Here is a 144,179-nt window from a genome sequence, read left to right on the forward strand (position 1 = left end):
GCCAATTGATTATGAAAATATTTTGTGATAATCTTTTATTGATTTTAATTATACAATTAATCAATCAATTAGTGTACACCTCTCCCTCCCAATGCAGCCTCAATGAGCTGCACTGCGGTATTGCCGGGCGCCGGAGGCGCCCCGGCAATGCCGCGCTGCAGCATATTTAATTATTTGGCATGGGGCGGTGTACTTTGAATGTATGTGTACTTGTCTTGTTTGTTTTCTTGTTTGTTTGTTTTCTTTCTTGGTTGTCCGGACGATATCTCAGCCATCCTTTGAGCTAGGAAGCTGAAATTTCGGCACAGTAGTGAGCAAGTCCTTTGTCAAATACGGTATTTTTTGTTTTTTGAATAATCAATTAATTGAGGAGTTATTTAATTATTAGCGTTTAATTAAGTACTTATTTAATTAATTAAATTTCATTTATCTTCTGACCATTATTAACTCAGGCACCTTTTGAGTTAGGAAGCTGATATTTGGACATGCCAATGACCAGGTGATTTGGCTGCAAAGGATATTTTTGATTTATTAATTAATCAATTAATCGATTAATTATTTAATTATTCGATTAATGACAAAAAATTTTTTTTTTTTTAAGTTACAGATTCTGATGAAATAGTGGTAGTTTATGTGTTCTCTGACCAAATTGATTAATAATTTAATTTTTTTATGATTATTATTTATTTATTTTCATTATTAATCATTTATTTATTTTCTTTCTCATTTGGCCAATATCTCAGGCACCTTTTGAGCTGGGAAGCTAATATTTGGACATGAGTGACCAAGTGATGTGGCTATCAAGGATATTTTTGATTTATTGATTAATCATTTCATCTATTAAGTATTTATTGATTAATCGATTAATTATTTATTGAGTAATCAATTAATTATTTAATTTTTTATAAATGACTTATTTAATTAAATTTCTAAAAGATACATCTTCGGATGAAGCACTACTGGTTTAGTTATGCGATTAGCCAATTGATTATGAAAATATTTTGTGATAATCTTTTATTGATTTTAATTATACAATTAATCAATCAATTAGTGTACACCTCTCCCTCCCAATGCAGCCTCAATGAGCTGCACTGCGGTATTGCCGGGCGCCGGAGGCGCCCCGGCAATGCCGCGCTGCAGCATATTTAATTATTTGGCATGGGGCGGTGTACTTTGAATGTATGTGTACTTGTTTGTTTTCTTTCTTGGTTGTCCGGGCGATATCTCAGCCATCCTTTGAGCTAGGAAGCTGAAATTTTGGCACAATAGTGAGAAAGTCCTTTGTCAAAAACGGTTTTTTTTTTTTTTGATTAATCAATAAATTAAGGAGTTATTTAATTATTAGCGATTAATTAAGTTCTTATTTAATTAATTAAATTTCCTTTCTCTTCTGACCATTAACTCAGGCACCTTTTGAGTTAGGAAGCTGATATTTGGACATGCCAATGACCAGGTGATTTGGCTGCAAATGATATTTTTGATTTATTAATTAATCAATTAATCGATTAATTATTTAATTATTCGATTAATGACAAAAAAATTTTTTTTTTTTAAAGTTACAGATTCTGATGAAATAGTGGTAGTTTATGTGTTCTCTGACCAAATTGATTAATAATTTAATTTTTTTATGATTATAATTTATTTTCTTGTTGTACACCGCTCCTTTCCTATGCCACCTCCAGGCATTGCAAATCGTCATTGCCGGGCACCGAAGGGGGCTCGGCAGTGACGCACGCTGAAAGAGAGTACTCAGTTTTCACTCTGGTTTCTTGTTTGTTTTCTTGTCCGGACGATATCTCAGCCATCCTTTGAGCTAGGAAGCTGAAATTTCGGCACAGTAGTGAGCAAGTCCTTTGTCAAATACGTTATTTTTTGTTTTTTGAATAATCAATTAATTGAGGAGTTATTTAATTATTAGCGTTTAATTAAGTACTTATTTAATTAATTACATTTCATTTATCTTCTGACCATTATTAACTCAGGCACCTTTTGAGTTAGGAAGCTGATATTTGGACATGCCAATGACCAGGTGATTTGGCTGCAAAGGATATTTTTGATTTATTAATTAATCAATTAATCGATTAATTATTTAATTATTCGATTAATGACAAAAAAAATTTTTTTTTTTAAGTTACAGATTCTGATGAAATAGTGGTAGTTTATGTGTTCTCTGACCAAATTGATTAATAATTTAATTTTTTTATGATTATTATTTATTTATTTTCATTATTAATCATTTATTTATTTTCTTTCTCATTTGGCCAATATCTCAGGCACCTTTTGAGCTGGGAAGCTAATATTTGGACATGAGTGACCAAGTGATGTGGCTATCAAGGATATTTTTGATTTATTGATTAATCATTTCATCTATTAAGTATTTATTGATTAATCGATTAATTATTTATTGAGTAATCAATTAATTATTTAATTTTTTATAAATGACTTATTTAATTAAATTTCTAAAAGATACATCTTCGGATGAAGCACTAGTGGTTTAGTTATGCGATTAGCCAATTGATTATGAAAATATTTTGTGATAATCTTTTATTGATTTTAATTATACAATTAATCAATCAATTAGTGTACACCTCTCCCTCCCAATGCAGCCTCAATGAGCTGCACTGCGGTATTGCCGGGCGCCGGAGGCGCCCCGGCAATGCCGCGCTGCAGCATATTTAATTATTTGGCATGGGGCGGTGTACTTTGAATGTATGTGTACTTGTTGTACACCGCACCTTTCCTATGCCATCTCCAGGCATTGCAAATCGTCATTGCTGGGCACCGAAGGGGGCTCGGCAGTGACGCACGCTGAAAGAGAGTACTCAGTTTTCACTCTGGTTGTTTTCTTGTTTTCTTTCTTTCTTGGTTGTCCGGACGATATCTCAGCCATCCTTTGAGCTAGGAAGCTGAAATTTCGGCACAGTAGTGAGCAAGTCCTTTGTCAAATACGGTATTTTTTGTTTTTTGAATAATCAATTAATTGAGGAGTTATTTAATTATTAGCGTTTAATTAAGTACTTATTTAATTAATTAAATTTCATTTATCTTCTGACCATTATTAACTCAGGCACCTTTTGAGTTAGGAAGCTGATATTTGGACATGCCAATGACCAGGTGATTTGGCTGCAAAGGATATTTTTGATTTATTAATTAATCAATTAATCGATTAATTATTTAATTATTCGATTAATGACAAAAAAATTTTTTTTTTTTAAGTTACAGATTCTGATGAAATAGTGGTAGTTTATGTGTTCTCTGACCAAATTGATTAATAATTTAATTTTTTTATGATTATTATTTATTTATTTTCATTATTAATCATTTATTTATTTTCTTTCTCATTTGGCCAATATCTCAGGCACCTTTTGAGCTGGGAAGCTAATATTTGGACATGAGTGACCAAGTGATGTGGCTATCAAGGATATTTTTGATTTATTGATTAATCATTTCATCTATTAAGTATTTATTGATTAATCGATTAATTATTTATTGAGTAATCAATTAATTATTTAATTTTTTATAAATGACTTATTTAATTAAATTTCTAAAAGATACATCTTCGGATGAAGCACTACTGGTTTAGTTATGCGATTAGCCAATTGATTATGAAAATATTTTGTGATAATCTTTTATTGATTTTAATTATACAATTAATCAATCAATTAGTGTACACCTCTCCCTCCCAATGCAGCCTCAATGAGCTGCACTGCGGTATTGCCGGGCGCCGGAGGCGCCCCGGCAATGCCGCGCTGCAGCATATTTAATTATTTGGCATGGGGCGGTGTACTTTGAATGTATGTGTACTTGTTGTACACCGCTCCTTTCCTATGCCATCTCCAGGCATTGCAAATCGTCATTGCCGGGCACCAAAGGGGGCTCGGCAGTGACGCACGCTGAAAGAGAGTACTCAGTTTTCACTCTGGTTTCTTGTTTGTTGTACACCGCTCCTTTCCTATGCCATCTCCAGGCATTGCAAATCGTCATTGCCGGGCACCAAAGGGGGCTCGGCAGTGACGCACGCTGAAAGAGAGTACTCAGTTTTCACTCTGGTTTCTTGTTTGTTTGTTTGTTTTCTTTCTTGTTTGTTTGTTTGTTTTCTTTCTTGGTTGTCCGGACGATATCTCAGCCATCCTTTGAGCTAGGAAGCTGAAATTTCGGCACAGTAGTGAGCAAGTCCTTTGTCAAATACGGTATTTTTTGTTTTTTGAATAATCAATTAATTGAGGAGTTATTTAATTATTAGCGTTTAATTAAGTACTTATTTAATTAATTAAATTTCATTTCTCTTCTGACCATTATTAACTCAGGCACCTTTTGAGTTAGGAAGCTGATATTTGGACATGCCAATGACCAGGTGATTTGGCTGCAAAGGATATTTTTGATTTATTAATTAATCAATTAATCGATTAATTATTTAATTATTCGATTAATGACAAAAAAATTTTTTTTTTTTAAGTTACAGATTCTGATGAAATAGTGGTAGTTTATGTGTTCTCTGACCAAATTGATTAATAATTTAATTTTTTTATGATTATTATTTATTTATTTTCATTATTAATCATTTATTTATTTTCTTTCTCATTTGGCCAATATCTCAGGCACCTTTTGAGCTGGGAAGCTAATATTTGGACATGAGTGACCAAGTGATGTGGCTATCAAGGATATTTTTGATTTATTGATTAATCATTTCATCTATTAAGTATTTATTGATTAATCGATTAATTATTTATTGAGTAATCAATTAATTATTTAATTTTTTATAAATGACTTATTTAATTAAATTTCTAAAAGATACATCTTCGGATGAAGCACTACTGGTTTAGTTATGCGATTAGCCAATTGATTATGAAAATACTTTGTGATAATCTTTTATTGATTTTAATTATACAATTAATCAATCAATTAGTGTACACCTCTCCCTCCCAATGCAGCCTCAATGAGCTGCACTGCGGTATTGCCGGGCGCTGGAGGCGCCCCGGCAATGCCGCGCTGCAGCATATTTAATTATTTGGCATGGGGCGGTGTACTTTGAATGTATTTGTACTTGTTTGTTTTCTTTCTTGGTTGTTTGTTTTCTTTCTTGGTTGTCCGGACGATATCTCAGCCGTCCTTTGAGCTAGGAAGCTGAAATTTCGGCACAGTAGTGAGCAAGTCCTTTGTCAAATACGGTATTTTTTGTTTTTTGAATAATCAATTAATTGAGGAGTTATTTAATTATTAGCGTTTAATTAAGTACTTATTTAATTAATTAAATTTCATTTCTCTTCTGACCATTATTAACTCAGGCACCTTTTGAGTTAGGAAGCTGATATTTGGACATGCCAATGACCAGGTGATTTGGCTGCAAAGGATATTTTTGATTTATTAATTAATCAATTAATCGATTAATTATTTAATTATTCGATTAATGACAAAAAATTTTTTTTTTTTAAAGTTACAGATTCTGATGAAATAGTGGTAGTTTATGTGTTCTCTGAGCAAATTGATTAATAATTTAATTTTTTTATGATTATTATTTATTTATTTTCATTATTAATCATTTATTTATTTTCTTTCTCATTTGGCCAATATCTCAGGCACCTTTTGAGCTGGGAAGCTAATATTTGGACATGAGTGACCAAGTGATGTGGCTATCAAGGATATTTTTGATTTATTGATTAATCATTTCATCTATTAAGTATTTATTGATTAATCGATTAATTATTTATTGAGTAATCAATTAATTATTTAATTTTTTATAAATGACTTATTTAATTAAATTTCTAAAAGATACATCTTCGGATGAAGCACTACTGGTTTAGTTATGCGATTAGCCAATTGATTATGAAAATATTTTGTGATAATCTTTTATTGATTTTAATTATACAATTAATCAATCAATTAGTGTACACCTCTCCCTCCCAATGCAGCCTCAATGAGCTGCACTGCGGTATTGCCGGGCGCCGGAGGCGCCCCGGCAATGCCGCGCTGCAGCATATTTAATTATTTGGCATGGGGCGGTGTACTTTGAATGTATGTGTACTTGTTTGTTTTCTTGTTTGTTTGTTTTCTTTCTTGGTTGTCCGGGCGATATCTCAGCCATCCTTTGAGCTAGGAAGCTGAAATTTCGGCACAGTCGTGAGCAAGTCCTTTGTCAAATACGGTATTTTTTGTTTTTTGAATAATCAATTAATTGAGGAGTTATTTAATTATTAGCGTTTAATTAAGTACTTATTTAATTAATTAAATTTCATTTCTCTTCTGACCATTATTAACTCAGGCACCTTTTGAGTTAGGAAGCTGATATTTGGACATGCCAATGACCAGGTGATTTGGCTGCAAAGGATATTTTTGATTTATTAATTAATCAATTAATCGATTAATTATTTAATTATTCGATTAATGACCCAAAAATTTTTTTTTTTTAAGTTACAGATTCTGATGAAATAGTGGTAGTTTATGTGTTCTCTGACCAAATTGATTACCAATTTAATTTTTTTATGATTATTATTTATTTATTTTCATTATTAATCATTTATTTATTTTCTTTCTCATTTGGCCAATATCTCAGGCACCTTTTGAGCTGGGAAGCTAATATTTGGACATAAGTGACCAAGTGATGTGGCTATCAAGGATATTTTTGATTTATTGATTAATCATTTCATCTATTAATTATTTATTGATTAATCGATTAATTATTTATTGAGTAATCAATTAATTATTTAATTTTTTATAAATGACTTATTTAATTAAATTTCTAAAAGATACATCTTCGGATGAAGCACTAGTGGTTTAGTTATGCGATTAGCCAATTGATTATGAAAATATTTTGTGATAATCTTTTATTGATTTTAATTATACAATTAATCAATCAATTAGTGTACACCTCTCCCTCCCAATGCAGCCTTAATGAGCTGCACTGCGGTATTGCCGGGCGCCGGAGGCGCCCCGGCAATGCCGCGCTGCAGCATATTTAATTATTTGGCATGGGGCGGTGTACTTTGAATGTATGTGTACTTGTTGTACACCGCTCCTTTCCTATGCCACCTCCAGGCATTGCAAATCGTCATTGCCGGGCACCGAAGGGGGCTCGGCAGTGACGCACGCTGAAAGAGAGTACTCAGTTTTCACTCTGGTTTCTTGTTTGTTTTCTTGTTTGTTTTCTTTCTTGTTTTCTTGGTTGTCCGGGCGATATCTCAGCCATCCTTTGAGCTAGGAAGCTGAAATTTCGGCACAGTAGTGAGCAAGTCCTTTGTCAAATACGGTATTTTTTGTTTTTTGAATAATCAATTAATTGAGGAGTTATTTAATTATTAGCGTTTAATTAAGTACTTATTTAATTAATTAAATTTCATTTCTCTTCTGACATTAACTCAGGCACCTTTTGAGTTAGGAAGCTGATATTTGGACATGCCAATGACCAGGTGATTTGGCTGCAAAGGATATTTTTGATTTATTAATTAATCAATTAATCGATTAATTATTTAATTATTCGATTAATGACAAAAAATTTTTTTTTTTTAAAGTTACAGATTCTGATGAAATAGTGGTAGTTTATGTGTTCTCTGACCAAATTGATTAATAATTTAATTTTTTTATGATTATTATTTATTTATTTTCATTATTAATCATTTATTTATTTTCTTTCTCATTTGGCCAATATCTCAGGCACCTTTTGAGCTGGGAAGCTAATATTTGGACATGAGTGACCAAGTGATGTGGCTATCAAGGATATTTTTGATTTATTGATTAATCATTTCATCTATTAATTATTTATTGATTAATCGATTAATTATTTATTGAGTAATCAATTAATTATTTAATTTTTTATAAATGACTTATTTAATTAAATTTCTAAAAGATACATCTTCGGATGAAGCACTAGTGGTTTAGTTATGCGATTAGCCAATTGATTATGAAAATATTTTGTGATAATCTTTTATTGATTTTAATTATACAATTAATCAATCAATTAGTGTACACCTCTCCCTCCCAATGCAGCCTCAATGAGCTGCACTGCGGTATTGCCGGGCGCCAGAGGCGCCCCGGCAATGCCGCGCTGCAGCATATTTAATTATTTGGCATGGGGCGGTGTACTTTGAATGTATGTGTACTTGTTTGTTTTCTTGTTTGTTTGTTTTCTTTCTTGGTTGTCCGGACGATATCTCAGCCATCCTTTGAGCTAGGAAGCTGAAATTTCGGCACAGTAGTGAGCAAGTCCTTTGTCAAATACGGTATTTTTTGTTTTTTGAATAATCAATTAATTGAGGAGTTATTTAATTATTAGCGTTTAATTAAGTACTTATTTAATTAATTAAATTTCATTTATCTTCTGACCATTATTAACTCAGGCACCTTTTGAGTTAGGAAGCTGATATTTGGACATGCCAATGACCAGGTGATTTGGCTGCAAAGGATATTTTTGATTTATTAATTAATCAATTAATCGATTAATTATTTAATTATTCGATTAATGACAAAAAAATTTTTTTTTTTTAAGTTACAGATTCTGATGAAATAGTGGTAGTTTATGTGTTCTCTGACCAAATTGATTAATAATTTAATTTTTTTATGATTATTATTTATTTATTTTCATTATTAATCATTTATTTATTTTCTTTCTCATTTGGCCAATATCTCAGGCACCTTTTGAGCTGGGAAGCTAATATTTGGACATGAGTGACCAAGTGATGTGGCTATCAAGGATATTTTTGATTTATTGATTAATCATTTCATCTATTAAGTATTTATTGATTAATCGATTAATTATTTATTGAGTAATCAATTAATTATTTAATTTTTTATAAATGACTTATTTAATTAAATTTCTAAAAGATACATCTTCGGATGAAGCACTACTGGTTTACTTATGCGATTAGCCAATTGATTATGAAAATATTTTGTGATAATCTTTTATTGATTTTAATTATACAATTAATCAATCAATTAGTGTACACCTCTCCCTCCCAATGCAGCCTCAATGAGCTGCACTGCGGTATTGCCGGGCGCCGGAGGCGCCCCGGCAATGCCGCGCTGCAGCATATTTAATTATTTGGCATGGGGCGGTGTACTTTGAATGTATGTGTACTTGTTGTACACCGCTCCTTTCCTATGCCATCTCCAGGCATTACAAATCGTCATTGACGGGCACCAAAGGGGGCTCGGCAGTGACGCACGCTGAAAGAGAGTACTCAGTTTTCACTCTGGTTTCTTTCTTGTTTGTTTGTTTTCTTGTTTGTTTGTCCGGGCGATATCTCAGCCATCCTTTGAGCTAGGAAGCTGAAATTTCGGCACAGTAGTGAGCAAGTCCTTTGTCAAATACGGTATTTTTTGTTTTTTGAATAATCAATTAATTGAGGAGTTATTTAATTATTAGCGTTTAATTAAGTACTTATTTAATTAATTAAATTTCATTTCTCTTCTGACCATTATTAACTCAGGCACCTTTTGAGTTAGGAAGCTGATATTTGGACATGCCAATGACCAGGTGATTTGGCTGCAAAGGATATTTTTGATTTATTAATTAATCAATTAATCGATTAATTATTTAATTATTCGATTAATGACAAAAAAAAATTTTTTTTTAAGTTACAGATTCTGATGAAATAGTGGTAGTTTATGTGTTCTCTGACCAAATTGGTTAATAATTTAATTTTTTTATGATTATTATTTATTTATTTTCATTATTAATCATTTATTTATTTTCTTTCTCATTTGGCCAATATCTCAGGCACCTTTTGAGCTGGGAAGCTAATATTTGGACATGAGTGACCAAGTGATGTGGCTATCAAGGATATTTTTTATTTATTGATTAATCATTTCATCTATTAAGTATTTATTGATTAATCGATTAATTATTTATTGAGTAATCAATTAATTATTTAATTTTTTATAAATGACTTATTTAATTAAATTTCTAAAAGATACATCTTTGGATGAAGCACTACTGGTTTAGTTATGCGATTAGCCAATTGATTATGAAAATATTTTGTGATAATCTTTTATTGATTTTAATTAAACAATTAATCAATCAATTAGTGTACACCTCTCCCTCCCAATGCAGCCTCAATGAGCTGCACTGCGGCATTGCCGGGCGCCTGAGGCGCCCCGGCAATGCCGCGCTGCAGCATATTGAATTATTTGGCATGGGGCGGTGTACTTTGAATGTATGTGTACTTGTTTTCTTGTTTGTTTGTCTGGGCGATATCTCAGCCATCCTTTGAGCTAGGAAGCTGAAATTTCGGCACAATAGTGAACAAGGCCTTTGTCAAAAACGGTATTTTTTTTTTGATTAATCAATAAATTGAGGAGTTATTTAATTATTAGCGATTAATTAAGTACTTATTTAATTAATCAAATTTCCTTTCTCTTCTGACCATTAACTCAGGCACCTTTTGAGTTAGGAAGCTGATATTTGGACATGCCAATGACCAGGTGATTTGGCTGCAAATTATATTTTTGATTTATAAATTAATCAATTAATCGATTAATTATTTAATTATTCGATCAATGACAAAAATTTTTTTTTTTTTAAGTTACAGATTCTGATGAAATAGTGGTAGTTTATGTGTTCTTTGACCAAATTGATTAATAATTTAATTTTTTTATTATTATTATTTATTTATTTTCATTATTAATCATTTATTTCTTTTCTTTCTCATTTGGCCAATATCTCAGGCACCTTTTGAGCTGGGAAGCTAATATTTGGACATGAGTGACCAAGTGATGTGGCTATCAAGGTTATTTTTGATATCTTGATTAATCATTTCATCTATTAATTATTTATTGATTAATCGATTAATTATTTATTGAGTAATCAATTAAGTATTTAATTTTTTATAAATGACTTATTTAATTAAATTTCTAAAAGATACATCTTCTGATGAAGCACTAGTGGTTTAGTTATGCGATGAGCCAATTGATTATGAAAATATTTTGTGATAACCTTTTATTGATTTTAATTATACAATTAATCAATCAATTAGTGTACACCTCTCCCTCCCAATGCAGCCTCAATGAGCTGCACTGCGGTATTGCCGGGCGCCGCAGGCGCCCCGGCAATGCCGCGCTGCAGCATATTTAATTATTTGGCATGGGGCGGTGTACTTTGAATGTATTTGTACTTGTTACATTTTATTTTTGAGAGTGGGTAAAAGAAAACCATCTTCTTTTTCGGATCTCTAAATAATGTGATCAAGTTTCTTCAAGTGGACATCCGTTGTTTTTTTTTATTACAAGGATAACATGACATCCTACTCTATAAAATACTAGCCGGGTACCGATCTGTGACGGGTTCGTAGATTGCTCATCTCAAATGAGCAATTTATTTGGAGCGTGTATTGGTAGAAACGGGAATTCAGTGTAAATATTCATTGAGCAGATATCACAGTGGGTGTAGCTGGTAACCTTGGCAACCTCGTTCCATTCCACCAGCTGAGATTTCCAATCCATTCTCGTACCTCCGAAGTGATGCTTGGTGGCGAGGGTGAAATTATGGAAGCTCGGCTGGGAAATGGATTTAGGCACTTTTTGTTTGATCCTATCGCCTAACTGAAGATCACAGAAGTTATTTCCATGCCAAGCGACCACCTCCAGGCACCTGCCTATCCCCCACCGCATGGCTTCTTTAGCCCCAACCCACCCCCTCTGTCTATACTCCCCATAGCTTTACTTTCGGCAATTTCCAATAGTTTTTTTGTTTGTATACTGTGGCTGGAGTTTTTTTTTCTCTGTGGCCAGGTGTTTTTATTGTTATTATTTTTTTGAAAGCGAAGTTTGTCATGAAATTGGAGAAATTATACTGTACAAGGAAATTAAAAAATATATTGATTTTTAAACTGTGATTTGCTGTTGGTACAACTTTCCAACTCTAAAGTAGTCCATGTCTACATCGTGTTTCTGTTTGCTCACATTTATCCCCCGCCCCCCTCTCTCGCCTTCTCTAGTTATGCAGAGTTGATTGCAGAGTGGCCGCTGGCAGTGCTGGTTGCTTGCACGTCGATCATCACCATCTGTACCCTGCTAGCTGTGCTCGTGCCTGAACTCCCGGACTTCTCTGATCCACTTCTGGTGTGTTATTTTGATTATAGCTTTTTAAAGTGAACATCATTTTGATCTCCACACACTATTGTTATGGGCCCATGTTAATCAATTGCTTTTGCATTGAGGGAAAAAGAAACAGATCATCAGTGCATTGTTTTGAAGCTGCAGATACAAAACAACAACAACAGGCATTTTAAGGCCATTTTCCCTGCTAGAGCGGGGGTTAGCCTTGCGGTCCCCATGACAATCTTCTCCATTTTGCCCTATTTTCTGCATCTCCCCTTTGTTAACCCCCTTGCCCGCATTTCTTCTTCCACCATCTTTAGCCAAGTCTTTCTCGGTCTTCCCCGTCCTCTACTTCCTTCTACATTCATTTCCATCACTCTTCTCACCCAGTCACATTCATCCTTCCTCAACACATGACCAAACCATCTCAACCTGTTTCTCTTCACAGCATCAATCACAGGCTCTATTCCCATCATCTTTCACAATTCTCATGATCTTTCGCAATTTTCGCAATTTGAAGCTGCAGATGCAAGGGTCAAATTTATTTTGTCACAATTAAAAGCAAAGTCATCATCTCGATCGATGTGATGTGTCTACAAAGATATGCCCTCCAACCTCGACCTTGACAATACTGAGGTTGCCATATCATTATTATTTTTATGACTGGAAAACTTTTGAGGTACTAGAAAACCTGCCTTTTGAAAATGGACAGGTTATAAATGTTAGGAAAGCCAAGACGAGGGAAATAATTCAAGGGCTTAGCAGTGAAGGAATCACCTTTAGAGGCCATTTTCCTTGCAGAGCAGGGGTTGGCCTTTTTCGGGCACCTTGGTCCCCTTTTTGAAGCAATGTTTTATGGCCGGATGCCCTTCCTGCCGCCACCCCTGTTCGTCGCCTCTTGCGACACACAGGGAATTACCAGTGAGCTGGTACTCAATTTACCGACCTCGGAAGGATGACAGGCTGAGTTAACCCCCCCCCTGGCGTTAATTCAGTGATCGACCGGGATTCGAACCCAGGATCCTCGAATCTCAAGCCGGCACCCGAACCGCGAAGCCAACACCAGTGAAGGGAAAGAAGCAAACATCATAATGGTTCACCCATGAATTTCCAATGGCCACACAATAATTATGTGACGTAGCGCCTTGCCGAGTATTTTGTGGAGTAGATAATGGAGGTATACAAGCAGCCAGAAACTGAAGTAATATTTATGGAAAAGGGAAAGACGCGACATTGTGATGTAATGATATGGTTCGTGGTCGACAGTCAGATTTGCAGAATTGATAAGTCTGATTGCTTTTGATTCGACTGTCAAGTAAATATGTAAAGCCAGAGCCTCCCCAAATGTGAGAGAGCAGTCTACACAAGGACAAATAAATCATCTATCTATAATTCCAGTAATCTCTGTGTGTATGTATGTATGTCTGTATGTCTGTGACCGCTGTTTCTCGACAACCACGGGTCCGATATGCTTGAAACTTGCCAGGTATATTGCTGGGGACCCGAGGATGTGCCTTTTCAAGGTTTCATATTAATCGGAGAAGTAGTTACCGAGCTATGTCCAAAAAACGATTCAACCAATCAGAGAGCAGCGAGCTATCACGTGTGCCGAACGTGGCAAACAGACTCTGCCTCGGACGGCACATTTGAGAGCGTATTCATTTATTTCACGTTGGCAAACTATGTTGGCGTTCAACTATGTTTTAAAACTAATTAAAACTAATTTGCGATTCATCGTAACTGCGATATGCGACCTTCCGGACAGTGAAGACTGCACTTCCGGCAGCCAATCACAGAACGCGTTGTTGCGTAGGCGTGGCCGATGTGAGAGCGAGCCGAGCCGAGCGCGTGCGCCATTACGGTTCGTAATTCGATTTCTTCCGGAGAAAATAATAATTTCTCGATTTCTTATGCGCATTATTTCTCCCAATTCAGTCAGAGCAAAGGGCGGAAGCGAAGAGCGTTGTTTTTTTTGTTTACGGGCGTACGGGCGTACGGGCGGGGTAGAGCGTACGGGTAGCGTTTTTTTTTTTTTTTGGCAAGGAACGGGCACCCACGTACGGGCATGCCCTAGTTTATGTAATTGGAGCAACTGTTCAGACAAGAAGAATGTTCGACATCTGAACTGGACTCCCAGTTTATTCGTTTACTTGCTTTAGTTTACTTGGTGCTTTTTATGGCAGAATGTGATAAGTGCATATCTATTTATTTGTATTTGTTGTTTTTGTTATCGTTATTGTCTCCCGCCCCTCCGACAAAGTCGGAGACCATAGACGTTAGAATGAACTGCGTCCGACAAACCGATAATCTGTCCATGTACTTTTGTGAACGCGATATTTCAAAAACCGTTGAACAATTAGCTTTCAGATAGCAGATATCTATTCCTCATGACATTATCTCAACCTGATGAGATCACGGCTGTGTTTTGCCGAATTATGTTGCCATGGCAACCAGGCTTGCGTAGGCTTGCATGACTAGGCTTGCGTACACGATATTTCAAAACCGTTGAACATTTGGCTTTCATATTACACAGATATATTCATCATAACACTCAAAAGGTGGGAGACCTCTGGCATCGGCTCGTTTCTATTGAGAAAGTAAGGTAGTAGGAAGATGATAGGGAAGCAAGTTCGATTTCAAGTCAAAAGGAGAATAGAAGAACATTTTTAAAATGTGATAAATGTTTTATGTGGGCAGTAGTGGGGATGGTGGTGACAGAGGGTCATTTGTCCTGGAGAAAATGTCTAGAAATGGCACACCTCAAGGTTGTAAAGGAACATAAATACTTTGTGTGGGAAATTTGCAGATGAAAGTTATTTGTTTGTTGTCTGAGTCTGCAGAAGAAATAGGCAGTGGTAATGGTGTAGCAACTCTGAGCAGAGGTGCTGGTGTCTAGCTTGGGCAGGCAATGGTGAGGCCAGAGTGCATGCAGGCAGCTATGGGAGATATTGAGTGTGGTGGGTGTGTGTGAGGCCACAGCTAGTGCAGGTAGAGGTCAGGCCCAGGAGATGCTTTTATTGGCGACAAAGCTTTTACCATTTATACCATTTAAAAAATATATACAGTATTAGTTTTTTTACTGTAAATATTAGAATATTAGAATTTTGCTGTAACATTCGTAGTTATACATACATAGTGCTGTACTATAAAGATTGTAAATATGTGCTTCTAACATGGTGAGCTCATGGATGTGTATGCACAGGGTTTTGAGCCTCGTGGAACGGAAATAAGTCAGCGCCTCGTGACCTGGAACAATATGGTGAAAAATACAGGATACATGGCTACTTTGTCCAATCTACCATTTCGCTATGCCGAGCAACTTGCAAGGAGGTTAGCATAGCATAGCATGGTATGTTGGTATGTTGTGATGGGATTAATTACGAATAGCTTTTGCATAATGAGTTGTTGGGAGTTTAAACTGGTGAATGTATGGGCTCTTTAAAGCATCTTTTGTAATGAGGCTTTTTGCAAACTATTTTGTGCAAGTTTATTATTAATTCTGAGATACAGCTTGGTGTTGCAGTTTTTATGGCGTAGCCCATAGAGCAAAGCCATTGAGAACAGTGTTTGTCCAGCCGTATGTATGTCCCCTCAAACGTTGTACCAATCAGAGCTGAGGATCTGGTCACATGACAGGGTGATGTGATTACGTCTGATGTCATGACGGCCGTGCAGCAGCTGACTCTCCACACAACACCATTTTGATTTATATGCCGTTCATGCCGAACATATTGTAACGATTTTGAGAAGTGTGTAACGATTTTGAGAAGTGTGTAACGAATCTGAGAAGTGTAACGGTTTTTGAGAAGTGTAACAATTTTGGAGGAAGTGTAATGAATGTGAAAACGTTACAATGGAAACGTTACAATGTGAACGTTACAAACGTACGGTACCACCCTGTAATGTAAATAATGGTCGCAGTCAGCGTCCTAGTTAATTGCATGAAATATACACGCAGGTCACGATATATCTTTTAAATAGTGTATTTCCTTATTCCATGTAGGCTAAGTATGTGTTTTCCCACTAGATTGACTTTGCATTGTATCAAACAAAATAAGCGTAGGCCCTTCCAATTTCCCCAAAACCTCCCTTCCAATTGCCTTCCGCATTTTGGCCGGTTTTCTTCAAACCACCATTGGCCACGAGGTAAGGTTGGGGAAGAAAGGCGTGTCTCCACCTCGTCGTAAGAGGGAAGGAGTGAACCAGCCCTAACAGCCAATCAACACCGCGGTGAGTGACCCGGTAGGCGTGCCCTCGGAGTCGGCGGCTTGATTTCGCTCGAGGTGATAAAAGCGACTGCAAGGGACTGCTTTACCAGATGAGAGATGACTGGAGATGAGCTGGAGATGACCCTGGGAGAGGAGCAACGAGGCTGCACCAAAGAGAGGCGGTGAGATGCGAAACGCTCCAAGCCAAAGAGGAGAGGTACTCGGCAAGGAGACCAGCTTTGGAGAGACGCGCTGAAAGGAGGGAGACGGCCCCGCCCCAAGAAGGGGAGCAGGTGTGCCGAACCAGCGCGGGGCGTCTACCGCGGTGGATACACGACGGAGGGTTTCCCGCCAAAACCGCGAGGGATTGCGAACTGCGCGCTCCCGACCAAGCGATCCATCTCAAGCCTTACCTGCCTGCAATTATCCCCTGTGTAAGTGTGAACGTCCTGTCCTGTTCGTTTGTCTTGGGGCTAAGTAAAAATGAATAGTGTAAGTTAAGGATTCGCTGTGTTACTGCTTCTTCCATCCATTGCTTGTGTGTGTATAATAAAACCTGTTCTTCCTCCGTATTCTTCTTCTTCTTCTTTTTCCTTCTCTTTCGGTCGCTTTAGAGATTTCCCGATTGAATATCTGTGGGGCGATCTGGTCAACGTCGGGTGGAATCGGGTTTTAATCGGGGAGTAACTGTTCGGACGCGGTTAAATACACCACCGCTCGGTCAATATAACATCTAAAAGCCGCGTCTGTAACATTTGGTTGTCAGGAGTTGGGATTCGAACCTGGGACTAAATTTATTTAGCCCAAATTTTGGACACCAAATTGTACAAATTGTCTGTAACATTTGGTGTCGAGGAGTGGAATTCGGACCTGGGACTAAATTTGTTAGGCCCAAATTTTGGAACACCAATTGTACTATTAGAGTAACAATTGGTGTCGAGGAGGGAGATCGGACCCGAAATCGGACCCGAAGCGCGCTTAACGCGCTCAAAATTACAAGCTGCCGAAATTTATTTTGTTTTATAAAGCAAAACCCGAATTTTGAGATCGTGCCATGGACAATCAAGGCAATCGGATGTCGGTGGGAGAGATAGACAGGGTGGAATCGACCCAGGACCTCGGGGAAATGTATGTGGAGGAAAGGGAGGAGGAGAACATTGGCAATGTGGTTGAGGGGGTATCAGGCGCACGAAATGGCGTCCTCGCGCACGTGGGTGTAGCGGCACCAAATTTAGCCGCGGCCGTGGTCGTGGTAGCCGAACCCGAGATGCCAATGAATTGGAACCTGTTTATGAAACAGATGATGGCCTTTATGGTAAAAACAGACGATAATTTCAAAGGGATGGGAAACCAAATGGGGGTAATGAGGGACGAAGCGAGGGGTACCGGTGAGGGGTTAGACAACGGGATAAAAGAGGTAAAGAATGGGTTAACGGGGGTGGAAAACAGAATGGCTGCCCAGGAGAATCAGTTAGAGGGGGTGAAAAATGGGTTAATGGGGTTAGAAAATAGGATGGAGGACAAATTGCGGGAAATAGGGGAACAATCCGCTCGGGAAATCGAACAGATGGGGAACCAGATGGAGGAAATACGACGAGGGGTGAGTGAGGAGGTCTCGGGGCTACGCGAGGAGGTAAAGTGAGGCGAAAAGCGTATAGAGAAAGAGGTGAGAAATAATACGGCTAAGTTACAAGGGGGAATAGAAGATCTGACGAAGGGAGTAGAACAGCTGACAGTCGGACAAAGGGAACTAGCGGACCAAGTGGAAAAGAACACTGCAATCATCGGGGGTTTAAAGGCGACACAAAAAGAAATTAAAAACGAATTAATAGCGACGCAGAGGCAATGTCAGATGGTACGGGAGGAACTGACAATGAGGGTGGAGGAGGTGACAGAGATAATGGAGACAAAGGACCGAGAGGTGAGGACGCACATCGAAACGGTTAAGGTGGCGTTAGAGGAAGAAATAGAGGGGGCGCACCGGGAGATGAAGGAGGTAAAGGAAAAACTAGAGGAAGTGGAAGAAGAGGTGAGTGAAATTAAGAAGGGACGGACAGAAACTAAGAGAGAAATCCAGGAGGAAGTCATGGAATATGTACAAGGTCTGTGTTCAAATCATGATGCGGTGCTCACTAACCAAATAAAAAGTTTGCAGGTGGCAGAGGAGGTGCGACGAGGTACGGAGGTGAGTGGCAATGTACATGATGTGAGGGGAGATTCAGTCGGCTTGGGGATTGGTTTGGATCCGGGTGTTCGTGAAAGGCCGTTGGTGAAGTGTGTGACAGGTCAGGTGTGCGAAAAAAGAGGTGTGCGAGAATGTCCGACCATGGGGTGTGTGAGGAAAAAGTGCACGCCGAGGAATGAGTGTGCCGTCAAGAGTGGGTTGGTCGAAGCGCGTGTGCGAGGGGGTACATGGAAGCGCGGTGTGGTGAGTGTTAAGGAGGATGTAACGAGAAAGTGTACGTCTGTGGTGAGTGTTACGGAGGAAGTAACGAGAGAGTGTACACCTGTGGTGAGTGTTACGGAGGAAGTAACGAGAGAGTGTACACCTGTGGTGAGTGTTACAGAGGATGTAACGAGAAAGTGTACGTCTGTGGTGAGTGTTACGGAGGAAGTAACGAGAGAGTGTACACCTGTGGTGAGTGTTACGGAGGAAGTAACGAGAGAGTGTACACCTGTGGTGAGTGTTACGGAGGAAGTAACGAGAGAGTGTACACCTGTGGTGAGTGTTACAGAGGATGTAACGAGAAAGTGTACGTCTGTGGTGAGTGTTACAGAGGGTGTAAGGGGAGAGTGTGCGCGAGAAAGGTGTGTAACGGACAGGTGCATGAGGAAAGAGTGCGTTGTCAAGAGTGGAGGTGAGAGTAGTGAGAGTGAAACGGAGCGTGAGTTGGTTGTGACAGGTGAGCGAGGATGTACACCTGGAATGGAAGGATGCACACCTGGAATGGTAGAGCGTGTGTGGGAAGGCACATTTGAGTTGGTGGTGAGGCACGTGGTTGGGTGTGCGAATGAGAGCACACCTGTGATTGTCACAGAGGAAGTGACCGAGGAGGGGGCGCGAAGAGGTGTGTTGGTGAGGTGTGCAACCAACGAATGTGTGCCAAGGTGTTCGGTGGCCAGGTGTGTGACCAAGGCTGTGAGTGGAATGAGTGTACCGAGGTGTGTTAGAGAAGGTACGACCAAGAGCATGGAAACGGCTGCATGTATGAGCACGAAAGGGGTAGCGTATGCTTGTAAGCATCCAGGTGAGGCGTCGACGATAACCGGGTTAAAGGTTAGAACGACTTATAGCCGACTCGGGCCCTCGGTGCGTGACGGGCTTCGCGTGCCGCGAGAACCAGCGGGGATCCGAACCACGGCGGTTTCGAAAGAACCGCCGTGCGCGATCCACGCTGTGCCTCGCTTGGAACGGCCGCGTCTGGGCTCCACTAGACGGAGCGGGCCGCCCGATAGGAAGGGTCGTCATGGCGACCACTTTCTATTGAGACGTGCCGGCAGGTCGAGATCGGGACATTGGATGGCTCCACGCCGAGGTGGTGCGTGGGATCTCGGCCCGGGTAAGCCCCCATCCCTGCCACGAATGCGGGACGTATCCAGCCGCTGGCACAAAAGAACCCGCGTTCATGGCTCGGCTGTACGAAGCCGAGCTTTCGAAGGAAATTGGCGCACCGAGAGGATGTAATAAGTAGACGGGTGATGGTGATAGTGATAGTGATTTAAAACGAAATTTAGAAAAGTGAATAGAATTGGCAGTAAATGGGAAATTTTTGAATTGTTGGATTTGGACGAGCGAAATTGGTAGTGAGAGACCCCCGATGTGGTGGGATGGCAAATCCACCATCCCTCACAGGTGGGGGCAAAGGAGCAATAGCTTATGGGGTGTATGGCAGTGAAAACTAGCCCGGGTGGGTTAGGTTATAATTGTAGGGATCTAGCGAAGATGACATTAGGTAACGTTAAGTTTAGTTAGTGACTGATACCTGTAGTGGGGACGCAGGTAGATTAGTGTGGATGATAATGACGTGGGAGCGCAATAGTTTAAAGGGACGACTGGGAAGCGCAAGTTTCAGAGGGGAGTAGTTAGCGGAGATGATGCCGTGTGTGTGAGGATTGAACAGGTGAGAATGGAACAGGTATGATTGCACAGGTGTGCAACGACAGGTGAATGAAGAACAGGTGTATGTGGCTGTGTGGAATAAATGGTAGTGTGGAATATCTGGAGTATTGGAATGGATGGTCGTGGAGTGAGAATGGTGGAAATTGTGGAGTGGAGTGGATGGTGCGAAGGTGTGAATGGGGGAAGAGTGGACCCCCATCACGGATACCCGGGGCGGGTAGTGTAAGTGTTAGGTAGAGGGTACAGGTAAATTGTGGTTGGATATTGGCATCTGTGGTGCGGGTGACAGAATGGTATGTGGATGGGTGCATTGGTGTTGTGGAAATGGCTGGGCGTGTAGCCTGTTAGTGTGTGTAGTTGGTTGGGCACTCCACCACTGGGAGGATGTCGGCCAGGTGAGGCCGCAGGTGGGCTCTGGGAGCCGGTAGTAGTTGTTGTGGATGGGGCCCGAGGATCCGGAGGACGGACCCGGGTAGCCCAGTGCCAGAGGGCACCATGGGGTGACAGAGCCAGGAGAGGGGCTGTCCCCAGGTAGTTAGGTTAGGGTGAGGAGCTAGGTAAGCTCGGGTGGCAACTACAGTGGTGGAGGTGTGCAGGTGGGTAGACCTGTTGGGAGAGGTACACGTCGCAGCCCAGAAATTGTGCGAGGGCACCGGGAGATGAATCGGGGGAGTGAGACCCCAAATTGAAAAGCACCACAGTTTGGCCAATGGGAATTGGTTTTTAGAACCCATAGTGTAAGAGGGCCAATGGTTTGGCCGGAGAAAGACCCCGGGTAGTGTAAAGTGTGTTAAAGTCATTTAGAAAATAGTTAGGATGAAGGATCTCCTCGCACCATCTGCATCCACTCACCTGAGGTGACAGGAACTCCACACCATGCCATGTTTAATTATTTTTATGATGCAAATGTTTTGGATTGTGAGACGCATCATGACGTGGGTGTGACATTGTGCGTAATTCCATCTCTTCCTCCTTATGAGGATTGATGATGAAATGATGATGGCAAATTTTTGAAGTAGAGGGATTGTGGTGACGAATTTGGTATAGGGGAAATATGGGGAAGACGTGACAGTAGTGACGAATTGGTAATGTGTATGTTTTGTACATATGGGGTGAGAACAAGGGTAGGGTAGGTGACAGGGGGGTGACGTACGGTAGGGACGAGCTTTCTCACTTCGGCCTCCGTACGCATTTCACCTTGCATTGCCCTATTTGACGTGTACCCTTGTGACCTTGCCCCTCGCTCAATTGTCTTTCTTTTGTCTCCCACATGACCTGTGCGCCATTGGGTGCCGATGGGAGCGTGCGTGAGGTGGCCATTGTGCGCCCGAGATTCCCAGAACCAGCATGCATTGCGTTGATGTACCACTTTATGGACCGCTGTTCTGCGGCCAAGTACCACTTGATGGACCCCAGGTTCTGGGGCAGGGCACCTCTGTTGGAAACCGGCCATAGTGGCCAGGGAATCTTGCTTGCGGACCTCGGTAAGGTGGCACCTATGCCAAACAGGTGGACCACCCTTAGTTGGCCCCTGAGGCCCTAAATAAAAATGGACACAAGTTGTGCCTTTTATTATGTCCAAATAGGCCGCATGAAGCCAGAAGACGTCGGGAAGAACATCGGCCCAGCAGAGAAAGAGAAGACCACCACCAGTTGTTTTGTTGTGTTTATTATGAACCATGGTGACCGCACCGGATGGTGCTTTTGGGTGCTTTGTGGTGTTTGGGTGCTTTTGGGTGCTTTGGTGGTATTGGTACTGGTGCATCGATGCAATGCGTGCTGTCTCCTCCCTCCCAACAGGAATTTCTTTCTCTTGTTCCCTAAAAAAAAAAAAAAAAAAAACACAGGTCCTGGGTTGCGTTGTAAATAAGAAATCACGTCATTGTAAATAATGCTCCCCACCGTAAATGTATAGTTTGAGAATAATTCCGTAATTCGGTTAGCTGTGGGCTTGAGTCTGTTAGACAGGACGCAATGCAATAGGGGGACATACTTCTTTGTGTTTTAAAATTGTCACACTCAGGGTCAGGTTAATTGTAGAGGGAATTACACCTACGTGTCACACTAAGTTAAAGTTAATAGGTCCGAGGACGGACCTGAAGAAAGGGGGGTGCAGTGTAACGATTTTGAGAAGTGTGTAACGATTTTGATAAGTGTGTAACGAATCTGAGAAGTGTAACGGTTTTTGAGAAGTGTAACAATTTTGGAGGAAGTGTAATGAATGTGAAAACGTTACAATGGAAACGTTACAATGTGAACGTTACAAACGTACGGTACCACCCTGTAATGTAAATAATGGTCGCAGTCAGCGTCCTAGTTAATTGCATGAAATATACACGCAGGTCACGATATATCTTTTAAATAGTGTATTTCCTTATTCCATGTAGGCTAAGTATGTGTTTTCCCACTAGATTGACTTTGCATTGTATCAAACAAAATAAGCGTAGGCCCTTCCAATTTCCCCAAAACCTCCCTTCCAATTGCCTTCCGCATTTTGGCCGGTTTTCTTCAAACCACCATTGGCCACGAGGTAAGGTTGGGGAAGAAAGGCGTGTCTCCACCTCGTCGTAAGAGGGAAGGAGTGAACCAGCCCTAACAGCCAATCAACACCGCGGTGAGTGACCCGGTAGGCGTGCCCTCGGAGTTGGCGGCTTGATTTCGCTCGAGGTGATAAAAGCGACTGCAAGGGACTGCTTTACCAGATGAGAGATGACTGGAGATGAGCTGGAGATGACCCTGGGAGAGGAGCAACGAGGCTGCACCAAAGAGAGGCGGTGAGATGCGAAACGCTCCAAGCCAAAGAGGAGAGGTACTCGGCAAGGAGACCAGCTTTGGAGAGACGCGCTGAAAGGAGGGAGACGGCTCCACCCCAAGAAGAGGAGCAGGTGTGCCGAACCAGCGCGGGGCGTCTACCGCGGTGGATACACGACGGAGGGTTTCCCGCCAAAACCGCGAGGGATTGCGAACTGCGCGCTCCCGACCAAGCGATCCATCTCAAGCCTTACCTGCCTGCAATTATCCCCTGTGTAAGTGTGAACGTCCTGTCCTGTTCGTTTGTCTTGGGGCTAAGTAAAAATGAATAGTGTAAGTTAAGGATTCGCTGTGTTACTGCTTCTTCCATCCATTGCTTGTGTGTGTATAATAAAACCTGTTCTTCCTCCGTATTCTTCTTCTTCTTCTTTTTCCTTCTCTTTCGGTCGCTTTAGAGATTTCCCGATTGAATATCTGTGGGGCGATCTGGTCAACGTCGGGTGGAATCGGGTTTTAATCGGGGAGTAACTGTTCGGACGCAGTTAAATACACCACCGCTCGGTCAATATAACATCTAAAAGCCGCGTCTGTAACAATATCGTCGAACCTGTCATATATCACAATCGCCGTGCTCTCCCTTTACATTTTTCATTCAGTGTGAAACACAAACAAACCGATTGTTAAAATGACCATCAAATATCGAAAGCATCGGCGTTGCGTCTCTTCAAACAATATGGTATGGTACGTTTCGGCCTTAGGCGTTATGCCTCATCTTCGGACCGCTTCGGACAAATTAAGCCCAGGTTTCTTAATGCAGTAGTCTATCGTTTCAGTCGTATCGTTTTCATAATAATAATGCAGTAAATATAACCATAACATTTTAATCCCAATGTCGTGAATGGAAAGTTAATGCATTGAAGCAGTGTATGGTTCATGATCAATGATGAGCGGTGTTCGGCACTAATATTAATAGTTCGGCACTAATATTAATAATCGCAGGAGTAAGGAATTAGCCTCGGTTTTTTAATGGTAATATCATTTTCGAAATAACGTAACGTTTATAGTAAATCTAATCGTAACACGAATCAATTGTATTGGCCACAAGTAGACTCCAATGAAGTTGTCGAGACATCTCAAGGATGATCAGAGGAAATTGGATGCACCTGAGCTTAATTTGAAGCGTCATAGCAAAGGGGTTGGTTGAATACTTATTGCCTCGAGACATTTCAGCTTTTATTTTTTATTTTTATTTAAAAAAAAAAAAAGAAAAAAGTTTCAACCCGCTTTGACATTTTGAGGTATCTATATATAAAGCAGTAAAGTATGTTTGTTTGTTTGTTTGTTTGTCCTCTTATAACTCAAGAACTACTCATCGCAGAGCAAAACCAAAGGCATATTCGGAATCAGTACGTCTCAGAGCAACTACAGCACACCTTAAAATTTTATAAACTTCGCGTTTTAAAATTATGACGTCTTCAGCGTATTTCGGAACGTTAATTTTTCAACTTCATATTCGGAATCAGTACGTCCCAGAGAAACTTCGTAACGTTAATTTTTCAACTTCATCCGATTGACATGGGACCAACGGCATGTGACAGAGAGTGAAACATTTATTTGACGACAATGACTTCCGACTTCTGGGTTCGGAATGCGGGACCAATGCCATTTGACAGGGAATAAAAAATAAATGCGACATTCAATTGACGACAATGACTTCCGACTTGACTCCCCCTTCCCCTCCCCTCCCCCCCTCCCCTCCCCCCTTCCCCCTCCCCTCCCCCCTCCCCCCTCCCCTCCCCCATCCCACTCCCTCCCCTCCCCCCTCCCTCCTCCCACCCCCCCTCCCCCTCCCATCCCTCCCCCCTCCCCATCCCTCCCCCCTCCCCATCCCCCCCTCTTCTCCCCTCTCCCCCTCCCCCTCCCCCTCTTCTCCCCTCTCCCCCCTCCCCCCTCTCCCCCTCTCCCTCTTCTCCCCCTCCCCCTCTTCTACCCCTCCCCCTCTTCTCCCCCTCCCCCCCCTCCCCCTCTTCTCCCCTCCCCCCTCTTCTCCCCTCCCCCCCTCTTCTCCCCCATTCCCCTCCCCTCCCCTCCCCCCTCCCCTCTCCTCCGCCGCCCTGCAATGCCTGGTACTTCTGCTAGTTATGTATAGATCAGTGATGAAAAAAATAAATCTCAATTTAATCCATTTTAAATTCAGGCTGTAACACAACAAAATTTGAAAAAAGTCAAGGGGTGCGAATACTTTCTGAATGCAGCATGTGTTTATATTTGGCAGTGCTGGGAAATTGCTCTTTGTTCCTCCTGTATTATCTTTCCATTCCAGGCGAGCACAGTTGCATCATCACTGGCCGGAGGACCACGAGCGGAGAGAAGTACCTGCAGTCAACATGGAGGCTGCCCGAGAAGAGAACGAGGTAAACGGGGCTGGATTTGTGCCCTGGCACGCCAATGTTGAATGGGATTTTCGATCTGATGGCTTCTTCTGCGATGCTCCAGGTGATTTCACTCAAAAGTACATTCCCAATCGCCATTTTCTAGCTTGTTTTGTTCTTTTTTTTGTAATTTTATGTTCTTTTGCTGCTCATGTTTTGTACGGAAATTATTTTTGAAGTGAGAAAAGACCACCAGGCTCTTTACTGCTTGTCATATCCACAAAAAAACTAAAATATACAATTCCACAACAGGAATCCACTCCAATAATCTCTGGCCACAAAAAAGTAACATGAAGGGAAGGGAGAAGGATGAGGGAGGGATGGAATACAATACATGGAGATAGGAGGCCTTGTACACATTTTGTAAGTAAAGTGTGAGAGGACGGCATGGACATTGTGTGTGTTGTCGACAAAAATTAACCAATCAGTATAAATATAAATTGGGCACTATGTGTCTTGGAGAAAATTTACGAGGCTGGCAGCTCGGAGGTATGCACACTCGCCTCTATGCTGTTTAGCCTGGTTCGAATCCCACCTAGGTATAAACTGTCATCCCGGTGTATCACAGGCAGGTGATTTGTCAATCTGTGTGAATGTACAGGCTCTAGAATCTTTAAAGAGAACGGCAGGGTGATTGGTGAATCTATTTGCCGTCCCTCGAATGGATGTTAAACTGGGTGTTTTGTTTACCAGCATTAGTTGGTGGGCGTTGGAGATCCGACGGTGTCCTTTGCGAGGAGTAGGCAAACTAGCGCCACCATTCCAAACAAATTACAACTTGCTGCCCTAACCTTCGTTGAACACCGGGGCTGGCCATCTGATTCGTGAAAGACTTGGGCCGAGCTTCCCCTGGCCAACCTCCAATAATGTGTGAACATTTGTTGGCGTTAAAGGAGGTTGGAAAGTTGAACAGCATTGCTCTGGATTCTGGAAGGTCTGATGCAAAATGTAAAAGACTTTTTCATGGAGTTGTTTTCGGAAGGAATGGATGCGACACTTAATTTTGTTGTTGGAAAATAAATTTGGCAAATGTAGACAGTTGATGACGGAAGTTGAAGTTTACATTTTTATGATGCATCTTGAGGTTATTGGTCTCCTTTCGGTTTCACCGGAGGGGACTGTAGGTTTTCTATCCATCGAACCGCTCATCCCACCTGCGATTTGTCAGAATTTTTTTTTTCCCCATCCCCTTCAACATATTCAACTGAAACAACAACAACAGCATGCATTTTAAGGCCATTTTCCCTGCTAGAGCAGGGGTTAGCCATATTCAACTGAAGCATGGCTTTTATTATAAGCTCAAGAACAAGTTTGAATTTCAGGGTGTTTCGTCAATTTTTCACATAATTTTGCCCTTTTTGGACTTGGAGAAAATGCCACGTCGGTAAAGCACATTTATTGCAAAGCAATTCTCGCTCTTGTTGTCTTTACATTTATTGCTGCATCTTTTGAGATACACTGTGCATTTTCTTTTTCTTTCTTCTTTTTATGCGTCATCAGAGGCATTATGTTTTTGGGTTGTTCGTCCGGTTGTCCATCCATCTTTACCTAAACATAGATCAAGTATGTACTATGATGTAAAGATTCACTGATTAGATTATATTTCACTGATTAGATCAAGAGGTCAAAGATCAGAGTTCATGTTCGGTGAAAATGCTGTTACCGTGATGACTTGTGAATCAGGGATGGGATTTTGACCAAACTTGGTACAAGTCCATATTATGATGCAAAGACGAACTGATTCGATTTTGGTTTCAAAGGTCGGATGTCATGTCAAGTAGAAATGTGATCATTGAGAACAGCTGAAGGGATTTCAATAAAATTTGGTACAAGTCTGCATAATGATGTAATGATGTGGGTGGAGACATATCGGTCGACGTCACGATGTTGAAGAGTGGCGTTCGAGTTTCTAATAAGGTAATCTCTTTGACATCGAGATGAGATGCCCTAATAATGGGTGTGCTGTCTTCTTCACCTCGTCTTGCACTCCTTCCATCTCCTCCTTTCCTCTGAGTTGTTACGGTTAGGGTTAGGGTCCTCCCTTCTCCTTCTCCTGCTTCTCTTACCCTAGTGCCATAACAATAGCAACAAGGGTTGCTTCGTGGTGGTTTCATTTGAATGGTCGACTTTAAAACCTTATCTTATTTTGATTCACTTTTTGATTGTTACATATTTGCACAAACTATGCAATATCCCAGTATCGCACTTTTTTTTTTCTTCCATTCCTTCTGGAATGTATTTTCTTTGTTTCTTACCTTGCAGATGAGAAGTACCCTCGTTTAGTGTTTGCAGCAGCAGATGGTGGAAGTTTGTGGAGTGTGACAGCCTTGAAATCTATGTGTCAGATCTATGAGAGAAAGGTGAGTATTCCTCAAAGGTATTTTGGTTACAAAAGTACATTTTGAAATGACAAATCCATTGTCGTGCAAGCAGCTATCTATTAGGCAACATTGTTACCATAAAGACACAATTTGCTGGTATACTGCCCCTTTCATGTAGCAGATATGTATCAGCGATACACTGCATGAGCATTTCATTGATATTCCCTGCACTCCTTGATACTTCTGCCACGAAGGTGGGCGGAGGTTGTTTTCACCCCTGTCTGTTTGTCTGTGAACAGGATATCTCAAAAGGTTGTGGACAAATTCTGATGAAACTTGGTGGGCAGGTTTGGTGTGTGACAAGGAAGAAATGATTTGATTTTGGTGAAGATCCGAATCTGGATGCGGTTTCGTGAATTTTTAAAGTGATTCTTCACCATTGAGTGATAGGGCCAAAACCAATAAACAGCACGATATCTCAAAAAGTTATGGACGGATTTGAACAAAACCTGGTGGACAAGTTGGGTGTGTGTCAATGACTAATCAATTATATTTTGGTGAAAATCCAAATCCAGAGTCTAATACGAGCATTTTTTAATTTTTTCCTGTGATTCTTCACCACTGAAAGATGGCGCCAAACACTATGTGGTATATCATGATATCTCAAAAAGTTGTGGATATCTCAAAACAAAATCTGAAAAGTTGTGGACAAGTTTTGACAAAATGAGGTGGACAAATTGGTTCGGTGACGAGATCAAGCCGATTCAATTTCGGCTCAGATCCAACCTGTCAGTGGGATACAAAACTAATCTGTTCAGCCTAAGCCTTGTGGAGGTATGCCATGCACTCTACCGAGTGCCGTTTTAGCTTTATTTTGTGTGTGTTTTGTTGTTGAGTGGTGAAGGTTATAATGGTGGGTGGTTGATCGGTTGTTCCACCATGTTATTTTTAGCCTGTCCCCTGCTGCAGCAGCAGCAGCAGCAGCAGCAGCAGCAGCAGGTGCGTGTGCGTGCATGACCTGGAATCCATCCAATTGACCTGAAATTCCAATTTACCATTTGAGCTATTGTCATCAAATTTTCACCAAAGCTTTATTATGATAATACGTAGAAGGCAAATTAATAATTTGGTCAAAAAGTCAAAGGTCAGCATCACATAATATCGTCAATTTCCATCCGATTGACCTGACATTTTAAGAATTTGCTTATCAGGTGACTGAATCGGGTCACTAATGAAAAGGTAGGAGTCGATTTTTATTTTATTTTATTTTTTTTAGATCAAAGGTCAAGGTTGCATCAAATTGTCAATTTTCATCCAGTTGACCTGAAATTTTAAGAATTTGTGTATTGAGTCACAGAATTGGTTCACCAATCAATAGATAGAAGCTGAATATTTTTTTTACATCTAAAGCTCAAAGGGTGCCGGTGTGTGCCCCGGTTTAGAATAGGTACACCGTATTCCTCCGTGTCGTAAGAGGTGACTCAAGGGTTCGCGTCAGGAAGGGCATCTGGCCATAAAAACATTGCCTCAAAAGAGGAAAGAATTTTTTTTTTTAATTGAAAGCTCAAAGGTCAAGGCTGCATAAAATGGTGGTTTTGATAACATGATATTGCCACCACCATGATTCACATAAGGGATGGTGTTCTTTGGGTGATGTGCTGTGTTGGGTTTGTACCAAACATAATGTTTTGCATTAAGGCCAAAACTTTCCATCTAGGTTTCGTCAAACCACAAAACATTTTACCACATGGCTTCAGAATATTAGTAGTGGTTTTTGCATACCTCAAACGGGACTCAAGGTGGGCTTTTTGGAGTAATAGCTTCCTCCTTGCCACCCTACCGTACCAGCCAGATTTGTGGAGTGCTTGGGATATTGTTGTCTTACATGGAGATGCTTACATGGAGAAGAGGAAGAAATTGTTTCTTGGGTTTGTTGATCTGGAGAAAGCATTCGATCGGGTTCCACGCAAAGTATTGACATGGGCATTGAGGAAGTTAGGAGTGGAGGAATGGTTGATCAGAGTAGTGATGGCAATGTACAAAAGAGCGCGCACAGCTGTAAGGACGAAGGACGGGAACAGTGGTGAGTTTGAGGTGAAGGTGGGAGTGCATCAGGGGTCGGTACTAAGTCCACTACTATTTGTAGCTGTGATGGAGGTGCTGGCTCAGAACGTAAAGGAGGGTTTACCGTGGGAGTTGTTGTATGCAGATGATCTAGTGTTGATTGCGGAAAGTATGGATGGACTGAAGGAAAAGATGAACACGTGGAAGGAATGTATGGAGACAAAAGTTCTGAAGGTGAATATCAGAAAGACGAAGGTGATGGCAAGTGGTAAAGCATGTGGTGAGGTGGAAAGAACTGGGAAGTGGTCCTGTGCTGTGTGTAGGAAGGGTGTCGGAGTGAACTCCATTCAGTGTACAATGTGCGCTGAGTGGGTTCATCAAAAATGTAGTGGTCTGAGAGGGTCATTAACCAGTGTGGCAGCTACATTCAAATGTAAGGTTTGCACAGAGGGAGCTGCAGATGGAGGAAATGTTGAGTTGGATCTTGGAGACGGCGTGAAGCTGGAAGGTGTGAAAACATTTTGCTACCTCGGAGACATGCTGAATGGAGAAGGTGGATCAGACTCGGCAACGGTTGTTCGAGTGAAATGTGCATGGAAGAAGTTTCGGGAATTGAGTGGCGTGCTGATGATGAGGGGAGTGTCGTTGAAGCTGAAGGGAAAGGTGTATGCTGCATGTGTGAGAAGTGTTATGATTTATGGGAGCGAGACATGGGTAATGAACGTCGAGCAGCAACGAAGGTTGGAAAGGGTGGAAATGCGAATGGTTCGACGGATGTGCGGAATATCGTTGAGAGAGAGGAAGATAAATGATGAATTGCGAAAGATGATGGGAATAGAGCCTGTGATGGATGCTGTGAAGAGGAACAGGTTGAGATGGTTTGGTCATGTGTTGAGGAAGGATGAAAGTGACTGGTTGAGAAGAGTGATGGAAATGAATGTAGAAGGAAGTAGAAGACGGGGAAGACCGAGAAAGACTTGGCTAAAGATGGTGGAAGAAGAAATGTGGGCAAGGGGGTTAACAAGGAGAGATGCAGAAAATAGGGCAAAATGGAGAAGATTGTCATGGGGACCGCAAGGCTAACCCCCCGCTCTAGCAGGGAAAATGGCCTTTAAAATGCATGTTGTTGTTGTTGTTGTTTGGGATATTGTTGTCACGTGCACACAGTGACCAGTCTTTGCCATAATGGCCTGCGGCTCTTTCAAAGTTGCCATTGGCCTCTTGGTGGGGGCTCTCTGAAATTTTCCTCCTTGCTTGGTCATCCAGTTTGGAGGGACGGTCTGATCTAGGCAAGGGCTTGGTGGTAATGATTGTCTTGATTGTGCTCCAATGGATATTCAAGGCCTTTGAAATATTTATATACCCATCTACTGAGCTATGCGTTTCCACAACTTTATACTGGAGATATTTTGAAAGCTCCTTGGTGTTCATGGTTGAGTCTTTGCTGTGAAATTCACTACCCAGCAGAGGAAACCTACAGGAACAGCTTATTTTATTCTGAAATAATCAGAATCGCTACAAACAACACAGGTGGAGGCAAATTAACTTGGTGTGTGATTTTGAAGGTGATTGGTTATACCTGAGCTAATTTACAAATGCTATTATATGGGGGAGGTGGGAGAACACTTATCCAATCAGGATATTATAAGTTTTGTATTTTTAATTAATTTTCTGAAATTTGTAGAATTTGTTTATTCACTTAGAAGTTGTGGGTTACGATGTGTAGATAAAGGTGGAAAAGTCTTACTTAATCAATTTTAATTCCAGGATATAAGGCAACAAAAGTTGAAAATTTTGAAAGGGGGTGTAGTGTAGACTTTCTATACTCACTGTATATATTATATAAATACATATTGTTTTGTGAAGGAAAGAGAGAAGGGGTGGGGTTGGAGGGTGGAGAGCAGAGCTAATTATGGATATGACGATGCCGTGTTCCTATTTGTGATCAGAGTAAACAGGTTTGCCGACCATATCAGCAGGGTGGAGTGATCACACGGGATTACAAAATGGAAGTATGTGACCAAAAAAGATTATTTTGTATTAGACAATATCCATGGATGATGGGAAATGTAACTTTACGCTGCAGGTGTTATTCACTTTTATACTTGTATCAGCAGCATTGCTGCACTTACCAAATGATGCAACCAGTACATTGAATCAATCCATAAATTAATCTCACTCAAATGTGTCATTCTCTTCACACGCCAATTTCCCGCTGCCTTCGACATATCTCCCACAACTCCCGTCAGCCCTCCCTCCCACAACGGAATCATTTTTCCGTTTCCGGTCCGGTCGTGAGAGGACGCTGGCGTCACTTGCTCGCCGCTTCTCTGATTGGACCATTGTCCGTATCTTGCTTTCCTGGTGGTCGTGGCGGATTTTTGGCCATTGAGTCTGCCCTCTGCACGGTCCCGGCTCTGCTCTGCTGCTCCTGGCTTCACCTGCTCGGCTCCTTCGCTGTTTCCTCGGGCTCACTCTCGTGGGTTGTGCCCATTGTTTGCAGTGGCGGTGATGGCGGTTTGCCGCCGTGATCTTGATTAGCGGCGGCGGTCGTTTGCCGCTGCATTTGCCGCTTTGCCTCCTCAACCTTGGCCTCGTACTCGTCTCTTCGCTCCTGTCTGCCCTCTGCATGGTCCCGGCTCTGCTCCTGGCTTCACCTGCTCGGCTCCTTCGCTGTTTCCTCGGGCCCACTCCCGTGGGTTGTGACGATTGTTTCGCCTCCTCACCCTTGGCCTCGTGCTCGTCCCTTCGCTCCTGCTGGCATGGCTCTGCGGTACTCCGCCGCAAGGCTTCTCCTGCTTAAAACCCGCTCCACCCCATCATGCATCTCTGCAATCAAATCGAATGGACTCCTGCGTCGACCCAGGTACATTCACCGTGGCTCCGGTCGTAAGTTTGTTTATTTACAATCAGGTCACTCCATCCCCATCCTCTGGTCGGCTCAGCGCACTCCCACTCATCGTCCCAACACACCTGGTCACAACAACGCACAAAATCGCACCTCCTGTCTGCGAACCCTGGCCAAATCACCTGGATTCATACCCGCCGTACAAAACAACATCAAGCTCACCCTGTTCAATACCCGGTCCCTCAACAACAAATGCCTCATCCTGAACGACTACATCCTGGAAAATAAACTGGACTTTCTCTGTCTCACTGAGACCTGGCAACAACCACTGGACTACTACACGCTCAACCTCACCACACCCAATGGATATTCTTACATCAATAAACCACGCTCGGAGGGCCGAGGTGGTGGAATTGCCGTTATTCACCGACAAGACATCAAGACCAACCTCATCTCCATCTCATCTGCTCCATCATTTGAACACCTGGCTTTTAAACTCTCTGGTCACACACAGTCAGTCATGGCTGTTGTCTACCGCCCTCCCAAACCACACCCATCATTCCTGTCTGACTTCTCCTACTTTCTGACCCAGCTATGTTCCCTCTCCCCCTCAATCCTCCTCCTTGGTGATTTCAATATCCACATGGACTCCACTGACTCCACGCTAACCACTGACTTCACTGATTTACTCACCTGCTTTAACCTCACTCAACATGTCAACTTCCTACCCATAACCGTGGTCACATTTTGGACCTTGTCTGCTCTACTGGACTAATTTTGCACCATCTCTCTGGCTCCGACCTCACTCTCTCTGACCACCTAGCCATCACTCTGACCATCAACATCCCCACCCCAGCACCAAGGCATTATCGCACTATCAACTTCCGTAAGCTAAACGCTCTTTCACCTACCTCATTCTCATCGACCCTCTCTGAAAGAATGTCCACTTCTCCCTTCGTTGACCTCTACACCCCTTCTGACCTCACTGACTACTACAACCACACTCTCTCCTCCTGCCTTGACCAACTTGCGCCTATAAAAACCAAAACAGTTTCTTTCACCCATTCTGCTCCCTGGTTTACCCCTGAACTCCGCCTGATGAAAACTCGTGCTCGCCAACTTGAAAGACTCCGCAATAAAACAGGTCTCACAGTTCACTCCCAGGCCTACAAGGACCACATACAACACTATAAAGATGCCCTCTCCCGCGCCCGCTCCGCCTACTACTCTCAAATTATCCACTCTGGCTCCGGAAACCCAAAAGCACTCTTCTCGACAATAAACAAACTCCTCAGCCCCCTGAACACCACCACCCAGTCATTCACAATGGACAACTGCATCTCCTTCCTTTCATTCTTCCAACGCAAAATTGAAAACATCTACAACAGCTTGACCACCGCCGCACCCGCTCCCCCTCAAACCACCTGCCCCCCCTTATCCTGCCATCCCCTGTCTCAATTCTCCCCAGTCTCCCCTACTGACCTCTCTGAACTCCTCATCGGAATGAAAACTGCCACCTGCACTCTTGACCCCATCCCCTCCAGCTTTGTCAAGGCCTCCCTTCCTGCTCTCTCTCCACTTATCATTGCAACAATAAACTCCTCCCTGTCTACAGGCATCGTCCCACCATCCCTCAAAATTGCTGCTGTTACCCCCATTCTGAAAAAACCTGGACTAAACCCTGACACCCTAAATAACTTCAGACCCATCTCCAACCTACCCTTTCTGTCAAAGGTTTTGGAACGCGCTGTAGCCACTCAACTCAAACATCACCTTTCTGCCAATAACCTGTATGAAACATTCCAATCCGGATTCCGCTCCAACCACAGTACTGAAACTGCTCTCCTCAAAATCACCAACGACCTTCTCCTCTCCTCTGACGCTGGCAACCTCAACATTCTCATCCTCCTCGACCTCAGCGCCACCTTTGACACCATCGATCACACCATCCTCCTCACCCGACTTGAAACCACCTTTAACATTACCGGCACTGCCCTCTCTTGGATTAAATCATACCTCTCTGACAAACGTCAGTTCATCTCCATCAATAACTGCAAATCCCCCACTGCTCCCCTCCCCCAAGGTGTCCCCCAAGGTTCAGTTCTTGGCCCCCTCCTCTTCATCCTTTACCTGTCCCCCCTCGGTCACTTAATCCGCCGTCATGGTCTCCAATTCCACTGCTTCGCCGATGACATCCAGCTTTTCATCTCCACCAAGTCCATCTCCACCGCCACCCACTCTATCCTGACAAACTGCATCACTGAAATAAAATCCTGGCTTCAAATCAACTTCCTCAAACTTAACTGTGATAAATCTGAAATAATCATCATTGGCCCAAAAACGCTCACCAAGTCCACCCATAACTTTGCCCTCAACATCGACGGTTTCCCAGTGTCCACCTCCCCTCACATCCGGAATCTTGGCATCATCTTTGACCAAACCCTCTCCTTCGACAAATACACTAAACAGATCACAAAGACAGCCTTCTTTCACCTGAAAAACATCGCCCGTCTCCGTCCATCCCTCTCCTCCGTGGCTGCAGAAACCCTCATCCACGCCTTCATCACTTCCCGTCTGGACTACTGCAATAGCCTCCTTTATGGTTCACCCTCAACAATCACCAATAAACTCCAATACATTCAGAACTCCGCTGCCCGTCTACTCACCCATTCCCGGACCCGTGACCACATCACCCCCGTCCTTTACAAGCTTCACTGGCTCCCCATCTCCCAGAGAATCCAATACAAAATCCTCCTCTTGACCTACAAAGCCCTCCATAACCTGGCCCCATCCTACCTGGCTGACCTCCTCTCCAGACACACTCCCACCCGCAACCTCCGCTCTGCTGGTACCAACCTCCTGACCCCCCCCCCCATCCGGACCAAATTTAGATCCTGGGGGGACAGGGCCTTCTCCATCGCTGCTCCCACCCTCTGGAACTCGCTACCTCACACCATCAGAGACTCCTCCTCACTCACCACATTCAAAACATCACTCAAGACCCACCTGTTCAACACTGCATTCAACATTTAACCCACAGCATCTAACCCCTGACTATCTCCTCTCCTTCTCCCTCCTTTGTGCTTTGAATATTTCCCTATTGATTCTTCTTTTTTTGCAATTGTTTTTATGTTTTGCTATGCATTATGTTTTGCACTCTGTCAAAGCGTCTTTGGGCTTCCTGAAAAGCGCTATATAAAATAAATGCATTATTATTATTATTAAATGTATTTGTTTTGTGGCTAGGAAGGTTTATCTTGCTGTCATCGTAATCACCTTTTCGTTGCCGTTGCAGGTGCAGTCACATGCATCGTATTCGGAGCTCTGCCATCATGCGAGTGCACATCGTTGTTGCCCAGCATGGTCCCCTGGATCTTACGTAGCGGCACTGTTCAATCGTTCTGGTTGTAAAGACATCACAGAACGAGATCTGTCTGCTGCACTGCGCTTGTTACGGGCATGTGCACCACTTTATCACAATGGCACTCTTGAGCCTGGATGCTGGAACTTTGCGACAGGGCGGCGTAAGCGTGGTCGCTGCCGTTTGGTGCCACGTCGCTGTGTGCGACGAAATGCAGTCTATCACATGCTTCATTTTCTGTTTGACAATGATTTCCTGGCAGTAAAAGATGCTGGTGAAAAGCGAAACGATCAAGGAGGACAAGGTAGACGCCAAAAAAAAAAGAAAAAAGGTAGACGCAAAAAAAGGAAAAAAAAAGGTAGACGCAAGAGCAATGAAATAGTGGGTGAGGAGAAACCTTTGCTTTCAGCTGTGCCATATCTGCGCTATGCCATGGTATTTGCGCCAACTGCAAAAGGCGAGGGTATGATGGAATTGTATCGAGACCAACTGGAAAACTGGAATTTGACAGATGGCCTAACACGAGTTGCTGGTATTGAGTTTGGCATCAAGCACATACTCTTCCAAGACTATCTTTTGACAGACACTATGTACCCTGCAATAGCCATGGTTGTGGTCCTCGTTGTGATGTGTCTCTACACAGGCTCAGCTTTCATCACACTCATGACAATGTTTGCCATGGTGAGTTCGCTCATCCTCGCATACTTTGTCTACCGACTACTTCTTGGCTTTGAATTCTTCCCATTTATGAACCTCACGTCGCTGGTTGTGCTTGTTGGTATCGGGGCTGATGATGCTTTTGTTTTGTGTGATGTATGGCACCAAGCTGGGATTGATGCATCCAGTGCACCTGGAGAAGAGGTGTCCTTGCTCAGACGAGTTCGTGTCACATTACGCCATGCTGCGCTGTCCATGTTCATCACCAGCTTCACAACGGCAGCGGCTTTTTATGCCAATTATATCAGTAGCATCACAGCTGTACGTTGCTTTGGTGTCTATGCGGGTACGGCCATCCTTGCCAACTTTGCTCTCATGGTTTCCTGGCTTCCAGCTGTTGTTGTGTTGCAGCATCGCTATCTCACAGAGATAACACCACCATCACCACTAACAATCACCTGTGAGGGCAAGTCTGTTGTGGCAGCAGCCTGGCGCCAAATGGCTGCAGTTCGTGTGACAATATCTCGTCTTGCTCGTTGTCTCTTCCGTCGCCTCCTCCCACAAGCTGTTTTTGCCCTTCGCCACATATGGCTTTGCCTTTTCTTCGCACTTGCAATTGCTGGTGCATATGCTGTGTTCATTGATCCAGGTATACGTCTACCATCGCTCGAGCTCACTGAATTTCGTGTTTTCCATCCTTCGCATCCTTTTGAACGTTATGACACTGAACTTCGACAACTGTTTGCCTTTGAGAGGTCAGGTCGAGTCGGGCATGGCAGTAGCAGTGGACCAAGTGGAGACCTAGCATTGCCAGTAACACTTGTTTGGGGCATCCTGCCTATTGATTTGGGGGATCCTCTTAACCCACGAGACCGGGGAGCGCTCACGTTGGATTTGGAATTTGATGCTAGTAGCCCTGAGGCGCAACAATGGTTGCTTGGATTCTGTGAGCGTTTACGCAAGCAAAGTTTTTACCTTCCACGTGATGGTGACAAAGGCTTCTCTGGATGCTTCATGGGGGCTTTCAAACGCTGGATGGAAACTGAAGCAGAGGCTACAGAAAATAATAACTGCCAAGAAGGTGATGGAAGTATGACTTTGGAGCCTTGCTGCAGTGGGCAGGTATTCCCTTATCAACGAGTTGTGTTTGAACATTGTCTCAAACGTGCTGTCCTGCAATTGGAGCATCGTTACCGTGTGCCTCTTGACAGCCGTTCACCTGGCCCTCGTTTTGATATTAATGATACGTTACAAGCTGTGCTTGTGGAGTTCCTAACAACACAGCCTTTTACACTTGCCTATGGGCCCATGGCTCAGTTCTACCGACATCTCAATAATTGTCTCACATCTGAGCTAACCTCTGCTCCACAGGGCCTGCGCCAAGCCTGGTTTGTTACCAGTCTGGAGTACTATGACCTGCAAGCGAGTCTGTGGGCTGGTTGCCTGATTTCTCTCGGTCTTGCTGCTGGCCTGGCATTTGCTGTCATGCTTGCCACAACTCACAGCCCTCTTATAAGCCTGCATGCTCTGCTTTCCATTGGTAGTGCCATTGCTGTGACGACAGGTATACTTGCCACTCTTGGGTGGGAACTCAATGTACTTGAGTCGGCGACTGTATCAGTTGCTGTTGGGCTCAGTGTGGACTTTGCATTGCACTATGGTATTGCTTACCGGCTGGCTCCAGCTGGTGGCCGCCGGGAACGTGTCACCTTCTCGCTGGACCGTATGGGATCAGCTGTTAGTATGGCTGCCCTAACAACATTCCTGGCTGGTGCTACAATGATTCCATCAACAGTGTTGGCCTACACCCAGCTTGGCACCTTCCTGATGCTTGTGATGGCTGTCAGCTGGGCTTACGCCACCTTCTTTTTCCAGAGCCTCTGCTGCTGTATGGGCCCACTTGGGGAAGTTCAAGCTTCCGTTGGCATCCTTATTCCATCTACCTCTTCTGCTTCTTGCATGCATTCTTCTCAATGTTCATGTGTTCCAATTCCCTCCTCTTCCCATATTTTGCCCTGCCATTCTAGCCCTTGGTGCACATCATTGGTTAATGCTTGTTCTGGGCAGAAACCGCATCTGCTCCCATCATTAGAGGAACATAAGCTGTAAACCTTGCCAGCTGAAGCTGGTGGTGATGAGAGCGATAGGGGAGATTTAGCACCACGGTGCATTGGTTGCCATGAGCTGCTTGGTACACAACCGATGCCCAGTGGAGATTCTCATCTTGGAGAACAAGGAAATGCTGACAATTGTGATCATTCTAATGCTCTCCATCAAGATGACGATGTTTGCCATGCGCAAAAATGCAAGGAACCAATACCTTCTTCCTCGAACGACAAAGAAGAAAATGCTTTACTAAGTCACTTTTTAGCAGTTTCTGCAGGTCCTGGGAGCCTCAATAGCATGCGCAGCTCACTGAGGCTACCATTGCATGCTGGCAGCGTAGCGGCAGCAATGGCATGCCGAGAGGGTGTTGTGAACCTCTCCCTTGATCCCATTGTGCTTCGAAACAGTGACAGTGGTGTTCCAGATGTATGGCTGCGGAGAACCGATACGTCGGCCTACAGCTGCTCTGTTTAAGTGTTTAAAGTTTATCATCGGTCCTGGTGTGGCAGGAAAACATTTGTGGCAGTGATGCCTCTTAATTTTTTTATGGAAGATTATTCCATTCCATTAGAGTATTGGTTCCACAAAGAAATCTTGACATTAGGGCTTTTTTGAAATACAAATTAAACTCGCTGTAAAACTGACTCAAAAGAGCAGAATGGTAAGTAAAAAAACAAAAACAAATAAAAGCGAAAACAAATCGTTGGGTATCGAGTTAAAACTTTTATATCTGATAATAGGAAGTTTACCTTTAGCAGACTGTTTTGTGTGTCTTCATTTGTTGTCTTTTTGTTGACTTTCCCCTTTTTTACCGTGTTGCTGTTTATACTGATTAGCTTGTGTTGTCGTGTAATGTTTTGGTCCATTAATATTGCTCGTTGGTTGAAGAAGGACCAGGTCACTTACTTGTAGCGTTTTGGTTACAGAGTGAAAGTTTTGCTTGTTCTTGGAACGAGAATGTGAAGGGTTTGATAAAATAAGTTATCTGGGAGATTGCAGTGGACTTTAAGTGAAAGAAGGAGATATTTCAAGGCCTGCTTTAATTAGTGTATACTTTTCTTTCTTTTTTCTTTTCTTTTTATACTTTGGCGAAGTAGATCCAGCACTTTACATTTTTACAAAGAATTAAGCTTTCTCTATCGATTATTTATAAAGTTATTTAATATTCGTCCTTTAAGTTTCAACATCTCTAGTGGTATGTTTTATGAATATGAACTTGGCTGTGATTTATCCATACATCTCGTAAGGATAATGAAATTGCTTGATATCAAGATTAAACGGTTCTTTCAACGGTTTTGTTCATAATCGCCATCTAATCTGCGGTACTATTGTCAGCTCCTCCGGGATGCCAGAAAGAAAGTGTTCTATTTCGATGAAGTAATGCTGATTACATTGTTACTCCAAACAATCTGCGATATATTCAGCAGATTGAGGAATATCGTTACTTGTTCAGCAACATCCCCAGCTTGTAACGAAGTCCATTTTTATTCATCGTTCCCAAAAGGTGTTGGAAGCGAATAACACTCGGTCTCCGGCAGCAACTTGTTAATCTGCACATACATCTCTTTTTCTCTTGCCCGTCTTGCTCAATCTTTACCGTTATCTAACAAAGGCAGCTGACAGAATGGCAATGCGTCTGCAATGAAATTCTCCACAAGCTCGTGGAAGAAAAACCTATTGTAAAAGGATACTTGTCCCCAAAACATTGCTGGAATATGCAAAATACTGAAGGAAATGGTTATTTATCGTAAATATGCAGTATACATGGTAAGTTTGTCCCAAAATATCTATATAGTGGACTTTTTTAATGGCTGATCATTTATCGTACAATTTTTTTTTTTTGTGTGCACATCAATTTCAAAGAAGATGACTGTTTTGTTTGTCTGAACTTGAGCGTTTTTTAAAAATTGTACTTGTGTTTATAACCTTGAGTCAATCGTCACTGGACTTCGCTGTAAATTTCAATGAGCTCGACACTTTTTGTTGACCAGAAATATCATCATTCACTGTTCCGACCTCCTTGTTATCTCGCTTTCCTCCATTTAGATTTTTTTTTTTTTTTGCATTTGCAGGAAAAGCCATCTTGTGTTTATGGTTGTTCGTTACCAATGCACCAAAGACGAGTTCCTTCAAGAATCATTATTTTCTATCCTTTAGCAAACCAAAGTGTAGGTTGAATATAAACCACCACGTATTTGTCGCAGCACATGGGAAATGGCTCGTGTTCTGCTCCACTGATGTCGCCGTATTCGTAAAGTGCACACGAAATTGAGTGTGCCACAGTGTCATTTTGACTCGTTGCACACGGTGTAAAAAGCAGTATTTATGTGCACATTTGTCTGGGGAATGGCTAAAAACCTATGGAGTACAGATAGTATCAGAGCCTCTGTTGTTTATTTAGGGAACATTATCCATCAGAGTTTGGAGAAATAATTATTCTTGTAGTTTTTGTTTTGTCAGGTGAGCTGCTGGGTTAGCTCTGTAAGCAAAACACCTGTTCAGAAGCTAAATGTATTGCTCAATTCGAGTTTCTTATTGATCCGTGGAGTGCTATGGCTGTTAAAATTTTAACGGCTGGAGATAGTCTTCAGTAATTTGTATCATCGTGATTTGTAATGTAGATGTTGAGTAATTTCACATTTGCATTCAGTTTTACATTGGCTCTCTGAGGGTGACCGGATTCTGCTCCAATGCGATTCTTTGCTTCTACCCTAACGGGTTGACTTTGTTTATTTGTTATAATGGAATGAACATTGTTTCATCACTGGTGGTGTAAGCATCCTTTTTGATGAAGTTTAAATTATTATCTTCCTGCACTGTATTTGTGGTTCCAAATGAAGCGAACAAAATAAAGTTTTCATTGGCATGTCTTTCCTTTTTGGTGAACAACCCTTTTATTTTATAAATAATGTCATTGTGTTTGTCGGAAATTAGAAATCCTGCCAATCTTTATTTACCATGGAGGTGTGGTGCATGTTTGAGATTTTATTCGCTTCCGTAAGTGATTGATTGCAAAGTTGTAGTTTTTGCAAGAAATAATTAAACCCCCCTTACTGTTCCAGCAGGCAGTCGGCATTGTGTGAACATTTATGTTTGGATGAAATGAACTCTCGATTGGACAACAACAATTCTGTCGGTCACGTTGCTCACCAATTTTGCTTGCAGGAGTGGCACACTATGCAATAATACCCTCTCCTCTGGTGACGATAATGACAATATGGTGACTTGTATAATGTCAATGTGATCCTTGTATCCTTACTATATATAATTCATGGACCAGTGTTTGTGTGTTTGTTTGTTTGTTTGTCTTGCTACTCCTTCTACAGTTCCGGGCCAATTGCATCCAGACCTGCGACATAGCATCAGCTTGGCCCCAGTTTATCAACATGAGGGGTGTTTTATCTTTGCCAGTGGTCTTGGGGTGAGGAGGGACGGGGTCGCAAGTCCTCTATGTAAATGTGTATCATGTAGCGCCACCTCTAGATGGGAGCAGGTATAACAAGTCCCTACCCTTTACAGTCTAGTATTCCTGTCCCCACGTTTTGCTGGACAGTGAGGTGTTTTAAATTACAAGCATTAGGTATTTTTTGCTTCATGGACATAACCCAGGTTGTTGTTGTTTTTATTTTTTGGGGAGCGGGAGCCTGTTACCTATACAGCACCCAAATAAATGTATGCGTCAGAAGAATGTATTGCATACTTAGAACAAGATCGCCCATAGTGTGGGTACTCTGCTCGTGGCGAATAATGTATTTAACGACTCATAGACTAATAGTTAATAAATAATTTCTTAAATGCCTAAATTTATTCGGTATCTTAACTGTGATACAAAATACGGAGGCAAATTAACAATAGCTTTTTATATCCATTCATTGCTCTCAGCAGACCAAAAACTGAAGGAATAACCTGAAATATATTTGGAATACTTCTCTGTATACACTGCAATGTAAGTTTGAAAAATAATTAGAATATTAACACAAATAGAAACCAGGCTGAACAGTTTACGTTTTGTATCCCAATGACAGGCCGGAGCGAGATCTGGACCTGAACCAAAATCTAATCGGCTTGTTCTTTTCACCTTACCAACTCATCCCCCAAGTTTTGTCATAACTGGTCCACAACATTTTGAAATATCATGTTATACACCGTTTTGGTCCCCATCTCAAAACGGTGAAGAATCACTTTAAAAATTCTAGTATCTATATCTTCACCAAAATCAAATCAATTTGCCTTTGTCGCACACCCAAACCGTCCACCAAATTTCATCCGAATACATCCACAACTTTTGAGATATCTTGCTAACAGACAGACAGGTGTGAAAACATAACTTCCGTCCACCTTAGGTGGCGAGGCAATAAACTAAGGCTTTTTTCTTTCTTTTTTTTGTATACAAGATCGAGGCTCGTGAAAGAGCTAACATTAATCACAGAAAAAGTCAAACCGACACATAAAACACAAAATAAGGGGAGCGGTAGACAAGATGGGGAGAGAGGGGGAAGGACACAAACACAACATTTGAGAGCAGGGACATCGAGAGAACTGTGGGAGGGAGAGGGCTTGGGGGGAGGTGGGAGAGATATAAAACATATGGACACTGCAAGGACTTCCAGGAAAGAAGTTGGAATTTCGAAAAAGTGTATCTGGGGTGAATTAGTGGGGGTAGAAAAGATCAAGGTTTTGGATGGGGGAAGATATGAGATGGTGGTGAACAGCTGTTTTAAATACCTGGAGGGAGGAGTGGGATTGAAGGGAGTGGGGGAGTTTGTTCCAGAAGCGGAGAAAAGAGGAATGAAAGAGTGAAGGTGAGCAGAGAGCCCAGATTTTGGCAGTTTAACCATAAGAGGGTTGCTGGCAGATCTTGTGCGACCTGTAGGAATATTTGGGGGACAGAGCACAGAGAGAGCTGGGGGAGCAAGGCCGGAGAGGAGTCGGTAGAAGACAGAAAGACCACCAACCTGCCTGTGGTGAGTGAGTGAGAGTGAAAGGCCCTCGGAGTTAGCTTCATCGCAGGAGATTCCAATGATTCTGAAAGCTTTGGCTTCAACAGCGTGAAGCCGAGCTCGGTGTGAGGCAGGAGCACTGGCCCATAGGGGGGAACAGTATTCCATTGAGCTGCGGATGAAAGCCTTGTATGTGGTGAGGAGCTCAGGTGCGCCAAGGAAGGACTTCGCACGACGGAGGATGCCAAGTCGGCGACTGGCTTTGGAGGCCAGCTTGGCAATGTTGTTTTCCCAAGAAAGATCATGGCAGGCAGTGAGACCCAAAAGATTGAGCGACAGAACTTCTTCGAGAGGATTGTTGAGAAAGTAGATGGGAGGATTTTTCAGTCGGTCTTTTCGGAGAGACATAGTGAGAGTGTGAGAGCTGTCAGGATTGAAAGACATGTTGCACTTGTTTGACCAGTCTGTGATTTTGTCCAGGTCTGCAGAGAGTGAGGAGGCTGCAGGCTGCCGATCTGAGGGATGAGGAATGGAGCGGCAGAGAGTGGAGTCATCAGCAAAGAGATAGAGAGGATTTTCCAGAGAGTTGGAGAGATCATTGATGAACACCAGAAATAGCACAGGGCCCAGAACACTACCTTGGGGAACTCCAGCCAGAACAGGAAGGGGAGATGAGAGAAATCCATTCAGGGCCACACGTTCACTATGACCAGAGAGGAAGTCCGCAAGCCAAGCGTGGAGATTTCCATGGATACTGTAGTGAAATTATACCGAAGGTGAACCCAGGGAGTGCTCGCTTATCCCACTAAAAGGGGCGTCTATAAGACCCGGGACAACCGCGGCGCAAGGACACTCTAGCGGCACTTACTGTGACATAGTCCTGTAGTTTGAATGGTATGTACGCCCCTATATGCTGCTGCTTGTTTTGTTTTACCTATTGATATCGGACATTGCCCATGTAATACTCTGATTCTAATGTCTATTGCATGAATGTATTTTACAGGATGTTACCACAGATCTAAATGATATTAAACCTACCCAAGGGACAAGTCGTGTCTGTGCTTGATTTTCACGACAGATACCATAGGAGGAGAGTTTGGTCAGCAGAGCGGGGTGCCAGACCGTATCGAAGGCACATGATATGTCGAGGGAGACAGCTCTAATTTCCTGTTTGGCATTAAGAGTAGAATGACCTGGTCTGAATCCAAATTGATGATCGGAGATCAAGCCATTGGAGAAGAGGAACGTTTTGTATCCCAATATTGTAATGTAATAAATTGTAATGTTCCATATGTTTGTTAATTCATTTTGAAAGTCAAAAATTACTCCGCATCGGCACGAATATACCAGTTTTTCAAAGTGAGGTGCACACATTTGAACTGGTTGCCCTATGGTTTATGATTCAGGATGGTTTGAAATTGTAACCAGTGTGTGGCTCTTAACATGATCCTTTCTTCTCTTAGTCAAGGCTGGAGTACCCCAAGGCAGTGTTCGCGGCCTTATCCTATTCCTAATATTCATAAATGATCTCACCGACTCTCTGGAAAAGCTTCTATCTCTTTGCTGATGACTGCACTCTCTGCTGTGATATCCCCCATCCTTCAACCAGACAGGCAGCAGCCTCTTGCCTCTCCTCAGACCTTGACAAAATCACAAACTCGTCAAACATTTGAACATGTCTTTCAATCCTGAGAAATCTCCACACACACAATCTCTCCGAAAGGATGATACCGTATACCTTCCCATATACTTTCTCAACAACCATTTCAGAGGTTCAGTCACTCAAACTCTTGGGTCTCACTCTCAGCTATGTCTCCCAAAGATTCTTCTCCTATGTGATGCTCCATGATTTCCCGATGCAATATGTAGTCCCTCCCTATAGTTATTATTCTTCGCAATCACCAGCACCTTGCATTTCTTTATTTTAAACCGCATCTACCAATATTTTGTCCAATCTATGAAAGTATCTCGACTTTCCTGGGTCTGATCACCTGCACCTCCCTTCTGTTATGCATTGCCTCCAAACTTTGTCATGTGCAAATTTACAAAGCCAACTCTTAAACCCCACAACCGAAATGATTGATGTAAATTATAAATGATAATGGTCGGAGTATAGATCCTTGGGTACTGCATTCCTCACAACCTCATCGCGACGTCCATTCACAGCCAGTCTTTGCTTCCGATCACGAATCCAGTTAGCTACTCTACCAGCTACAACGCAAGCCCTAACCTTAGGTAACGGCCTTCTGCAAGAAAATGCCTTTTGAAAGTCTACCTTTCATACATCCACTGCGCTTCCCTCCTCGACCCAATTAGAAACTGCTTTGTAAAAGTCAAAATTTGTAGCTTGCTGTGACTGCATTTCATTATTGGTTTAAACTTGTCTATAAGCTTCCTCATGTGATCCTCGATTAACTTCTAACATATTCCACACAAATGAAGTTTAACAGGTCTATAGTTGTCCAATTCCCATCTGAACCCCTTAAATAAGGTGTAACATTTGTTATTCTCCAATCCTCTGGTATTTGTCCTGATTTCAATGAGCTGTAAAAGATATCGGTTAATATCTCACTTTTCTGCTCTGACACCTCCCTCAAAAGTCTCGGACACATATTATCCGTCTCCGAAGCTTTATATTCTGGTATCTTTCGGAGCTGTTGCTTTACTTCCTCTTTGCTTGGAACTCTTCACCTCATGGATACATTCTCCTTGAATGTTGATGCTAATTGTCCTGTTAGTTTGTCCCAATCGATAGCACTTGTATCTCTCCTCGTACCCTCAAAGTTTCCCTTCCTGAATTCTAATAGCCTTACTCTGTTTTACTTTAACTCTAACTCTTCACAGAATCCTTGTACACATTGTTGTGGTCACTTATCCTTAAATGCTCCACCGCCCCCACCATTTTGGGATCATTACTTAAAAAGAGGCCCAACACTGCCACTCCACCTCGTGAGTTATCGACGAGCTGGTTTAAAAAGCAATCCTGGATTAGATCTCTCTTCTGTTCTGCCCTTTCCCTGTTCATGGACCCAATCTATCCCTGGCAAATTGAAATCTTCCATGAGCAATACTCTTCCCTCACCACATGTTCTTCATGAACCCTTGTTTCCTGCTCTTTCCTCACACCAGGAGCCCAATCAAAGCATAGTACAAGTATCTAACCCATCTTACAATCCCCGATTTCTATCCACACAGAATCCTCCACGTTCGTTATTGTCCCCCGTCGCACCGTGGAGCCAAAGGGGGACTATGGTTTTCCCCTGCGTCCGTGCATGCGGTGAACCTTGTGAGCGGAATATCTTGAAAAATAAATGAACTACTAACTTCTAATCGGGCGTGTGGGTGTACCTCGGCATAAGGAAGAACGCTATTGAAAATTGGGTCGCCACGTCAAAATCCAAGATGGCCGTCACCATATATATGTCTGAACCTTGTGAGCGAAATATCTTGAAAAATAAGCGAAGTACCAACTTCTAATCTGGTGTGTGGGTGTATCTAGGCACAAGGAAGAACGCTATTGAAAATTGGGTCGCCACGTCAAAATCCAAGATGGCCGCCTTACGTCTTCCTCTTTGTCAACTCACATCACTTCACCGACGGGGGACCGAGACGTAACGCTTGTTTTCTTGATATCAACCCTTTCTCTTGACACAATATTGTTTTACCAAGATTGCTACACCTCCTATTTTCTCTTTTCTGTCACACCTACACATCTTGGTCACCTTCTCGTGCTGTCCTCCAATTTAGCTCATTAAACTGTCTCGTTTACTGCAACTCCATAATATCCTCGCTATTTACTTTAGCTTCAAGCCCCACATTATTTAAATTATTGGTGTTGGTATTGAATATTGTACACCGCTCCTTTCCTATGCCATCTCCAGGCATTGCAAATCGTCATTGCCGGGCACCAAAGGGGGCTCGGCAGTGACGCACGCTGAAAGAGAGTACTCAGTTTTCACTCTGGTTTCTTGCTTGTCCGGGCGATATCTCAGCCATCCTTTGAGCTAGGAAGCTGAAATTTCGGCACAGTAGTGAGCAAGTCCTTTGTCAAATACGGTATTTTTTGTTTTTTGAATAATCAATTAATTGAGGAGTTATTTAATTATTAGCGTTTAATTAAGTACTTATTTAATTAATTACATTTCATTTCTCTTCTGACCATTATTAACTCAAGCACCTTTTGAGTTAGGAAGCTGATATTTGGACATGCCAATGACCAGGTGATTTGGCTGCAAAGGATATTTTTGATTTATTAATTAATCAATTAATCGATTAATTATTTAATTATTCGATTAATGACAAAAAAATTTTTTTTTTTAAAGTTACAGATTCTGATGAAATAGTGGTAGTTTATGTGTTCTCTGACCAAATTGATTAATAATTTAATTTTTTATGATTATTATTTATTTATTTTCATTATTAATCATTTATTTATTTTCTTTCTCATTTGGCCAATATCTCAGGCACCTTTTGAGCTGGGAAGCTAATATTTGGACATGAGTGACCAAGTGATGTGGCTATCAAGGATATTTTTGATTTATTGATTAATCAATTAATCAATGTATCGATTAATTATTTAATTATTCGATAAATTACTAAAAAAAATTTTTTGCCCCCAGTTACAGATTCTGATGAAATGGTGGTGCTTTATGTGTTCTGTGACCGAATTGATTGATAATTTAATTTTTTAATGATTATTATTTATTTATTTTCATTATTAATCATTGATTTATTTTCTTTCTCATTTGGCCAATATCTCAGGCACCTTTTGAGCTGGGAAGCTAATATTTGGACATGACAGTGACCAAGTGATGTGGCTATCAAGGATATTTTTGATTAATTGATTAATCATTTAATCGATTCATTATTTATTGATTAATCGATGAATTACTTACTGATTAATCAATTAATTATTAAATTTTTTATTAATGACTTATTTGATTAAATTTCTAAAAGATACATCTTCGGATGAAGCACGAGTGGTTTTGTTATGGTATTAGCCAATTGATTAAGAAAATATTTTGTGATAATCTTTTATTGATTTTAATTATACAATTAATCAATCAATTAGTGGACACCTCTCCCTCCCAATGCAGCCTCTATGAGCTGCACTGCGGTATTGCCGGGCGCCAGAGGCGCCCCGGCAATGCCGCGCTGTAGGATATTTAATTATTTGGCATGGGGGCGGTGTACTTTGAATGTATGTGTACTTGTTTTTAAACTTTTCACTTCCTGTGTTGATTTTTCTTTTCTTTCTTTTCTGACTGTCATGGCTAATCATGTTCAGTTAGCCTTTCCCAAGCCAATTTACCCTTCTCTAGCCAAAAAAATCGAGCCAAAATTTCAACTGCAAACTTATTTAGCCTGCAGCTATCGTTATAGAAATACTCTCTCTGTCCTGAAATTAATCAACTTTCTTTCCTTGACAAACAACCTTTCTGCCATATTATCACCATAGGTTGACATCTGCTGCAATTCCTACATTTGCCACTGGAGATTGGTGCCTGAAAATGTTGTTGCAGTTAATAATAATTTCCCATGAAAGTCAACATTGCCTTGCATCTTCCTTACGATTCCCTAATTTCTTACTGGAAATGGCCTTCAATCATCTTTTAAATGCAGTATTCCCCACCAGAGGGCGACGTTGCTTAACTAACACAGGTGTTACACTGATCTCCACTGGAAAAGGCATTGCCTGAAATCGTATCCATATATCTATAATAACAAACGGGTGTGTGTGTCCTCCATAACTTCAAAACCATGAAACCTAGTGGCCCCAAACTTTGCATGCATACCTCTCGAACTCCAAGGGAGTGTGAAAGAAAACTGGATGTTTGGGTGTGTTAAAACACCCCTTTTGATGACGATTTTAGTGGGTATTTAAAACAAAATACCAAAATAAGTCTTACCAAAATGGCAGTCCGACATCTTGGTCAGCCCTCTCTGACATCACTGGGTTCTTAAGCTGCCATTTCGTTTCCGCCTATTGAAACATGCCTTGCCTTGGAAACACCATCTACTCTCACGGACTAATTACAGCATATAATCAAAATCTGGATTTGGATTTGAGAATTGGATTCGTTAAGTATCAGAATTTGGAGTGAAATCTGAAAATTTTAACGTTAACGATTCTTATAACTCAGTGGATATCTTAAAACTGTTTTGAGCAGGGTTGTCCTTCCTCCTTCTCCATATTGCCAAATCATTCAACTTAACTTTGTCTGCTGTTCCAACAATTATATTGAGTGAAGAAAAGATGAATAATGTGCCCAAAGTGTAACTTTATTGAATACAACGAAAATAATTAACCAGTGGGATTGATGTGAAGGCTTTCACAGTTGCACCTGGTTACTCTGTGGGGGAAATCTCCAGAGTTGGGAAGGTAAAATAAAGTAGAACGTCACTCGGTAGAGCGCATACCCTCCGCCAGGCTGAACAGTTTATGTTTTGTATTCCACTGAGAGGCCGGATCTGAATTTGGACCTGAACCAAAATCGAATTGGCTTTTTCTTGTCACCTAACCAACTCACCCACCAAGTTTAGTGATGACTCGTCCATAACTTTTTTTAACTATGTTATATAATCGCTTTTCGTCATATCTCTCAATGGTGAAGAATCACTTTAAATAATTCCAATAGCCGGATCTGAATCCGCATCTTCACCAAAATCTCATCATTTCGTCCTTGTCGCATAACTAACCTTTCCACCAAATTTCGTCCGAATCCATCCACAACTTTTTGTTGTAATATCTTGTTCACAGACAGACAGGAGTGAAAACATAACCTCTGCCTACCTTTGGTGGCGGAGGAAAAACATCACTTTCCAGTACATCTAATATTATCATATAATGGAATTTGGATAGGAGTTGATAATGAAAATGTATTAAATATAATATTGTTACGGAAACGGAGTACGGCGCTCCCCTTAGCGGGGGGGGGGGGGGGGGGGGGGGAAGGTTAATCCCCCTTCGATTTGCACTGGTCGTCTCCGATCCTGAGGCTACCCCGCTCTCCTGTGGGGCGGGATTGCCCAAAGTGATTGGTCAAGGGATTCCCGTACACCTCTAGCAATCCCTCCACAAGGCAGGTGGGTAACTCCGCTCGAAACCACGGGCAAGATGTTATTTGCCGAGCGGTTTTAGCAGCCCGCTGTTCGAACCATTAGCAAACACTAAACCCGATTCATATGCGTTGGCCGAAATCGCACCAGAGGTACTCAATGGGGAAAATCACAAAGACGATCGGACGAGCATGAAGAAAGAAGGAAATCAAAGAATGGAGGAACAGATATTTATTACAACTATTTCCACAACCAAAGAAACCAAGGAGAAGGAAAGAAACGAAAGTAATTTACAGAAGAAGAAGAAGACACAGTGCAATTCTTACTTATACAGCTTACTTATACCCAGGACAATATAGACAGAACGAACAGTGGATATGAGAATTGTGTTTTTTTATTGTTGTTGTAAAGTATCACCCTCCTTCCTCCATTTGTTGTGTATAAAGGTCAAAGGTCGTTCCGTAGTTATTCCATATACCACACGTAGCCAATCATAGATTTCCTCCTTGTTCGGTAGTTATCTCCTTATTCGGTAGTTATCTCCTTATTATGTGTATTAGATTAAGGCTGTGTCTTCCTTTAATTAACACTCCATTGCACCGAAGTGGAATAAGGTAGATTCCCTGCACATCCCCCCTTTCGTCAATTGCCAACTGCACTGGGCGGTTTGCTGCATTCTGCCGCTGCTGTGGGGTGGTGGTTTTTCGCTGCAAGACTCCATTAGCCACGAGGTCATCTCGGAGCGGCAGGTGGGAGGAGTCAGCCCAGCGCCGGGAACAAGGCGTGGCCTTGCCAACGCCTCCTCTGGGGGCGGGATCGGTGGGCCCTCGCGGCCAATCAGGGCCGAGGCGAGCTCACCGATGGGCGTGTCCTGGAGGCCGGCGGCTTGATCGCCCCAGGGGCAATAAAAGCATGCGCGGAAGCCTTTGGGGGTGAGCTCAGACAGGGAGAGAGAGAGACGCGGCAGAAGCAGTACCATGCAGCTTTGACTCCACCAGGCAGCTTTGACTCCACCAGGCAGCTTTGACTCGACCAGGCAGCTTTGACTCCACCAGGCAGCTTTGACTCCACCAGGCAGCTTTGACTCCACCAGGCAGCGTTGGCTCCACCCGGCATCTTCGACCCGTTACCCCGCGGGAACCAGGATCGGTGGCATTGGTGGCTGTCGAGGTCCAGTCCGGCGTCCCGTGCGGGATCAAGCCCGAACCATCTGCCCCAGCTGAACCTTCCTCTCTCCTTCCAGTCCTTCAGTCCTGCCATTCCATCCTTCTGTGTACGTGAGTTTGTTCTGTGTGTCTTGTCCTGGGGTATAAGTAAGACTGTTTATAGATAAGTTAATAATTGCACTGTGTCTCCTTCCATTCTTTCTGTCTTTATTTTATTATCCTTCCTTGTTCCTTGGTTTATTTTGGTTGTAAATAGTAGTAATAAATCATATTCGTATTTCCTACCTTTTGTCTTCTTCTTCTTCACATCCGTCGTCTTTGTCTTTTCCCCATTGAATACCTGTGGCACGATTTGGCCAACGTTCAGGAATCGGGTCGTCATTGTTAATAGTTCGTGCCGCGGTTGCTAAAACCGCTCGGCAATTAACATCTGTCCACGGTACTAACGGGGCCGTGCCACCGGCCTTTCTGGAGGTCGCTGTACAGCGTCAGGGACCACGTCGGTCAGTCATAAACGAGGGGACTAATCTCCCCTCGATAAGGGGAACAGAGGCCGACGTTGGGTTCCGCAACATTTGGTGTCAGGAGAGAGATTCGGACCTGAAGCGCTTAGCATGCTCAAATTACGAGTGGCCCAAAAATTGTGTTTTATAAAATCCTAAATTAAAAAATCGTGCCATGGATTGTCAAGGCGACGGGATGCCGGTGGGGGAAATAGAAGAGGGGTTAGGGGTAACCCAGGACCAGGGGGAAGAAATGGAGGAGGAGAGAAATGGTGAGGTGGTTGAGGAGGTATCAGGTGCACAAAATGGCGGCGCCTCGCACGTGGGTGCGGTAGCCGAGCCCGCGCTACCAGCGGGCTTTGACATGCAGGGCCTCATGGCGCAAATACAGGCAATCATCCAAATGGGGAATGTAGGATTGGAAAACCAACTTGTGGGAATGAGGGCTGATAGTGAGCATTTGGAAAACAGTATGGGGGCAATGAGGGACGAAGCGCGGGGTACCAGCGTCCAAATTGGGAAGTTAGACAAAAAATTTGAGGGTTTAGACAATAAATTTGAGGGGTTAGACAACGGGATAAAAGGGGTGAATAATGGGTTAACGGGGCTAGAAGCCAGGATGAAAGACAAATTGCGGGAAAGAGGGGAGCAATCCGCCCGGGAAATGAAACGGATGGGGAACCAGATAGAGGAGGTGAAAATCGGGTTGGAAGGTAAACTGGATGCTCAGAGGGATGAATTGGAACAGATGAGGGCGGCATCTACTAAAGAGATGGGAGAAATGGGGGAGGAGCTAAGACGAGGTGTGGGCGAGGATGTCTCGGGGGTATGCAAAGAGGTAAAGCGAGGAAAGGAGTGTATGGAGAAAGGTGTGGAATAATACGGCTAGGTTACAGGGGGGCATAGATCAGGTGACCTGACTCGGGGAGTAGAGCAGCTGATGGTGGGACAAAAGGAACTAGTGGAGCAAGTGGAAAAGAACACTGCGGTACTAGGAGGGTTGAAAGCGACACAAAAAGAACTCAAAAATGAACTCATAGCAACAAAGAGGGAATGTCAGATGGTACGTGAGGGACTGACGAGGTTGGACGAGGTGACGAAGTCTATGAGTGAACCTGGAGGGTGTGTCAGAGAAGGTGCAATGACAAAGAGCATGGAGACAGCTGGATGTGTGAGCAAGGAACGGGCTGCGGGGTGTCAGCATGCAAGTGGAGCATCGACGGTAACCGGGATAGCGGTTCGATCGACCTGTAGCCGAAGCGGGCCCGTGGTTCGTGCCGGGCTTCGTGCGCCGCTGGAACCAGCGGGGATCGTAACCGCGGCGGTTTCGAAAGAACCGCCGTGCGGGATCCATGCCAGGCCGTGCTCTGAACGGCCGCGTGGTGCAGCCGATGGGTGTGTCCATGGTGCCGCCGGTGCATGTGTCCGTGGTGCAGCCAGTGGGTGTGTCCGTGGTGCCGCCAGTGCGCTTGTCTGTGGTGCCGCCAGTGCGCGTGTCCGTGGTGCCGCCGGTGCGCGTGTCCGTGGTGCCGCCGGTGCGCGTGTCCGTGGTGCAGCCGATGGGTGTGTCCATGGTGCCGCCGGTGCGTGTGTCCGTGGTGCAGCCGGTGGGTGTGTCCGTGGTGCCGCCGGTGCACGTGTCCGTGGTGCAGCCGATGGGTGTGTCCATGGTGCCGCCGGTGGGTGTGTCCATGGTGCTGCCGGTGGGTGTGTCCATGGTGCTGCCGGTGCGTGTGTCCGTGGTGCAGCCGATGGGTTTGTCCATGGTGCCGCCGGTGCGCGTGTCCGTGGTGCCGCCGGTGCGTGTGTCCATGGTGCAGCCGATGGGTGTGTCCATGGTGCCGCCGGTGCGTGTGTCCGTGGTGCAGACGGTGGGTGTGTCTGTGGTGCCGCCGGTGCGCGTGTCCATGGTGCAGCCGATGGGTTTGTCCATGGTGCCGCCGGTGCGTGTGTCCGTGGTTCAGCCGGTGGGTGTGTCCATGGTGCCGCTGGTGCACGTGTCCGTGGTACAGCCGATGGGTGTGTCCATGGTGCCGCCGCTGCGCGTGTCCGTGGTGCAGCCGGTGGGTTTGTCCGTGGTGCCGCCGGTGCGCGTGTCCGTGGTGCAGCCGATGGTTGTGTCTATGGTGCCGCCGGTGCGTGTGTCCGTGGTGCAACCGGTGGGTGTGTCCGTGGTGCCGCCGGTGCGTGTGTCCGTGGTGCCGCCGGTGCGCCTGTCCGTGGTGCCGCCGGTGCCTGTGTCCATGGTGCAGCCCGTGGGTGCGTCCGTGGTGCAGCCGATGGGTGCGTCCGTGGTGCAGCCGATGCGTGCCTCTCGGGCTTGGTGAAATGAGGAATTGCTAGGCAATGCTCGGGAGGTGATTGTGAGTTGTGTTGAGCATGGAGGTGTATGGAGCAGTGTATGACTGAGTAGTGGTAATTGTGTGTTTTGCTGACCAAATGGTCCAGGGAGGAAGGAGGGTGCAGGAAGCACCAGTAGGAGTGATTGCACAGGTGTGCAACTACAGGTGAATGGAGAATGGTTGTAGGGAATACATGGAGTGTGGAATATATGGAGTAGGGAATGGATGGGGTGGAGTGAGTATGTTGGAAACTGTGGAGTGGAGTGGATGGTGCGAAGGTGTGAATGGGGGAAGAGTGGACCCCCATCACGAATACCCGGGAAGGGTAGTTTAAGAGTTCGGTAGAGGGTACAGGTAAATTGTGGTTGGATATTGGCATCTGTGGTGCGTGTGGAAGAATGGAGTTTGGATGGGTGCATTAGTGACGTGGAAATGGCTGGGCGTGTGGCCTGTTAGTATGTGTAGTTGAATGGGCACTCCACCACTGTGAGGATGTCGGCCAGGTGAGGCCGCAGGTGGGCTCTGGGAGCCGGTAGAGTTGTTGTGGATGGGGCCCGAAGATCAGGAGGACGGACCCGGTTAGCCCAGTGCCACAGAGGGCACCGAGTGGGGAGAGCGCCAGAGGGCCTTCCCCAGGTAGATAGGTTCGGTCAGGGAGCAGGTAAGCTCGGAGGCAACTACAGTGGTGGAGGTGTGCAGGTGGGTAGACCTGCTGGGAGAGCCACACGACCCAGTCCTGAAATTGTGCAAGGGCACAGGGAGTTGAAATCGGGGGAGTGAGACCCCAAATTGATGAAGCACCACAGTTTGGACAATGGGAATTTGGTTCTTAAAACCGCATAGAGTAAGTTGGCCAATGGTTTGGCAGGGAAAGACCCCGGGTAGTGTAAAGTGTGCTAAGGTCATTTAGAGGATAGTAAGGATTAAGAATCTCCTCGCACCATCTGCATCCACTCACCTGAGGTGGCAGAACTCCACACCATGCCATGGATGTTTTGATTATTTTTTATTGTGCAAATGTTGGAATGTGAGAAGCATCATGACGTAGTTGTGACATTGTGCTGTTGTTCCATCTCTCCCTCCTTTTGAGGATTGATGATTAATTGGTGATGGCAAATTTTGGATTAGTGGGAGTGAAGATGAATTTGGTGTCGGGGAAATATGGGGAAGACGTGACGGTAGCGATGGATTTGTAATGTGCAAATTGTTGTACATATGGGGTAAGGGCAAGGGTAGAGTAGGTAAGGGGGGGGGGGTGACGTACGGTAGGCACGAGATTTCTCACTTCGCTCTTCGTACGCACCTCGTCTTGCATTGCCTTGTTGATGTGTACCCTTGTGACCTTACCCCTCGCTCACCTGTCTCCTCCCCCCCCCTTGTCTCCTACCCGAGGACTGTGCCCCACTGGGCATCGAGGGGAACGTGCGGGATTCCGCCATTGTGTGCCCGAAACTCCCGCAACCATCTGTCTGCATCGATGCACCACTTATGGACCACATGTCTGTGGCTGAGCAGCACTGATGGACCCCATGGGTTGGGGCATGGCCCCTCTGCTGGAACCGGCCATGATGGCCCGAGATCTTGCTGGCGGACCTTGGTCACAGGGCACCGATGCCACACAGGTGAAATACAATAGTCGGCCCTGTGGGCCATAAATAAATAAAAAATGGACGCATTGTGTGCCTTTTTATTATTGCAAATAGGCCGCCAGCAAAGAAGAAAGACAACAACTGGAAGAATACCAATGGCCAGCAGAGGGAGCCGAAGAGGAAGACCAGCACCAGGGTTTGTTGGTTTATTTTTATTATGAACTGTGATGACTGTGCACCGATTGGTGCTTGATGGTGTTTTGGTGTTTTGGTGCGGTTTTGGTGTTTTCTGGTGCGTCGATGCAGCACAGGCTGTCTCCCCCCTAGAGAACAATCACAGGTCCTGGGTTGCGTTTTGTAAATACAAGTAGCGTCATTGTAAATAATGCACCCCCACCGTAAGTGTTTAGTTTGAAAACCATTCCGCGATTCGGTTAGCTGTGGGCGTGAGTGTGTTAGGCAGGGTGCAATGGAGCAGCGGGACATATTTCTTTATGTTTTAAAACTGTCACACTCAGGGTCAGGTTAAATGTAGAGGGAACTACACCTACGTGCCACACTAAAGGTAAAAGTTAATAGGCCCGGGACGTGCCTAAGAGGAGGAGGGTGCAGTGTTGTGGATAGGAGAATTGTGTTTTTTTGTTGTTGTTGTTGTAAAGTATCACCCTCCTTCCTCCATTTGTTGTGTATAAAGGTCAAAGGTCGTTCCGTAGTTATTCCATACACCACACATAGCCAATCATAGATTTCCTCCTTGTTCGGTAGTTATCTCCTTATTATGTGTATTAGATTAAGGCTGTGTCTTTCATTAATTAACACTCCATTGCACCGAAGTGGAATAAGGTAGATTCCCTGCACATCCCCCTTTCATCAATTGCCAACTGCACTGGGCGGTTTGCTGCATTCTGCCGCTGCTGTGGGGTGGTGGTTTTTCGCTGCAAGACTCCATTAGCCACGAAGTCATCTCGGAGCGGGGGGTGGGAGGAGTCAGCCCAGCGCCGGGAACAAGGCGTGGCCTTGCCAACGCCTCCTCTGGGGGCGGGATCGGTGGGCCCTCGCGGCCAATCAGGGCCGAGGCGAGCTCGCCGATGGGCGTGACCTGGAGGCCGGCGGCTTGATCGCCCCAGGGGCAATAAAAGCACAGGCGGAAGCCTTTGGGGGTGAGCTCAGACAGGGAGAGAGAGAGAGACGCAGCAGAAGCAGTACCACGCAGCTTTGACTCCACCAGGCAGCGTTGACTCCACCAGGCAGCTTTGACTCCACCAGGCAGCTTTGACTCCACCAGGCAGCTTTGACTCCACCAGGAAGCTTTGACTCCACCAGGCAGCGTTGGCTCCACCAGGCAGCTTCGACCCGTTACCCCACGGGAACCAGGATCGGTGGCATCGGTGGCCGTCGAGGTCCAGCCCGGCGTCCCGTGCGGGATCAAGCCCGAACCATCTGCCCCAGCTGAACCTTCCTCTCTCCTTCCAGTCCTTCAGTCCTGCCATTCCATCCTTCTGTGTACCATCCTTCTGGCGCAAAAGTTCTGGCATTCCATCCTTCTGGCGCAAAAGTTCATGGGGTTCTTCAATATTTTCAAGCTCATCAACACGGAGAGGCCAAGATAAACCCACTTCTTCTGTAAACTTCTTTCTCAGACGCCTTGCAACATTGTTTAGTAACTGTTCATCATTTATTCCCCAAGAATAAATGGCTGCTTCAATGTAACTTCCACCAGCAGATGCATCATAGACAATTGTGCTCTGGTTCTTGTGGAAACGATCATGGAAACCAATGTTGTCTTTGAATTCATTTTGAAGCATGTGTTTTATTGTGCTGGTTTTCATCACAGTTTCAAAACCAAAGTTTGCACTCATTTGGTTATAATCAACCAGAAGACCCTGTAATGTTCTTGGCTCATTCATCTCCAGCACAACTGTACGGACATGCCTAAAAAACATCTGTCTAACCTCTGTAAGTCGCACGTTCTGTAAGTGCATTCGGTCACCAGATGAATCAGAATGTTTGTAGTGAGGCTTCACATACTTCATCCAGCAGGAACGATGATAGCGTATTTCTGACGCAAAGGGATCAGGGGTAGAATCTATGACAGTTAAAATTCTTTCTCTCATCTGGTCATCTTCCAAGTGTATTGTATGTGACTTGAAGGTGTTCCACGCATTCAACTGTTGGATAATACATAATGTTTTGGAATTTTTCAAGTCTTCTGGTTTCATACACCAAATGCACAGATTCTTTTCATGAAGGAGACCTGTGCTACGTGAAGATCGTCCAGCTTGCTGCTGGTCTTTTGCATGCGTTTCTTGTGTGTCCACTGTTTGTTGTTTCTGTTCTTGATCTCTTTTTCTTAATGCTTGTTGAAGTCCACGTTGAGCTGCCAATGCAGTCCTGCATGCCTTATGAAAATAGACACCATTCGGTCCTGCATCCCAATTGACTGAATCATAAACAGTTCCAAATTTATGCAACCCTTTCCAATCTTGTGCTTTGCCCTTCATGCGTTCCCATGCTTCAGGAGAAATGTTGCTTTTATCTTCATCGCAATGTTCATTACACAAATTACATAGTCCAGATATTTCCTCTCGTTTTCTTTTTCTGTTTGGTTGAGGCTTCAGTACTGGTGTTGACTTTGGTGCTGACATTGTTCCCAGAAGATCTAAAATATAAAAATACAGAGCAGATGTTAGTCTTGATCCTATGGGGATCATAATCATATTTACTTTACATCAATACACAGAAGAAATGTTTGTAAAAATTACTAGTATGTGGACGTCATGAAACAGAACAAATGACTACCAGATATTCACAGCCCATCATCATCATTTACCTATGCACTTTATATGGTACACAATATTATACATGTGCTCTAAAGAAAAATGATACACATAATTAAAAATCATTATTTTGTTTTAAAAATAGAGTGTTTCAATTGTTCGTGACGTTTCGGTGACAAACATTTAATAATTTCTTATCCATGGGTTTGGGAAAAAATTGATGTTTTTGGCTAATTTATGTTAACCTTTTGCCAGCCATTTTGAAATTTCAAGGTTATGGCAACCACCTTTACTTTTAAAAGTTGCTTATTTGAATTTGCCATGTCAGAAAACATATTATTAGACACTAAAATCATTAGAATCGGACAATGTTAACTGTGTTGGTGAATTTGACCGCCAGTCAAAAGTGCGTTGACCTTTCGACGTTTTTGACCATAGCGCCCTCATTTAAGGTCGGAGGTATAACAAACTATACATTTCTGGAATCCTCATGACTAGACGAGTAATTTGATATGCATATCGACACGATTGGAATATATTTGAATTTTGACCCCTGTTTGACCTTTGTTGACCCTTCCCGGAAATGCCTGACATTTTCAAGGGGGCAGCCCAAGTCAAAATTGTTCGGTATTCATCAGGGAACACAAAAACACTTTCAAACCTTTGTTCCCAGAATTTGGTCACGGGACCTACAGGCTGGTCTCCTACTATGATGTTCTTTCTGGACAGCAAAGGTTTCCTCCTGGCACACCTCCCATGCAGATCAAATTTGTGCAGCCTCTTTATAATGGTAGACTCGTGGACTTTGACATCAACAGTGGCAAGAGCTACCTGTAGGTCCCCTGATGACATTCTGGGGTTCTTAGAGACTTCTTTCAGCATCTTGCGGTCTGCTCTCGGGCTGAACTTGCTGGGGCGGCCTGGCCTGAACAAGTTGGCAGTTGTTTGGAATCTTCTCCACTTGTAGATGGTCTTCCGGACAGTCGAATAATTGATTTAAATTTGTTTGGAGATCTTTTTAAATCCCTTCCCAGACTCGTAGGCATCCATAACCTTCTTTCTGAAGGCCTCAGAGAGCTCTTTTGATCTAGGCATGGTGACGCCACACACTTCAACAACAAAGAGCAAACCAAACTAAATGTCTGAGGTTTAAATAAGACACATTCCTCCAAGATCCTCTCTAACGATGTTCTAATCATTTGCACCTGAGCCGGTGCACCTGATTCTAATTTTATGTATTTGAAGTAGTGATAAATGTAGGGGTGTACTTACTTTTTTCACATGAGAAATTAGCATTTTTGTTTATTTAAATTATACAACAGACTACAAAATGTAAATGCTTCATGATATTTGTTATATTATATCACCTTTATCTGTCAATATTGTTGAAATGAAGATCTAATAGCTGTATGTTGAAATATGTTGAAAAAGTCAAAACTTTACATGGGGTGTATTTACTTTTTCATGTGACTGTAGACTTGCAGTTGGGAGTATAATCAAACCAAATCCATGGGAAGTTCTTTAACCTGAAATTGAACAATTACGAGCTCAACGTTTCGGTTAACGACATGTGACAAGCCACATGCATCCACTAACCTTTCTCAAGAGTGATAAAAATTATCTCAAATCCACCTATATACCCAAAAGTGGGGGTGTGCAAAACCGGACAGCCAATCAACGCGTGTATCATGTCGCCCAAGAATTCTGACCTTGCCAAATCAACAAAAAAAAACATTCACACATTTAAGGATCAAACAAAACAATCATGTAGCCCCATTGGATTGCAACCCAAATGTTCTGATAAGATCAGAGAATAATCGGTCACTTTCATTAAAATCAAACACAATTCGGGATTATCCGTGTGCGTAAGATTAATGTAATAAATAAGTTTGCACTGTGACAGGGAGGGGAAGCCTGGGGGTAAAGATTGTCCTGATAGAAAAGCTGGGTTATGTGTTATGTGGAATCCCCAATCAAATTCAGGGAGTCCCTGGTTAGTTTGTGCAAGAGTGGTCCAAACGCTAACGACAAGTCCACCACCTCCTGCATGATGAATGTGACTGTTTTCCTCTGCGTGCTTAGCCTCCAGAATCCATCTTCTGGTCCTGTTCTCTGGGTTGAACCCAAAATGCTAACCCTATCCCACAGGGGTGTGTGCCCTGCCTTGAGACCATGTTTGGCAATGGCAGACTTGTTGGGATAATTGCATTCAAAGGCCTTGCATTGTTCAGCAATACACGAGCCTGAGGTCCTCCCCATCTCTCACACATATTCAGCTTCACAACCACAGGGCAGGGTATGCAGTTCGCTCCTATCTACTTTCTTAACAACCTTCTTGAGGAGGGTCAGTCATTTAAAGTCATGGGTCTCACTATCAGCTATGATCCTTTTTGGGCAAACCACAATTTAAATTGGGCCTCCAAAGCCAGCCTCGAACTGGACATCCTCCATCATACAAAGTCCTTCCTTGGCACACCTGAATTCTTGTCCACCTACAAGGCTTTCATCTGGAGCTTGGATTACTGCTCTCCCCTCTGGGTCCCCCCCTGCCTCACATCTTGCTCAGCTTGATGCTGCGGAAACCATGGCCTTCAAGATCATTGGAATCTCTGATGCTGAAGCTGAGTCAATGGGCTTATCACTTTGCCATCGCAGACATTTCGGTGGTTTCTATTTTCTACCGCCTCCTTTATGGTCTTGCGCCCTCTTCTCTGTCCATGCTTCCCCCTCCCCTCCCAAGCATCTGTGGTATTGTCGAGGAAGTGGTGTGAGACTCAAGACTCCAATGATGTCACAGGTTTACGAAAGATCACAACTTTATTAACTGGTAGTTCACTTCATTCCAATACCAAATAATACTGTTTAACTCAATGGACCAGGTAACTCTATCCGCATAGTCCCTCTTTCGTGGCTGCAGCGCCGTACTCCTGGTACGCGTTCATTCCGTCGGGCAGGGCTTCTGAGGATGAGTGCCCTTTGACTCAATGTCTCTTCTGTTTATATGGGCAAACTTCAGTTAATCCTCTGTGCGCTGAAATCGTAATCCCTTCTCCGCAGCAATGTTACTCGGTCGCCTCACTGGCACCAGCTCGCTCCCCTCCTGCTGCGAGTTCCATTTACCAAACAATAGGGGGGTGCTCCAGCCTGGGGCTGTGACCAGGTGGACAAGAGATTACCATGTTTGTGCACATTCCTGACATTCATTTACGAAATCGTCTATCTGCTTCGTTACCAGTCCCAATCAATGAGTTACCAGTCCCAATCAATGAGTTACATTTCCACAATTCCCTCATCTTTTTGTTTTTGTTTATATTAACCATTAATCTAAACATCAATATAAGTAAACAATCAATCACTGCAAGTAAACATCAATACAAGTATAAGTAAATAATCAATCACTGCAAGTAAACATCATTATAAGTACTAGGGCATGCCCGTACTATATATATATATCTAAAAGTATATCCCCCCCCCTCTATTTACATGTAATGGTTTGGTCCAAAGCGAACGGCTTGCGAGTACGGTGACAATCCCCCCCCTCTATTTACATGAAATGGTTTGGTCCAAAGCGAACGGCTTGCGAGTACGGTGACAATCCCCCCCCTCTATTTACATGAAATGGTTTGGTCCAAAGCGAACGGCTTGCGAGTACGGTGACAATCCCCCCCCCTCTATTTACATGAAATGGTTTGGTCCAAAGCTAACGGCTTGCGGAGTTTGGTAAAGAAATCGCCATCGCGTGCACAAACACTCAGGAAAGCGAATGAATCGCAAATTAGTTTTAATTAGTTTTAAAACATAGTTTAATGCCCGAGCGAGTTTAACGCAATCGCAAATCGCATCACAAAGCGAAAGAATCGCAAATTAGTTTTAATTAGTTTTAAAACATAGTTTAACGCCAACATAGCGCCAACATAGTTTGCCGACGGGAAATAAATGAATACACTCTCAAATGTGCCGTCCGAGGCAGAGTCTGTTCGCCACGTTCGGCACACGTGATAGCTCGCTGCTCTCTGATTGGTTGAATCGTTTTATGGACATAGCTCGGTAACTACTTCTGCGATTAATTTAAAACCTTGAAAAGGCACATCCTCGGGTCCCCAGCAATATACCTGGCAAGTTTCAAGTATATCGGACCGGTAGTTGTCGAGAAACAGCGGTCACAGACAAACATACATACAAACATACATACATACAAACATACACACAGAGATTAGTGGAATTATAGATAGATAAGTAAATAATCAATGTCTACAAGTAAATATCAATACACGTATTCAAACCATAACTTTGGTAATCAAATTCCCTTAGGCATACACCGTCATCCTGCAAGAATCACAAAACATTTCGTTGGTCATTGACTCCTTCCATATTGTTCAATCTATTGCATTTGCATCACAAATATATTTTCAAAACAACACTTCACCATCACCAAGATACAACAATTTCACTTCATTTTCAAGTTTTGTAAAGCATCTGCACCATCTGGCAAAAACGTTTGCCTCCACACAAATGTTGACTTTGTTTGAAAGGAAGGGCTGATCACTTGTGTTTGAATCCAGGTATGAAACATTTTCTCCTAATGTCTTCATAGCACCTGCACTACTTCGTGTAGGATTTCGCTGTTGTGGTAACATTGCGGGGTCATAGACTGACCCTGCTCTCCATGTAGCATTCTTGCCACTTTTTGCTGTAAACCATAGTAATTCCTGAACAAGGCCTTCACCCAGTTGTAGTCGACTTGCCTCCCCCCTCATTGTGAGTGGGCAGCAAGTATTGGTGTGACGTTGATTGGCCAGCAAGATGTGGAACAGGGATGCCGGATGCATCCACAATGATGTTGGGACCATGGTGTTCAGTTCATCCATGGTCCATACCAGGAGTGGCCCGCAGAATCGTGCACAGCTGTTGTGAAAAGGCACAGCCATTGGTTTGCAGCTCCATGCTGGCTCCCTGGAAGTTGGTGAAGTAATAACATATGTCCCCGCATTTCACAGAGGTTGCAGGTAAGGTGTCGTTGTCCTGCAACTTCTGATGTGATGAATGTTCTAAGCCTTCAAACAAGAGTAAGTGATCGCCTTTCTTTCATATGTTGCAGTGTGATCCAGGCAAATGGTCACATAAATTTCCTTGGTGAAGGTAAGCATCCATCTCCAAGTTACACGGGAGAATGTCTTCATCATTCTTTGAGAAAGAGGGTGTATGCCACGTTTAACTTCATTTTTTTAGCCACAAATTTTCTTTCTCGAACTTCTTCCCAATTCCGTTAGCACCCCCTTCAAATGTGATCTCGTCTTATCCTTATGCTCAGTCACATCTGAATCTGCTTTCCACACACACTGACTCAGATAGGGTACATCTTACCATGAAATCAGCATAATCATGTATATCTTCCGACAGTTTCACATTCAACAATTTGTTGTTTTTCCTTAACACAAAAAAGTTATATTCATTTATATGCGTCACACAAATAATATTCAATCAGGTATGTATTTCACTACTAAACTAAGAATAGCATCCACAATTGCTTTCAGGTTAATATAGTTCAAAAATTAACTCATGCAGGTATTTTAGCACTACTCTAAGAAAATAAATTGTATATGATTACAATCACAAACGGGAATATCTAATTCCCAACAACAATTTTCCCAAACCAACAAATTAAGCATAATGTATTATTACCATAATTCCTCTCCACTTTTTCTTTTCCCTTTTTTTTTTTTTTTTTCCTAACAGTGTGTCACTCGTGGTGATATGAGTTCACTGATATTGTAATTGACACAACTCATAACATTGTCGTTATGCCATTATCTTAATTCTACTGTATTCATTTGCAACATCACTTGATTTAATCTTTTAATCTCAGTATTTATGTCGCCATAAAAGTCTTCCTTTTCTGGTTCCACATTTCTTTCCTCATTTGTCACTTCATGCGTTATCATCGTGTTGTTGGTTGCCTTATTCAGACACACCATCACTAAGGCTTTCAAGCAAGCCACCACTAAAACAATTGCCAAAATAACTACTAAACCAACAAACAAGTCTGCTACTCCTTGTATATATTCATACCTATGACATAATTATATGTCGATGACATTCAACATTATATACCAAACTAACAAGCTTCCTAAAAGGTAAATAAAGAAAATCCCTTAATATGTAACATAAATCAGATTATTTGTCTTACCCTGATCCCCCTATCTCCCGGGGTTGAACTCAATCCCCTGATCATGAGTGTAGTTGTGATACATTTTTCACTCATGTTGTATTAATATCAGCAGGTAATTGTATGTCATGTAGGCAAATAAATGTCACTATCCCAAGTAGGAATATAGTGGGGCGGCTTAGCCCAAACATTCAAAAGAATTGTGCATTTTGTGAAACAAGCACCAAATTTGGCACAAATGTACATTAATATGTTGCGAACATTTTCAGATATTGGGCCACTTGAAATTCCGTAATTTTTTTATCACATGTTGAAAATGTAATGTTTATCAATGCAAGGGGTGTTAAAATGTAATTCAAATGACTGTAAATCACGACTATCATTTATCTGCCACTGAATGTTCTGCTGGGCTGCTAGGTGCAGCCTCATTTTCTGTGGGATCGTCCACCTTAGCCCCATGTGCTTGTTTGCAATGAGGGGCATGAATCCAACTTTCTATTTTGGGTCCATATTTTTTCCTATTCTTATCAATCTCCTATGGTTTATCATTTCGTTCGAAGATACCGCAACCAAAGGTTTTAACCAAAGCCCTACCAAACTATTTCCAATTTGAACAAAAAATGCCAGTGAAACAATGATTCGAAGAATTAACTTCAAGGGGTCAATAAATTTATTCTATAGCCAGATCTAATTTTCCCATCCAATAGTTTGCCTTGCCACATGTCATATTATAACACTTTAATAAACCTTCGAAAAATGTTTCCCATCTCAACAAATTTCCTTTTTACAAATAGCCATGTGTAACTTACGTATTTAACTACAATTTCCTCTCAATTTGTTTGGCCTAACTGGCCGCAAAGTGGCTGCCAGTACCGTTTTTTATCTACCAAGGAAGTGCTCGTCCACACAAGACCTCTACCAAAATGTTGTTTGTAAAAACAAATCTGGGATTTCCGATTACATGGATGCACTCTCAGGACATTTTCAGGCTGCTGTTAACAATCCACTATGATAAATTAATTCCTTTACCCACAATCAAATAATTAGTACAAATTGAGGATATTATCCATCTGACATTCATTTATAGATTCATTATGTTGGATCTAATATATATATATATATTTTTTTTCCCAATAATTTCGCACTGGTGTAAGGAAGAGCAATAGCTCTCATAAGTCTTAGTAATATCGTAGTTAATTTACCCAGCATCGAAGAATTTATTTACTATCCATTCTCATCTGTTAACCAGTGACTTTGTTTGAACTCCAGAACTCAAAACTCACAATAGTTCAAACCAGCAAAATTTCCTTTACTATTTTACCATATCATCTATGCCTTATACACATCCATACATACAGCCCAATTTATATTCTGATAAAATTCAAGTTTATATCCATCTATAATTCCAGTAATCTCTGTGTGTGTGTGTGTCTGTGTGTGTGTATGCGACCGCTGTTTCTCGACAACTACCGGTCCGATATACTTGAAACTTGCCAGGTATATTGCTGGGGACCTGAGGATGTGCCTTTTCAAGGTTTTAAATTAATCGGAGAAGTAGTTACCGAGCTATGGCGATTTCTTTACCAAACTCCGCAAGCCGTTCGCTTTGGACCAAACCATTGCATGTAAATAGAGGGGGGGGGGGGGGGGGGGGGGATTGTCACCGTACTCGCAAGCCGTTCGCTTTGGACCAAACCATTCCATGTAAATAGAGGGGGGGGGGGGGGGATTGTCACCGTACTCGCAAGCCGTTCGCTTTGGACCAAACCATTTCATGTAAATAGAGGGGGGGGGATTGTCACCGTACTCGCAAGCCGTCCGCTTTGGCTTTGCGAATGGACCAAACCATTTCATGTAAATAGAGGGGGGGGGGGGATATAATTTTAGATATATATATAGTACGGGCATGCCCTAGTATATATAAAATCCGTGAGCAGAGTACTCTGGGAATTCAGTGTAAGACCTCTCCAAAATTTGGCTAATTTTGTACTACCACATTTTTTTATGAAGCTCATATCCATAAATAGCTTTGATTCTCATATAAATTCTATCACAATGGAATCCCAAGATTACTTCCAATTTTTTACTATTAATGAATAGCTGCTCATAACTCAGCAAATCAAATCTTTATTCTCCATCTCCCTTGACAAAAGTGATAATTTTCATAATCAAATTATATTTCTATTTTTTTTATTTTATGAATTCTCTCGATATGCGATCCCATCCCCATGGAACTATCTATTTTTCAGACAAGGCACACTGTCGGTGTCAACAATCTTGTAAGATTGATACACAAAAACAAAAACACTGACACACAAAATACCCACACACACATGCATTATGCGTATTTGTTTGCGTTGGAACCCTTATTTACAGATCCGGATGGGTGTCAACTTTATTTCAATTTCTCAAAATTTGTCCTTCAATTTTATAAGCGCTAATACACAAATGGACCAAAAAGTTTATTCTTAGAAAACCCCTATGACGTCACATTGACATTACCCTTTCAGTTCCCACAATAATTTATCCAAATTTGACTACCCACCCATTTGTATGTCAGTCGACCACTGACCTATCAATCGTGTGGAACAATAGTCCGAAATTCCCACCTGATCATGATGTGACTCTTGTCACTTGGTTTGCCAAAAAAATTGCAAAGCAATTGTTCCAAACTTTGTAAATTTAAAATTTTGTGCCCAACATAAAAGATCCAATTTCGGCATTTGATCAATTAATTATCAATTTGCTTACAAGCAAAAGAAAAATGAATAATTCTTGCTCCGAAAACTTTTCAGACCCAAGAATCATCGACAGTTATTCATGTTTGTCCAGTAATCTAATTTGTTGAGGCCAATCGTCATTTGGGATTTGTCGCAATGAAGGCCTAATCATTGTCTGAGGTATCGGTCAGCACTGGTACCCTTGATCTTGGTTTACCCTATGAACTTTGTAGTGAAATCGTATCCGTACTGAACCCGGGTGGGGATGCTCGCTGCTCGCTGTCATTGTTGTCCCCACTAGGGGCGTGACTATAAGACCCGTTGCTGTGTCAGTGCTCCGAGACTTCTCCCTTGTGACATGTTACATCGGTAGCCTCGTTAATGGTACGCCTTTATAGAATATCTAGCTTGCTTGCATTGACTGATATGAATGGCTTTATGAGATGTCGCATCGTATGCTTATTGTGTATTTCTACTTACAGGAATGATCTGATGATCTAAATGCAATTAAACCAAACCGTTGGACTAAAGTTGTGCGGACCTGAATGGTTTTCCACAACACTTAATTGCATTTAGGATCTGCTGACATGGCTGGCAACAAGACGTTGACGGTGTCCATTTTCAGCGCCGACCCACAAGCCACGGACGGAGGCTTGCAACTCAAGCACTGGCTCCGACAACTGGAGCATCTCTTTGATGAGCCTGAGACCGCTCCGACGCCTGCCGCGAAGCTGGCAATATTACACTCAAAAATCGACTACCGGGTCTACCACGCGGTCGCTCAATGCACGACGTATGATCTTACCATCGCGGAGCTCAAGCGGCTTTATATAAAAGAAAAAAGCCCTGTGTATGCGCGTTATTTGCTGCAGACGCGGCGGCAGCAGCCCAACGAGCCTATGGATCATTACGCCCAGGAGCTCCGGCAGCTCATGCTGGACAGCGCCAAGGAGCCACGGACTCCCGAGCAGGCTAAAGATGATCGACTTTTAGATGCCTTCATAGCAGGGGTCTCCTCCCAGGAACTACGTCTCAAACTCTTGGAGAAGACCGACCTGACCTTCGCTACGGCGGTTGAGCAAGCGACGGTGTATACCGAAGCGCGGATGCAATCGAACGCCTATGATCGCACGCGCCTTTTGGCGGGCACCTCACTACACGCCCGGCCGGAGAGTACCACTGACGAGGACGTGGATCCGCCTGCTGAACTCCGGGATGCTCCGGAGGATGACCCTACCCTGACAGCTGCCGTTACGACCAGCAGACCCAAGGCCTTGCGCGGGGCCGCATGTTTTTTTTGTGGAGGGCCTCGTCATGCCCGAGTCGTGTGTCCGGCACGTGACGCTATTTGCCATTTGTGCTCGCTAAAGGGACATTACGCGAAAGTGTGCAAGAAATCGGCACGCGGCTCGCGGCCCTTCGACTCGCGCAGCCGCGGTCGCGCAGGCGCGGCAACCTTGAACGGGCTTGTAGCAGAACCCACGAGCCCAGCGCCTTACCCGACTTCGAAGGGGAGGGCCCCTCTCTGCGGCCCGCTGGGCGCGCAGACAACCTTGACTGGCGCCACCGGACAGCCATCACCGTCTCATTCTCCATCGGGGACAAAGGCCGCGTCCTTGGCCAAACCTCGAGCCACGCAAGGGAAGAAACAGCTTTCGAATACTACGGAAGCCTTTTGTCAAAGCGACCAAACGAAAAAGGCGATTTCGAATACTACTACGGAAGCCTTTTGTCAAAGCGACCAAACGAAAAAGGCGATTTCGAATACTACGGAAGCCTTTTGTCAAAGCGACCAAACGAAAAAGGCGATTTCGGCTACAACGGAAGCCTTTATCTGCCAGGAGTGTCAAAAGGCGATGCCAAATACTACGGAGGCCTTTTCTCGTCGGATTTTGAATCGCGAAACACCGGAATGCTGGGGAAAGCCCTCTGATGACGATAATGGATTCCCCATGGTCAACGCAGACTCCGGCCACGATCGCAAAACTGCTGCTGGTGTAGGATCCACCCGCGAGGCTGGTCCGACCCATTCGGGGGGCTCAGTCCCGCTCCCAGCTGCCTCGTCTGGCCTGGCTCAAGCCCTTATTCCCCTTATGGTTGAGGGCCATTGTGTTCAGGCCTTGGTGGACACCGGATCTACGGATAGTTTTATCGACCAGCGACTTGTGCTCAGGCATGGATGGCGGATCGGGCGGTCTACGAGACGGATCTTCATGGCTTCCCAGGGACTCCGGCTTAGCACAAAAGGGGAATGCCGATTGAAACTAGTGCTAAAGGGATGGGTTTTCCCTGATGTACACCTTATGGTTTTACCCGCATTATGTGCTGATATTCTGCTAGGACACGATTTTCTTAAGCTGCATGGACGTCTGGTAATGGAGTTCGGTGGGCCTGACACTCTTGTTGTGGGGGCGGACGACGCGCTAACGGTGTGCGCCCTAGCGCAAATGGACGTCCGTCCGCTTTCACTGTTCCCCAATCTAACCTCCGACTGTACCCCTGTCGCGGTAAAATCGAGACGCTACTCTCGCGCGGACATGCAATTCATTGCGGACGAAACGACTCAGCTCTTGAAAGACGGCATCATAGAACCTAGTAGGTCGCCGTGGCGTGCCCAGGTCTTAGTGGTGCGCAGTGAGGCCCATCGCAAACGCATGGTGATCGACTATTCCCAAACGATTAACCGCTTTACACAGCTGGATGCCTACCCCCTTCCGGGGATGGACGCGCTAGTGCAACAGGTGTCCCAGTATTCGGTCTATAGTACTCTCGATCTCCGTAGTGCGTACCACCAGATCCCTATCTCTAGGGCGGATCGTATCTATACCGCTTTCGAGTCGGGGCAGCGGTTGTACCAATTCACACGATTGCCCTTTGGGGTGACGAACGGGGTCTCTTGTTTCCAGAGGGCCATGGATGACCTCGTTGCGCGGGAGCACTTAACCGATGTTTTCGTCTACCTCGATAACCTTACGGTTTGTGGATATGACCAAGGGCACCATGACGCTAATCTGAAGCGCTTCCTTGAGGTCGCGCAACGGTATCACTTAACTATGAACGAGGATAAGTGCCGATACTCCCTACGCACCATAGATCTTCTGGGGTACACCGTGACCCATGGCTCTGTCTCTCCGGATAAGGAACGTCTGCGACCTTTGCTCGACATGGCCCCTCCCTGCGATCGGGCGTCCCTGAAACGCGACCTTGGGCTGTTCGCCCATTACTCCAAATGGGTGCAAAATTTCTCCGCGAAACTTCGCCCCCTTGTGGCCTGCGACACTTTTCCCCTGAGTTCGGCCGCATTGACGGCCTTTGAAGGTCTTAAGACCGACATCGCCCGAGCCGCCGTAGCAACCATCGACGAGAGCGGCTCGTTCGTCCTCGAAAGTGACGCCTCGGATCAGGCCATCGCGGCGACCCTCTCCCAAGGGGGACGTCCCGTGGCTTTCTTTTCACGGACTCTTACCTCCGCTGAGCGGCGGCACTCGTCCGTTGAAAAGGAAGCGTATGCGATCGTCGAGTCTATTCGGCGATGGCGCCCGTACCTACTCGGGCGGAGCTTCCAAATCATCACGGACCAGCAAAGCGTTGCGTTCATGTACGACACCTTACACGCCCAGCGCATTAAGAACGAGAAAATCACTCGCTGGCGTATCGAACTCGCCGACTTCTGTTACACCATCAAATATCGCCCAGGGAAGGATAACCAGGCCGCCGATGCCTTATCGCGCCCCACTACATGTGCTGGTATCACCTCGTTGGAGGGCCTACGGGTGCTGCATGCTACTACGGGCCATCCCGGCGTAACGCGTTTCGCTCATTTCGTGCGGAGTGGGAATCTCCCTTACTCGATTGACGATATCCGCCGTATCTGTCGCGACTGCGCTATCTGCGCGGAAATCAAACCGCGTTTCTATAACCCCCCTATGGGGACTCTGGTGAAGGCTACACGCCCGTGGGAACGCTTGGCGATGGATTTCAAGGGCCCTTTGCCGGTGTCGAGCGGCTCTCGCTATCTGCTCACTATCGTTGATGAGTACTCACGATTCCCCTTTGCTTATATGTGCGCGGACATGACTGCTGCCACGGTGATGCGTTGCTTACAGAACTTGTTCTCAATGTTCGGTTACCCGGCCTATGTCCATACCGACCGGGGTGCAGTCTTCTTGTCTCAGGAGGTGCGCGGCTATCTGCTCCAAAACAACGTTGCGTCTAGTTACACCACGCCGTATAGACCCCAGGCTAATGGGCAGATCGAACGCTTCAACGGGATTATCTGGAGGGCCGTCATGCTCCATCTCCGGACCCACGGCCGGGGCCTCGATAAATGGGCTTGGTCGCTACCTGCGGCGTTGAACTCAATCCGGGCACTCCTGAGTACGGCAACTAACCAAACTCCCCACGAGCGTCTTTTCCACCACCCCAGGAGCTCGGGGTGTATACAGTCTTTGCCCAGTTGGCTCGCTGGGCCCGGGCCGGCCTACCTTAAACGGGCAGTTCACGCGAGCAAGTACGACCCCCTTGTGGACAAAGTGCAGATTCTCCAGGCTAATCCTGAGCATGCTCGTGTGATGACGTCTGATGGTCGTGAGACTACTGTCTCCATTCGTCATCTTGCCCCTTGCGGGGTCGACGACCTTAGTAGGGAATCGGACGAACCGGTCGAACCCATCTATGAGACTATGACCTCTCCCGACGCTCCCATCGCCGATAGTCCACCGACCCTCCCCCCGTCGAGACTGCCTGGGTCCGACGACTTGGCGTTACCCCCTTCATCACCCGACCCTGTTGACGCCTCTGACACCGGGGATACAGGGTTACGAGACGCCGTACCCGGGGAATTTCGAACGCGTGCTGGCAGAGAAATTCGCCGCCCGGCCCGCTACGGTTGGGCCGACTGATACTCCGCGCCCATGCTGACGCTCACTCGCTTTTAGCCACGCGGCCGTATAATTCTGACGGGGGGTGAATGTAGTGAAATCGTATCCGTACTGAACCCGGGTGGGGATGCTGGCTGCTCGCTGTCATTGTTGTCCCCACTAGGGGCGTGACTATAAGACCCGTTGCTGTGTCAGTGCTCCGAGACTTCTCCCTTGTGACATGTTACATCGGTAGCCTCGTTAATGGTACGCCTTTATAGAATATCTAGCTTGCTTGCATTGACTGATATGAATGGCTTTATGAGATGTCGCATCGTATGCTTATTGTGTATTTCTACTTACAGGAATGATCTGATGATCTAAATGCAATTAAACCAAACCGTTGGACTAAAGTTGTGCGGACCTGAATGGTTTTCCACAACAAACTTGTCTTCCTTTTGGTATACGGACATCCTCTTTTCCAATGTCCCATCCGTCCACACTTGAAACACCGGTTTCTGACGTTGCCTGGTCTGTGCACCTGTGCACTTGTATTGCTGGGCTGCATCTCTACATCCCTAAGTTGCCACTGCAATCTCTCGTTATCTTCTGAAACACGAAAAAATTCTCTGTACCATCCTTTTTGGGGAGACAACTGGAAATCAGATGGGACAACTGTCACTTTCATTCCTAATTTTGAGGGCAGTTGTGCATTTGTCTCCTCCACTGTATCCTGTATCCTTTTTATTTTAAGTTCTAGATCCGTTATCCGTTCTTGCTGTTCCCGTTGTCTGGATTCACCATCCCAAAGATGGAATGCAAGCCAGTCTACCGTTAGATTCTGTCTCTTCCTGGCTTTCAATCTTTGTTCCAATCTTTCCAATCGACTTCGCTCAAATGTACCATCTCTTGGAAACTCCTCATTATGTCCCTTTGTCCACAAATACCAATTCTCGACCTGCCTTATAGCTTCGGCACCATAACGGTCATACATATGATGTGTACAAGTACCTTTTTGTGGAATCTCTGGTTGTCCTTGTGTATTCTTGCAGGCTCCATTTCCCATTTTGCCTTTTATCAAAGTAGCGTTGGATGTGTTGTAGTTTGTTCCTCTAAAGCTTCACTCGTACCTCCAGGAAGGATCTCTCCACCTGTTCAAATGGTGATTTCCAGAGAATCTCTCTCACCTGTGGCTTTTGCACAATCCAATCTCACAGATCAGTATTTGCAGATGAGCCAGAGGGTCAGTATGAAATGGGTGAATCCTCAGGTGTCCGCTCTGTTGAAGGGGAAATCACACAATGGTAACCGCACATATATCTATATATAAACTCACCACCTTGCTCAATTCTCCAAGGTTGTCTTCTGTTGATAATATCTCACAAAGATATCAAAGCTTCTTTCTTGAGACCGCATTTTCATCAATCAAACGCTCAATATATTCAATTCAATTTATTCAGTTCAATTTATTCAGTTAAATTTATTCAATTAAATTTATTCAGTTCAATTCAATTATTCAATTTCAATTAATTTATCAATATTCATCAATAAATCAAATTAATCCTTTTGGATGACTCCTTGCATAAGCCCTTTCCCCAATGATGTCAGGACAGGTCCATCCATTGACTGAGATCGAAGCTCATCGGTCGTCACCTCTGGTTCATACCTCATGTCAATTGATGAATCACCATTCTGTCCTAGGGTCATATCTGACATATTTCCCCATTTTGCCTGGTCTCCACAAATTTTATTTGCAACCACTAAAGGCAACTCATCCTTCATTCGTGAGACCGCCAAAATGGATGGCAGATATTAAAGTTCTTTGGGAAAAATATCTCATCATTTTTTTCTTTTAATAGTACCCAAATCTCTTGGCAATATAAATTTCGTAAAACTCCTGAAATAAGACTGTAAAATTCCTTCAATCATGCTAAATTTTGAAACTCCATCGCTTGTAACACCCAATTTATCCCATAGGTCTTGAAAGTTCTTTCCCAAGTTCCTGCAATCATTCTGCATTTGAACCCTATGATATCATTCATAATAATCATCATGATTTTATAGTCATGGTCCTATCACCATCATCTATTTAAAACGAACATTTCCTTTATCACCACAGCTATGTGGTATAATCAACAATAGAATAAAACTGTACATAGCACCAGGCTACCTCATGGCCACTTAGTATACCTATTGACAATAAGTCATAACAATATCGAATAATCATTGAACAATTAAAATCGCTTCCACTGCTCCAGCCGCAGCATTCGTCATTTTGTCTGCTCATCCGCGTGACCAAAACGAAATAAAGGGAGCTCAACCATTACACAGCGCTTTTAATGGCGCATGCCATAGGAACTCAATGCAATTTCGACTCGGCCAGAAAACGAGCAAATTTTGCAGGATGTTAACTGGAATTAGTCGTGAAAATATATCCAAAATACACAAAAATACACACCCACAAAAATAAACAACAAAACCCAAACAAACCCAAGGTCGACCATATTACACAATTAAATTACACATTAAATTATTCATTAAATTACTCATTAAATTACTCATTAAATTACTCATTAAATTACTCATTAAATTACTCATTAAATTACTCATTAAATTACACCATTTCAGCATCGTATTGATTGCTGAAATGTTCATGGGTTTAAACACACCTTAAAAGAGGTATGCTTTGTGGTGTTGCCCCACCTACCACGTTTAATTAAATTACATCATTTCAGCATTGTGTGATTGCTGAAATGTTCATGGGTTTAAACACACCTTAAAAGAGGTATGCTTTGTGGTGTTGCCCACCTACCACGTTTAATTAAATTACATCATTTCAGCATCGTATTGATTGCTGAAATGTTCATGGGTTTAAACACACCTTAAAAGAGGTATGCTTTGTGGTGTTGCCCACCTACCACGTTTAATTAAATTACATCATTTCAGCATCGTATTGATTGCTGAAATGTTCATGGGTTTGTACACACCTTAAAAGAGGTATGCTTTGTGGTGTTGCCCACCTACCACGTTGAATTAAATTAGATCATTTCAATAAAAAAAACATTGCTTCTACTGCTCCAGCCACAGCATTCGTCACTTTGTCTGCTCATCCGCATGACCAAAACGAAATAAAGGGAGCTCAACCATTACACAGCACTTTTAATGGCGCATGCCATAGGAACTCAACGCAATTTCGACTCGGCCAGAAAATGTGCAAATTTTGCAGGATGTTAACTGGAAATAGTCGTGAAAATATATCCAAAATACACAAAAATACACACCCACACAAATAAACAACATTTATTCCGTTCAACAGAACAAACATTTCCTATATCATGACATGCATGTCTTCAAAATTATATGACCAAGAGAAAAGTAAAACTAATTAAAACTGCGGGCAGTGATGATCCGGGGACCACACCGCTCCATCCTGATTGGACGGGTGCGTGCTAGAGTCGTTAACAACGACAGTCCAGATCCGATTGTTCAAAATTTCAACTCAATCGATCGAAAAATGAACGCAGGGATGCATTTTAAAGGTGCAGTGGCACTAACTGAGTTGCCACGAATATGGCCACGAAATTGCCAATATGGCCATCACAAAATATTTTCCTTAATCAATTGGCTCATAGCATAACCAATCTGCAAGTATTTCATCCGAAGATGTATCTCTGAGGAATTTTAATTAAATAAGTCATTTATAAATCAACGAGTTAATTTATTAAATGATTAATCAATAAATCAAAATTTTCCTTGACAGCCACATCACTTGGTCAGTGTCATGTCCAAATATCAGCTTCCTTACTCAAAAGGTGCCTGAGTTAATGTAATGTAATTACTGTAATAAGATTACTGCAATTACTGTAATGATTACTGTAATTACTGTAATTACCGGAACTGTAATTACTGTAATTACCTCAGGTAATTACTGTAATGTAATTGCTGTAATGTAATAAGAAATGTAATTAATTAAATAAGTACTTCATTAATCGCTAATAATTAAATAACTCGTGAATTCTTATCCGATTTACTTAACATTTGAGTGTCCCCAAAACGTTGGAGCAAAACGTTGCAACAACGAAAGTGAAACGTTGTAGCGACATTGTGGAAACGTCAGCAAAACCCAACATTGGAATGTTCCCAAAACGTTGGAGCAAAATGTTGCAACAACGAAAGTGAAACGTTGTAGCGACGTTGTGGAAACGTCAGCAAAACCCAACATTTGAATGTTCCCAAAACGTTGGAGCAAAACGTTGCAACAACGAAAGTGAAACATTGTAGCGACATTGTGGAAACGTTTTACAACAACATTAGTTCAATGTTGCAGGAAAGTAATGTGAAAAACGTTGAAACAACGTTGTGGAAACGTCAGCAAAACCCAACATTTGAATGTTCCCAAAACGTTCCCAAAAATGTTCTCTCTCTGTCTGTCTATCTCTCTCTCTCTCTGTCTCTCTTTCTGTCTGTCTATGTCTCTCTCTGTCTGTCTCTCTCTCTCTGTCTCTCTCTCTGTCTATCTCTCTCTCTTTCTGTCTGTCTCTCTCTCTCTCTGTCTGTCTCTCTCTGTCTGTCTCTCTCTCTGTCTGTCTCTCTCTGTCTGTCTATCTCTCTCTCTGTCTGTGGTTCTCTCTGTCTGTCTCTCTTTCTGTCTGACTATGTCTCTCTCTCTGTCTCTCTCTGTCTATCTCTCTCTGTCTGAATATCATCTTTATCTCTGTCTGTCTCTATGTCTCTCTCTCTTTCTTTCTGTCTCTCTCTCTCTGTCTCTCTGTCTGTTTGTCTCTCTCTGTCTATCTCTCTCTGTCTGTCTCTCTCTCACTTTCTGTCTCTCTCTGTCTATCTCTCTCTGTCTGTCTGTCTGTCTCTCTCTATCTGTCTGAATATCATCTTTATCTCTGTCTGTCTCTATGTCTCTCTCTCTTTCTTTCTGTCTCTCTCTCTCTGTCTCTCTGTCTGTTTGTCTCTCTCTGTCTATCTCTCTCTGTCTGTCTCTCTCTCACTTTCTGTCTCTCTCTGTCTATCTCTCTCTGTCTGTCTGTCTGTCTCTCTCTATCTGTCTGAATATCATCTTTATCTCTGTCTGTCTCTATGTCTCTCTCTCTTTCTTTCTGTCTCTCTCTCTCTGTCTCTCTGTCTGTTTGTCTCTCTCTGTCTATCTCTCTCTGTCTGTCTCTCTCTCACTTTCTGTCTCTCTCTGTCTATCTCTCTCTGTCTGTCTGTCTGTCTCTCTCTGTCTGTGGTTCTCTCTGTCTGTCTCTCTTTCTGTCTGTCTATGTCTCTCTCTCACTTTCTGTCTCTCTCTGTCTATCTCTCTCTGTCTGTCTCTCTGTCTCTCTCTATCTGTCTGATAATCACCAAACAAGAACAGTACACATTTCCTGTAATTATCTCTCATAATCAGGATAAATTTGGAACAGCCCTTAAACTAACACCAAGCAGATCAATTTTTATATTTAGGTTGAGGTTTCACACAAACGCTTTGCTTCTCGCAAAGCGTCCGCCAATGGGAACTAGAGGGAGGGAGAAGGAGCGGGAGCAGGAGACAGGTAGCCGGAATGGAAATGAGGGACAATGAGGGCCAGTGAGGGAGTGTCGGTATGCAATTTTCATCCAATCGCCATCTTTCACAATAATTCTGGACCGGCATGAGATGGCGTTGTCTGTCATTAATTTATATTGTAATCAAACGAGTTTTAGAAATGGCGGGAAAACTGGAAAAAATTATGTATTTAGTTATTTATTTAAAACGGGTGTACACGATTTTACACGTGTACGGACCTTACCGAACCTTACCGAACCGGCAAACAAATCGCCTCATGGTGCACTTCAGGAGCCGATTTGCCTGCAGACCAGAGTAAGGCTCTTAACACCCAGTGTATACCGTACGCATCCTCGCAAGCACACGAATAATAGAATCATTTAAAACGTTCCATCCGTGACTTTTACCTCGGACGGTCGTGACAAAAATACGTTTACACTCCTTGGATTATGTTACCTATATCGCGGCAAGCCCCACACACACATCCTCCACCATGTTCAGAATTAAACACAAGTTCGTATTTCATAATGGACCATCCCCAAGACGCCATGCTTACCTTGGCGACGTCCACTCGAAATCCAGCGGTGCCTCCAGATTGTCGAGGAAGTGGTGTGAGACTCAAGACTCCAATGATGTCACAGGTTTACGAAAGATCACAACTTTATTAACTAGTTTCAAATAGTAATAACTACCGTTAACTCAATGGACCAGGTAACTCTATCCGCATAGTCCCTCTTTCGTGGCTGCAGCGCCGTACTCCTGGTACACGTTCATTCCGTCGGGCAGGGCTTCTGAGGATGAGTGCCCTTTGACTCAATGTCTCTTCTGTTTATATGGGCAAACTTCAGTTAATCCTCTGTGCGCTGAAATCGTAATCCCTTCTCCGCAGCAATGTTACTCGGTCGCCTCACTGGCACCAGCTCGCTCCTCTCCTGCTGCGAGTTCCATTTACCAAACAATAGGGGGGTGCTCCAGCCTGGGGCTGTGACCAGGTGGACAAGAGATTACCATGTTCGTGCACATTCCTGACATTCATTTACGAAATCGTCTATCTGCTTCGTTACCAGTCCCAATCAATGAGTTACATTTCCACAGTATCAACCTCCACATCCTCTTCAATGTCATTCTTTCCTCCAGGTCCTCAACGCAGATGTTCACCGCCAACTCAGATTGTCCCCAATCCAAAACCATGATATTTTCTACCCTCGTTAACCTCACCCTCATCCCTCCTAATTTTCCAGTTTTTCCTTCTTGGAGTTTCCTTCTCCATGTACGCGTGCTTTGCTTCCTGTTTTTGTCTGTTACGTCCTGATCAGTTCAGTGTACTAGCTCTTCCAGGAGTCTTGACTATGTATACCAAACATAGGGGCAATACCCCTGGCACTCACCTGGTAGAATAAACAGTATACTGCACTGATTAAAGGTATTTTAAACAAATTTGAATGGTTTCTAGAAGACAGGGCAGCATGTAGAATCATACTAAAATAATCATAAGAATTTAAACAAACAAAAAAATAAAAATACCTATTTTGGGGGGCAACCCATTCCCCAACCGCCCTCACATCCTGTATTTCCTCAGACCCAAATTTTTCTAATGCCTTGAGCAAACTGGTACATCATGGGTGATGAAGGTTGTGGTGACGTTTCATTGAAATTGTTTGTTGTAGTTTCAGAGGAAAAAGCAAATACCTATTTGGTAGTCAAATAACACAACAGCACAGCAACAATGACATGTAGTCAAATAACATTGGCAGACTCACTTTTGTCCTTCAGATTATAAGTTTGGAACCTTTTCCAAACCTCTTGCTTGCTGAACAGGCATGGGAGCGGCTCGAAAAGGCCTAACACAAGAGAAAGATGACCCTAAGTGTCGAGCTGGCACACCAGGAGAAATTGGAACAGATGGCTCTTCAGTTTGACCAAATGGTGATGCGGCGCGAGACGTGGCTTCAGGAGAATCAACGCCTCGCGCTCCAGGTAATCGACCTCAAGGACCCGAAGCACATCTACGCGATCTATTTGATTCCTTTTCGAAAACATCATCTGAGCAAACTGCTTCGCTCTTGGGACTGCAGGATAACTTTGGCCGAGACCTGGCGTCTGTGGAAGCCGCCATCAAGAAGCACGAGGCGATCGAAGTGGACGTCTGTGTGTACGAGGAACGTGTGCAAGCCATGGTGGAATTGGCACGCGAGCTCCAGGCGGAGGGATATCACGAAGCCCGGCGCATAGATGCAAGGTGTCGTCACATGAAGCAGCTGTGGGAGCACCTGCAGGGGCTGTTGGCTACACGGCGAGCCCGCCTCGACGCCAATCTCAGGTTCCGGCGCGTCTTACAGGAGATGACCAGCCTGAATGACCGGATGGACGACTTAAAGGTACTGCGGAGAGAGACGTGCACGGTGCGGTCCTTGCTAGACCTCTCCACAGGGATTATGTTTGGGTCTAATGATCTGCTTCTTGGTCCCAATTCTTGGTCACTTGGTCCGAAAATGAAAGTGTCCAACTCCAAATTTATTTTCGCCAAATAAAACAACGGCTTTTTCTGTCTGGTCAGGGACATCATCTCTCTGGTAATGCGCGTGTCTTCCATTTTCGCCATAGTGTACCAGACGCTACTTGTACTACACACAGGCCATCCTCTTCCCGGCTCCTCGTGCAGCCGCCATTTTTTTGGTTTTTCCACTCCTTTCTTCCGTCGTTTTTTGTTTGTTCAGAGGAACTCCTGATTAACCCACCTCTCCATTCCAGAATCCTCAACGACTCCTCCAACAGCCCCAATTACTGAATACGTTTCGTCATCGATATACATAAGACAGAGACGGATGGCTGTCCTTTCGTCCATCAGTGCTTACGCTGATTGGCTGGTGTGAGGCTAGGTGCAAGGTGATTGGCTCCCGGCAAGATTGAATAATGTATCGTATTGGCTTATTAAAAGCTGATATACGAAATCTGATTCCGTATTTCACGATCGGAACTCAGGGCCTGAATAATTATGTCGAAATCTCGAATGAAAGTGACAGAGACAGGACAGTGGTGGAGAGAGGGGATTGTAGAAGGGTGGAGGGGGAGACGGGGAGTGAGAGAGAGAGAAGGGTATACTTTTGATAGTTTTTCCCGTCACTTGGGATGAGTACTCTTCTTTGTGATGTTGTGATGAATAAGTGAATCAGCTTGACATACGTGATTAAATTTCTTTGTGAGTGGCAAGAAAATACTAGATGGTGAGTGTGAGTCCACAGGCAGATCTACTTTGATGTAGATCGGTCATTCTCAGATGTAACATAATCAAGATACAGTGCCCATAGAAAGTCTGTACCCCCTTTCAAAATTTTAATCTGTTGTTTCCTCATGGCCTGGAATTAAATCAGACTTTTCCCACCTATATTTACACATCGAAACCCACAACTTCCAAGTGAAAAACAAATTCTACAACATTCACAAAATTTATTAAAAATACAAAACTAGATTATCTTGGTTGGATACGTGTCCACCCTCCCCCACACCCCCTTATAATAGCAATTGTAAATTAGGTCAGGTGTAGCCAATCACCTTCAACATCACACACCAAGTTAATTGGCCTCCACCTAAACTGCAGTGATTCTGATTATTTCAAAATAAAATCAGCTGTTCCTGTAGATTTCCTCTGCTGGGTAGTGCATTTCACAGCAAAGACTCAACCATGAGCACCAAGGAGCTTTCAAAAGACCAATGGGAAGAAGTTGTGGAAAGGCACAGATCAGGGGATGGGTACAAAAATATTTCAAAGGACTTGAATATCCCTTGGAGCACAGTCAAGCCAATCATTAAGAAGTGGAAGGCGTATGGTACCATCAAGACCCTGCCTAGATCAGACCGTCCCACCAATTTGGATGACCAAGCAAGAAGGAGACTGATCAGAGGGGCCAGCAAGAGGCTAATGGCAACTTTTAAAGACCTACAGGCCATTATGGCAAAGACTGGTCACTGTGTGCATGTGACAACAATATCCCAAGCATTCCACAAATCTCACCTGCGCAGTAGGGTGGCAAGAAGGAAGCCATTACTCAAAAAGACCCACCTTGAGAACCACTCCGGAGATTTTGAAGCCATGTGGCAAAAGGTTTTGTGGTCCGACAAAACCAGGATGGAACTTTTTGGCTGAAATGCAAAATGTCACGCTTGGCACAAACCCAACACAGCACATCACCCAAAGAACACCATCCCTACTGTGAATCATGGAGGTGGCAGCATCATGTCATGGGGATGTTTCTCATCAGCAGGGGCTGGGCCACTTGCCCGGATAGAAGGCAAAATGGATGGAGCAAAATACCGACAATTCTCGAGAGGAAAACCTGCTGCCCTCTGCAAGAAAGCTGAAATTTGGACGGAAGTTCACCTTTCACCATGACAACGACCCGAAGCACACTGCCAAAGCTACACTGGAGTGGCTAAGAAACAAAAATATAAATGTCCTTGAGTGGCCCAGTCAGAGCCCAGAGCTAAATCCAATCGGAAATCTGTGGCCCAATTTGAAGATTGTTGTCCATTAACACTCCCCACGCAACCTGACTGAGCGGGAACAGTTTTGTACAGAATTGGCAAATATTGCCCATCAAGGTGTGCAAAGTTTGTGGAGATGGAACCCAATAGACTCACACCTGTAATTGCTGTCAAATATACTTCCAGCAAGTATTAACTCAGAGGTGGACACTTATCCAACCAAGATAAAGTAGTTTTGTATTTTTAATACATTTTCTGAGATTTGTAAAATTTATTTTCACTTGGAAGTTTTGGTTTACGATGTGTAAATAAAGGTGGAAAAAGTCTGATTTTGTGCAATATCATTTCAGTCTATAAGGTAACAAAAGGTGAAAAATTTGAAAGGGGGTGTAGATCTTCTCTGGGCACTGTATCTGGTCATGGTTCTGCCTTGTTAAATGCCCCATGTTGTCTTTGTTTTGGATCTCCTGTTTTGAAAACAGTAAAATCTGCTTGAGATCGTGCTCCTTGCATGTCGGTGTTACCCTGATACCGATTGGACCCATGTTTGAAGGTCTCCTGTACGTGTCCTTTTTGTGAGAAAACGAGTGGTTCTCCTTTATTTATTTTTAACCAAAGCTTCGGTGATGTTTATTTGTGTACTCTCCAGGCACAGGTGCAATCTCAGTGCTATGGTAAGCACCTCCTGGATGTTAAGGATCTGCTCCAAAAGCATACACTCGTCGAGGCAGACATTCGGCTGCAGGAGGAGCGCATTCGCAGTGTGAATGACGCTGCGCAGACTATTGCAGCTCTTGGGGATGGTGCGTATCATTGGTAACCTTCCTTTTGAGAAACAGTACTTTCCCATGGCCCTCAGAAGGTGGAAGAATAAGGACACGTTTTGGACTTTTGCCCAACCAACACTTACTCTTCAGGGGATCATTCCGAGTGAAGCGTCGCGACCCCACGACAATTGCACTCTATCTTGAGTTGCTGTATTTGCATTTGGTATTATTTCTGTATTTTTGTACACCGCTCCTTTCCTTGTGATCATACAAGGATGTTCGTGTGATAAATAGTTCTCGGGACTAAGATAATTGCCCTGTGTGTCAGACTTGGTGATCATTCCTTTGTCCCGTATGGCAACGCACTCTTCTAGACACTTAGATAGGCCCTCAGTGCACACATTAATTAAATCCCCCCCTTACACTGACTGACCATAGGAACTGACCGGAAAAATCAACAGGCAGCAGCCACGCAGTACGCCACCATGGCGACAAACATCGTGCGAGGCAGGCAATAGCCATGCTCAGGGGGGCTCTTGATTGACGGGGGGAGGGCGAACAAGGAGCAGGGCGCCAAGCGCTCGGCCAATGAGAGGACACCAACGCGGTGAGAAGATTCAGGAAGGTGAAGGAGCGACACACTGATTGGCCACCGACCGATGACACCTCGGCCAATCAGTGCGGAAGGCGCAAACATTCGGCCAGTCGGTGTGGAGGACGCAACAAGCGATGCGCTGATTGGAGGAAAAGCGCCAGTGACGTCAGAAGACTGCGAGTAAAACCGCTCGCTCGCCGGCATTTTGAGCTCTTCCTTTTGCCTCTTGCCTTCCATAGACTGTCCCTTCGTGTTGGACCTGCTCTTGCAACATGCTTGCTTGTTGACTCAGCCTGTCATCCTTCCGATGTTGGCAAATTGAGTACCAGTTCACTGGTAATTCCCTGTGAGTTGCAAGAGGCGACTAACAGGGTTGGCGTCAGGAAGGGCATCCGGCTGTAAAACATTGCTTCAAAAAGGGGACCACAGTGCCCAAAAAAGGCCAACCCCTGCTCTGCGGGGAAAAATGGCCTCTAAAGGGCATTTGGGCCATTGTACATAGTTTGCTTTTCTGGTGGTCGTGGCGGATTTTTGGCCTTTGGGTCTGCCCTCTACTCGGTCCTGGCTCTGCTCCTGGCTTCACCTGCCCGGCTCCTCCACTGTTTCCTCAGGCCCGCTCCCGTTGTTTGTGGCCGTTGTTTGCGGCTGTGGCTGTTTGCCGCTGTGGTCTTGGTTTGCGGCTGCGGTCATTTGCCGCTGCGTTTGCCGCTTTGCCTCCTCGACCTTGGCCTTGTACTCGTCCCTTCGCTCCTGCCTGGCATGGCTCTGAGGTACTCCGCCGCAAGGCTTATTCTGCTCAATACTCACTCCACCCCATCATGCATCTCTGCAATCAAATACCACGGACTCCTGCGACGACCCAGATATACTCATAGAGGCTCTGGTCGTAAGTTTGTTTACTTACAAACAGGTCACTCCGTTCCCATACTCTGGTCGGCTCAGCGCACTCCCACTCATCGTCCCAGCGCACCTGGTCACAGCAACGCACACGATCGCACCTCCTGTCTGCAAACCCTGGCTAAATCACCTGAGTTCATCCCCACCGTACAAAGCAACATCAAGCTCACCCTGTTCAATACCCGGTCCCTCAACAACAAAAGCATCATCCTGAACGACTACATTCTGGATAATAAACTGGACTTTCTCTGTCTCACCGAAACCTGACAACAACCTCTGGACTACTTCTCACTCAACCTCACTACACCCAATGGATATTCTTACATCAATAAACCACGTTCGGAGGGCCGAGGTGGTGGAATTGCCGTAATTCACCGACAGGACATCAAGACCAGCCTCATCTCCATCTCATCTGCTCCATCATTTGAACACCTGGCTTTTAAACTCTCTGGTCACACACAGTCAGTCATGGCTGTTGTCTACCGCCCTCCCAAACCACACCCAACATTCCTGTCTGACTTCTCCTACTTTCTGACCCAGCTCTGTTACCTCTCCCCCTCAATCCTCCTCCTCGGTGATTTCAATATCCACATGGACTCCACTGACTCCATAATAACCACTGACTTCACTGATTTACTCACCTGCTTTAACCTCACTCAACATGTCAACTTTCCTACCCATAACTGTGGTCACATTCTGGACCTTGTCTGCTCTACTGGATTAATTTTGCATCATCTCTCTGGCTCCGACCTCACCCTCTCTGACCACTTAGCCATCACTATGACCATCAACATCCCCACCCCAGCACAAAGGCATTATCGCACTATCAACTTCCGTAAGCTAAACGCTCTTTCACCTACCTCATTGTCATCCACCCTCTCTGAAAAAATGTCCACTTCTCCCTTCGTTGACCTCCACACCCCTTCTGACCTCACTGACTACGACAACCACACTCTCTCCTCCTGCCTTGACCAGCTTGCACCTATGAAAACCAAAACAGTTTCTTTCACCCATTCTGCTCCCTGGTTTACCCCTGAACTCCGCCTGATGAAAACTCGTGCTCGCCAACTTGAAAGACTCCGCAATAAAACAGGTCTCACAATTCACTCCCAAGCCTACAAAGACCACCTGCAGCACTACAAAGATGCCCTCTTCTGTGCCCGCTCCGCCTACTACTCTCAAATTATCCACCCTGGCTCTGGAAACCCAAAAGCACTCTTCTCTACAATAAACAAACTCCTCAGCCCCCTGAACACCACCACCCAGTCATTCACAGTAGACAACTGCATCTCCTTCCTATCATTCTTCCAATGCAAAATTGACAACATCTACAGCAGCTTAACCACCACTGCACCCGCTCCCCCTCAAACCACCTGCCCCCCCTTATCCTGCCAACCCCTGTCTCAGTTCTCCCCAGTCTCCCCTACTGACCTCTCTGAACTCCTCGTAGGAATGCAACCTGCCACCTGCACTCTTGACCCCATCCCCTCCAGCTTTGTCAAGGCCTCCCTTCCTGCTCTCTCTCCACTTATCACTGCAACAATAAACTCCTCCCTGTCTACAGGCATCGTCCCACCATCCCTCAAAATTGCTGCTGTTACCCCCATTCTGAAAAAACCTGGACTCAACCCTGACACCCTAAACAACTTCAGACCCATCTCCAACCTACCCTTTCTGTCAAAAGTTTTGGAACACGCTGCAGCCACTCAACTCAAACATCACCTCTCTGCCAATAACCTGTCTGAAACATTCCAATCCGGATTCCGCTCCAACCACAGTACTGAAACTGCTCTCCTCAAAATCACCAACGACCTTCTCCTCTCCTCTGATGCTGGCAACCTCAACATTCTCATCCTCCTCGACCTCAGCGCCGCCTTTGACACCATCAATCATACCATCCTCCTCACCCGACTTGAAACAACCTTTAACATTACCGGCACTGCCCTCTCTTGGATCAAATCATACCTCTCTGACAGACGCCAGTTCATCTCCATCAATAACTGCAAATCCCCCACTGCTCCCCTCCCCCAAGGTGTCCCCCAAGGTTCAGTTCTCGGCCCCCTCCTCTTCATCCTGTACCTGTCCCCCCTTGGTCACTTAATCCGCCGTCATGGTCTCCAATTCCACTGCTTCGCCGATGACATCCAGCTTTTCATCTCCACTAAGTCCATCTCCACCGCCACCCTCTCTATCCTGACAAACTGCATCACTGAAATAAAATCCTGGCTTCAAATCAACTTCCTCAAACTTAACTATGATAAATCTGAAATAATCATCATTGGCCCAAAAACGCTCACCAAATCCACCCATAACTTTGCCCTCAACATCGACTGTTTCCCAGTATCCACCTCCCCTCACATCCGGAATCTTGGCAGCATCTTTGACCAAACCCTCTCCTTCGACAAAAACACTAAACAGATCACAAAGACAGCCTGCTTTCACCTGAAAAACATCGCCCGTCTCCTTCCATCCCTCTCCTCCACGGCTGCAGAAACCCTCATCCATGCCTTCATCACCTCCCGTCTGGACTACTGCAACAGCCTCCTCTATGGTTCACCCTCAATAATCACCAATAAACTCCTATACATTCAGAACTCCGCTGCCCGTCTGCTCACCCATTCCCGGACCCGTGACCACATCACCCCCGTCCTTTACAAGCTTCACTGGCTCCCCATCCCCCAGAGAATCCAGTACAAAATCCCCCTCTTGACCTACAAAGCCCTCCATAACCTGGCCCCATCCTACCTGACTGACCTCCTCTCCAGACACACTCCCACCCGCAACCTCCACTCTGCTGGTACCAACCTCCTGAACCCCCCCCCCCATGCGGACCAAATTCAGATCCTGGGGGGACAGGGCCTTCTCCATCGCTGCTCCCACCCTCTGGAACTCACTACCTCACACCATGAGAGACTCCTCCTCACTCACCACATTCAAAACATCACTCAAGACCCACCTGTTCAACACTGCATTCAACATTTAACCCACAGCATTTAACCCCTGACTGTCTCTTCTCCTTCTCCTTCCTTTTGCTTTGATTATTTACCTATTGATTTTTGTCTTTTTGCACTTGTTTTTTGTACTCTGTCAAAGCGCCTTTGGGCTTCTGGAAAAGCGCTATATAAAATAAATGTATTATTATTATTATTATTATTAAAGGTGGTTCAATGATGATGTCATAGGTTCCTCAATTATGACGTCATAATTCGACAAGTACAAAATTTCATCCGATCAAGAAGAAATTTCATCGTCATCTTTGGATAAATTGCCGAGAAAAAAATAAAATAATAACGTCATCGGTCACGTCCTTCCATGTGGCCGCCATGTTTGTTTTTACAGATAAGCTTTAAAAACCACTAAAAACATGTCCTGGCAAGGGTCTGCAATCTCTGATTGCTCTTTCTTATTGTATTTGTATTTTATTGTGTAATATTATTGTATTGAGTAGCTGTGTATTTGTATTTTGCATTGTGTATTTGTTTTGGGGCTGTTGTAGAATATGCGAGTGAACTCTAACTTTTCACTTAATTTTCGGCGACATCCAGTTGAGTGTAATTTTCATTTTGATACCTAGGAGACATGTTGAATGGAGAAGGTGGATCCGACTCGGCAACAGTTGCTAGAGTGAGATGTGCATGGAAGATGTTTCGGGAACTGAGTGGCGTGATGACAAGGAGGGGAGTGTCGTTGAAGCTGAAGGGAAAGGTGTATGCTGCATGTGCGAAAAGTGTTATGATTTATTGGAGCGAGACATGGGTAATGCACGAAGAGCAGCAACGAAGGCTGGAAAGGGTCGAAATGCGAATAGTTCCGTGGATGTGTGGAGTATCGTTGAGAGAGAGGAAGACAAATGATGAATTGCGAAAGATGATGGGAATAGAGCCTGTGATGGATGGTGTGAAGAGAAACAGGTTGAGATGGTTTGGTCATGTGTTGAGGAAGGATGAAAGTGACTGGTTGAGGAGAGTGATGGAAATGAATGTAGAAGGAAGAAGAGGACAGGGAATACCGAGAAAGCCTTGGCTAAAGGTGGTGGAAGAAGAAATGTGGGCAAGGGGGTTAACAAGGGGAGATACAGAAAATAGGGCAAAATGGAAAAGATTGTCATGGCTAATGCAAGGCTAACCCCCACTCCAGCAGGGAAAATGGCCTTAAAATGCCTGTTGTTGTTGTTGTTGTTGTATGCAGTTGAGTGTCACCAAAATTGAAGTAATGGGGTTCCGAATGTTTCACGTCACCGTCTGCAGGTTCCAAGCCCTGTGACCCAGGGCTTGTACAGAACCGTGTTCTTCACCTTGAAACCCGTTTTGCTGAGCTGTGTGAAATGGAGGTAGCGCAGCGACATAAACTGGAAGAATCATGGCAACGCTGGTGTTTCTTTTCCGTGATGGATGAACTGGCGAGCTGGATATGCGAGACTGAAGCTCTTCTTTCATCCCAGGAGGTCGGTGAGGACCGAAGCAGCGTTCGACGTCTCCTGGCACGTCATCGGACTCTCGAGGACGAGCTGAGTATCCGCCGGCCGCATCTGAAGCAAGCGGTGCGCGAAGGTGAGACGGTGCGCGAAGTTGAGACGTTGACGAAGCAGGGACATTTCGATGCAAATGAGATCGCCGAGAGAGTGCATGAAATTGAGCGAATGTGGAACCGATTGGAAGAAATCGCGACGGCGCAGAAGCAGCGGTTGAGCGATGCTAAAAGTTTGCGGCAGTTCGCGGCGGACTTAGACGACCTTGAGGGCTGGCTCAAGGACGAGCTTCGCCTCGTGTCTTGCGGTGACGTCGGCAGTGATTTGTTCTCTGCTCAAACGCTAGTCAAGAAACACAAGGACGTGATGGCGGGGATATCTGGATTCCGGTAAGAGAGCTTCTATCTCACCATGCATGCTCTGATTTTATCAATCACAACCAGGTACAGTACCTGTAGTACCTGGATAACCAGGACAACATTGCAAGCGTTTTGATGGTATTTGATGCAAAATAAGAAATTGTATTATCGATACAGGATATGACGTCACCACTCGTGTGGTTCTTTTTCTCCCCACAGTCCAGTCATGGATGTTCTGCGCGAGCAGGCCCAAAACCTCCTGACTATGAAGACAATGAAGAAGGCCGACGGGCCGGGACGCTTTGTGGAGCTGGAGCGACGGTACAGTGAGCTTGTGGAGACCGCGCTCGGCCGCGAGCAGAGGCTGCAGGATGCGCTGGCTCTGTACAAGTTGTCCAGTGAGGCAGATTTATGTGATCTGTGGACCGATGAGAAAGAGCAATGGCTGAACGGGATGATTCTACCTGCATGCCTTGAAGATCTAGAGGTGGTCCAGCACCGGTGAGTTGAAACAGCTGATGATGTTTGTGCGATCCTGACCCCAATGAAACCTAACTGTCATATTTAAAGCACTTGGTCCTCAACCTCTTCAACCAGGTCCACCAGGGCGAGTCAAAATGTCCCTCCCCGAGTCCCTCCCCCCACCCCAACATTCCCCGCACCTCAAAAGTATTTCAGAATCACGAGTGTGTGACACCACCTGGAAATTTCATAGAAAAGGACTGAACATTCGTGCTAAGTTTATATTCTATATTGGAGGGAAAACTTCCGATAAACTTTTTGATTCCCCAGCCTCGATATTTCAAAGTCTTTGGTTGGCTACATAGACCGATTGTACCAACTTCGGGTTCTTTTGGTGAAACCTATTTGTGTTTGCGTCACTCTTTTACGGACAACCTTACCTGCAATCGAAAGGGGAAATCTGACCATTGTAGTGTGCGGTGATTGATGACACACAATTACAGGCCAGACAGGTAGAGAGTTAAACACCAGGCAGGCAGACAGACAGGAGTGAAGCCATTTATAAACCCCGCTTTTCGTTTTGCACGTGTGGGGTAATGAAAACACCCGATCACGCCAAATAGACAAATATGGAGCAGACCGTCCATGATGATGATGACGGCCTCAGGTCTAAAATAGCTTCCTCCAGGTTGTGACCCCAAGCATGACTCATTTGCATATTCGAGTTAGGTTTAGGTTAGACCCGTTAGCGACGGCAGAAATTCACGAGTGGAAACAAAATGGCGACTGTCGCTAACACTTATATTGTGTGTGCTCCCTTTCAGTGACGAATTCAACGTCACTTCCTGTGTGACAGATAAATAAATACACAGGGCTTTTATATATTTTGATTGTAGAATTAAATTATTTCTCAATTTTGTGGAGGCAAGACAATAAAAAGGTCATAGTTTTCATCCAGTTTCACTTGTGTCTGGGCTGTCTGGCTGCAAGCTTGCGTGTTGCTTGGTCCAGTTTCCAAAGCCTGGATCTCGAGGTGAACAGTGAGGACTCACACATCGCTGTGGTGAACCAACTTTCCCTTCAACTCATCAACGCCGGTCATCCTGGAGAACAAGACATCAAGGTGAAGGTGGATCACTTGAATGACAGGCATAGCCATGCTTTCGATCTCGCTTTCTTTGCTCTCGGGAGTTTTGTACATATACCTTCTGTGTGGTCTATATGATAGAGACACTCATTGTGTAGTGCTTCGACACGTCATCTCGTCTCCGGGCCTGCAGGTGGAACAAGTTTCTCGAGTTGCTGGACCTGAAGAAAAAAGAGCTGCAGTCAGCCCTCAGCATCGAGAGCTTTCACCTTGAAGGAAACGTGACCAAGGCCTGGATTAAGGAGAAAACCAAAGTCATCGAATCAAGCCAAGAGTTTGGAAAAGACCTGGCTGGAGCCACGGCCCTGCAGCTTAAACTTGCAGGAATGGAAAGGAAGCTCGCCACGATTCAGGTAGGCCTTTTCATTAATTAATTAATTGATTTACTCCAGCCGAATGAAGGATCATGAAAGACCTGTTACAAACACAAAATACACACACAAGTTACAGAGGTGGACACTTTGAGACTTGGTAAACTTCGGTCGAAGACGAAACACTTCAATTAGGTTCAAAGTATAATTTATTTGTATATAGGGTTGACAGCATCAAAAATAAATAGATGTGTGCACGAAGGGGTGCTACACCAAACAAGTTGCATGGAGTCACTCCTAATTCTGATCTCGGAGCCTTCAGAATATATACTGATTTCAAAAGGGTGGGGGGGGGGGGGAGGGGGGACATTTAGGTTACACAGATGTAGAGATCAGAACAAGCAAGTTCTGATCAGACAGCACACGAATGAAAATTCTTTCCAATAATATTATAAAAACAAGTTTGACAGCCAAGAAAATTAATGTGCCGGACACTGGACAGCAATGATATATTTGATATAAGATTATATATTTGACATGAGATATTATCTATCTATAATTCCAGTAATCTCTGTGTGTATGTATGTATGTATGTATGTATGTATGTATGTATGTATGTCTGTATGTCTGTGACCGCTGTTTCTCGACAACCACGGGTCCGATATACTTTAAACTTGCCAGGTATATTGCTGGGGACCCGAGGATGTGCCTTTTCAAGGTTTCATATTAATCGGAGAAGTAGTTACCGAGCTATGTCCAAAAAACGATTCAACCAATCAGAGAGCAGCGAGCTATCACGTGTGCCGAACGTGGCGAACAGACTCTGCCTCGGACGGCACATTTGAGAGCGTATTCATTTATTTCACGTTGGCAAACTATGTTGGCGTTAAACTATGTTTTAAAACTAATTAAAACTAATTTGCGATTCATCGTAACTGCGATTTGCGACCTTCCGGACAGTGAAGACTTCACTTCCGGCAGCCAATCACAGAACGCGTTGTTGCGTAGGCGTGGCCGATGTGAGAGCGAGCCGAGCCGAGCGCGTGCGCCATTACGGTTCGTAATTCGATTTCTTCCGGAGAAAATAATAATTTCTCGATTTCTTATGCGCATTATTTCTCCCAATTCAGTCAGAGCGAAGGGCGGAAGCGAAGAGCATTGTTTTTTTTGTTTACGGGCGTACGGGCGTACGGGCGTACGGGCGGGGTAGAGCATACGGTAGCGTTTTTTTTTTTTTTTGGCAAGGAACGGGCACCCACGTACGGGCATGCCCTAGTATATGCAATTGTATATTTGATATAAGAACACATATTAAAGCAATGAGAACCATATGGGGAGGCAGTTCCCACCGCAAGAAGGCCAATGGGAGGGTGTGTTTCTGACTTCAGATGGCCAGGCTCATTAGGTGCGCATTCTTGCAGAATATAGGCTACGTAATGTGTCCTCCGGACAAGAAACAGCAGACATTTCATTAAAGGATAAAATAATGTGTAAAATTTTGTCTTTGAACAGTATAATTTGAACAAAATTAAAACTAGAACAATGCGACTGTGTCGCCAATATGCCTCCGCATAGTCCCACAATGGGTAGATGCCATCACTCTGCATATGTATGGGTAGTGGATCACGTTTGTGAAGTTTCGTGTTGATCGGATAAGGTTCGTTTTTCTATCCAAGATGGCTGCCAAACCACGTGACCTATGACATCATAATTTTCAAACTATATGCAACAGTGCTGTTAGATGATATTTGTAAAATTTCGCATATATAGGGGGAGCTGTTTCAGAGATGTAATTATTTAATATTTTCCTTCAATCCAAAATGGCTGCCAAACCATGTGACGTATGATGTCATAACTTTAATATTTCAATACAAATGGGTCATAGATCATGTGCATGCAATTTCAGATATTTAGGATAAGGAATACGATTAAAACATTTTGGGCTGGTATACCACTTCACCTATCATGTCATCATTATTCTGCTTTTGTTTCCCATTTGGAGTACATGACAATGTGCCAAGTTTAAAATTTTTCCATTCAGCGGTTTCCGAGAAATATATTTTTAATTATTTTGCTTTGAATCCAAGATGGCTGCCATACCATGTGACCAGTGACGTCACAATTATCATAAAAACATTCTGCATGGGTGTCACTCCTACCCTGAAAGTTTTGTCTCAATCGGACATATGGTTGCTGATAAAAATGAGGTTTAGCCTGGATGGATGGACGGACGTACGGAAGGACGGACGGACAACCTGAAAACATAATGCCTCCAGCAACCTTGTCGGCGGAGACACAAAAACATTCATCCACAGTATTAATGTGTGTTTACCAAATTAACATAGAAATGCTCAAAATACTTCCACACTTCTTTCCATCTCTTGAAGCCCACCCACATGTGGAGATAGCCCCCAAATCCTCACCCCTCCCCTGGCCAATGGAGTGCCAACCCAGGGGGTTTGTCCATGTGAAGACCTCTTAATGCTGTGTGTTCACACAAGACCGCAGCACTTACTACTGCAGCTCTTGACCTCTGTTACGTGGTCCCCTCGGTGAATACCTGGTCTCGGTGACCCCCGGACCGTGAGAGGAACTTCGCCAGAAAGTTGTATTATATATGCGCTTTCGCCACGCAATCCATATGAATTCCGCCCAAGAGAAAACTGATGTTCAAGGATATATTTCAATGGTAATGACACCATACAATTTCAATGATACAACCACGGAGATTTTCCCCGAGCAATCAATAGCAAACAACCATCAACAATTCCCAATCCACAATCAATCCCCTATATGATTAAGATGGCCATCTTATATATGTGTGTTCACTTCGGTACTCACGACCCCCTTTTGGTCTCTGCTCCTCACAATGTCTCTGGGCCCCTCCTGACCAAGATACTGGTCAGCGTCGCCGCACTCGGGCGGTTGAACGAACCCCGGGTGGACGTTTTTCCACCGGGCAGGTATCGTACCAGGCACCGTGGCTGCAGCCCCTCATGGCCACGCGAAGCGGGTACGGTAGAGCAAGCCAAACGCCCCACGCCGCTTGCAAGGCGCGTTAGGCCCCAACGTGCGACCCGCACGCGTCTGTTTAGACGGTGCCGCGAACGGTGCCAGACGTGGGGTCGATGCACGGCCCCACGTCAACTTGACGTCTCCACCGGGCAGGTACACGTCCCGGTAATTCCTCTCGCCAGACGGGCTTCGGAGCGCCGCTTTTCCACGCAGCGCAAGGTCGATCCCACCTTTCGTCAGAGCGGGGCGAGGAAGAAGAATACTCGTCCCTTTTCCTCCTCGTGTCTTTTCTTCTTCCGTTTCCGGTCACTTCCGTTTCCGGACACTTTTTCAGAAGGGCTCCTGACCCTCCAACCACAACAACCCTTAATCAACTACGCATGGATAAGCAAAGACCTGAATGGTAATTCACATACATTCACATAAATATGTAACACTTCCCCCCTTCAAGAAAGAAAGTTTGAACCCAGCTAAAACTTTCTTTGCCGGCCAATTTGGAGAAACAAACCAGATAACTCAACCCCCCCCCCCCCCACATTATCAGTTCCCCCCGGGCACAGTTATCACTTAAAAATCAAGCAACCAAAATTTCACCACAACCCCTCCAGATTACTCACTCTGGACTAAGCACCAGCAATGACATTGTCCCTTCCAAATCAAACTCCATCTCATGACCCTCTGACTTTGACCGTCAGTTTCTTGCGAATGAAGGTTAAGGGGTTGATCAAAGATCCAAAGTTAAACCACTCGATAGCACTTTTCCCGGGAGGCCAAGCCGAGTATTCACTACATGGATGCCTTTAGGAACGTGGAGTTCACGGTTAGTCCGTGCAGGAAAGTTCTCTACATGGGCGCCTTGAGGAACGTGGAGTTCACGGTTAGTCCGTGCATGAAAGTTCACTACATGGACGCCTTTAGGAACGGCGTTCACGGTTAATCCGTGTAGGAATCTTGGCTCGGCGGCTCCGCCGCATTCAGTGCTTCAACTTCTCAGAACTTCCCTAATAATTAGGGTGGGACCACTTGTCCCTGTAGTCCCATGAATAGCAGTCTCCTTCTCGGCCATTACTTTGCCAATCCTTCCTTCGGGAGCGGCCGTAACTCAGGGAGCCTCCATAATAATATTGATCGTGGCCACCACCAAAACTACCGCCCAGTTGTCCTCTCCTGTAGACCTCTCGACGCCTACGAAATGCCTTCCCTACTGTTATGGTCCGACCCTCCAAATCCTTGCCATTCCAATTCTTCTCTGCCTCTCTGGCGTCTTTTGTGCTGGCAAACGTGACAAAGCCGAACCCTCTTGACTGTTGCGTTTCCCAGTCTCTTACCAACCGCACTTCCACCAGCGGCCCATATCTGTTGAAGACAGAGGTCAGAACTTCTTCCTCTGTTTTGAAGTTCAGTCCCCCTACAAATAACTTGGCACTTTTGTCGCCATCCCGAGCTGGTGTGGTGTTATTTTCCCTGCTGAGCTCTTTACCAACCCTCAGGTTACCATAAACTTGACCCCCGGGCAAATCATTCCCGATAACCACAGATACACCCTCTACAGGAAGCGTGGCTTGTAAGCCGACGGTGACCGGTCCTGACACCAAATCGGACTCCAAATGGATGACATGAAGGGGAGCACTAACACCGCCCTTGATGCCCTGTAAACGAACACTATCCCCCGTTGCCGTCTCCTCGGACCATGGCAAAATGCCTTCAAGCATTAAAGATTGATGTGCCCCTGTGTCCCTCAATATCCTAACCGGTTTCCGGTTAGTCGAGGCTCCATCCCGTGACACAAACCCCTCTGAAATAAATGGTTGGTAACCCTTTTGATGGCGATTTCTCACAATGGCCATTGCATTTGGAGTCGTAATAGTCGGACTCCGCTCTGGGTCTTCCCTTTTCATGCGGTAACAACTGGACATCAAGTGTCCAGGTTTCTTGCAAAAAGCGCAAGTAGGCCCGGAGGAAAAACTCGTGGTCTGCCTCGGGCCCCCCGAACTATAAGTTTGTCTTGGGCCCGCATCCCTCTGATTTTGAACAGGTGGGGTATCATAGTTGTCCCCATAATCATCTCGAGGCCGCCGCCATGTAAGGTCGTTCTCCGCACCGGGTGTTCCATAACTCCCCTGCTGAAGTCTAGGCGAGGAGTTAGGTTTGTGGACCCCTATTCGGTGGGTTAAGGCATAATCATCTGCCATGGTGGCTGCGTCCCACAACTTTGGTACTTTCTTTTCCTGCAGGTACACTTTGATGTCCTCGTGAACACACTGCTGGAATTCCTCCACCAGGATCAAGTCCCGCAATGTTTCGAAGTCTTTCCCGACTCCTTTTGACTCACACCACCGATCAAACATGTTTTCTTTCACTCTGGCAAACTCCACATGGGTCTCACTCTCCCTTTTCCTGGCATTCCTGAATTTTTGCCTGTAAGCTTCCGGAACCAACTCATAGGCTTTGAGGATGTGCTTCTTCAGTACCTCATAATCTGCACATTGGTCCATTGGTAGCGCCGAATAAATTTCCTGAGCTTTCCCCACCAGCACATTTTGCACGAGTATGGTCCAGGCCTCCTCCGGCCAGTCTAATTGTCGAGCCACTTTCTCAAAGTGTGGAAAAAATTTCGCGACTTCCTTTTCACTGAACGGTGGAACCAGCCTCACATGTCTGCCCACATCCCAGGTTTTCTGGTTAGGTGTCAACCCCGTCAGCAAGGGTGGTGCCTCTCCCCGTTCTCTCATTAACTCCAGCTCCTTGAATTTGATTTCTTGCTGAAGCTCCATGTCACGTTCCTTTAATTCCCTTTCCGCTTTTCTCTCCTCTGCTTCGAGTTCCCTTGCAGCTCTCCTCTCCTCTGCTTCTGCTTTCCTTTCCTCTGTTTTCATCCTTTCTAACCTTTCCTGGAGTTCTCGTTCCACTCTCCTTTCTTCTTCTGCTCTTTCCTTTTCTGCTTTCCTTTCTTCTTCTGCTCTTTCCTTTTCTGCTTTCCTTTCTTCTTCTGCTCTTTCCTTTTCTGCTTTCCTTTCTTCTTCTTTGATCCGTTCCTGGCTCCGTAATTGCAACTCCAGTTTCCGGAGCTCAACGTCTTCTGGTTCTTCGGGTAGCCACTCCCAGGCTAACTCGTCCCATGTTCCTAATCCCACCATAGATTGTATCACCGTGGCCTGCAACTCTGCCTTCCTCAAATTAGTTCGGACCTCCAAGTTAAAATGTTTGGCCAATTTCAAGAGGTCCGACTTTAGTAACGCTCGGAACTGTGCCTCACTCGGTGTTACCGCAAAGTTCTGTGCCACAAACGCCATGGTGACTATCGTTAACACCTGTTAACCTTCACCCAAGACTTTACCCCAATTTCCCCAAAAAAATTCCAATTAATACTTAATTAATAAATTTTAATTAATAAAAATATTATTTTATTATTTTATACAATTTTAGATCCCGGACGTAGACCCAATTGCGAATCTGCAAATCGTAATTTGGACGAGCCCCCAATTCTGTTACGTGGTCCCCTCGGTGAATACCTGGTCTTGGTGACCCCCGGACCGTGAGAGGAACTTCGCCAGAAAGTTGTATTATATATGCGCTTTCGCCACGCAATCCATATGAATTCCACCCAAGAGAAAACTGATGTTCAAGGATATATTTCAATGGTAATGACACCATACAATTTCAATGATACAACCACGGAGATTTTCCCCGAGCAATCAATAGCAAACAACCATCAACAATTCCCAATCCACAATCAATCCCCTATATGATTAAGATGGCCATCTTATATATGTGTGTTCACTTCGGTACTCACGACCCCCTTTTGGTCTCTGCTCCTCACAATGTCTCTGGGCCCCTCCTGACCAAGATACTGGTCGGCGTCGCCGCACTCGGGCGGTTGAACGAACCCCGGGTGGACGTTTTTCCACCGGGCAGGTATCGTACCAGGCACCGTGGCTGCAGCCCCTCGTGGCCACGCGAAGCGGGTACGGTAGAGCAATCCAAAAGCCCCACGCCGCTTGCAAGGCGCGTTAGGCCCCAACGTGCGACCCGCATGCATCTGTTTAGACGGTGCCAGACGCGGGGTCGATGCACGGCCCCACGTCAACTTGACGTCTCCACCGGGCAGGTACACGTCCCGGTAATTCCTCTCGCCAGACGGGCTTCGGAGCGCCGCTTTTCCACGCAGCGCAAGGTCGATCCCACCTTTCGTCGGAGCGGGGCGAGGAAGAAGAATACTCGTCCCTTTTCTTCCTCGTGTCTTTTCTTCTTCCGTTTCCGGTCACTTCCGTTTCCGGACACTTTTTCAAAAGGGCTCCTGACCCTCCAACCACAACAACCCTTAATCAACTACGCATGGATAAGCAAAGACCTGAATGGTAATTCACATACATTCACATAAATATGTAACAACCTCGTTTTGTTGAAACTCTTTCGTATTATGAGTCCCCTACCTGTGTACACCGGAGGGGACTCTAGGTTTGCACGCCGTCCTTCCGTCTGTCAGTCCGTCACGCAAAGAACAGTTTTCCGGACTGTTTTTTTCGAAACGCTTGATGCTAATGATTTCAAACTTGGCACATGGTTTCCTCATAATAAGTTACAGATCAAGTTCGAACTTCACGACGTTTCGATCATTTTTCAACAAAGTTATGGCACTTTGAACTTTGGGAATTCTGATAATTCTGATGATCCTTAACTCAGTGCTATTTTAAGTTTTAATTTCCTTTTAAAAACCAATTTCTCTGCAATAATAGGACCGATTGTGATAAAAATTTTCACCATATGATGGACTTGGTCTGTAGAATATTTTAATGGTAATTATGACGTCACAGGTCATGTGGTTCGGTCGCCATATTGTTTTTCGTGAAAACACGAAAACCCCATTTTCTCTGCAACGGCTGAACAGATCGAGGCCAAACTTTGCAGGCAGAATCGCATACCCATGCCGAACAAAAAAATCAGCGAGCGTGACGTCATGCGTCACATGGTTTCAGAGTTATGACGTTTTTAAGCATGAACCTTTAAAACCGAGCTCCTCCCTCATTTTTGATCCAATCGAGGGGAAACTTCACAGATCTGTTCAGCACTAAAATATCCTTTTGGAATTTGCGATAGGGCACGTGGTTTGGCAGATATCGTTAATTAAACGAAAATATTTTTTTTAAATGGATATCTCTTGTTTATTCTCGAGTTCTCCTCAAGCCGCACTGCGCGTCCTCAGCCTCGTCTCGCGAACGTCAACAGCGCGACACAGCCCGCGCTTTCCAGAGGGGCGGAGCCAAGCCGAGCAACATATATATACACATCGATCATTGATCGTGAACCGGAAAATATGATAAATTACTGATGGTTTCAGAGTTATGACGTTTTTAAGCATGAACCTTTAAAACCGAGCCCCTCCCTCATTTTTGATACAATCGAGGGGAAACTTCACAAATCTGTTCAGCATATCAGTCTATTAAAATGTCCTTTTGGAATTTGCGATAGGGCACGTGGTTTGGCAGATATCGTTAATTAAAAGAAAATATTTTTAAAAAATGGATATCTCTTGAATCGCTAGTACCTCAGACCGTGAGTTGGTAATAATTTATATAATTCACACAGTGCAATACGTGCAGGCCGCTCCACGGAGCGACCTTGCGGGCTCCACGGAGCGACACACACGTGTCTCAGCATACCTCAGATCAAGTTTGAAAACCAGCATCAACCGTGCATAAATTTGCACTTTGTTAGTGTGCAAGTGCAATTTGCACTTGTGTTAGTGTTGAAAAACCACTTTTCGCACTTGTGTTAGTGTTGAAAAACCACTTTTCGCACTTGTGTTGGTGCAGGAAACCACTTTTGCACGTGTATTAGTGTGGAAAAAACACTTTTCGCACTTGTGTTTTTGTTGAAAAACCACTTTTCGCACTTGTGTTAGTGTTGAAAAACCACTTTTCGCACTTGTGTTGGTGCAGGAAACCACTTTTGCACTTGTATTAATGTGGAAAAAACACTTTTTGCACTTGTGATAGTGTTGAAAAACCACTTTTCGCACTTGTGTTAGTGTTGAAAAACCACTTTTCGCACTTGTGTTGGTGCAGGAAACCACTTTTGCACGTGTATTAGTGTGGAAAAAACACTTTTCGCACTTGTGTTTGTGTTGAAAAACCACTTTTCGCACTTGTGTTAGTGTTGAAAAACCACTTTTCGCACTTGTGTTGGTGCAGGAAACCACTTTTGCACTTGTATTAGTGTGGAAAAAACACTTTTTGCACTTGTGTTAGTGTTGAAAAACGACTTTTCGCACTTGTGTTAGTGTTGAAAAACCACTTTTCGCACTTGTGTTGGTGCAGGAAACCACTTTTGCACTTGTATTAGTGTGGAAAAAACACTTTTTGCACTTGTGATAGTGTTGAAAAACCACTTTTCGCACTTGTGTTAGTGTTGAAAAACCACTTTTCGCACTTGTGTTGGTGCAGAAAACCACTTTTGCACTTGTATTAGTGTGGAAAAAGCACTTTTCGCACTTGTGTTAGTGTTGAAAAACCACTTTTCGCACTTGTGTTAGTGTTGAAAAACCACTTTTCGCACTTGTGTTGGTGCAGGAAACCACTTTTGCACGTGCATTAGTGTGGAAAAAACACGTTTCGCACTTGTGTTTGTGTTGAAAAACCACTTTTCGCACTTGTGTTGGTGCAGGAAACCACTTTTGCACGTGCATTAGTGTGGAAAAAACACTTTTTGCACTTGTGATAGTGTTGAAAAACCACTTTTCGCACTTGTGTTAGTGTTGAAAAACAACTTTTCGCACTTGTGTTGGTGCAGGAAACCACTTTTGCACTTGTATTAGTGTGGAAAAAGCACTTTTTGCACTTGTGTTAGTGTTGAAAAACCACTTTTCGCACTTGTGTTAGTGTTGAAAAACCACTTTTCGCACTTGTGTTAGTGTTGAAAAACCACTTTTCGCACTTGTGTTAGTGTTGAAAAAACACTTTTCGCACTTGTGTTAGTGTTGAAAAACCACTTTTCACACTTGTGTTGGTGCAGGAAACCACTTTTGCACTTGCATTAGTGTGGAAAAAACACTTTTCGCACTTGTGTTAGTGTTGAAAAACCACTTTTTGCACTTGCGTTAGTGTTGAAAAACCACTTTTCACACTTGTGTTGGTGCAGGAAACCACTTTTGCACTTGTATTAGTGTGGAAAAAGCACTTTTTGCACTTGTGTTAGTGTTGAAAAACCACTTTTCGCACTTGTGTTAGTGTTGAAAAACCACTTTGCGCACTTGTGTTAGTGTTGAAAAACCACTTTTCGCACTTGTGTTAGTGTTGAAAAAACACTTTTCGCACTTGTGTTAGTGTTGAAAAACCACTTTTCACACTTGTGTTGGTGCAGGAAACCACTTTTGCACTTGCATTAGTGTGGAAAAAACACTTTTCGCACTTGTGTTAGTGTTGAAAAACCACTTTTTGCACTTGCGTTAGTGTTGAAAAACCACTTTTCACACTTGTGTTGGTGCAGGAAACCACTTTTGCACTTGTATTATTGTGGAAAAAGCACTTTTCGCACTTGTGTTAGTGTTGAAAAACCACTTTTGCACTTGTATTAGTGTGGAAAAAGCACTTTTTGCACTTGTGTTAGTGTTGAAAAACCACTTTTCACACTTGTGTTAGTGTTGAAAAAACACTTTTCGCACTTGTGTTAGTGTTGAAAAACCACTTTTCACACTTGTGTTGGTGCAGGAAACCACTTTTGCACTTGCATTAGTGTGGAAAAAACACTTTTCGCACTTGTGTTAGTGTTGAAAAACCACTTTTTGCACTTGCGTTAGTGTTGAAAAACCACTTTTCACACTTGTGTTGGTGCAGGAAACCACTTTTGCACTTGTATTATTGTGGAAAAAGCACTTTTCGCACTTGTGTTAGTGTTGAAAAACCACTTTTGCACTTGTATTAGTGTGGAAAAAGCACTTTTTGCACTTGTGTTAGTGTTGAAAAACCACTTTTCGCACTTGTGTTAGTGTTGAAAAACCACTTTGCGCACTTGTGTTAGTGTTGAAAAACCACTTTTCGCACTTGTGTTAGTGTTGAAAAAACACTTTTCGCACTTGTGTTAGTGTTGAAAAACCACTTTTCACACTTGTGTTGGTGCAGGAAACCACTTTTGCACTTGCATTAGTGTGGAAAAAAACACTTTTCGCACTTGTGTTAGTGTTGAAAAACCACTTTTTGCACTTGCGTTAGTGTTGAAAAACCACTTTTCACACTTGTGTTGGTGCAGGAAACCACTTTTGCACTTGTATTATTGTGGAAAAAGCACTTTTCGCACTTGTGTTAGTGTTGAAAAACCACTTTTCGCACTTGTGTTAGTGTTGAAAAACCACTTTTCGCACTTGTGTTAGTGTTGAAAAACCACTTTTCGCACTTGTGTTGGTGCAGGAAACCACTTTTGCACTTGTATTAGTGTGGAAAAAACACTTTTTGCACTTGTGATAGTGTTGAAAAACTACTTTTCGCACTTGTGTTAGTGTTGAAAAACCACTTTTCGCACTTGTGTTGGTGCAGGAAACCACTTTTGCACTTGTGTTAGTGTGGAAAAAACACTTTTTGCACTTGTGATAGTGTTGAAAAACCACTTTTCGCACTTGTGTTAGTGTTGAAAAACCACTTTTCGCACTTGTGTTGGTGCAGGAAACCACTTTTGCACTTGTATTAGTGTGGAAAAAACACTTTTTGCACTTGTGATAGTGTTGAAAAACCACTTTTCGCACTTGTGTTAGTGTTGAAAAACCACTTTTCGCACTTGTGTTAGTGTTGAAAAACCACTTTTCGCACTTGTGTTGGTGCAGGAAACCACTTTTGCACTTGTATTAGTGTGGGAAAAACACTTTTTGCACTTGTGATAGTGTTGAAAAACCACTTTTCGCACTTGTGTTAGTGTTGAAAAACCACTTTTCGCACTTGTGATAGTGTTGAAAAACCACTTTTTGCACATGTGTTAGTGTTGAAAAACCACTTTTCGCACTTGTGATAGTGTTGAAAAACCACTTTTCGCACTTGTGATAGTGTTGAAAAACCACTTTTCGCACATGTGTTTGTGTTGAAAAACCACTTTTCGCACTTGTGTTAGTGTTGAAAAACCACTTTTCGCACTTGTGATAGTGTTGAAAAACCACTTTTCGCACATGTGTTAGTGTTGAAAAACCACTTTTCGCACTTGTGATAGTGTTGAAAAACCACTTTTCGCACATGTGTTAGTGTTGAAAAACCACTTTTCGCACTTGTGATAGTGTTGAAAAACCACTTTTCGCACTTGTGTTAGTGTTGAAAAACCACTTTTCGCACTTGTGATAGTGTTGAAAAACCACTTTTCGCACTTGTGATAGTGTTGAAAAACCACTTTTCGCACATGTGTTAGTGTTGAAAAACCACTTTTCGCACTTGTGTTAGTGTTGAAAAACCACTTTTCGCACTTGTGATAGTGTTGAAAAACCACTTTTCGCACATGTGTTAGTGTTGAAAAACCACTTTTCGCACTTGTGATAGTGTTGAAAAACCACTTTTCGCACATGTGTTAGTGTTGAAAAACCACTTTTCGCACTTGTGATAGTGTTGAAAAACCACTTTTCGCACTTGTGTTAGTGTTGAAAAACCACTTTTCGCACTTGTGTTGGTGCAGGAAACCACTTTTGCACTTGTATTAGTGTGGAAAAAACACTTTTTGCACTTGTGATAATGTTGAAAAACCACTTTTCGCACTTGTGTTAGTGTTGAAAAACCACTTTTCGCACTTGTGTTAGTGTTGAAAAACCACTTTTCGCACTTGTGTTGGTGCAGGAAACCACTTTTGCAGTTGTGTTAGTGTGGAAAAAACACTTTTTGCACTTGTGATAGTGTTGAAAAACCACTTTTCGCACTTGTGTTAGTGTTGAAAAACCACTTTTCGCACTTGTGTTGGTGCAGGAAACCACTTTTGCACTTGTATTAGTGTGGAAAAAACACTTTTTGCACTTGTGTTAGTGTTGAAAAACCACTTTTTGCACTTGCGTTAGTGTTGAAAAACCACTTTTCACACTTGTGTTGGTGCAGGAAACCACTTTTGCACTTGTATTATTGTGGAAAAAGCACTTTTCGCACTTGTGTTAGTGTTGAAAAACCACTTTTCGCACTTGTGTTAGTGTTGAAAAACCACTTTTCGCACTTGTGTTAGTGTTGAAAAACCACTTTTCGCACTTGTGTTGGTGCAGGAAACCACTTTTGCACTTGTATTAGTGTGGAAAAAACACTTTTTGCACTTGTGATAGTGTTGAAAAACTACTTTTCGCACTTGTGTTAGTGTTGAAAAACCACTTTTCGCACTTGTGTTGGTGCAGGAAACCACTTTTGCACTTGTGTTAGTGTGGAAAAAACACTTTTTGCACTTGTGATAGTGTTGAAAAACCACTTTTCGCACTTGTGTTAGTGTTGAAAAACCACTTTTCGCACTTGTGTTGGTGCAGGAAACCACTTTTGCACTTGTATTAGTGTGGAAAAAACACTTTTTGCACTTGTGATAGTGTTGAAAAACCACTTTTCGCACTTGTGTTAGTGTTGAAAAACCACTTTTCGCACTTGTGTTAGTGTTGAAAAACCACTTTTCGCACTTGTGTTGGTGCAGGAAACCACTTTTGCACTTGTATTAGTGTGGGAAAAACACTTTTTGCACTTGTGATAGTGTTGAAAAACCACTTTTCGCACTTGTGTTAGTGTTGAAAAACCACTTTTCGCACTTGTGATAGTGTTGAAAAACCACTTTTTGCACATGTGTTAGTGTTGAAAAACCACTTTTCGCACTTGTGATAGTGTTGAAAAACCACTTTTCGCACTTGTGATAGTGTTGAAAAACCACTTTTCGCACATGTGTTAGTGTTGAAAAACCACTTTTCGCACTTGTGTTAGTGTTGAAAAACCACTTTTCGCACTTGTGATAGTGTTGAAAAACCACTTTTCGCACATGTGTTAGTGTTGAAAAACCACTTTTCGCACTTGTGATAGTGTTGAAAAACCACTTTTCGCACATGTGTTAGTGTTGAAAAACCACTTTTCGCACTTGTGATAGTGTTGAAAAACCACTTTTCGCACTTGTGTTAGTGTTGAAAAACCACTTTTCGCACTTGTGATAGTGTTGAAAAACCACTTTTCGCACTTGTGATAGTGTTGAAAAACCACTTTTCGCACATGTGTTAGTGTTGAAAAACCACTTTTCGCACTTGTGTTAGTGTTGAAAAACCACTTTTCGCACTTGTGATAGTGTTGAAAAACCACTTTTCGCACATGTGTTAGTGTTGAAAAACCACTTTTCGCACTTGTGATAGTGTTGAAAAACCACTTTTCGCACATGTGTTAGTGTTGAAAAACCACTTTTCGCACTTGTGATAGTGTTGAAAAACCACTTTTCGCACTTGTGTTAGTGTTGAAAAACCACTTTTCGCACTTGTGTTGGTGCAGGAAACCACTTTTGCACTTGTATTAGTGTGGAAAAAACACTTTTTGCACTTGTGATAGTGTTGAAAAACCACTTTTCGCACTTGTGTTAGTGTTGAAAAACCACTTTTCGCACTTGTGTTAGTGTTGAAAAACCACTTTTCGCACTTGTGTTGGTGCAGGAAACCACTTTTGCAGTTGTGTTAGTGTGGAAAAAACACTTTTTGCACTTGTGATAGTGTTGAAAAACCACTTTTCGCACTTGTGTTAGTGTTGAAAAACCACTTTTCGCACTTGTGTTGGTGCAGGAAACCACTTTTGCACTTGTATTAGTGTGGAAAAAACACTTTTTGCACTTGTGATAGTGTTGAAAAACCACTTTTCGCACTTGTGTTAGTGTTGAAAAACCACTTTTCGCACTTGTGTTAGTGTTGAAAAACCACTTTTCGCACTTGTGTTGGTGCAGGAAACCACTTTTGCACTTGTATTAGTGTGGGAAAAACACTTTTTGCACTTGTGATAGTGTTGAAAAACCACTTTTCGCACTTGTGTTAGTGTTGAAAAACCACTTTTCGCACTTGTGTTAGTGTTGAAAAACCACTTTTCGCACTTGTGTTGGTGCAGGAAACCACTTTTGCACTTGTATTAGTGTGGAAAAAACACTTTTCGTACTTGTGTTGGTGTTGAAAAACCACTTTTCGCACTTGTGTTAGTGTTGAAAAACCACTTTTCGCACTTGTGTTGGTGCAGGAAACTACTTTTGCACTTGTATTAGTGTGGAAAAAACACTTTTCGCACTTGTGTTCGTGTTGAAAAACCACTTTTTGCACTTGCGTTAGTGTTGAAAAACCACTTTTCACACTTGTGTTGGTGCAGGAAACCACTTTTGCACTTGTATTAGTGTGGAAAAAGCACTTTTCGCACTTGTGTTAGTGTTGAAAAACCACTTTTCGCACTTGTGTTAGTGTTGAAAAACCACTTTTCACACTTGTGTTAGTGTTGAAAAACCACTTTTCGCACTTGTGTTAGTGTTGAAAAACCACTTTTCGCACTTGTGTTGGTGCAGGAAACCACTTTTGCACGTGTATTAGTGTGGAAAAAACACTTTTCGCACTTGTGTTTGTGTTGAAAAACCACTTTTCGCACTTGTGTTAGTGTTGAAAAACCACTTTTCGCACTTGTGTTGGTGCAGGAAACCACTTTTGCACTTGTATTAGTGTGGAAAAAACACTTTTTGCACTTGTGTTAGTGTTGAAAAACGACTTTTCGCACTTGTGTTAGTGTTGAAAAACCACTTTTCGCACTTGTGTTGGTGCAGGAAACCACTTTTGCACTTGTATTAGTGTGGAAAAAACACTTTTTGCACTTGTGATAGTGTTGAAAAACCACTTTTCGCACTTGTGTTAGTGTTGAAAAACCACTTTTCGCACTTGTGTTGGTGCAGAAAACCACTTTTGCACTTGTATTAGTGTGGAAAAAGCACTTTTCGCACTTGTGTTAGTGTTGAAAAACCACTTTTCGCACTTGTGTTAGTGTTGAAAAACCACTTTTCGCACTTGTGTTGGTGCAGGAAACCACTTTTGCACGTGCATTAGTGTGGAAAAAACACGTTTCGCACTTGTGATAGTGTTGAAAAACCACTTTTCGCACTTGTGTTGGTGCAGGAAACCACTTTTGCACTTGTATTAGTGTGGAAAAAACACTTTTTGCACTTGTGATAGTGTTGAAAAACCACTTTTCGCACTTGTGTTAGTGTTGAAAAACCACTTTTCGCACTTGTGTTGGTGCAGAAAACCACTTTTGCACTTGTATTAGTGTGGAAAAAGCACTTTTCGCACTTGTGTTAGTGTTGAAAAACCACTTTTCGCACTTGTGTTAGTGTTGAAAAACCACTTTTCGCACTTGTGTTGGTGCAGGAAACCACTTTTGCACGTGCATTAGTGTGGAAAAAACACTTTTTGCACTTGTGATAGTGTTGAAAAACCACTTTTCGCACTTGTGTTAGTGTTGAAAAACAACTTTTCGCACTTGTGTTGGTGCAGGAAACCACTTTTGCACTTGTATTAGTGTGGAAAAAGCACTTTTTGCACTTGTGTTAGTGTTGAAAAACCACTTTTCGCACTTGTGTTAGTGTTGAAAAACCACTTTTCGCACTTGTGTTAGTGTTGAAAAACCACTTTTCGCACTTGTGTTAGTGTTGAAAAAACACTTTTCGCACTTGTGTTAGTGTTGAAAAACCACTTTTCACACTTGTGTTGGTGCAGGAAACCACTTTTGCACTTGCATTAGTGTGGAAAAAACACTTTTCGCACTTGTGTTAGTGTTGAAAAACCACTTTTTGCACTTGCGTTAGTGTTGAAAAACCACTTTTCACACTTGTGTTGGTGCAGGAAACCACTTTTGCACTTGTATTAGTGTGGAAAAAGCACTTTTTGCACTTGTGTTAGTGTTGAAAAACCACTTTTCGCACTTGTGTTAGTGTTGAAAAACCACTTTGCGCACTTGTGTTAGTGTTGAAAAACCACTTTTCGCACTTGTGTTAGTGTTGAAAAAACACTTTTCGCACTTGTGTTAGTGTTGAAAAACCACTTTTCACACTTGTGTTGGTGCAGGAAACCACTTTTGCACTTGCATTAGTGTGGAAAAAACACTTTTCGCACTTGTGTTAGTGTTGAAAAACCACTTTTTGCACTTGCGTTAGTGTTGAAAAACCACTTTTCACACTTGTGTTGGTGCAGGAAACCACTTTTGCACTTGTATTATTGTGGAAAAAGCACTTTTCGCACTTGTGTTAGTGTTGAAAAACCACTTTTCGCACTTGTGTTAGTGTTGAAAAACCACTTTTCGCACTTGTGTTAGTGTTGAAAAACCACTTTTCGCACTTGTGTTGGTGCAGGAAACCACTTTTGCACTTGTATTAGTGTGGAAAAAACACTTTTTGCACTTGTGATAGTGTTGAAAAACTACTTTTCGCACTTGTGTTAGTGTTGAAAAACCACTTTTCGCACTTGTGTTGGTGCAGGAAACCACTTTTGCACTTGTGTTAGTGTGGAAAAAACACTTTTTGCACTTGTGATAGTGTTGAAAAACCACTTTTCGCACTTGTGTTAGTGTTGAAAAACCACTTTTCGCACTTGTGTTGGTGCAGGAAACCACTTTTGCACTTGTATTAGTGTGGAAAAAACACTTTTTGCACTTGTGATAGTGTTGAAAAACCACTTTTCGCACTTGTGTTAGTGTTGAAAAACCACTTTTCGCACTTGTGTTAGTGTTGAAAAACCACTTTTCGCACTTGTGTTGGTGCAGGAAACCACTTTTGCACTTGTATTAGTGTGGGAAAAACACTTTTTGCACTTGTGATAGTGTTGAAAAACCACTTTTCGCACTTGTGTTAGTGTTGAAAAACCACTTTTCGCACTTGTGATAGTGTTGAAAAACCACTTTTTGCACATGTGTTAGTGTTGAAAAACCACTTTTCGCACTTGTGATAGTGTTGAAAAACCACTTTTCGCACTTGTGATAGTGTTGAAAAACCACTTTTCGCACATGTGTTAGTGTTGAAAAACCACTTTTCGCACTTGTGTTAGTGTTGAAAAACCACTTTTCGCACTTGTGATAGTGTTGAAAAACCACTTTTCGCACATGTGTTAGTGTTGAAAAACCACTTTTCGCACTTGTGATAGTGTTGAAAAACCACTTTTCGCACATGTGTTAGTGTTGAAAAACCACTTTTCGCACTTGTGATAGTGTTGAAAAACCACTTTTCGCACTTGTGTTAGTGTTGAAAAACCACTTTTCGCACTTGTGATAGTGTTGAAAAACCACTTTTCGCACTTGTGATAGTGTTGAAAAACCACTTTTCGCACATGTGTTAGTGTTGAAAAACCACTTTTCGCACTTGTGTTAGTGTTGAAAAACCACTTTTCGCACTTGTGATAGTGTTGAAAAACCACTTTTCGCACATGTGTTAGTGTTGAAAAACCACTTTTCGCACTTGTGATAGTGTTGAAAAACCACTTTTCGCACATGTGTTAGTGTTGAAAAACCACTTTTCGCACTTGTGATAGTGTTGAAAAACCACTTTTCGCACTTGTGTTAGTGTTGAAAAACCACTTTTCGCACTTGTGTTGGTGCAGGAAACCACTTTTGCACTTGTATTAGTGTGGAAAAAACACTTTTTGCACTTGTGATAGTGTTGAAAAACCACTTTTCGCACTTGTGTTAGTGTTGAAAAACCACTTTTCGCACTTGTGTTAGTGTTGAAAAACCACTTTTCGCACTTGTGTTGGTGCAGGAAACCACTTTTGCACTTGTATTAGTGTGGAAAAAACACTTTTTGCACTTGTGATAGTGTTGAAAAACCACTTTTCGCACTTGTGTTAGTGTTGAAAAACCACTTTTCGCACTTGTTTTAGTGTTGAAAAACCACTTTTCGCACTTGTGTTGGTGCAGGAAACCACTTTTGCACGTGTATTAGTGTGGAAAAAACACTTTTCGCACTTGTGTTTGTGTTGAAAAACCACTTTTCGCACTTGTGTTAGTGTTGAAAAACCACTTTTCGCACTTGTGTTGGTGCAGGAAACCACTTTTGCACTTGTATTAGTGTGGAAAAAACACTTTTTGCACTTGTGATAGTGTTGAAAACCCACTTTTCGCACTTGTATTAGTGTGGAAAAAACACTTTTTGCACATGTGTTAGTGTTGAAAAACCACTTTTCGCACTTGTGTTGGTGCAGGAAAACACTTTTGCACTTGTATTGGTGTGGAAAAAACACTTTTTGCACATGTGTTAGTGTTGAAAAACCACTTTTCGCACTTGTGTTGGTGCAGGAAAACACTTTTGCACTTGTATTGGTGTGGAAAAAACACTTTTTGCACTTGTGATTGTGTTGAAAAACCACTTTTCGCACTTGTGTTAGTGTTGAAAACCCACATTACGCACTTGTATGCGCTTGGAGGTATGCGCTCTACCGAGTGCCGCTCTAGTTTTATTTTACCTGGTTTTATGTGTCATTGTGGTGTCTGAAGGAAAGAAAAGATTTGTTGAAATGGAGAATGTGTTCATGTTTTCCGGTTTAGCACAACTGTATTAAGCTGTGGATGAAAGAAAACTGTTCTTTTTCAGGGAATCAAAGATGATTCCATCATCATCAATCAAAGACGTTGATCTGAACTCCTCACCTCCACACGATTCACCAAAGAAGGAGAAAAACACCCCGTAAAAGTGTGTGAAGTAAATAATTTCATTCACCCCCATCTGCACTTTTGAAAACTTGATTTTGGATATATCTACCTCAGGGAATGTACAATAAATTGACTTTTCAATCTTTTTCAACTTAGACACATGTTCGGAAGAGACAACAACAGGGAGCGTTGTGCGGACGTTTCACATTCCATGTGAGTAAGAGAATCACCTTTCAGGACGTCATGACATTCATTGTGCTCGCAATAGAAATGGTATTTCTTTGAGGAAACTAATGTGAATCTTGTCGTGTTTCGATCACATTTTGATCCATAATTATTTTCTATATTATCGATTGGAGGTTTCACGGCTGTGGGATTTCTATGACGTGCCTCCATGGAGTTGTTTACCTGGGGTGGGAATCTTGATCCAGATATAAAGGGTCATGCGGGTGTTTTGTATGAAGAGCGAGTTTATCATATGTATAATATATATATACACATCAGGAATACATCAGGAAGAAGACAATTGTTCTTTGCTCATTTATTGTTACATATCTTTTCTACCTGTCCCAGCTTGTATAATAATCATAAAAGTAGGACCGTGGGTCCTGAAGCTCACCTGGATCACGAGCTACAATCACTCAAACCCCCCACAGACCCTCTCAGACAATGATGTTTTTAATGTCGTGAACAAACCGTGAACAAACCGTGAGCCGGGAAACAATATCTCTCCGTTCTCAGGACCGAACTCTCTTATCTGTCTCCCTCTTCCAAATCCTGGTGGCGTCTGGTCAAATCTGTTTCTGGTGTTTGTTCCCCCTCCATCCCCTCCCTCACCTCAAATGTCCACACGGCTGACTCCGCACGTGAAAAAGCTGAATGCCTCAACTCTGTGTTTGCCTCTAAATCTTGTGTTCCAAACCCCTCCAAACCCCATGTGTTCCAAACCAGTGCAGGAAACCACTTTTGCACTTGTATTAGTGTGGAAAAAACACTTTTTGCACTTGTGATAGTGTTGAAAAACCACTTTTCGCACTTGGGTTAGTGTTGAAATACCACTTTTCGCACTTGTGTTAGTGTTGAAAAACCACTTTTCGCACTTGTGTTGGTGCAGGAAACCACTTTTGCACGTGTATTAGTGTGGAAAAAACACTTTTCGCACATGTGATAGTGTTGAAAAACCACTTTTCGCACTTGTGTTTGTGTTGAAAAACCACTTTTCGCACTTGTGTTAGTGATGAAAAACCACTTTTCGCACTTGTGTTGGTGCAGGAAACCATTTTTGCACTTGTATTAGTGTGGAAAAAACACTTTTTGCACTTGTGATAGTGTTGAAAAACCACTTTTCACACTTGTGTTAGTGTTGAAAAACCACTTTTCGCACTTGTGTTAGTGTTGAAAAACCACTTTTCGCACTTGTGTTGGTGCAGGAAACCACTTTTGCACGTGTATTAGTGTGGAAAAAACACTTTTCGCACTTGTGTTTGTGTTGAAAAACCACTTTTCACACTTGTGTTAGTGTTGAAAAACCACTTTTCGCACTTGTGTTGGTGCAGGAAACCACTTTTGCACTTGTATTAGTGTGGAAAAAACACTTTTTGCACTTGTGATAGTGTTGAAAAACCACTTTTCGCACTTGTGTTAGTGTTGAAAAACAACTTTTCGCACTTGTGTTAGTGTTGAAAAACCACTTTTCGCACTTGTGTTGGTGCAGGAAACCACTTTTGCACTTGTATTAGTGTGGAAAAAACACTTTTTGCACTTGTGATTGTGTTGAAAAACCACTTTTCGCACTTGTGTTAGTGTTGAAAAACCACATTACGCACTTGTGTTGGTGCAGGAAACCACTTTTTGCACTTGTGTTAGTGTTGAAAAACACTTTTCGCACTTGTGTTAGTGTTGAAAAACCACTTTTCGCACTTGTGTTGGTGCAGGAAACCACTTTTGCACTTGTATTAGTGTGGAAAAAACACTTTTTGCACTTGTGTTAGTGTTGAAAAACCACTTTTCGCACTTGTGTTGGTGCAGGAAACCACTTTTGCACTTGTATTAGTGTGGAAAAAACACTTTTTGCACTTGTGATAGTGTTGAAAAACCACTTTTCGCACTTGTGTTAGTGTTGAAAAACCACTTTTCGCACTTGTGTTGGTGCAGAAAACCACTTTTGCACTTGTATTAGTGTGGAAAAAACACTTTTAGCACTTGTGTTAGTGTTGAAAAACCACTTTTTGCACTTGCGTTAGTGTTGAAAAACCACTTTTCGCACTTGTGTTGGTGCAGGAAACCACTTTTGCTCTTGTATTAGTGTGGAAAAAGCACTTTTCGCACTTGTGTTAGTGTTGAAAAACCACTTTTCGCACTTGTGTTAGTGTTGAAAAACCACTTTTCGCACTTGTGTTAGTGTTGAAAAACCACTTTTCGCACTTGTGTTGGTGCAGGAAACCACTTTTGCACTTGTTTTATTGTGGAAAAAACACTTTTTGCACTTGTGATAGTGTTGAAAAACCACTATTCGCACTTGTGTTAGTGTTGAAAAACCACTTTTCGCACTTGTGTTGGTGCAGGAAACCACTTTTGCACTTGTATTAGTGTGGAAAAAACACTTTTTGCACTTGTGATATTGTTGAAAAACCACTTTTCGCACTTGTGTTAGTGTTGAAAAACCACTTTTCGCACTTGTGTTAGTGTTGAAAAACCACTTTTCGCACTTGTGTTGGTGCAGGAAACCACTTTTGCACGTGTATTAGTGTGGAAAAAACACTTTTCACACTTGTGATAGTGTTGAAAAACCACTTTTCGCACTTGTGTTTGTGTTGAAAAACCACTTTTCGCACTTGTGTTAGTGATGAAAAACCACTTTTCGCACTTGTGTTGGTGCAGGAAACCACTTTTGCACGTGTATTAGTGTGGAAAAAACACTTTTCGCACTTGTGTTTGTGTTGAAAAACCACTTTTCACACTTGTGTTAGTGTTGAAAAACCACTTTTCCCACTTGTGTTGGTGCAGGAAACCACTTTTGCACTTGTATTAGTGTGGAAAAAACACTTTTTGCACTTGTGATAGTGTTGAAAAACCACTTTTCGCACTTGTGTTAGTGTTGAAAAACAACTTTTCGCACTTGTGTTAGTGTTGAAAAACCACTTTTCGCACTTGTGTTGGTGCAGGAAACCACTTTTGCACTTGTATTAGTGTGGAAAAAACACTTTTTGCACTTGTGATTGTGTTGAAAAACCACTTTTCGCACATGTGTTAGTGTTGAAAAACCACATTACGCACTTGTGTTGGTGCAGGAAACCACTTTTGCACTTTTATTAGTGTGGAAAAAACACTTTTCGCACTTGTGTTTGTGTTGATAAACCACTTTTCGCACTTGTGTTAGTGATGAAAAACCACTTTTCGCAATTGTGTTGGTGCAGGAAACCATTTTTGCACTTGTATTAGTGTGGAAAAAACACTTTTTGCACTTGTGTTGGTGCAGGAAACCACTTTTGCACTTGTATTAGTGTGGAAAAAACACTTTTTGCACTTGTGATAGTGTTGAAAAACCACTTTTCGCACTTGTGTTAGTGTTGAAAAACCACTTTTCGCACTTGTGTTGGTGCAGGAAACCACTTTTGCACTTGTATTAGTGTGGAAAAAACACTTTTTGCACTTGTGATAGTGTTGAAAAACCACTTTTCGCACATGTGTTAGTGTTGAAAAACCACTTTTCGCACTTGTGTTAGTGTTGAAAAACTACTTTTCGCACTTGTGTTGGTGCAGGAAACCACTTTTGCACTTGTATTAGTGTGGAAAAAACACTTTTTGCACTTGTGATAGTGTTGAAAAACCACTTTTCGCACTTGTGTTAGTGTTGAAAAACCACTTTACGCACTTGTGTTGGTGCAGGAAACCACTTTTGCACTTGTATTAGTGTGGAAAAAACACTTTTCGCACTTGTGTTTGTGTTGAAAAACCACTTTTCGCACTTGTGTTAGTGTTGAAAAACCACTTTTCGCACTTGTTGGTGCAGGAAACCACTTTTGCACTTGTACTAGTGTGGAAAAAACTCTTTTTGCACTTGTGATCATGTTGAAAAACCACTTTTCGCACTTGTGTTAGTGTTGAAAAACCACTTTTCGCACTTGTGTTCGTGTTGAAAAACCACTTTTCGCACTTGTGTTGGTGCAGGAAACCACTTTTGCACTTGTATTAGTGTGGAAAAAACACTTTTTGCACTTGTGATAGTGTTGAAAAACAATTTTTCGCACATGTGTTAGTGTTGAAAAACCACTTTTCGCACTTGTGTTGGTGCAGGAAACCACTTTTGCACTTGTATTAGTGTGGAAAAAACACTTTTTGCACTTGTGATAGTGTTGAAAAACAATTTTTCGCACATGTGTTAGTGTTGAAAAACCACTTTTCGCACTTGTGTTGGTGCAGGAAAACACTTTTGCACTTGTATTGGTGTGGAAAAAACACTTTTTGCACTTGTGATTGTGTTGAAAAACCACTTTTCGCACTTGTGTTAGTGTTGAAAACCCACATTACGCACTTGTATGCGCTTGGAGGTATGCGCTCTACCGAGTGCCGCTCTAGTTTTATTTTACCTGGTTTTATGTGTCATTGTGGTGTCTGAAGGAAAGAAAAGATTTGTTGAAATGGAGAATGTGTTCATGTTTTCCGGTTTAGCACAACTGTATTAAGCTGTGGATGAAAGAAAACTGTTCTTTTTCAGGGAATCAAAGATGATTCCATCATCATCAATCAAAGACGTTGATCTGAACTCCTCACCTCCACACGATTCACCAAAGAAGGAGAAAAACACCCCGTAAAAGTGTGTGAAGTAAATAATTTCATTCACCCCCATCTGCACTTTTGAAAACTTGATTTTGGATATATCTACCTCAGGGAATGTACAATAAATTGACTTTTCAATCTTTTTCAACTTAGACACATGTTCGGAAGAGACAACAACAGGGAGCGTTGTGCGGACGTTTCACATTCCATGTGAGTAAGAGAATCACCTTTCAGGACGTCATGACATTCATTGTGCTCGCAATAGAAATGGTATTTCTTTGAGGAAACTAATGTGAATCTTGTCGTGTTTCGATCACATTTTGATCCATAATTATTTTCTATATTATCGATTGGAGGTTTCACGGCTGTGGGATTTCTATGACGTGCCTCCATGGAGTTGTTTACCTGGGGTGGGAATCTTGATCCAGATATAAAGGGTCATGCGGGTGTTTTGTATGAAGAGCGAGTTTATCATATGTATAATATATATATACACATCAGGAATACATCAGGAAGAAGACAATTGTTCTTTGCTCATTTATTGTTACATATCTTTTCTACCTGTCCCAGCTTGTATAATAATCATAAAAGTAGGACCGTGGGTCCTGAAGCTCACCTGGATCACGAGCTACAATCACTCAAACCCCCCACAGACCCTCTCAGACAATGATGTTTTTAATGTCGTGAACAAACCGTGAACAAACCGTGAGCCGGGAAACAATATCTCTCCGTTCTCAGGACCGAACTCTCTTATCTGTCTCCCTCTTCCAAATCCTGGTGGCGTCTGGTCAAATCTGTTTCTGGTGTTTGTTCCCCCTCCATCCCCTCCCTCACCTCAAATGTCCACACGGCTGACTCCGCACGTGAAAAAGCTGAATGCCTCAACTCTGTGTTTGCCTCTAAATCTTGTGTTCCAAACCCCTCCAAACCCCATGTGTTCCAAACCAGTGCAGGAAACCACTTTTGCACTTGTATTAGTGTGGAAAAAACACTTTTTGCACTTGTGATAGTGTTGAAAAACCACTTTTCGCACTTGGGTTAGTGTTGAAATACCACTTTTCGCACTTGTGTTAGTGTTGAAAAACCACTTTTCGCACTTGTGTTGGTGCAGGAAACCACTTTTGCACGTGTATTAGTGTGGAAAAAACACTTTTCGCACATGTGATAGTGTTGAAAAACCACTTTTCGCACTTGTGTTTGTGTTGAAAAACCACTTTTCGCACTTGTGTTAGTGATGAAAAACCACTTTTCGCACTTGTGTTGGTGCAGGAAACCATTTTTGCACTTGTATTAGTGTGGAAAAAACACTTTTTGCACTTGTGATAGTGTTGAAAAACCACTTTTCACACTTGTGTTAGTGTTGAAAAACCACTTTTCGCACTTGTGTTAGTGTTGAAAAACCACTTTTCGCACTTGTGTTGGTGCAGGAAACCACTTTTGCACGTGTATTAGTGTGGAAAAAACACTTTTCGCACTTGTGTTTGTGTTGAAAAACCACTTTTCACACTTGTGTTAGTGTTGAAAAACCACTTTTCGCACTTGTGTTGGTGCAGGAAACCACTTTTGCACTTGTATTAGTGTGGAAAAAACACTTTTTGCACTTGTGATAGTGTTGAAAAACCACTTTTCGCACTTGTGTTAGTGTTGAAAAACAACTTTTCGCACTTGTGTTAGTGTTGAAAAACCACTTTTCGCACTTGTGTTGGTGCAGGAAACCACTTTTGCACTTGTATTAGTGTGGAAAAAACACTTTTTGCACTTGTGATTGTGTTGAAAAACCACTTTTCGCACTTGTGTTAGTGTTGAAAAACCACATTACGCACTTGTGTTGGTGCAGGAAACCACTTTTTGCACTTGTGTTAGTGTTGAAAAACACTTTTCGCACTTGTGTTAGTGTTGAAAAACCACTTTTCGCACTTGTGTTGGTGCAGGAAACCACTTTTGCACTTGTATTAGTGTGGAAAAAACACTTTTTGCACTTGTGTTAGTGTTGAAAAACCACTTTTCGCACTTGTGTTGGTGCAGGAAACCACTTTTGCACTTGTATTAGTGTGGAAAAAACACTTTTTGCACTTGTGATAGTGTTGAAAAACCACTTTTCGCACTTGTGTTAGTGTTGAAAAACCACTTTTCGCACTTGTGTTGGTGCAGAAAACCACTTTTGCACTTGTATTAGTGTGGAAAAAACACTTTTAGCACTTGTGTTAGTGTTGAAAAACCACTTTTTGCACTTGCGTTAGTGTTGAAAAACCACTTTTCGCACTTGTGTTGGTGCAGGAAACCACTTTTGCTCTTGTATTAGTGTGGAAAAAGCACTTTTCGCACTTGTGTTAGTGTTGAAAAACCACTTTTCGCACTTGTGTTAGTGTTGAAAAACCACTTTTCGCACTTGTGTTAGTGTTGAAAAACCACTTTTCGCACTTGTGTTGGTGCAGGAAACCACTTTTGCACTTGTTTTATTGTGGAAAAAACACTTTTTGCACTTGTGATAGTGTTGAAAAACCACTATTCGCACTTGTGTTAGTGTTGAAAAACCACTTTTCGCACTTGTGTTGGTGCAGGAAACCACTTTTGCACTTGTATTAGTGTGGAAAAAACACTTTTTGCACTTGTGATATTGTTGAAAAACCACTTTTCGCACTTGTGTTAGTGTTGAAAAACCACTTTTCGCACTTGTGTTAGTGTTGAAAAACCACTTTTCGCACTTGTGTTGGTGCAGGAAACCACTTTTGCACGTGTATTAGTGTGGAAAAAACACTTTTCACACTTGTGATAGTGTTGAAAAACCACTTTTCGCACTTGTGTTTGTGTTGAAAAACCACTTTTCGCACTTGTGTTAGTGATGAAAAACCACTTTTCGCACTTGTGTTGGTGCAGGAAACCACTTTTGCACGTGTATTAGTGTGGAAAAAACACTTTTCGCACTTGTGTTTGTGTTGAAAAACCACTTTTCACACTTGTGTTAGTGTTGAAAAACCACTTTTCCCACTTGTGTTGGTGCAGGAAACCACTTTTGCACTTGTATTAGTGTGGAAAAAACACTTTTTGCACTTGTGATAGTGTTGAAAAACCACTTTTCGCACTTGTGTTAGTGTTGAAAAACAACTTTTCGCACTTGTGTTAGTGTTGAAAAACCACTTTTCGCACTTGTGTTGGTGCAGGAAACCACTTTTGCACTTGTATTAGTGTGGAAAAAACACTTTTTGCACTTGTGATTGTGTTGAAAAACCACTTTTCGCACATGTGTTAGTGTTGAAAAACCACATTACGCACTTGTGTTGGTGCAGGAAACCACTTTTGCACTTTTATTAGTGTGGAAAAAACACTTTTCGCACTTGTGTTTGTGTTGATAAACCACTTTTCGCACTTGTGTTAGTGATGAAAAACCACTTTTCGCAATTGTGTTGGTGCAGGAAACCATTTTTGCACTTGTATTAGTGTGGAAAAAACACTTTTTGCACTTGTGTTGGTGCAGGAAACCACTTTTGCACTTGTATTAGTGTGGAAAAAACACTTTTTGCACTTGTGATAGTGTTGAAAAACCACTTTTCGCACTTGTGTTAGTGTTGAAAAACCACTTTTCGCACTTGTGTTGGTGCAGGAAACCACTTTTGCACTTGTATTAGTGTGGAAAAAACACTTTTTGCACTTGTGATAGTGTTGAAAAACCACTTTTCGCACATGTGTTAGTGTTGAAAAACCACTTTTCGCACTTGTGTTAGTGTTGAAAAACTACTTTTCGCACTTGTGTTGGTGCAGGAAACCACTTTTGCACTTGTATTAGTGTGGAAAAAACACTTTTTGCACTTGTGATAGTGTTGAAAAACCACTTTTCGCACTTGTGTTAGTGTTGAAAAACCACTTTACGCACTTGTGTTGGTGCAGGAAACCACTTTTGCACTTGTATTAGTGTGGAAAAAACACTTTTCGCACTTGTGTTTGTGTTGAAAAACCACTTTTCGCACTTGTGTTAGTGTTGAAAAACCACTTTTCGCACTTGTTGGTGCAGGAAACCACTTTTGCACTTGTACTAGTGTGGAAAAAACTCTTTTTGCACTTGTGATCATGTTGAAAAACCACTTTTCGCACTTGTGTTAGTGTTGAAAAACCACTTTTCGCACTTGTGTTCGTGTTGAAAAACCACTTTTCGCACTTGTGTTGGTGCAGGAAACCACTTTTGCACTTGTATTAGTGTGGAAAAAACACTTTTTGCACTTGTGATAGTGTTGAAAAACAATTTTTCGCACATGTGTTAGTGTTGAAAAACCACTTTTCGCACTTGTGTTGGTGCAGGAAACCACTTTTGCACTTGTATTAGTGTGGAAAAAACACTTTTTGCACTTGTGATAGTGTTGAAAAACAATTTTTCGCACATGTGTTAGTGTTGAAAAACCACTTTTCGCACTTGTGTTGGTGCAGGAAAACACTTTTGCACTTGTATTGGTGTGGAAAAAACACTTTTTGCACTTGTGATTGTGTTGAAAAACCACTTTTCGCACTTGTGTTAGTGTTGAAAAACCACATTACGCACTTGTATGTGCTTGGAGGTATGCGCTCTACCGAGTGCCGCTCTAGTTTTATTTTACCTGGTTTTATGTGTCATTGTGGTGTCTGAAGGAAAGAAAAGATTTGTTGAAATGGAGAATGTGTTCATGTTTTCCGGTTTAGCACAACTGTATTAAGCTGTGGATGAAAGAAAACTGTTCTTTTTCAGGGAATCAAAGATGATTCCATCATCATCAATCAAAGACGTTGATCTGAACTCCTCACCTCCACACGATTCACCAAAGAAGGAGAAAAACACCCCGTAAAAGCGTGTGAAGTAAATAATTTCATTCACCCCCATCTGCACTTTTGAAAACTTGATTTTGGATATATCTACCTCAGGGAATGTACAATAAATTGACTTTTCAATCTTTTTCAACTTAGACACATGTTCGGAAGAGACAACAACAGGGAGCGTTGTGCGGACGTTTCACATTCCATGTGAGTAAGAGAATCACCTTTCAGGACGTCATGACATTCATTGTGCTCGCAATAGAAATGGTATTTCATTGAGGAAACTAATGTGAATCTTGTCGTGTTTCGATCACATTTTGATCCATAATTATTTTCTATATTATCGATTGGAGGTTTCACGGCTGTGGGATTTCTATGACGTGCCTCCATGGAGTTGTTTACCTGGGGTGGGAATCTTGATCCAGATATAAAGGGTCATGCGGGTGTTTTGTATGAAGAGCGAGTTTATCATATGTATAATATATATATACATCAGGAATACATCAGGAAGAAGATAATTGTTCTTTGGTCATTTATTGTTACATATCTTTTCTACCTGTCCCAGCTTGTATAATAATCATAAAAGTAGGACCGTGGGTCCTGAAGCTCACCTGGATCACGAGCTACAATCACTCAAACCCCCCACAGACCCTCTCAGACAATGATGTTTTTAATGTCGTGAACAAACCGTGAACAAACCGTGAGCCGGGAAACAATATCTCTCCGTTCTCAGGACCGAACTCTCTTATCTGTCTCCCTCTTCCAAATCCTGGTGGCGTCTGGTCAAATCTGTTTCTGGTGTTTGTTCCCCCTCCATCCCCTCCCTCACCTCAAATGTTCACACGGCTGCCTCCGCACGTGAAAAAGCTGAATGCCTCAACTCTGTGTTTGCCTCTAAATCTTGTGTTCCAAACCCCTCCAAACCCCATGTGTTCCAAACCAGTGCAGGAAACCACTTTTGCACTTGTATTAGTGTGGAAAAAACACTTTTCGCACATGTGATAGTGTTGAAAAACCACTTTTCGCACTTGTGTTTGTGTTGAAAAACCACTTTTCGCACTTGTGTTAGTGATGAAAAACCACTTTTCGCACTTGTGTTGGTGCAGGAAACCATTTTTGCACTTGTATTAGTGTGGAAAAAACACTTTTTGCACTTGTGATAGTGTTGAAAAACCACTTTTCACACTTGTGTTAGTGTTGAAAAACCACTTTTCGCACTTGTGTTAGTGTTGAAAAACCACTTTTCGCACTTGTGTTGGTGCAGGAAACCACTTTTGCACGTGTATTAGTGTGGAAAAAACACTTTTCGCACTTGTGTTTGTGTTGAAAAACCACTTTTCACACTTGTGTTAGTGTTGAAAAACCACTTTTCGCACTTGTGTTGGTGCAGGAAACCACTTTTGCACTTGTATTAGTGTGGAAAAAACACTTTTTGCACTTGTGATAGTGTTGAAAAACCACTTTTCGCACTTGTGTTAGTGTTGAAAAACAACTTTTCGCACTTGTGTTAGTGTTGAAAAACCACTTTTCGCACTTGTGTTGGTGCAGGAAACCACTTTTGCACTTGTATTAGTGTGGAAAAAACACTTTTTGCACTTGTGATTGTGTTGAAAAACCACTTTTCGCACTTGTGTTAGTGTTGAAAAACCACATTACGCACTTGTGTTGGTGCAGGAAACCACTTTTTGCACTTGTGTTAGTGTTGAAAAACACTTTTCGCAATTGTGTTAGTGTTGAAAAACCACTTTTCGCACTTGTGTTGGTGCAGGAAACCACTTTTGCACTTGTATTAGTGTGGAAAAAACACTTTTTGCACTTGTGTTAGTGTTGAAAAACCACTTTTCGCACTTGTGTTAGTGTTGAAAAACCACTTTTCGCACTTGTGTTGGTGCAGGAAACCACTTTTGCACTTGTATTAGTGTGGAAAAAACACTTTTTGCATTTGTGATAGTGTTGAAAAACCACTTGTCGCACTTGTGTTAGTGTTGAAAAACCACTTTTCGCACTTGTGTTGGTGCAGAAAACCACTTTTGCACTTGTATTAGTGTGGAAAAACCACTTTTCGCACATGTGTTAGTGTTGAAAAACCACTTTTCGCACTTGTGATAGTGTTGAAAAACCACTTTTCGCACTTGTGTTAGTGTTGAAAAACCACTTTTCGCACTTGTGATAGTGTTGAAAAACCACTTTTCGCACTTGTGTTAGTGTTGAAAAACCACTTTTCGCACTTGTGTTAGTGTTGAAAAACCACTTTTCGCACTTGTGTTAGTGTTGAAAAACCACTTTTCGCACTTGTGATAGTGTTGAAAAACCACTTTTCGCACTTGTGTTAGTGTTGAAAAACCACTTTTCGCACTTGTGATAGTGTTGAAAAACCACTTTTCGCACATGTGTTAGTGTTGAAAAACCACTTTTCGCACTTGTGTTGGTGCAGGAAACCATTTTTGCACTTGTATTAGTGTGGAAAAAACACTTTTTGCACTTGTGATAGTGTTGAAAAACCACTTTTCACACTTGTGTTAGTGTTGAAAAACCACTTTTCGCACTTGTGTTAGTGTTGAAAAACCACTTTTCGCACTTGTGTTGGTGCAGGAAACCACTTTTGCACGTGTATTAGTGTGGAAAAAACACTTTTCGCACTTGTGTTTGTGTTGAAAAACCACTTTTCACACTTGTGTTAGTGTTGAAAAACCACTTTTCGCACTTGTGTTGGTGCAGGAAACCACTTTTGCACTTGTATTAGTGTGGAAAAAACACTTTTTGCACTTGTGATAGTGTTGAAAAACCACTTTTCGCACTTGTGTTAGTGTTGAAAAACAACTTTTCGCACTTGTGTTAGTGTTGAAAAACCACTTTTCGCACTTGTGTTGGTGCAGGAAACCACTTTTGCACTTGTATTAGTGTGGAAAAAACACTTTTTGCACTTGTGATTGTGTTGAAAAACCACTTTTCGCACTTGTGTTAGTGTTGAAAAACCACATTACGCACTTGTGTTGGTGCAGGAAACCACTTTTTGCACTTGTGTTAGTGTTGAAAAACACTTTTCGCACTTGTGTTAGTGTTGAAAAACCACTTTTCGCACTTGCGTTGGTGCAGGAAACCACTTTTGCACTTGTATTAGTGTGGAAAAAACACTTTTTGCACTTGTGTTAGTGTTGAAAAACCACTTTTCGCACTTGTGTTAGTGTTGAAAAACCACTTTTCGCACTTGTGTTGGTGCAGGAAACCACTTTTGCACTTGTATTAGTGTGGAAAAAACACTTTTTGCACTTGTGATAGTGTTGAAAAACCACTTTTCGCACTTGTGTTAGTGTTGAGAAACCACTTTTCGCACTTGTGTTGGTGCAGAAAACCACTTTTGCACTTGTATTAGTGTGGAAAAAACACTTTTAGCACTTGTGTTAGTGTTGAAAAACCACTTTTTGCACTTGCGTTAGTGTTGAAAAACCACTTTTCACACTTGTGTTGGTGCAGGAAACCACTTTTGCACTTGTATTAGTGTGGAAAAAGCACTTTTCGCACTTGTGTTAGTGTTGAAAAACCACTTTTCGCACTTGTGTTAGTGTTGAAAAACCACTTTTCGCACTTGTGTTAGTGTTGAAAAACCACTTTTCGCACTTGTGTTGGTGCAGGAAACCACTTTTGCACTTGTTTTAGTGTGGAAAAAACACTTTTTGCACTTGTGATAGTGTTGAAAAACCACTATTCGCACTTGTGTTAGTGTTGAAAAAACACTTTTCGCACTTGTGTTGGTGCAGGAAACCACTTTTGCACTTGTATTAGTGTGGAAAAAACACTTTTTGCACTTGTGATATTGTTGAAAAACCACTTTTCGCACTTGTGTTAGTGTTGAAAAACCACTTTTCGCACTTTTGTTAGTGTTGAAAAACCACTTTTCGCACTTGTGTTGGTGCAGGAAACCACTTTTGCACGTGTATTAGTGTGGAAAAAACACTTTTCACACTTGTGATAGTGTTGAAAAACCACTTTTCGCACTTGTGTTTGTGTTGAAAAACCACTTTTCGCACTTGTGTTAGTGATGAAAAACCACTTTTCGCACTTGTGTTGGTGCAGGAAACCACTTTTGCACGTGTATTAGTGTGGAAAAAACACTTTTCGCACTTGTGTTTGTGTTGAAAAACCACTTTTCACACTTGTGTTAGTGTTGAAAAACCACTTTTCGCACTTGTGGTGGTGCAGGAAACCATTTTTGCACTTGTATTAGTGTGGAAAAAACACTTTTTGCACTTGTGATTGTGTTGAAAAACCACTTTTCGCACATGTGTTAGTGTTGAAAAACAACTTTTCGCACTTGTGTTAGTGTTGAAAAACCACTTTTCGCACTTGTGTTGGTGCAGGAAACCACTTTTGCACTTGTATTAGTGTGGAAAAAACACTTTTTGCACTTGTGATTGTGTTGAAAAACCACTTTTCGCACATGTGTTAGTGTTGAAAAACCACATTACGCACTTGTGTTGGTGCAGGAAACCACTTTTGCACTTGTATTAGTGTGGAAAAAGCACTTTTCGCACTTGTGTTTGTGTTGATAAACCACTTTTCGCACTTGTGTTAGTGATGAAAAACCACTTTTCGCAATTGTGTTGGTGCAGGAAACCATTTTTGCACTTGTATTAGTGTGGAAAAAACACTTTTTGCACTTGTGATAGTGTTGAAAAACCACTTTTCGCACTTGTGTTAGTGTTGAAAAACCACTTTTCGCACTTGTGTTAGTGTTGAAAAACCACTTTTCGCACTTGTGTTGGTGCAGGAAACCACTTTTGCACTTGTATTAGTGTGGAAAAAACACTTTTTGCACTTGTGATAGTGTTGAAAAACCACTTTTCGCACATGTGTTAGTGTTGAAAAACCACTTTTCGCACTTGTGTTAGTGTTGAAAAACCACTTTTCGCACTTGTGTTGGTGCAGGAAACCACTTTTGCACTTGTATTAGTGTGGAAAAAACACTTTTTGCACTTGTGATAGTGTTGAAAAACCACTTTTCGCACTTGTGTTAGTGTTGAAAAACCACTTTTCGCACTTGTGTTGGTGCAGGAAACCACTTTTGCACTTGTACTAGTGTGGAAAAAACACTTTTTGCACTTGTGATCGTGTTGAAAAACCACTTTTCGCACTTGTGTTAGTGTTGAAAAACCACTTTTCGCACTTGTGTTCGTGTTGAAAAACCACTTTTCGCACTTGTGTTGGTGCAGGAAACCACTTTTGCACTTGTATTAGTGTGGAAAAAACACTTTTTGCACTTGTGATAGTGTTGAAAAACAATTTTTCGCACATGTGTTAGTGTTGAAAAACCACTTTTCGCACTTGTGTTGGTGCAGGAAACCACTTTTGCACTTGTATTAGTGTGGAAAAAACACTTTTTGCACTTGTGATAGTGTTGAAAAACCACTTTTCGCACTTGTGTTAGTGTTGAAAAACCACTTTTCGCACTTGTGATAGTGTTGAAAAACCACTTTTCGCACATGTGTTAGTGTTGAAAAACCACTTTTCGCACTTGTGATAGTGTTGAAAAACCACTTTTCGCACTTGTGTTAGTGTTGAAAAACCACTTTTCGCACTTGTGATAGTGTTGAAAAACCACTTTTCGCACTTGTGTTAGTGTTGAAAAACCACTTTTCGCACTTGTGTTAGTGTTGAAAAACCACTTTTCGCACTTGTGTTAGTGTTGAAAAACCACTTTTCGCACTTGTGATAGTGTTGAAAAACCACTTTTCGCACTTGTGTTAGTGTTGAAAAACCACTTTTCGCACTTGTGATAGTGTTGAAAAACCACTTTTCGCACATGTGTTAGTGTAGAAAAACCACATTACGCACTTGTGTTGGTGCAGGAAACCACTTTTGCACTTGTATTAGTGTGGAAAAAGCACTTTTCGCACTTGTGTTTGTGTTGATAAACCACTTTTCGCACTTGTGTTAGTGATGAAAAACCACTTTTCGCAATTGTGTTGGTGCAGGAAACCATTTTTGCACTTGTATTAGTGTGGAAAAAACACTTTTTGCACTTGTGATAGTGTTGAAAAACCACTTTTCGCACTTGTGTTAGTGTTGAAAAACCACTTTTCGCACTTGTGTTAGTGTTGAAAAACCACTTTTCGCACTTGTGTTGGTGCAGGAAACCACTTTTGCACTTGTATTAGTGTGGAAAAAACACTTTTTGCACTTGTGATAGTGTTGAAAAACCACTTTTCGCACATGTGTTAGTGTTGAAAAACCACTTTTCGCACTTGTGTTAGTGTTGAAAAACCACTTTTCGCACTTGTGTTGGTGCAGGAAACCACTTTTGCACTTGTATTAGTGTGGAAAAAACACTTTTTGCACTTGTGATAGTGTTGAAAAACCACTTTTCGCACTTGTGTTAGTGTTGAAAAACCACTTTACGCACTTGTGTTTGTGCAGGAAACCACTTTTGCACTTGTATTAGTGTGGAAAAAACACTTTTCGCACTTGTGTTTGTGTTGAAAAACCACTTTTCGCACTTGTGTTAGTGTTGAAAAACCACTTTTCGCACTTGTGTTGGTGCAGGAAACCACTTTTGCACTTGTACTAGTGTGGAAAAAACACTTTTTGCACTTGTGATCGTGTTGAAAAACCACTTTTCGCACTTGTGTTAGTGTTGAAAAACCACTTTTCGCACTTGTGTTCGTGTTGAAAAACCACTTTTCGCACTTGTGTTGGTGCAGGAAACCACTTTTGCACTTGTATTAGTGTGGAAAAAACACTTTTTGCACTTGTGATAGTGTTGAAAAACAATTTTTCGCACATGTGTTAGTGTTGAAAAACCACTTTTCGCACTTGTGTTGGTGCAGGAAACCACTTTTGCACTTGTATTAGTGTGGAAAAAACACTTTTTGCACTTGTGATAGTGTTGAAAAACCACTTTTCGCACTTGTGTTAGTGTTGAAAAACCACTTTTCGCACTTGTGATAGTGTTGAAAAACCACTTTTCACACATGTGTTAGTGTTGAAAAACCACTTTTCGCACTTGTGATAGTGTTGAAAAACCACTTTTCGCACTTGTGTTAGTGTTGAAAAACCACTTTTCGCACTTGTGATAGTGTTGAAAAACCACTTTTCGCACTTGTGTTAGTGTTGAAAAACCACTTTTCGCACTTGTGTTAGTGTTGAAAAACCACTTTTCGCACTTGTGTTAGTGTTGAAAAACCACTTTTCGCACTTGTGATAGTGTTGAAAAACCACTTTTCGCACTTGTGTTAGTGTTGAAAAACCACTTTTCGCACTTGTGATAGTGTTGAAAAACCACTTTTCGCACATGTGTTAGTGTTGAAAAACCACTTTTCGCACTTGTGATAGTGTTGAAAAACCACTTTTCGCACATGTGTTAGTGTTGAAAAACCACTTTTCGCACTTGTGTTAGTGTTGAAAAACCACTTTTCGCACTTGTGATAGTGTTGAAAAACCACTTTTCGCACATGTGTTAGTGTTGAAAAACCACTTTTCGCACTTGTGATAGTGTTGAAAAACCACTTTTCGCACATGTGTTAGTGTTGAAAAACCACTTTTCGCACATGTGTTAGTGTTGAAAAACCACTTTTCGCACTTGTGATAGTGTTGAAAAACCACTTTTCGCACATGTGTTAGTGTTGAAAAACCACTTTTCGCACTTGTGATAGTGTTGAAAAACCACTTTTCGCACATGTGTTAGTGTTGAAAAACCACTTTTCGCACTTGTGTTGGTGCAGGAAACCACTTTTGCACTTGTATTAGTGTGGAAAAAACACTTTTTGCACTTGTGATAGTGTTGAAAAACCACTTTTCGCACTTGTGTTAGTGTTGAAAAACAACTTTTCGCACTTGTGTTAGTGTTGAAAAACCACTTTTCGCACTTGTGTTGGTGCAGGAAACCACTTTTGCACTTGTATTAGTGTGGAAAAAACACTTTTTGCACTTGTGATTGTGTTGAAAAACCACTTTTCGCACTTGTGTTAGTGTTGAAAAACCACATTACGCACTTGTGTTGGTGCAGGAAACCACTTTTTGCACTTGTGTTAGTGTTGAAAAACACTTTTCGCACTTGTGTTAGTGTTGAAAAACCACTTTTCGCACTTGCGTTGGTGCAGGAAACCACTTTTGCACTTGTATTAGTGTGGAAAAAACACTTTTTGCACTTGTGTTAGTGTTGAAAAACCACTTTTCGCACTTGTGTTAGTGTTGAAAAACCACTTTTCGCACTTGTGTTGGTGCAGGAAACCACTTTTGCACTTGTATTAGTGTGGAAAAAACACTTTTTGCACTTGTGATTGTGTTGAAAAACCACTTTTCGCACTTGTGTTAGTGTTGAAAAACCACATTACGCACTTGTGTTGGTGCAGGAAACCACTTTTTGCACTTGTGTTAGTGTTGAAAAACACTTTTCGCAATTGTGTTAGTGTTGAAAAACCACTTTTCGCACTTGTGTTGGTGCAGGAAACCACTTTTGCACTTCTTTAGTGTGGAAAAAACACTTTTTGCACTTGTGTTAGTGTTGAAAAACCACTTTTCGCACTTGTGTTAGTGTTGAAAAACCACTTTTCGCACTTGTGTTGGTGCAGGAAACCACTTTTGCACTTGTATTAGTGTGGAAAAAACACTTTTTGCATTTGTGATAGTGTTGAAAAACCACTTGTCGCACTTGTGTTAGTGTTGAAAAACCACTTTTCGCACTTGTGTTGGTGCAGAAAACCACTTTTGCACTTGTATTAGTGTGGAAAAACCACTTTTCGCACATGTGTTAGTGTTGAAAAACCACTTTTCGCACTTGTGATAGTGTTGAAAAACCACTTTTCGCACTTGTGTTAGTGTTGAAAAACCACTTTTCGCACTTGTGATAGTGTTGAAAAACCACTTTTCGCACTTGTGTTAGTGTTGAAAAACCACTTTTCGCACTTGTGTTAGTGTTGAAAAACCACTTTTCGCACTTGTGTTAGTGTTGAAAAACCACTTTTCGCACTTGTGATAGTGTTGAAAAACCACTTTTCGCACTTGTGTTAGTGTTGAAAAACCACTTTTCGCACTTGTGATAGTGTTGAAAAACCACTTTTCGCACATGTGTTAGTGTTGAAAAACCACTTTTCGCACTTGTGTTGGTGCAGGAAACCATTTTTGCACTTGTATTAGTGTGGAAAAAACACTTTTTGCACTTGTGATAGTGTTGAAAAACCACTTTTCACACTTGTGTTAGTGTTGAAAAACCACTTTTCGCACTTGTGTTAGTGTTGAAAAACCACTTTTCGCACTTGTGTTGGTGCAGGAAACCACTTTTGCACGTGTATTAGTGTGGAAAAAACACTTTTCGCACTTGTGTTTGTGTTGAAAAACCACTTTTCACACTTGTGTTAGTGTTGAAAAACCACTTTTCGCACTTGTGTTGGTGCAGGAAACCACTTTTGCACTTGTATTAGTGTGGAAAAAACACTTTTTGCACTTGTGATAGTGTTGAAAAACCACTTTTCGCACTTGTGTTAGTGTTGAAAAACAACTTTTCGCACTTGTGTTAGTGTTGAAAAACCACTTTTCGCACTTGTGTTGGTGCAGGAAACCACTTTTGCACTTGTATTAGTGTGGAAAAAACACTTTTTGCACTTGTGATTGTGTTGAAAAACCACTTTTCGCACTTGTGTTAGTGTTGAAAAACCACATTACGCACTTGTGTTGGTGCAGGAAACCACTTTTTGCACTTGTGTTAGTGTTGAAAAACACTTTTCGCACTTGTGTTAGTGTTGAAAAACCACTTTTCGCACTTGCGTTGGTGCAGGAAACCACTTTTGCACTTGTATTAGTGTGGAAAAAACACTTTTTGCACTTGTGTTAGTGTTGAAAAACCACTTTTCGCACTTGTGTTAGTGTTGAAAAACCACTTTTCGCACTTGTGTTGGTGCAGGAAACCACTTTTGCACTTGTATTAGTGTGGAAAAAACACTTTTTGCACTTGTGATAGTGTTGAAAAACCACTTTTCGCACTTGTGTTAGTGTTGAGAAACCACTTTTCGCACTTGTGTTGGTGCAGAAAACCACTTTTGCACTTGTATTAGTGTGGAAAAAACACTTTTAGCACTTGTGTTAGTGTTGAAAAACCACTTTTTGCACTTGCGTTAGTGTTGAAAAACCACTTTTCACACTTGTGTTGGTGCAGGAAACCACTTTTGCACTTGTATTAGTGTGGAAAAAGCACTTTTCGCACTTGTGTTAGTGTTGAAAAACCACTTTTCGCACTTGTGTTAGTGTTGAAAAACCACTTTTCGCACTTGTGTTAGTGTTGAAAAACCACTTTTCGCACTTGTGTTGGTGCAGGAAACCACTTTTGCACTTGTTTTAGTGTGGAAAAAACACTTTTTGCACTTGTGATAGTGTTGAAAAACCACTATTCGCACTTGTGTTAGTGTTGAAAAAACACTTTTCGCACTTGTGTTGGTGCAGGAAACCACTTTTGCACTTGTATTAGTGTGGAAAAAACACTTTTTGCACTTGTGATATTGTTGAAAAACCACTTTTCGCACTTGTGTTAGTGTTGAAAAACCACTTTTCGCACTTTTGTTAGTGTTGAAAAACCACTTTTCGCACTTGTGTTGGTGCAGGAAACCACTTTTGCACGTGTATTAGTGTGGAAAAAACACTTTTCACACTTGTGATAGTGTTGAAAAACCACTTTTCGCACTTGTGTTTGTGTTGAAAAACCACTTTTCGCACTTGTGTTAGTGATGAAAAACCACTTTTCGCACTTGTGTTGGTGCAGGAAACCACTTTTGCACGTGTATTAGTGTGGAAAAAACACTTTTCGCACTTGTGTTTGTGTTGAAAAACCACTTTTCACACTTGTGTTAGTGTTGAAAAACCACTTTTCGCACTTGTGTTGGTGCAGGAAACCATTTTTGCACTTGTATTAGTGTGGAAAAAACACTTTTTGCACTTGTGATTGTGTTGAAAAACCACTTTTCGCACATGTGTTAGTGTTGAAAAACAACTTTTCGCACTTGTGTTAGTGTTGAAAAACCACTTTTCGCACTTGTGTTGGTGCAGGAAACCACTTTTGCACTTGTATTAGTGTGGAAAAAACACTTTTTGCACTTGTGATTGTGTTGAAAAACCACTTTTCGCACATGTGTTAGTGTTGAAAAACCACATTACGCACTTGTGTTGGTGCAGGAAACCACTTTTGCACTTGTATTAGTGTGGAAAAAGCACTTTTCGCACTTGTGTTTGTGTTGATAAACCACTTTTCGCACTTGTGTTAGTGATGAAAAACCACTTTTCGCAATTGTGTTGGTGCAGGAAACCATTTTTGCACTTGTATTAGTGTGGAAAAAACACTTTTTGCACTTGTGATAGTGTTGAAAAACCACTTTTCGCACTTGTGTTAGTGTTGAAAAACCACTTTTCGCACTTGTGTTAGTGTTGAAAAACCACTTTTCGCACTTGTGTTGGTGCAGGAAACCACTTTTGCACTTGTATTAGTGTGGAAAAAACACTTTTTGCACTTGTGATAGTGTTGAAAAACCACTTTTCGCACATGTGTTAGTGTTGAAAAACCACTTTTCGCACTTGTGTTAGTGTTGAAAAACCACTTTTCGCACTTGTGTTGGTGCAGGAAACCACTTTTGCACTTGTATTAGTGTGGAAAAAACACTTTTTGCACTTGTGATAGTGTTGAAAAACCACTTTTCGCACTTGTGTTAGTGTTGAAAAACCACTTTACGCACTTGTGTTTGTGCAGGAAACCACTTTTGCACTTGTATTAGTGTGGAAAAAACACTTTTCGCACTTGTGTTTGTGTTGAAAAACCACTTTTCGCACTTGTGTTAGTGTTGAAAAACCACTTTTCGCACTTGTGTTGGTGCAGGAAACCACTTTTGCACTTGTACTAGTGTGGAAAAAACACTTTTTGCACTTGTGATCGTGTTGAAAAACCACTTTTCGCACTTGTGTTAGTGTTGAAAAACCACTTTTCGCACTTGTGTTCGTGTTGAAAAACCACTTTTCGCACTTGTGTTGGTGCAGGAAACCACTTTTGCACTTGTATTAGTGTGGAAAAAACACTTTTTGCACTTGTGATAGTGTTGAAAAACAATTTTTCGCACATGTGTTAGTGTTGAAAAACCACTTTTCGCACTTGTGTTGGTGCAGGAAACCACTTTTGCACTTGTATTAGTGTGGAAAAAACACTTTTTGCACTTGTGATAGTGTTGAAAAACCACTTTTCGCACTTGTGTTAGTGTTGAAAAACCACTTTTCGCACTTGTGATAGTGTTGAAAAACCACTTTTCGCACATGTGTTAGTGTTGAAAAACCACTTTTCGCACTTGTGATAGTGTTGAAAAACCACTTTTCGCACTTGTGTTAGTGTTGAAAAACCACTTTTCGCACTTGTGATAGTGTTGAAAAACCACTTTTCGCACTTGTGTTAGTGTTGAAAAACCACTTTTCGCACTTGTGTTAGTGTTGAAAAACCACTTTTCGCACTTGTGTTAGTGTTGAAAAACCACTTTTCGCACTTGTGATAGTGTTGAAAAACCACTTTTCGCACTTGTGTTAGTGTTGAAAAACCACTTTTCGCACTTGTGATAGTGTTGAAAAACCACTTTTCGCACATGTGTTAGTGTTGAAAAACCACATTACGCACTTGTGTTGGTGCAGGAAACCACTTTTGCACTTGTATTAGTGTGGAAAAAGCACTTTTCGCACTTGTGTTTGTGTTGATAAACCACTTTTCGCACTTGTGTTAGTGATGAAAAACCACTTTTCGCAATTGTGTTGGTGCAGGAAACCATTTTTGCACTTGTATTAGTGTGGAAAAAACACTTTTTGCACTTGTGATAGTGTTGAAAAACCACTTTTCGCACTTGTGTTAGTGTTGAAAAACCACTTTTCGCACTTGTGTTAGTGTTGAAAAACCACTTTTCGCACTTGTGTTGGTGCAGGAAACCACTTTTGCACTTGTATTAGTGTGGAAAAAACACTTTTTGCACTTGTGATAGTGTTGAAAAACCACTTTTCGCACATGTGTTAGTGTTGAAAAACCACTTTTCGCACTTGTGTTAGTGTTGAAAAACCACTTTTCGCACTTGTGTTGGTGCAGGAAACCACTTTTGCACTTGTATTAGTGTGGAAAAAACACTTTTTGCACTTGTGATAGTGTTGAAAAACCACTTTTCGCACTTGTGTTAGTGTTGAAAAACCACTTTACGCACTTGTGTTTGTGCAGGAAACCACTTTTGCACTTGTATTAGTGTGGAAAAAACACTTTTCGCACTTGTGTTTGTGTTGAAAAACCACTTTTCGCACTTGTGTTAGTGTTGAAAAACCACTTTTCGCACTTGTGTTGGTGCAGGAAACCACTTTTGCACTTGTACTAGTGTGGAAAAAACACTTTTGGCACTTGTGATCGTGTTGAAAAACCACTTTTCGCACTTGTGTTAGTGTTGAAAAACCACTTTTCGCACTTGTGTTCGTGTTGAAAAACCACTTTTCGCACTTGTGTTGGTGCAGGAAACCACTTTTGCACTTGTATTAGTGTGGAAAAAACACTTTTTGCACTTGTGATAGTGTTGAAAAACAATTTTTCGCACATGTGTTAGTGTTGAAAAACCACTTTTCGCACTTGTGTTGGTGCAGGAAACCACTTTTGCACTTGTATTAGTGTGGAAAAAACACTTTTTGCACTTGTGATAGTGTTGAAAAACCACTTTTCGCACTTGTGTTAGTGTTGAAAAACCACTTTTCGCACTTGTGATAGTGTTGAAAAACCACTTTTCACACATGTGTTAGTGTTGAAAAACCACTTTTCGCACTTGTGATAGTGTTGAAAAACCACTTTTCGCACTTGTGTTAGTGTTGAAAAACCACTTTTCGCACTTGTGATAGTGTTGAAAAACCACTTTTCGCACTTGTGTTAGTGTTGAAAAACCACTTTTCGCACTTGTGTTAGTGTTGAAAAACCACTTTTCGCACTTGTGTTAGTGTTGAAAAACCACTTTTCGCACTTGTGATAGTGTTGAAAAACCACTTTTCGCACTTGTGTTAGTGTTGAAAAACCACTTTTCGCACTTGTGATAGTGTTGAAAAACCACTTTTCGCACATGTGTTAGTGTTGAAAAACCACTTTTCGCACTTGTGATAGTGTTGAAAAACCACTTTTCGCACATGTGTTAGTGTTGAAAAACCACTTTTCGCACTTGTGTTAGTGTTGAAAAACCACTTTTCGCACTTGTGATAGTGTTGAAAAACCACTTTTCGCACATGTGTTAGTGTTGAAAAACCACTTTTCGCACTTGTGATAGTGTTGAAAAACCACTTTTCGCACATGTGTTAGTGTTGAAAAACCACTTTTCGCACATGTGTTAGTGTTGAAAAACCACTTTTCGCACTTGTGATAGTGTTGAAAAACCACTTTTCGCACATGTGTTAGTGTTGAAAAACCACTTTTCGCACTTGTGTTGGTGCAGGAAACCACTTTTGCACTTGTATTAGTGTGGAAAAAACACTTTTTGCACTTGTGATAGTGTTGAAAAACCACTTTTCGCACTTGTGTTAGTGTTGAAAAACAACTTTTCGCACTTGTGTTAGTGTTGAAAAACCACTTTTCGCACTTGTGTTGGTGCAGGAAACCACTTTTGCACTTGTATTAGTGTGGAAAAAACACTTTTTGCACTTGTGATTGTGTTGAAAAACCACTTTTCGCACTTGTGTTAGTGTTGAAAAACCACATTACGCACTTGTGTTGGTGCAGGAAACCACTTTTTGCACTTGTGTTAGTGTTGAAAAACACTTTTCGCACTTGTGTTAGTGTTGAAAAACCACTTTTCGCACTTGCGTTGGTGCAGGAAACCACTTTTGCACTTGTATTAGTGTGGAAAAAACACTTTTTGCACTTGTGTTAGTGTTGAAAAACCACTTTTCGCACTTGTGTTAGTGTTGAAAAACCACTTTTCGCACTTGTGTTGGTGCAGGAAACCACTTTTGCACTTGTATTAGTGTGGAAAAAACACTTTTTGCACTTGTGATAGTGTTGAAAAACCACTTTTCGCACTTGTGTTAGTGTTGAGAAACCACTTTTCGCACTTGTGTTGGTGCAGAAAACCACTTTTGCACTTGTATTAGTGTGGAAAAAACACTTTTAGCACTTGTGTTAGTGTTGAAAAACCACTTTTTGCACTTGCGTTAGTGTTGAAAAACCACTTTTCACACTTGTGTTGGTGCAGGAAACCACTTTTGCACTTGTATTAGTGTGGAAAAAGCACTTTTCGCACTTGTGTTAGTGTTGAAAAACCACTTTTCGCACTTGTGTTAGTGTTGAAAAACCACTTTTCGCACTTGTGTTAGTGTTGAAAAACCACTTTTCGCACTTGTGTTGGTGCAGGAAACCACTTTTGCACTTGTTTTAGTGTGGGAAAAACACTTTTTGCACTTGTGATAGTGTTGAAAAACCACTATTCGCACTTGTGTTAGTGTTGAAAAACCACTTTTCGCACTTGTGTTGGTGCAGGAAACCACTTTTGCACTTGTATTAGTGTGGAAAAAACACTTTTTGCACTTGTGATATTGTTGAAAAACCACTTTTCGCACTTGTGTTAGTGTTGAAAAACCACTTTTCGCACTTTTGTTAGTGTTGAAAAACCACTTTTCGCACTTGTGTTGGTGCAGGAAACCACTTTTGCACGTGTATTAGTGTGGAAAAAACACTTTTCACACTTGTGATAGTGTTGAAAAACCACTTTTCGCACTTGTGTTTGTGTTGAAAAACCACTTTTCGCACTTGTGTTAGTGATGAAAAACCACTTTTCGCACTTGTGTTGGTGCAGGAAACCACTTTTGCACGTGTATTAGTGTGGAAAAAACACTTTTCGCACTTGTGTTTGTGTTGAAAAACCACTTTTCACACTTGTGTTAGTGTTGAAAAACCACTTTTCGCACTTGTGTTGGTGCAGGAAACCATTTTTGCACTTGTATTAGTGTGGAAAAAACACTTTTTGCACTTGTGATTGTGTTGAAAAACCACTTTTCGCACATGTGTTAGTGTTGAAAAACAACTTTTCGCACTTGTGTTAGTGTTGAAAAACCACTTTTCGCACTTGTGTTGGTGCAGGAAACCACTTTTGCACTTGTATTAGTGTGGAAAAAACACTTTTTGCACTTGTGATTGTGTTGAAAAACCACTTTTCGCACATGTGTTAGTGTTGAAAAACCACATTACGCACTTGTGTTGGTGCAGGAAACCACTTTTGCACTTGTATTAGTGTGGAAAAAGCACTTTTCGCACTTGTGTTTGTGTTGATAAACCACTTTTCGCACTTGTGTTAGTGATGAAAAACCACTTTTCGCAATTGTGTTGGTGCAGGAAACCATTTTTGCACTTGTATTAGTGTGGAAAAAACACTTTTTGCACTTGTGATAGTGTTGAAAAACCACTTTTCGCACTTGTGTTAGTGTTGAAAAACCACTTTTCGCACTTGTGTTAGTGTTGAAAAACCACTTTTCGCACTTGTGTTGGTGCAGGAAACCACTTTTGCACTTGTATTAGTGTGGAAAAAACACTTTTTGCACTTGTGATAGTGTTGAAAAACCACTTTTCGCACATGTGTTAGTGTTGAAAAACCACTTTTCGCACTTGTGTTAGTGTTGAAAAACCACTTTTCGCACTTGTGTTGGTGCAGGAAACCACTTTTGCACTTGTATTAGTGTGGAAAAAACACTTTTTGCACTTGTGATAGTGTTGAAAAACCACTTTTCGCACTTGTGTTAGTGTTGAAAAACCACTTTACGCACTTGTGTTTGTGCAGGAAACCACTTTTGCACTTGTATTAGTGTGGAAAAAACACTTTTCGCACTTGTGTTTGTGTTGAAAAACCACTTTTCGCACTTGTGTTAGTGTTGAAAAACCACTTTTCGCACTTGTGTTGGTGCAGGAAACCACTTTTGCACTTGTACTAGTGTGGAAAAAACACTTTTTGCACTTGTGATCGTGTTGAAAAACCACTTTTCGCACTTGTGTTAGTGTTGAAAAACCACTTTTCGCACTTGTGTTCGTGTTGAAAAACCACTTTTCGCACTTGTGTTGGTGCAGGAAACCACTTTTGCACTTGTATTAGTGTGGAAAAAACACTTTTTGCACTTGTGATAGTGTTGAAAAACAATTTTTCGCACATGTGTTAGTGTTGAAAAACCACTTTTCGCACTTGTGTTGGTGCAGGAAACCACTTTTGCACTTGTATTAGTGTGGAAAAAACACTTTTTGCACTTGTGATAGTGTTGAAAAACCACTTTTCGCACTTGTGTTAGTGTTGAAAAACCACTTTTCGCACTTGTGATAGTGTTGAAAAACCACTTTTCGCACATGTGTTAGTGTTGAAAAACCACTTTTCGCACTTGTGATAGTGTTGAAAAACCACTTTTCGCACTTGTGTTAGTGTTGAAAAACCACTTTTCGCACTTGTGATAGTGTTGAAAAACCACTTTTCGCACTTGTGTTAGTGTTGAAAAACCACTTTTCGCACTTGTGTTAGTGTTGAAAAACCACTTTTCGCACTTGTGTTAGTGTTGAAAAACCACTTTTCGCACTTGTGATAGTGTTGAAAAACCACTTTTCGCACTTGTGTTAGTGTTGAAAAACCACTTTTCGCACTTGTGATAGTGTTGAAAAACCACTTTTCGCACATGTGTTAGTGTTGAAAAACCACATTACGCACTTGTGTTGGTGCAGGAAACCACTTTTGCACTTGTATTAGTGTGGAAAAAGCACTTTTCGCACTTGTGTTTGTGTTGATAAACCACTTTTCGCACTTGTGTTAGTGATGAAAAACCACTTTTCGCAATTGTGTTGGTGCAGGAAACCATTTTTGCACTTGTATTAGTGTGGAAAAAACACTTTTTGCACTTGTGATAGTGTTGAAAAACCACTTTTCGCACTTGTGTTAGTGTTGAAAAACCACTTTTCGCACTTGTGTTAGTGTTGAAAAACCACTTTTCGCACTTGTGTTGGTGCAGGAAACCACTTTTGCACTTGTATTAGTGTGGAAAAAACACTTTTTGCACTTGTGATAGTGTTGAAAAACCACTTTTCGCACATGTGTTAGTGTTGAAAAACCACTTTTCGCACTTGTGTTAGTGTTGAAAAACCACTTTTCGCACTTGTGTTGGTGCAGGAAACCACTTTTGCACTTGTATTAGTGTGGAAAAAACACTTTTTGCACTTGTGATAGTGTTGAAAAACCACTTTTCGCACTTGTGTTAGTGTTGAAAAACCACTTTACGCACTTGTGTTTGTGCAGGAAACCACTTTTGCACTTGTATTAGTGTGGAAAAAACACTTTTCGCACTTGTGTTTGTGTTGAAAAACCACTTTTCGCACTTGTGTTAGTGTTGAAAAACCACTTTTCGCACTTGTGTTGGTGCAGGAAACCACTTTTGCACTTGTACTAGTGTGGAAAAAACACTTTTTGCACTTGTGATCGTGTTGAAAAACCACTTTTCGCACTTGTGTTAGTGTTGAAAAACCACTTTTCGCACTTGTGTTCGTGTTGAAAAACCACTTTTCGCACTTGTGTTGGTGCAGGAAACCACTTTTGCACTTGTATTAGTGTGGAAAAAACACTTTTTGCACTTGTGATAGTGTTGAAAAACAATTTTTCGCACATGTGTTAGTGTTGAAAAACCACTTTTCGCACTTGTGTTGGTGCAGGAAACCACTTTTGCACTTGTATTAGTGTGGAAAAAACACTTTTTGCACTTGTGATAGTGTTGAAAAACCACTTTTCGCACTTGTGTTAGTGTTGAAAAACCACTTTTCGCACTTGTGATAGTGTTGAAAAACCACTTTTCGCACATGTGTTAGTGTTGAAAAACCACTTTTCGCACTTGTGATAGTGTTGAAAAACCACTTTTCGCACTTGTGTTAGTGTTGAAAAACCACTTTTCGCACTTGTGATAGTGTTGAAAAACCACTTTTCGCACTTGTGTTAGTGTTGAAAAACCACTTTTCGCACTTGTGTTAGTGTTGAAAAACCACTTTTCGCACTTGTGTTAGTGTTGAAAAACCACTTTTCGCACTTGTGATAGTGTTGAAAAACCACTTTTCGCACTTGTGTTAGTGTTGAAAAACCACTTTTCGCACTTGTGATAGTGTTGAAAAACCACTTTTCGCACATGTGTTAGTGTTGAAAAACCACTTTTCGCACTTGTGATAGTGTTGAAAAACCACTTTTCGCACATGTGTTAGTGTTGAAAAACCACTTTTCGCACTTGTGTTAGTGTTGAAAAACCACTTTTCGCACTTGTGATAGTGTTGAAAAACCACTTTTGCACTTGTATTAGTGTGGAAAAAACACTTTTTGCACTTGTGTTAGTGTTGAAAAACCACTTTTCGCACTTGTGTTGGTGCAGGAAACCACTTTTCGCACTTGTGTTAGTGATGAAAAACCACTTTTCGCACTTGTGTTAGTGTTGAAAAACCACTTTTCGCACTTGTGTTAGTGTTGAAAAACCACTTTTCGCGCTTGTGTTGGTGCAGGAAACCACTTTTGCACTTGTATTAGTGTGGAAAAAACACTTTTTGCACTTGTGATAGTGTTGAAAAACCACTTTTCGCACTTGTGTTAGTGTTGAAAAACCACTTTTCGCACTTGTGTTAGTGTTGAAAAACCACTTTTTGCACTTGTGTTAGTGTTGAAAAACCACTTTTCGCACTTGTGTTAGTGTTGAAAAACCACTTTTCGCACTTGTGTTGGTGCAGGAAACCACTTTTGCACTTGTATTAGTGTGGAAAAAACACTTTTTGCACTTGTGATAGTGTTGAAAAACCACTTTTCGCACTTGTGTTAATGTTGAAAAACCACTTTACGCACTTGTGTTGGTGCAGGAAACCACTTTTGCACTTGTATTAGTGTGGAAAAAACACTTTTCGCACTTGTGTTTGTGTTGAAAAACCACTTTTCGCACTTGTGTTAGTGTTGAAAAACCACTTTTCGCACTTGTGTTGGTGCAGGAAACCACTTTTGCACTTGTATTAGTGTGGAAAAAACACTTTTTGCACTTGTGATAGTGTTGAAAAACCACTTTTCGCACTTGTGTTAGTGTTGAAAAACCACTTTTCGCACTTGTGTTAGTGTTGAAAAACCACTTTTCGCACTTGTTTTGGTGGAGGAAACCACTTTTGCACTTGTATTAGTGTGGAAAAAACACTTTTTGCACTTGTGATAGTGTTGAAAAACCACTTTTCGCACATGTGTTAGTGTTGAAAAACCACTTTTCGCACTTGTGTTAGTGTTGAAAAACCACTTTTCGCACTTGTGTTGGTGCAGGAAACCACTTTTGCACTTGTATTAGTGTGGAAAAAACACTTTTTGCATTTGTGATAGTGTTGAAAAACCACTTTTCGCACTTGTGTTAGTGTTGAAAAACCACTTTTCGCACTTGTGTTAGTGTTGAAAAACCACTTTTCGCACTTGTGTTGGTGCAGGAAACCACTTTTGCACTTGTATTAGTGTGGAAAAAACACTTTTTGCACTTGTGTTAGTGTTGAAAAACCACTTTTCGCACTTGTGTTGGTGCAGGAAACCACTTTTCACACTTGTGATAGTGTTGAAAAACCACTTTTCGCACTTGTGTTTGTGTTGAAAAACCACTTTTCGCACTTGTGTTAGTGATGAAAAACCACTTTTCGCACTTGTGTTGGTGCAGGAAACCACTTTTGCACTTGTATTAGTGTGGAAAAAACACTTTTTGCACTTGTGTTAGTGTTGAAAAACCACTTTTCGCACTTGTGTTGGTGCAGGAAACCACTTTTGCACGTGCATTAGTGTGGAAAAAACACGTTTCGCACTTGTGTTTGTGTTGAAAAACCACTTTTCGCACTTGTGTTGGTGCAGGAAACCACTTTTGCACGTGCATTAGTGTGGAAAAAACACTTTTTGCACTTGTGATAGTGTTGAAAAACCACTTTTGCACTTGCATTAGTGTGGAAAAAACACTTTTCGCACTTGTGTTAGTGTTGAAAAACCACTTTTCGCACTTGTGTTAGTGTTGAAAAACCACTTTTCGCACTTGTGTTGGTGCAGGAAACCACTTTTGCACTTGTATTAGTGTGGAAAAAACACTTTTTGCACTTGTGTTAGTGTTGAAAAACCACTTTTCGCACTTGTGTTGGTGCAGGAAACCACTTTTCACACTTGTGATAGTGTTGAAAAACCACTTTTCTCACTTGTGTTTGTGTTGAAAAACCACTTTTCGCACTTGTGTTAGTGTTGAAAAACCACTTTTCGCACTTGTGTTGGTGCAGGAAACCACTTTTGCACGTGTATTAGTGTGGAAAAAACACTTTTCGCACTTGTGTTTGTGTTGAAAAACCACTTTTCGCACTTGTGTTAGTGTTGAAAAACCACTTTTCGCACTTGTGTTGGTGCAGGAAACCACTTTTGCACTTGTATTAGTGTGGAAAAAACACTTTTTGCACTTGTGTTAGTGTTGAAAAACGACTTTTCGCACTTGTGTTAGTGTTGAAAAACCACTTTTTGCACTTGTGTTGGTGCAGGAAACCACTTTTGCACTTGTATTAGTGTGGAAAAAACACTTTTTGCACTTGTGATAGTGTTGAAAAACCACTTTTCGCACTTGTGTTAGTGTTGAAAAACCACTTTTCGCACTTGTGTTGGTGCAGAAAACCACTTTTGCACTTGTATTAGTGTGGAAAAAGCACTTTTCGCACTTGTGTTAGTGTTGAAAAACCACTTTTCGCACTTGTGTTAGTGTTGAAAAACCACTTTTCGCACTTGTGTTGGTGCAGGAAACCACTTTTGCACGTGCATTAGTGTGGAAAAAACACGTTTCGCACTTGTGTTTGTGTTGAAAAACCACTTTTCGCACTTGTGTTGGTGCAGGAAACCACTTTTGCACGTGCATTAGTGTGGAAAAAACACTTTTTGCACTTGTGATAGTGTTGAAAAACCACTTTTCGCACTTGTGTTAGTGTTGAAAAACAACTTTTCGCACTTGTGTTGGTGCAGGAAACCACTTTTGCACTTGTATTAGTGTGGAAAAAGCACTTTTTGCACTTGTGTTAGTGTTGAAAAACCACTTTTCGCACTTGTGTTAGTGTTGAAAAACCACTTTTCGCACTTGTGTTAGTGTTGAAAAACCACTTTTCGCACTTGTGTTAGTGTTGAAAAAACACTTTTCGCACTTGTGTTAGTGTTGAAAAACCACTTTTCACACTTGTGTTGGTGCAGGAAACCACTTTTGCACTTGCATTAGTGTGGAAAAAACACTTTTCGCACTTGTGTTAGTGTTGAAAAACCACTTTTTGCACTTGCGTTAGTGTTGAAAAACCACTTTTCACACTTGTGTTGGTGCAGGAAACCACTTTTGCACTTGCATTAGTGTGGAAAAAACACTTTTCGCACTTGTGTTAGTGTTGAAAAACCACTTTTTGCACTTGCGTTAGTGTTGAAAAACCACTTTTCACACTTGTGTTGGTGCAGGAAACCACTTTTGCACTTGTATTATTGTGGAAAAAGCACTTTTCGCACTTGTGTTAGTGTTGAAAAACCACTTTTCGCACTTGTGTTAGTGTGGAAAAAACACTTTTTGCACTTGTGATAGTGTTGAAAAACTACTTTTCGCACTTGTGTTAGTGTTGAAAAACCACTTTTCGCACTTGTGTTGGTGCAGGAAACCACTTTTGCAGTTGTGTTAGTGTGGAAAAAACACTTTTTGCACTTGTGATAGTGTTGAAAAACCACTTTTCGCACTTGTGTTAGTGTTGAAAAACCACTTTTCGCACTTGTGTTAGTGTTGAAAAACCACTTTTCGCACTTGTGTTGGTGCAGGAAACCACTTTTGCACTTGTATTAGTGTGGGAAAAACACTTTTTGCACTTGTGATAGTGTTGAAAAACCACTTTTCGCACTTGTGTTAGTGTTGAAAAACCACTTTTCGCACTTGTGTTAGTGTTGA

The 144,179-nt window shown here is 42.5% G+C and overlaps 2 protein-coding genes and 1 pseudogene across 2 annotated transcripts; all 3 read left to right on the plus strand.

Moving 5' to 3' along the window:
* Positions 1-11,955: 11,955 nt before the first annotated feature.
* LOC137413829 (protein dispatched homolog 1-like) lies at positions 11,956-41,765 on the plus strand. Its single transcript, XM_078768581.1, has 5 exons — positions 11,956-12,048; positions 15,230-15,357; positions 25,430-25,602; positions 27,801-27,898; positions 36,067-41,765. Exons 2-5 carry the CDS (start codon positions 15,284-15,286, stop codon positions 38,896-38,898), a joined length of 3,177 nt encoding a protein of 1,058 aa, XP_078624707.1. The 5' UTR covers positions 11,956-12,048; positions 15,230-15,283; the 3' UTR covers positions 38,899-41,765.
* On the plus strand, positions 38,899-41,765 carry LOC144888898 (uncharacterized). Its single transcript, XM_078768582.1, has one exon. The coding sequence runs from the start codon at positions 38,992-38,994 to the stop codon at positions 39,367-39,369; it is 378 nt and encodes a 125-aa protein (XP_078624708.1). The 5' UTR covers positions 38,899-38,991; the 3' UTR covers positions 39,370-41,765.
* Positions 41,766-61,569: 19,804 nt separating this feature from the next.
* On the plus strand, positions 61,570-92,272 carry LOC137439296 (spectrin beta chain, non-erythrocytic 1-like; annotated as a pseudogene).
* The last annotated feature ends 51,907 nt before the right edge of the window (positions 92,273-144,179 follow it).

The sequence above is a fragment of the Myxine glutinosa genome, chromosome 14 (assembly GCF_964187855.1).
Source record: "Myxine glutinosa chromosome 14, kmMyxGlut1.1, whole genome shotgun sequence".
Lineage (NCBI taxonomy): Eukaryota > Metazoa > Chordata > Myxini > Myxiniformes > Myxinidae > Myxine > Myxine glutinosa.

Coding starts and splice junctions, on each gene's coding strand:
- LOC137413829 (XM_078768581.1), top strand. CDS start 15,284: ATGGTGAAAAATACAGGATACATGGCTACTTTGTCCAATCTACCATTT. Junction 15,358..25,429: donor GCCGAGCAACTTGCAAGGAG/GTTAGCATAGCA, acceptor TTTCCATTCCAG/GCGAGCACAGTTGCATCATC. Junction 27,899..36,066: donor GTCAGATCTATGAGAGAAAG/GTGAGTATTCCT, acceptor TTGCCGTTGCAG/GTGCAGTCACATGCATCGTA.
- LOC144888898 (XM_078768582.1), top strand. CDS start 38,992: ATGCCCAGTGGAGATTCTCATCTTGGAGAACAAGGAAATGCTGACAAT.